At 48.9% G+C, this 134,877-nt stretch overlaps 14 protein-coding genes across 29 annotated transcripts in view; 7 read left to right on the top strand and 7 right to left on the bottom strand.

The window, feature by feature from the left end:
- Positions 1-8,095, bottom strand: part of prdm10 (PR domain containing 10) — a 9,676-nt gene extending 1,581 nt beyond the window's left edge. For 2 of the 6 annotated variants that reach the window (XM_084674206.1, XM_084674212.1), the window contains exons 1-21: positions 7,896-8,014; positions 6,613-6,751; positions 6,272-6,433; positions 6,020-6,079; positions 5,818-5,922; positions 5,505-5,694; positions 5,012-5,253; positions 4,698-4,898; positions 4,487-4,559; positions 4,134-4,372; positions 3,637-3,906; positions 2,940-3,284; positions 2,671-2,826; positions 2,331-2,510; positions 1,989-2,099; positions 1,662-1,862; positions 1,405-1,548; positions 1,076-1,246; positions 623-757; positions 275-446; positions 1-89 (exon numbers count right to left, since the gene is read on the bottom strand). The exon at positions 1-89 ends at the window's left edge or, in 1 of these variants, runs on beyond it. In XM_084674206.1, coding sequence (XP_084530332.1) covers positions 1-89; positions 275-446; positions 623-757; positions 1,076-1,246; positions 1,405-1,548; positions 1,662-1,862; positions 1,989-2,099; positions 2,331-2,510; positions 2,671-2,826; positions 2,940-3,284; positions 3,637-3,906; positions 4,134-4,372; positions 4,487-4,559; positions 4,698-4,898; positions 5,012-5,253; positions 5,505-5,694; positions 5,818-5,922; positions 6,020-6,079; positions 6,272-6,433; positions 6,613-6,684 — 3,318 coding nt within the window. In that variant the 5' untranslated portion in view covers positions 6,685-6,751; positions 7,896-8,014. Of the gene's footprint in view, positions 90-274; positions 447-622; positions 758-1,075; positions 1,247-1,404; positions 1,549-1,661; positions 1,863-1,988; positions 2,100-2,330; positions 2,511-2,670; positions 2,827-2,939; positions 3,285-3,636; positions 3,907-4,133; positions 4,373-4,486; positions 4,560-4,697; positions 4,899-5,011; positions 5,254-5,504; positions 5,695-5,817; positions 5,923-6,019; positions 6,080-6,271; positions 6,434-6,612; positions 6,752-6,923; positions 6,947-7,025 lie in introns of those variants that run through there. The other 4 variants (XM_084674209.1, XM_084674211.1, XM_084674207.1 and 1 more) reach the window with 4 other exon arrangements.
- A 1,832-nt stretch (positions 8,096-9,927) lies between these two features.
- Positions 9,928-47,933, top strand: aplp2 (amyloid beta (A4) precursor-like protein 2). Of its 6 annotated transcripts, none has more exons than XM_084673864.1 (18): positions 9,929-10,196; positions 25,199-25,372; positions 26,059-26,188; positions 31,927-32,039; positions 32,982-33,196; positions 33,451-33,647; positions 34,180-34,347; positions 35,469-35,602; positions 36,316-36,390; positions 36,943-37,092; positions 37,606-37,734; positions 39,819-39,918; positions 40,785-40,958; positions 41,690-41,713; positions 43,617-43,699; positions 44,857-44,934; positions 45,663-45,818; positions 46,127-47,933. In XM_084673864.1, the coding sequence occupies exons 1-18, from the start codon at positions 10,125-10,127 to the stop codon at positions 46,226-46,228; spliced, it is 2,274 nt and encodes a 757-aa protein (XP_084529990.1). In that variant the 5' UTR covers positions 9,929-10,124; the 3' UTR covers positions 46,229-47,933. The 6 variants fall into 6 exon arrangements, with proteins under 6 accessions (XP_084529992.1, XP_084529990.1, XP_084529989.1 ...); XM_084673863.1 differs by having other exon boundaries at positions 36,934-37,092; XM_084673866.1 differs by lacking the exon at positions 44,857-44,934 and having other exon boundaries at positions 9,928-10,196; positions 36,934-37,092.
- Positions 47,934-48,694: 761 nt separating this feature from the next.
- On the top strand, positions 48,695-58,400 carry st14a (ST14 transmembrane serine protease matriptase a). Its single transcript, XM_084675030.1, has 20 exons — positions 48,695-48,746; positions 48,923-49,088; positions 51,034-51,193; positions 51,343-51,473; positions 52,038-52,108; positions 52,417-52,583; positions 52,728-52,763; positions 52,868-53,117; positions 53,442-53,584; positions 53,707-53,810; positions 53,929-54,038; positions 54,178-54,311; positions 54,433-54,537; positions 54,642-54,746; positions 55,048-55,164; positions 55,274-55,396; positions 55,511-55,694; positions 55,813-56,084; positions 56,496-56,632; positions 57,382-58,400. The coding sequence occupies exons 2-20, from the start codon at positions 49,050-49,052 to the stop codon at positions 57,538-57,540; spliced, it is 2,547 nt and encodes an 848-aa protein (XP_084531156.1). The 5' UTR covers positions 48,695-48,746; positions 48,923-49,049; the 3' UTR covers positions 57,541-58,400.
- A 2,831-nt stretch (positions 58,401-61,231) lies between these two features.
- On the top strand, positions 61,232-68,027 carry dhx34 (DEAH (Asp-Glu-Ala-His) box polypeptide 34). The gene is made up of 16 exons (XM_084675135.1): positions 61,232-62,164; positions 62,349-62,660; positions 63,134-63,388; positions 63,815-63,917; positions 64,223-64,440; positions 64,605-64,779; positions 64,867-65,060; positions 65,173-65,274; positions 65,381-65,641; positions 65,830-66,003; positions 66,111-66,216; positions 66,340-66,446; positions 66,548-66,814; positions 66,912-67,097; positions 67,223-67,364; positions 67,689-68,027. The coding sequence occupies exons 1-16, from the start codon at positions 61,457-61,459 to the stop codon at positions 67,829-67,831; spliced, it is 3,453 nt and encodes a 1,150-aa protein (XP_084531261.1). The 5' UTR covers positions 61,232-61,456; the 3' UTR covers positions 67,832-68,027.
- A 2,452-nt stretch (positions 68,028-70,479) lies between these two features.
- Positions 70,480-74,904, bottom strand: spred3 (sprouty related EVH1 domain containing 3). Its single transcript, XM_084674618.1, has 6 exons — positions 74,894-74,904; positions 73,003-73,168; positions 72,311-72,479; positions 72,113-72,174; positions 71,804-71,968; positions 70,480-71,499 (listed from the first exon to the last, which is right to left on the bottom strand). The coding sequence occupies exons 1-6, from the start codon at positions 74,902-74,904 to the stop codon at positions 70,480-70,482; spliced, it is 1,593 nt and encodes a 530-aa protein (XP_084530744.1).
- Positions 74,905-76,034: 1,130 nt separating this feature from the next.
- Positions 76,035-79,182, top strand: LOC146257757 (uncharacterized). The gene is made up of 4 exons (XM_084674875.1): positions 76,035-76,218; positions 76,394-77,146; positions 77,320-78,789; positions 78,983-79,182. Exons 2-4 carry the CDS (start codon positions 76,419-76,421, stop codon positions 79,092-79,094), a joined length of 2,310 nt encoding a protein of 769 aa, XP_084531001.1. The 5' UTR covers positions 76,035-76,218; positions 76,394-76,418; the 3' UTR covers positions 79,095-79,182.
- A 30-nt stretch (positions 79,183-79,212) lies between these two features.
- Positions 79,213-82,068, bottom strand: psmd8 (proteasome 26S subunit, non-ATPase 8). The gene is made up of 7 exons (XM_084674876.1): positions 81,911-82,068; positions 81,398-81,470; positions 81,038-81,140; positions 80,753-80,918; positions 80,556-80,656; positions 80,302-80,413; positions 79,213-80,170 (listed from the first exon to the last, which is right to left on the bottom strand). The coding sequence occupies exons 1-7, from the start codon at positions 82,019-82,021 to the stop codon at positions 80,033-80,035; spliced, it is 804 nt and encodes a 267-aa protein (XP_084531002.1). The 5' UTR covers positions 82,022-82,068; the 3' UTR covers positions 79,213-80,032.
- Positions 82,069-83,969: 1,901 nt separating this feature from the next.
- ehd2b (EH-domain containing 2b) lies at positions 83,970-91,263 on the bottom strand. Of its 2 annotated transcripts, none has more exons than XM_084675085.1 (7): positions 90,891-91,263; positions 89,017-89,495; positions 88,672-88,848; positions 87,314-87,429; positions 86,044-86,456; positions 85,547-85,711; positions 83,970-85,398 (listed from the first exon to the last, which is right to left on the bottom strand). In XM_084675085.1, exons 2-7 carry the CDS (start codon positions 89,235-89,237, stop codon positions 84,850-84,852), a joined length of 1,641 nt encoding a protein of 546 aa, XP_084531211.1. In that variant the 5' UTR covers positions 89,238-89,495; positions 90,891-91,263; the 3' UTR covers positions 83,970-84,849. The 2 variants fall into 2 exon arrangements, with proteins under 2 accessions (XP_084531211.1, XP_084531212.1); XM_084675086.1 differs by having other exon boundaries at positions 87,332-87,429.
- Positions 91,264-92,681: 1,418 nt separating this feature from the next.
- Positions 92,682-106,282, bottom strand: bicra (BRD4 interacting chromatin remodeling complex associated protein). 3 transcript variants are annotated; one of them, XM_084675082.1, is made up of 14 exons: positions 105,648-106,282; positions 103,785-103,830; positions 103,650-103,695; positions 103,028-103,093; positions 100,704-102,770; positions 100,355-100,540; positions 97,311-97,931; positions 97,016-97,178; positions 96,777-96,871; positions 96,221-96,270; positions 95,869-96,017; positions 95,646-95,740; positions 95,454-95,559; positions 92,682-95,004 (listed from the first exon to the last, which is right to left on the bottom strand). In XM_084675082.1, exons 1-14 carry the CDS (start codon positions 105,742-105,744, stop codon positions 93,248-93,250), a joined length of 5,544 nt encoding a protein of 1,847 aa, XP_084531208.1. In that variant the 5' UTR covers positions 105,745-106,282; the 3' UTR covers positions 92,682-93,247. The 3 variants fall into 3 exon arrangements, with proteins under 3 accessions (XP_084531208.1, XP_084531210.1, XP_084531209.1); XM_084675084.1 differs by lacking the exon at positions 100,355-100,540; XM_084675083.1 differs by lacking the exon at positions 103,028-103,093.
- Positions 106,276-111,165, top strand: napab (N-ethylmaleimide-sensitive factor attachment protein, alpha b). 3 transcript variants are annotated; one of them, XM_084675087.1, is made up of 11 exons: positions 106,276-106,494; positions 107,467-107,546; positions 108,324-108,440; positions 108,629-108,675; positions 108,812-108,889; positions 109,178-109,233; positions 109,326-109,410; positions 109,614-109,718; positions 109,804-109,872; positions 110,038-110,088; positions 110,191-111,165. In XM_084675087.1, exons 1-11 carry the CDS (start codon positions 106,397-106,399, stop codon positions 110,290-110,292), a joined length of 888 nt encoding a protein of 295 aa, XP_084531213.1. In that variant the 5' UTR covers positions 106,276-106,396; the 3' UTR covers positions 110,293-111,165. The 3 variants fall into 3 exon arrangements, with proteins under 3 accessions (XP_084531213.1, XP_084531216.1, XP_084531215.1); XM_084675090.1 differs by lacking the exon at positions 106,276-106,494 and adding an exon at positions 106,911-106,929; XM_084675089.1 differs by lacking the exon at positions 106,276-106,494 and adding an exon at positions 106,991-107,331.
- A 2,892-nt stretch (positions 111,166-114,057) lies between these two features.
- On the top strand, positions 114,058-116,821 carry b3gnt2l (UDP-GlcNAc:betaGal beta-1,3-N-acetylglucosaminyltransferase 2, like). Its single transcript, XM_084674194.1, has one exon. The coding sequence runs from the start codon at positions 114,760-114,762 to the stop codon at positions 116,059-116,061; it is 1,302 nt and encodes a 433-aa protein (XP_084530320.1). The 5' UTR covers positions 114,058-114,759; the 3' UTR covers positions 116,062-116,821.
- A 307-nt stretch (positions 116,822-117,128) lies between these two features.
- On the bottom strand, positions 117,129-122,405 carry bckdha (branched chain keto acid dehydrogenase E1 subunit alpha). Its single transcript, XM_084674193.1, has 8 exons — positions 122,272-122,405; positions 120,017-120,193; positions 119,708-119,794; positions 119,513-119,621; positions 118,909-119,070; positions 118,470-118,676; positions 118,220-118,361; positions 117,129-117,852 (listed from the first exon to the last, which is right to left on the bottom strand). Exons 1-8 carry the CDS (start codon positions 122,383-122,385, stop codon positions 117,510-117,512), a joined length of 1,341 nt encoding a protein of 446 aa, XP_084530319.1. The 5' UTR covers positions 122,386-122,405; the 3' UTR covers positions 117,129-117,509.
- Positions 122,406-122,689: 284 nt separating this feature from the next.
- exosc5 (exosome component 5) lies at positions 122,690-125,461 on the top strand. The gene is made up of 6 exons (XM_084674195.1): positions 122,690-122,808; positions 123,002-123,115; positions 123,324-123,445; positions 123,656-123,796; positions 123,960-124,049; positions 125,148-125,461. Exons 1-6 carry the CDS (start codon positions 122,712-122,714, stop codon positions 125,241-125,243), a joined length of 660 nt encoding a protein of 219 aa, XP_084530321.1. The 5' UTR covers positions 122,690-122,711; the 3' UTR covers positions 125,244-125,461.
- A 2,028-nt stretch (positions 125,462-127,489) lies between these two features.
- On the bottom strand, positions 127,490-131,408 carry tmem91 (transmembrane protein 91). The gene is made up of 3 exons (XM_084674196.1): positions 130,761-131,408; positions 128,550-128,696; positions 127,490-127,645 (listed from the first exon to the last, which is right to left on the bottom strand). Exons 1-3 carry the CDS (start codon positions 131,163-131,165, stop codon positions 127,490-127,492), a joined length of 708 nt encoding a protein of 235 aa, XP_084530322.1. The 5' UTR covers positions 131,166-131,408.
- Between the last annotated feature and the right edge of the window lie 3,469 nt (positions 131,409-134,877).

Here is a 134,877-nt window from a genome sequence, read left to right as displayed (position 1 = left end):
CTGGCCGCTGTTGACTCCGGTGACCGGGGTGCTGGCCTCAGCAATCACATACTGGGTGTGAGGGAGAGCCATCATCTGGATCTCAGAGGCTGGGGAGAGGAGGAGGACGACGACAAGAGGTCAACACGAGGCCATCTTAACAGAGTAAGCGGTCTGTATGAGAGCCCGCGTGAGGCCATGCTTTCTGCTGGTCGGGTTTTGTTTATCTGTCATGTAGGAGTGGGAGTTACTTTAGGGTGGTATTGGTATGGACGGGGGAGGGGGAGAAACTCACGGTAGCCTCGATAGTTCCAGTTCCCAGGGATGTACGTGTGCTGTACCGCCCCCTGCTGGGTGGAGGGGGTCTGGAGGGTGTGGCTCTGGGCCAGGGTCACCGGGGTCAGCTGGGCGGGGCTCAGCTCCTGAGACGCCTGCTGGGAGGCGGGGCTTAGGGGCTGACCGGTTACCTAGCGGGGCGGGGGATCGACGGGTTAGCGTGGGTGTCTCTTCTGCTCCCTGCTGTTCCTGACATGAACCAACTACCTGAGGTTAAATGCTGTTCTGATTCACAGAGAGAGAGAGAGAGAGAGAGAGAGAGAGAGAGAGAGAGAGAGAGAGAGAGAGAGAGAGAGAGACGCTGTACCTGGGTGGCTCCTTGACCCGTCCCTGAGGGCTCAGCCACCTGGATGTGCTGCACCTGGATGGAGTGCTGGCTGTAGCCGTGAGGGTCGTGCAGCTGACTCACATCCACCGTGGAGTGCTGGGAGTGAGGAGAAGCCTGCGACACATGAGACAGGGCGTCAGTGCAGCTCTATCAGGGGTGCAGACCGAGAGAGAGACAGAGAGAGAGACAGAGAGAGAGACAGAGAGAGAAAGAGAGAGAGAAAGAGACTAAGGGAGTGAGAGATGGACACTGGGAGAGAGAGAGATAGAGACTGTGGGAGAGAGATAGAGAGAGAGACTAAGGGAGAGAGAGAGAGAGAGAGCGAGCAAGAGAGAGAGAGCGAGCAAGAGAGAGAGAGAGAAAGAGAGAGAGAGGGGCCGGGTTGGAGCGAAGAGGAGGTCAACATGACGCAGCAGCAGCTCTGGGTCTTACCGGCGCCACCTGGACCACCTGGAGCTGGATGTGCTGGGGCTGGGCCAGGCCCCCTCCGGCCTGGGACACGGGGATGTACTGGATCCTCTGGTAGTCTCCCTGGGCCGTGCGGTAGTCTGTGGTGAGCGTCTGGGACAGCTCCGTCATGGCCTGGGTCAGCAGGTCTGTCGTCTGGGTCAGGGACACACACACACAGACCACTTCACTATCCCGTCATTTACTGTGCAGCCAGAAGCTTAGCATTGCCGCGTCGTAATAAACACATCAGGTTATCGATCGTGTTTTGGGAATTATTTGTGATCGATCTTGGTCTGGGGGCCCCCTCTCACCACCACGGCCTCTGCGGAGCTCCCGTCGGCGCTGATGACGGCCGGCGTGCTGCTGATGACGGCGGCGGTGAGGGGAGCCTGCATGGCGCTGGCCAGCTGGGTGTACTCTGGGTGCTTCTTCCGAATGTGCTGGACCATCTTCGTCTGTCCCCCAAAAGAAAACACACACAAGGTAAACAAAACATCAGATCCAAATCTCTCCCGCCTCCACCCGCCGTCGACCAATGAGGTGTCCTCTAGGCTGGTGGGCGGCCCACCTTGCTGCTGTACTGCTTGGCGCAGTGCGGGCAGCAGACGGGCGCCGTGGCGATGGTGCCCGTCAGCTGGGTGTGCGTGCTCAGCATGGGGTCGGGCTCCCCGGGGCCGGCTGGGCGGAGCTTGCGGATGCTGGGCGGAAGCTCCGCCCCCGGGTGGTTCTTCAGGATGTGGGCCTTCCTCTTACTGGCGCTCTTGTACACCTGGAGGTACACGACCAACAACAGGAGACGGCTGTCTATTAAAATGTTGAAAAAGGTCAGTTTGTGATTGACTGGGCTCCCGTGTGTTAAACGGCCTGTAGAGGGGGCGGTGTGGGGGATGCAGACCTTGTCGCAGTACTGGCAGAAGTAGTCTCTGTTGGGCTTGATGATGGGCAGGGTGAGCTCTGGAACGTCATCGATACGCATCTCCGGGTGACGCTTGGAAAGATGGTTTACCTGCGCACAGGGGTCAATGGTTGAGAGTGTACTCTTTGTTTCTATGTGTGTGTGTATGTGTGTCTTTCAGTGTTCCTGTCTGCATGTGTGTGTGTGTGTATGTGTGTCTTTCAGTGTGTGTGTGTGTGTGTCTTTCAGTGTGTGTGTCTGTATGTGTGTGTGTGTCTTTCAGTGTGTGTGTCTGTATGTGTGTGTGTGTGTGTGTTACCAGGTTGATGGAAGAGGACTCACCAGCATCCCCCTGCGTCTGAACCCCATCATGCAGACTCGGCACTTGAACATGAAGCTCTCGAAATCGGTGGTGGGCACCTTCAGCTTGAGAGCCTTGGAGCGGTGGACCCGGTCCGCCTTCTTGGCCTCCCGCTCGGGGTTGTGCATGCGCTGCATGTGCTCCCGGAGTTTGTCCTTCCTCTGAGGGGGACCGCCGGAGGGGAAGACATGTCAAAAACACAACACGGACGGAGACACACCTCTGAAGCCTGAACTTCTCTAAACAGAACAATCCAGCCGTGCGTTTTTTTGGGGGGTTGTTTGACGCCGTTCTCTCCGCTGCCTCGGTTGCCCCCCTCACCTTGAACTGCTTCCCACAGGTGGAGCACAGGAAGTCTTTGCGGTCTGAGTGCCGCAGCATGTGCAGGCGCAGCTTGTCCGGTCTGCAGAAGGCCTTGTCGCACTCCGGACACTGGAAGATCTTCTCCGAGTGGAAACAGCGAACGTGCTTCTTTACCTGGGAGAGACCCGCGGGCCCGTTCGGTCAGTCGCACAGCGTCAACCAGACAACCAGTTCAAACCCCTCCATCACACACACACACCCACACCCAGGGCCTCCCCCTCCCTCACCTGGATGAAGTCGGTGAAGCTCTTCCGGCAGGAGGGGCAGGAGAAGCAGCCGTTGACGGCGTGGACGCCCACGTGGTCCTTGAGCAGGTCCAGCCGGTCGAAGGTGTCGGTGCAGAAGAGGCAGGAGAAGGTGCGGTGCTCCGAGTGCAGCAGCAGGTGCTCCTCGAAGGCGGCGTCGCTGGCGAAGCTCTTGCTGCACACGTGGCAGGTGAAGGCGTAGGCGTCGCGGGCGTGGACGCGCAGGTGCTGCTCCAGCTTGTCCTTGTCACGGAAGGCCTTGCCGCAGTGGGTGCACTTGAAGGGCCGGAAGGACTTCCTGATGAAGAGGTGCTGGAGCGCGGCATTCTGGGATTGGGGGGGGGGGGGGGCACATTTAGAACCAAGGGACAACCGGCTACAACCGACGCAAACACAGGCGGGGTCCCGTCGAGACAGGAAGGGGCTACCGAAGATGCAATGGAGGATGGGGGGGGGGGGGGGGTAGACAATCCCCCGGATGTCACGGCAACATTTACACCATGAGAATGACACCTTGGTTATGGTTTGACGCCCCGCCATCCTCCCCGGCCCCTACCTGGGCATCCATCTTTAAGGGAAGCACGTATTGAGAGAGAGAGATAACATGCTGGTGAAACAAGACTCTAAGGCCTGCTTAGACACACAGCATCCAGAACTCGGGAGAAGGTGAAAGCCTCACCCGGATCCTCTTGGCGCGGCGCATGTCCTGGGCCGTGAGGTGGGGGTCCGCTTGGGCGCTGGAAGAGGGGTCCTCCTTCACGGGAACCAGGAGGTGTGTGGTGGAGGGAGGCGGGTCTGCGTCCGGGACCGCTTCCCCCGCGGGGGGGTCCAGCTGGGCCTCAGCCTCAGACCCTGCCTCCTCGGCCTCCAGCTCCACCACCTTCAGCCCATTCTGGGCCCCGTCTCTCCTCTGCTCCGACGGCAGCTTCACAGCCAGACCCAGCATCTCCTACAGCCAGGGACAAATCCATTACAATCAAATGACAATTAGCCATGTGGTCAGAGACGGCTACTAACACAGACTGATGAGACTCTAAGTAGACAGCAACCAGACCTAGACTGATGAGACTAAGTAGACAGCAACCAGACCCAGACTGATGAGACTCTAAGCAGACAGCAACCAGACCCAGACTGACGACACTCTAAGCAGACAGCAGCCAGACAGTCTCTCCATACCGCCGTCTTATCCACACTAGTGTCAACAGGAGGTTCCAGGCGTATGAATTTGGGCGGCCGTCCTGGTCTCCTTCCTGTGCCGAACCTCTTCCTGCCTCTGCCTCGGCCACGCCCCCGCGGTTTGCTGACGTAGTCCAGCTTGTCGTCGTGCATGTTGAGGTGCTGCTGCAGCTGCTCCGAGCTCACGAAGCGCCGGTTGCACTCGTAACACGGCCAGTTCTTCTCCTGCTCCCGTAACACTGGCGGAGGTCAGAGCAGAGCGAGGTCAACACCAAAACAGGACTGTCCTCTGTCCTGTGAACCTGAACGTGGCTGAGCAAGGTGTGGTGTGGAGCAGCAGAGGACACACACACCTTTCCGCTCCTCCTCCGTGACGTCGTGGACCTTCTGGTTGACAAACTCTGCGTAGGATGCAGCATACCACACCTGTGGAAGCACACAGGACTCACACTATCACGTCAGGTGACGTATCGTCGTTTGTAAACTATATCTACTATACTACAGCTAACATGTTACGTCACATCTCAGTTTGGACTGTGTTTTTATGGGAAACTGTGGCCCTACCTTGAGTTCCTGTTTGGGCTGGATGTTTTTGATGGTGGTGTAGAAGATCTCAGAGCCGTACTGGTAGGCTACAAGGTTCTGTTCCAGGTGGTTCTCAGCAGGCCTCACAAACATCAGCCAGTTACAGCTGTCCTCGTCCGACAGGTCCACCCACATGTCCTCCGGCTTCTGCCCGTCTTTCTCCAGGTCCAGCATGCACAACTGAAAACCAACGAAGAAGAAATCAGACTTGAGAAAAACACGAAACAGGTAGGCCCGCCTCGACTTGAGCGAGTCTGTTTTTTTTTCTTCCCCAAACCACAAAGGCGACTTGCTTTGAGCTGTATGTAGTGGTCCTGTAGTTCGTTCTGTGGCACCAGGGGTCCCTCCACCGGGCCGAACTGGGTGCGCTTGGGGATGCGCCTCTTGGAGAAGACCCCGCCCAGGAAGCGATCGATGTAGAGGACCAGGGGGAGGCTGGCGCGCGCCTTGGACACCACGGGCCGGTTGGGGATGGGGTGGAGGGGGCCGTGCTTCTGACACACAGAGGGGTTGGTGTTGTTACACTCTTCACACCCTGAGTGTCGCGGGAGAGACGGAGAGACGGAGGGGGGGGGGGGGGGGGGGGGGGAGGAAACATCGGGAGAGCCGTCGTTAGAGGAGAGAGCAGCAGAAAGATGGCGAGGGGTTGGGGGTTGGTAACAGACTGATTCTTTTGGGGGCTAATAGGCAGAGAGGACAAAGTCAGGTGCTGTTCTCACTCGCTATGCGGTCCAAAAAAAATCAATCAAGAATAGGATCGTTCCGGATGTTGAACGAGTCACTCACAGAGGTTGTGAGGGGTGAAGGCCTGGGGCTGACGAGGCTCCCAGTCGTCCATGTCAGAGTCATCTTCATCGTCGTCGTCCTCGTCGTCCTCTTCGGAATCCTCCGTGGAGTCTGTGGCCCCCGGAGGGCTGGACGGGTGCTCTTCGATGTCGGCCATGTTGGGGAGGGAGTTTGACACCGACAGCTGCCCCTGCCAAGACAGGAAATGCCGTCAACATCCTGCCAGGGGGCAGAGGTCCTGGTGCTGGACCCTAGAACGTGAGGATATGCTGGAGTCTGTCTGCCTCAGCCTGCTGCCAGTGGGGCTCCTGACCTGAGGAACGGGCTCCAGCAGGGCCTGTGGAGCTTCGGCTACGTTGCTGAGGACATGCAGGTTGGCAGCATTCATGTTCTGTCCGCTGGGCAGCAAAACAGTCACCTACAGCAATGGGACAACATGGAGAATTGATATAACCTTGCTCAGGTTGCTGATTTTGGGACTCTAGTAAATGTTTTTAAGGAGTAAAATCACTTGCCTGTTGTGTGGTGCCGTCCTGCTGTATGTAGGCCACTTGTGATTGGTCTGCAAACACTGTCTGAGAGCAGGAAGTACACAAACAGAATCAGAGCAACAATAGATAGCAAGTGTCCGATGTTAAACTGAAGAAATGCTCTGAATAAGACCGTCTGCTAAATGACTAAATGTAAGAAACAGTTCAATAAAAAAAAAAAGAAGAGAAGTCTTCCATTCCGTGCTGCCTGGTCCTGCTGAGCTCCTTGTTGCTCACCTGTGAGCCATCTGCAGGATGGATGTAGACCAGCGTGTGTTCAGCAGACTCCACTGACGTGTAGGAGTTCCCATCAGCCGTGTAAACTACCTGCTGCTGCCCTCGATCCTGCTGGTCCTCACTGTACACTATCTGGGCCACAGTGCCACCCTCAAAATGCACCTGCAACCAACACATTGCTCTGCTGAAAACCGTCCACTTAGCACACATAACTACATGAAACAGGCATGTACTGATTAGACTCACAGACTCGGTTTATGGTACTATGAACGCCAGGTTGTCGTTCATAGCATTTAGCTATCACGATCAGACAACCTGACGTGGTATTAATGGAAACCAACCTGAGTTGTGTTGTCCGATTCATTGTTGGATGCCTGACTCCACACAGGGGACGATTCTTCCTTGGTCTCCATGGCAGCACGTCGTCAGGGCCGTTCATGAGCTCTCGTCACCTCCTGTCACCTTGTTGTCACACAACTCCTGGGTGACCAAGAGATTGGTTGCCACAGAGATAATAAAAACAGTGCAAATTACATTCATGCTGGAGAATTACGAATCTACTATGGTTACAATCATGGAAGTAGCTAGTGGCTATGTTACAGGGGTTAACATCTAATAATATTGACGTCTTGCTTCATCAGTGAGCACTTACTAGGTTGCTTTATCTAAGAAGATGTATGTCCTTTCAATTCAATATTTGCTCGCCAATAATAATAGCTTTATCTTATTCATGATACACAACAAAGTTAATTACCCTTGACCAGCAAGGTGTGCAACCTATTGGATGGTAAAAGAAAGGAGTTGAAGCGTTAGTACTGGCAAGACTAACATGAGTTGCTACTCTATGGTAGCTAGCTATTTCGTAGCACAATTGGGCGACATATCGATATACTACATTTGCCATTCACGGTGTGTATTAATGAACGACATTGAAATCTGAATCGACTGAATCAGGTTGGGCAATCTAGCTAGCTTTCTTGCAGCCCATTCAAGTCAAAATAACCCCGCATGGGGCTTATTGGGAAGAACGGTCACATTTGTCACAATGGGGGTATGAGAAAAACGCGGCCGAAATGTTCCGATGAGCGCCCGAGAAAATGGTGTCAAAAATGCAACACCGTGCGTCGACAAGAAGCAAAAATACACATTTTTTAAATTTTTAATGGTTACCATACATGTCGTTCACGACATCATTAGTACATGTATTTCCCCCCTATTTTGACCCCTCAAGTTGTCAGTCCCAACCGGACCATACCACAAAAACCAGCGCTGCAGAAACCCGGGCATTTATTGCACCGCAAGACCCGCATTATGAAATTTAACAATAATGTAGGGCCGACCTTGAACAAATGCATTACAAGCCAGACAGACCGCGTGAATATGGTTGAACAATTTCCATAGAGTAGTCTTTTAATTCACAAGAGCCCAAATATTTCAAATAGACCCACCCGTCCCCCAATCTAGTTGAGCCCAGCCTTCAGTCTACTGTAGAACAAGGAAGGAGAGGCTCCATTTTGGGTGGGACTAAACAACAACAACCACATTCGAAGAGACCATAAGAAAGCGGCATATTACAACTGATAGAAATGTGATATACAGCTGCGATTTTCGAATTGACACTTACACAGAGGTATTCTGGAATTGTTTCTTTGAGTCCCATGTACCAATCATTCCGAGTTTAGATCAATTTAATGACAACGTCCAAGTTTGTTCTTACCTCAGAATGGTAGCTGCAGAGAAGGCTGCATTGCATATATTACCATATTCTTCTTAGCAACTCGCGAAGGGCTATTGCGATTGGTTGAATTTTATTTAGTGACAAAATAGAAATACAATGTGTCATGTCAGTAAATCTTTTACAAGCATTAGCGGGGTGGCCACACACTCTATAAATTCACAACTGTGCTATAATTGTGAATAAAAAAAATTCTGTTCCCAGTCATAAATATTTTCACTGTCCCCGTTTTGCAGGGACGTCCACTGATTTATTTTCTTTACTGTTCCGACCAATGAGAAATAAATAGCGGATCCAAGCCATCCAATCATCTGGCTTCTTGTTGTAAAACCGAATCAATCTTTTTAAAATAAAATTGGATTGAAAAGGTACTGTGGAGTTGACTTTAAACGTTATATTTACCCAGTTGGTATTCTGTATGCAAAACATTATGCAGGACCCTGTTGGCTAATAAATTACCTTGTTTTCTATGACATCAATTACATATATGAAATCAGATTGACTATGAAATATAGCAAAATGAATAGGACACATAGTCACTGATAAGGTTAAAAATCAAAATTGTTGTTGAAATAATAATTGTTTCTTTCAATCTCTAGAAATTTCACCCCATGCTTCCAAAAAACACCTCCCACAAATTGGATTGGCTTGATGAGCACTTCTTACATCCCACTATGGGGTTGAGATCTGATGCCTGTGCTGGCCACTATTAGACTCAGTTTACCAGTTGACTGCTTCATCCTTAAAGAGTTATTGCATAGTTTGGAGCTGTGCTTTGAGTCATTATCCGGTTGTAGAGAACATTTGCTCCAATCAAGCTCCGTTCACAGGGCTTGGTGTTGCAAAATGGAGTTAAATGCTTCCCTTCTTCAAGATGCCTTTACCTTGTCCAGGAATCCCATTTTACCAGCACCCTCAGACCATCACATGGCCTTAACCAGGCTGAACAAGGGGCGTCAAGCACTCCTCCAGCATCTGTTTATTTGGTAGACAAATATTCTTCTTTGTGATCCGAGCACTTCAAAGTTTGATTTGTCTGTCCATGACACTTTTTTTTTTAATCCAACATTCCTCCGTCCTGTGTCTGTGTTCTTTTCCCCATCTAATATATATATATTTTTTGTTTTTGTTTTATATTTAGTTCTAGATAGGTATTTTTCTTTCGTTGAAACTCTGCCCATGGCCAGCATCACCGGGGTTCCCTCTTCACTGTTGATGCTGTTTTGTTTTTCTATTATTTAATGACTTTACCAGACACGTGAGGGGTCAGTTTCTCAAACTTGACACTCAAGGTGTTTGTCGTCTTGAGTAGATGTGCCCCAGGGCCTTCAACTCCACTTTCCATTCTCGTTAGAACCCGTTTTGGACTGTTCCATGGAGGGAGTAGGACACAGTGACAATTTCTTGCATGGAATATATTTATTTTTTCAGAACAATAAATCTGGCCATTTTGAGCCTGTTCTTAAATCCACAATGGCTGATGCTTCATATACTCACCTTGTCTAAAGTAGGACCGTTTTATTGCTTCTTTAATCAGAACAATCAGATATTTGTATTATCTTCAGTTGATTAGGCTACAGTAACCTAAACTAAATGTGTAATTCTGTATGGTGTAATTGCCTAACCGAATTCACAAGAGCCAACAGACAACCAACCAAATACAATTAGTTGAATTGTGTTATTGTTGAATCTTATTAAACTGTTAAAACTGTTTTTGAAGTCCACTGTTGAAAGGTTCCTTATTGAAAATATATTATGTGTACTGCAGACAACAGAAGATATCACCACATTTACCAGGTTGACTCATATCCGGTGGGACTGAAAACCAGCCGCCTGGGGGCGCAACACGCCCCGTGTTCGGAGTTGTTGAAACTCTGTTGCCGAAGCGCGCGGCGTTCCACAGTTCACATTTGCTACACAACACGCACTCCCTGTTAGCCCACACCAGTGACACATTCACTGTCGATCTCGGGAAAAGCAAAGAGGCTCTGGACTAGCTCCGCGTAACCGAAGAGATTATTGAATTGTATTTTAGCTGTATTTGTTCTTTCTTTCTGGAGTTCAGCTTTCCTACATCCAGGATACATTTAGCCCTAGTATCAGTGGAGATCGTGGAAGATGGGTCCAGTACCTGCGATATCTGTCCTTATTTTGGGCATCGTAGTTCCAGCTTTGGCCGGCTACATTGAGGTAGGTTATGTCCAGAACTATCTATAGCCTAGATTTAGACTATTTCGAAGCAAGTATTTTGTAAACTTAAGAAAAAATCTGAGCGGGTAAGTACATTGTTTACCGGAGATCCTTGAAATAAATCTGGAACGTCCCCTAGGCTATAACCTATTTGCAGATTACGTGGATATAGTTAGGCTAAAGGAACTTAAAAAAATTGTTTAACTCCATATATTGATTTCCATAGTACAATAACCAAACCTAATGGGAGCTGTGGTGTTTTGAATTCCTGTATCACAGTCTTGGAGGGCTTTTTGACTTTTGATCTATGCACTTGATATGCCCAATATTTACGCTTCATCTACAAATGTTAGTCGTCTAGCTAACAGCAAACAGTCTGATTTATTATTGCCTGTAGTTTAGATTGACCTGCGTCGCAATTGTTTTTCGTGTGTTAATGCGAGCGGAATGTGTGGGCCGGAAGGCTATAACGTTGCAGGGATTTGAGCTGGAGTTGCTGCAGAGATCAAATGAAAGGCAGCTAGCCCTTTGCAGGCCTTGGGGACACAGGGTGGGACTCCGTGTAGCCTATCACAAATCTCTTTCTTCCAGTGTCTTGATATATCGTCTCAAACCCACCAGCCAGCATGTTTTATAACAAGAGCAATAAAGCATGGACGAGACAGAGGCCCCACCAGATTAGACTGTTTTTTCATTTCAGCAGACCGGACTCTAAATGTCTGGTGTGCCCGAATTTACGAAGTTTAATCGCGAACACGGATATCTTATGTTACAGCTTTAATTGTGTAGTTGAAGCAGTCAAAAAAATACTCCTAGTTACACCTATTACGCCTAGATATTCTGTCATATTCAGAATGCCATATAAGTATGCATCAATTTGACACGAAGAGACCAAACATAACAAAAAAACAGAGGGTTGAATCCTGAAACACTGCACTGGGTGTCTTGTCTTGGGAGCATTCCAGATAACCCTCAGGGCCTTGGCACATATACCTGCTGTCCCAAATCATCTTCTCACAACATGGCTGTTTGGCTTTTGGCCCATACTTCTACAACAGATGTGCCTGTGCGACATTATGCCTCTATTGTCAATAGTGACAAGAGACAACTTCCTCCCTCATGGATTAACCCTCTGACCAACAACCATCCCTGAGCAGACTGATTTTGTTGTACTGCAGACTGTTGGGGCATTCAACACAACGCAGCTGCACACCAACATGCCCCCTAAAGGCAAGAGTGTACAAAGTGGTTGTCTGGGAGAAGGTTGTCCTTTTCATCTCCAATCCTACAGCTTCTCGCAGTTTCAGAGAAAGCATTGTGTGTGGGGAGAATGCTGGTGTTTGTTGTCCCAGAAAAAAAAATCTATATTGCAGCAATCTTTTAAATAGGTCTATCCCTCTATGAATGATTGCATTTTCAATGAGCCATTTACTGAACAGAAAAGGCAGTCAATATTCTTTGAATCCTTTTCGTTATTTCCTTGCCTTCGGATGATCACCAATGAAGATTAACGAGGCGTTCACTTTGAAATACCTGGTCAGTCTTGAACATCATACTGAGAGGTTTGCTGACGTTCTCTGCAGCGTGGTCTCTGATGGGTGTACTTCCGCCTGATGCTGGCTGGCTGGCTGGTGCAGGGCGGGCGGCTGACTGCTGGGTGTTGTTGTGTTGGACGTGCTGGTGGAGAGTGTGAGGGACTAGTGAGCTGTGATGACAGATGCAGAGGCAGGTCATGTGGGTATTGCCTCACTGTCATGCTGACTGCACACGCTTCCACAGACCTTGAGCTGAATTTGTGAGTAGGCAGCGAGTGCTCCTCAGAGAGGCTCTGCTCGGTGTTCCCCCCCCCCCCCCTCCACAACCAGCTGATCAAGCCGCCGCTGCATGCGCCCTGCGGGTCCCCCGGGTCCTCCGGGTCTGTTGCTTCTCTGATGTTTTGAGAATGTGCCGTCGTTTTTTTTCTCCTCTCGACGTCTTCGCGCCTTTTTTTGGGGTGCAGCACCTCCCGTATGATTGGGATCTGTGTTTCAGTTGACTTCAAAATAATCACAAAAAGCTTCATTTGGTTCAAAAGAAAATCTGAAAACGTGATAAACACAGAAGTTTTATTGTTCTTCAGCTCCCCGACATCCTGTAAGGAACAAGCACACAGGTGCTGCTGAGCAGACCATGTGCTGTGTAGACAAAAGGAACAAACAACTGTATCATTGGTGGTCAGCCATCTTAGAAATATATTAGTACATCGCCGTGTGGAACGAGCCGCAGGTTTCCATCATGCAGACGTCTCGTGGGAGCCAAGGTTCGTTTTGGTGTTTTTTAAGTTTGTTAACAAGTGAACCAGAAGGGCCACGCTCTCTCACACAGGTCCTTTTGATCTAAGAAAAACAATTCAACTCTTCTCACTAGAGTTTCCCTAGTAGTGTGATTTGAGCATTGCCCAAGGCGTAAATCAGAAAAAGTCGACTGTTTTGAGACAAACCCATTAAAAAGCCTTATGATCGTTAGTGGCTAATTATAATGTCTTCCTTGCCCCTCTACCGCTCGTCTGAAACGGCCGTTATGTTTCCGACGCCTGTTTAGCGCCGCGGCGGCATTACTGCGGGACGTGGAGAGCGAGCTGGCGGCTCGGTCATGCGAGCAGGCTGAGATCCAGCACGCTCACAGGCAGCAGCATCCTGGCCCTCTGGCCCTCTGATCGGCTCCAGAGAGGCATGGCTGAGTCACACTTCAGGAGACGCGTGTATACACGCACGCACACACACACACACGTTATAGGCAACCACAGGGAGACATGGGTGTCCTAGGGCCTGGAGAAGAGGATGGACAGGAATCGATGTCTCCTTGCTGTGTGTGTGTGTGTGTGTGTGTGTGTGTACCTTCTCCACAGAGACTTGAATGGTGAGCTGTTGGCCTCCGCATGTCTCACTAGAATAGTGCCCCTCCTGAAGCAGGAGGAAGGCAGAGCCGTGCTGGATGACAGACGAGGGGCCGACTGTGCCATCCACCATTTTTCCCTGACAAAGATGGCCGCCCTGCAGTCTTCCAGACAAATGGGGACGACGACGTGCATTTTGTGTCTCCGTCACTGCTGTTCCTCGTCTGTTCAAACAGTGGGTGGGCACAGCAATCCATTTAACTTCAACCTGGGAGGCTGTGTGTGGGTGTGTGTGTGTGTGTGTGTGTGTGCGTGCGCTCTCCTGCCGTTGTGGCTCTAACTGCCACTTCAGGCCAGGGCATGTGGCCAATCACACCCCTCCACTTCTCTCCTTCTTTGTCTCCATCCCTCTATTCCGTAGCCAGCAACCCTCTGTGTGTAGTCCGTTGTGTCTGCCTGGTGAGAGACTGTTTGTGGCCGCCCTTGCCATGTCTCCCCCCTGCCAGCTCCCAGTCAGATAAGCAGTGCCTCGTTGGAGCGGGGTGTTGTCGCCTCACGGCTCCTGGATGCCGAGCATATGAAAGGGATATTTTCGTGCTGTCCTTGGGACTGCCCCCCCCTCCCAGCACCATTCTCAATGTCGTCCTCCTGCTGTGCAGTCCTCACTGCCAGTCCCTCTGATAAGGACACAGCAGTCACTACTGCCTGGTCCCTCCGATCAGGACACAGCAGTCACTACCCCCTGGTCCCTCTGATCAGGACACAGCAGTCACTACCCCCTGGTCCCTCTGATCAGGACACAGCAGTCACTACCCCCTGGTCCCTCTGATCAGGACACAGCAGCCACTACCCCCTGGTCCCTCCGATCAGGACACAGCAGTCACTACTGCCTGGTCCCTCCGATCAGGACACAGGAGCCACTACCCCCTGGTCCCTCCGATCAGGACACAGCAGTCACTACTGCCTGGTCCCTCCGATCAGGACACAGGAGCCACTACCCCCTGGTCCCTCTGATCAGGACACAGCAGTCACTACCCCCTGGTCCCTCTGATAAGGACACAGCAGCCACTACCCCCTGGTCTCTCCGATCAGGACACAGCAGTCACTACTGCCTGGTCCCTCTGATCAGGACACAGCAGCCACTACCCCCTGGTCTCTCCGATCAGGACACAGCAGTCACTACCGCCTGGTCCCTCCGATCAGGACACAGCAGTCACTACCCCCTGGTCCCTCTGATAAGGACACAGCAGTCACTACCCCCTGGTCCCTCTGATCAGGACACAGCAGTCACTACCCCCTGGTCCCTCTGATCAGGACACAGCAGTCACTACCGCCTGGTCCCTCCGATCAGGAGGACACAGCAGTCACTACCGCCTGGTCCCTCCGATCAGGAGGACACAGCAGTCACTACCGCCTGGTCCCTCCGATCAGGAGGACACAGCAGTCACTACCCCCTGGTCCCTCTGATCAGGACACAGCAGTCACTACCGCCTGGTCCCTCCGATCAGGAGGACACAGCAGTCACTACCGCCTGGTCCCTCCGATCAGGAGGACACAGCAGTCACTACCGCCTGGTCCCTCGCTCTAACTCGGGGAGCCTCGCAGTAAAATGCACCTTTTATTGGATTGAAGAGCCGCAGTTAAATGGACGTGAATGCGATTCATTTGATTACGTTTGTTCTCGGAGCATGACTTTTGCGTGGGTTGTGAGTCGGCATTCTTGCCCTTGTGAGGTCTGTTGGCTGTGTGCTTTACATCAGTAAACGCTGTCAGACTTGACTGGAGGACTGTCGGTTGTTAGTGTGTTGCCTTTCTCAATCTTGTACCATTTCTGGTGGGACACAACATCACACACGTTTCAGGTGAATGGTCTCGATAGTGAATGTTCTGAGTAGAATTTTGGTAAGATAGTTTAGAGCTTACTATGAATAATAAAATATCCCAGTCCTTTATCCACAATGTTATCAGAATTTTAGGGGAAAAACTTATGTTCTGTCCCTTTTCCTCCAGAATCCATAAAATGTCCAATCTCCCTCCATTAATCTCGCTTGCTTCTTCTGCTCTCCTCCTCTGCCCCCCTCCCTCCCCTCCTCCATCCTCAACCTTTTCTTCCTCTTGTGCTCTGTCTCTCTTCTGCTTGCTCAACAATTATTTGCTCGAGTTGCTCATTAAGAGGAGTCTAGCAGCAGGCGCAGGTGCTGACGAGACGTCTATCACAGGGCTGCTAGCTTGGCCAGGATGTCATCATGTGCTGATTTCTTTATTGATGCCCCAGTCCCGCAGAACCCTCCCCCTCACTCCCCAACCCTTATCAACACCAACAGGATTCACAGCCCCAGCCTCCCAGCCTCCCAGCCTCCCAGCCTCCCAGCCTCCCAGCCTCCCATCCTCCCAGCCTCCCAGCCTCCCATCCTCCCAGCCTCCCAGCCTCCCAGCCTCCCATCCTCCCATCCTCCCAGCCTCCCATCCTCCCATCCTCCCAGCCTCCCATCCTCCCATCCTCCCAGCCTCCCAGTCTCCCAGCCTCCCAGCCTCCCAGGCCTGAGTCCTTGTGAGGAGAGATGGCATGGATCAGCATGCTGATGAGCACAGACAGGAGAGTGTGCAGGAGGGATGCAGGAGGGTGTGCAGGAGGGATGCAGGAGGGATGCAGGAGGGATGCAGGAGGGTGTGCAGGAGGGATGCAGGAGGGTGTGCAGGAGGGTGTGCAGGAGGGTGTGCAGGAGGGTGTGCAGGAGGGTGTGCAGGAGGGATGCAGGAGGGTGTGCAGGAGGGATGCAGGCCTGGATGAAAGGATGCTGTTCTAGGGTTTTGGAGGCGACAGACAGAGAGGGAGAGACGGGTAAAGGGAGTGTGCACAGGTCCCTTCTCACAGATCCATCTCCTCAGTGCAGACATGAGGCTGCCATGCTCCAGGGCGGCTTGGGGAGGCACAGTCCTGGGTCTCATCCTCCCCTTGTAAACTGCTGAGAGGGCATCGCAGTGTTCAGTCAACGGCCACAGAATGCTGCGCTCCGGAAAACACAAGCCCACCGCTCCAAACAGGCCGAGCCTTCCCTGACGTTCTGCCAAGCTTTAAATCTCACCCCACCCCCCCCACCCCCCTCAGCCTGCCTCTGACTACCCCCCCCCCCAAGCCTGCCGCCGGTGCCCCGGCTCCACCACGTCACCTGAGCAGCCTCACACTGCGTCTCCGTCAGAAGCTCTTGACCACCTCAAATCGTCAAAAATCGTTTCTCTCTCTCTCTGTCCTTCTCTTCTCTCCCTCTTTCCTTCTCTTCTCCCTCTTTCCTTCTCTTCTCTCTCTCTCTCTCTCTCTCTCTCTCTCTCTCTCTCTCTCTCTCCCCCTCCCTCTCTCTCTCTCTCTCTCCCCCTCCCTCTCCCCCTCTCCCTCTCCCTCTTTCTCTCCCTCTCTCACTCAGGCACACAGCATCTGACACTCTGAGCCAGCACAGCTTGATGTCCTGCACAGGGAGCCGTTTCATAAATGGACAGCCAATGGCCAATTTAATCATGCTAATGTGTATGTTCCAGCCGGCGACTTATCGGCTATTTGATCTCCATGTCGGCCCGTCATGCAGAGAGATGCTGCGTCTCACACTGCAGAGAGGAGAGGGAACCTTAGCCGGGGGCGGGGAGAGGGAAGCCAGAAGATTAGCCTGTAGAGGGGAGGTCCTGTCTCCCTGGAAGAAGCTGTGAAGGGTGTTACTGTGAACCACATCAAATAGACCCTTAGGGGACAGGTAGGGGGGGGTGAGGGTGAGAGAAGGGCCCCTTACTAGGCCAGAGTCTTGGTGTGAGGACTTCATCTCAGGGTGGAAGGGGTGTTGCATTTCGGAACTGTTGTCTTGACTCTGTGGTTCCGTGGTTGGTTGCCGTGGTTGTTGCCATGGCTATTTCAGTCCTAAACATCTGGCGTGGTGATGTCAGGAATGCAATCCGCTCATGGCCACGTGGGCCGTAAGCCTGGATCGAGAGAGCTCAGGGGGGGAATGCTCGGAGGGAGGGAGGGAGGGAGGGGCAGGGAGGGAGTGGGGGAGGGAGGGAGGGAGGGAGTGGGGGAGGGGCAGGGAGGGAGTGGGGGAGGGAGGGGGGAGGGGGGGAGGGAGGGAGGGAGTGGGGGGGGGGGGAGAGAGGGGGGAGGGGGGAGGGAGGGAGATTTCAGTGCTTGGGAGGAATACAGGTGGTCATTTAAAGCACAGACCAGAATAGAGCTCTCTTCCTCCTGTCACTCAACTCTCTGATTGACACCACGATGGGCGTAAGATTCTTAATTTATTTGCAGACGTAAGACGTCAAAGAATGGAGTTGAATCGTGAGCATGAGCAATCAAGCCATTATCTGACAAGGTGTTTATCACCCTCAGTACGTCATATGACACAACAGGGCACCTGTGTATCTTAGCAACTGATCAACACACTGGGTGTAATTATGGTCTGTTTACTGACAGACCACTGCCCTTGCCCCTCTGTGGACATGGTTCAGCCCCGCTTGGCACTGGAGTCCGCGCTCTATGCTAGAAGCCACAGCGCGCATACACTGACATTTGGTATTCGATCTCTCTTATTGATTACAAACTGAAAACTGGGAAATCTATTAAAATGTGAAATGAATTAAATTAATACGATATCTTTTTTTTTTTATCAGAGTGAATTATATTTAAACACTTATCTAATGAAGCGCTTTATTGGGACTGCATTTATGTGGCATTAAACTATTTTTAGTGCCACATGCTATTTTTTATCACACTTTGAAATGATGTTGCGATACCCTGTAGGTGTTTAAGCTGTGGAGGACGACAGAGGCCTGCATAGTCAGCTGATAGATTGTTCCAGCAGTAGGTGAATGATGAAACAGAACGGAAGAGATATTTTGCCTAACAGGCATCTTCCACCCCTCCGAGGTATATTTATCCATCCCTCATTTCCGAAAAATCTTTCTGCCTACCTTTCTCTCTCTTCCCTCTCTACTTTGCTCTTGACAGTGATTGCACTAACAAGGCCGCTCCAGTCTGGGCCTTCTCCTGTCGGATGCCTTATAAAGGCCTCCGTATCCCCTCTGCAAATAGTAAAGTGGAAGATGAATCAAAGTGAATTTGCCCCCCCCTCAATCTCTCTCCCCTCCCTTCCTCCATCCTCCTCGCTCGCTCCCTCACTCCCATCCTCACTCCCTCACGTATTTTTTTCCTCCTTCCATCCTTGCGTTCCACTCTGCCCCGCTCCCCCGCCCCCACCCCCCCACCCAAGGCACACTGCTACATATGAAGCTCATCTGCAGAGAGGGGCAGGGGACACCAAGTCCTATTATGATGTCTGGGAAAGGACCCCCGCGGGGGGCGTTTGATGGGGTTTGGGAGAGGGGGGTGGAGCGGGGGGTGGAGCGGGGGGTGGAGCGAGGGGTGGAGCGAGGGGTGGAGCGACGGGTGGAGTGAGGGGTGGAGCGAGGGGTGCCAGGGATGCTGGGTAGTAATCTGTGGAGAGGCAGCATCAGTGGAGGGGCTGCCTCAGTGTCTGCTGCGTCTCAAATCTGTGTCAGGAAGAGCCGATGGGGGAACGCTTCCCCGGCCCCCCTCCTGCACCGCTCTGTCCTGCTCTCCTCGCTTCACTTCATCAGTCTCTCTCTCTCTCTCTCTCTCTCTCTCTCTCTCTCTCTCTCTCTCTCTCTCTCTCTCTCTCTCTCTCTCTCTCTCTCTCTGAAGAAGAAACAAAAGAGAAAGGAACGAAAAAAGACGCGCACACACACACATAAACACACAGCGCATCCATGCTGGAGCCGACCAACAGACAGACTGGAGCAGGCAGACAGGCAGACGTTGGAACAGACAGGCAGGCTGTAACCGACAGACTGTGCAGGACAATGGAGGCTGCGGCATGCCTCTGTCTATGAGCAGACAGGGTTTGAACCACACAGATAGGTAGACAGACAGACAGGCAGAGGAGACGACAGTATATAGACGTCAATGTCACGGGGGGGGGGGGGGGGCTTAAGTCTGACAGTACTGCTGCTGTCAGACTGCGAACGACCACAGTGGAAAGAACGTGTAACCTCTGCATACTGATGTCACATGTTGGTAGGACAGAGCGTGCCCAGGAACGCCCTCTGCCACGGCGTGCTGGGTTTACTATGTCCTCTGCCCCAGGGCCCCCCGCTCACTCAGAGGACAGGAACCCTGTCACACCTGCTGTCTGTCCAGAAGACAGTGTCACAACGTCACTCGGGCTAATGAAGTGTTTTATTCCGAGTTTTCCTGGTTTGTGTCAGGGCTGGTGTGTCTCTGTGCGTGTGTGTGTGCGTGCGTGCGGGTCACATTGTGTTGGTGCCTAAGGGACTAAGGGGAGCTGAATACAGCTGTAGGGCTGTGGGAGCACAGCTGTTGTGAGTGTTGTCCTCTGGGCCAAGTAGACGTACAGTACATCCCTCCATACGGATGTCTCCCTCTCTCTCCCCTTCTCTCTCTGTCTCTTTCCCTCCCTCTCTCTCTATCTCCGTATCTCTCTCCCTCTCTCTCTCATGCTCTCTTCTTGATCTGCTCTACTCCACTTTAGCTCTACTCTACCTCTCCTTTCTTCTCCTCCTCCTCCCCCACCACAGCCTCTCCAGTGTCTTATCCTCGCCATCTTTTCTCTCTCCTATTCCTCTTCGTCTCACCCCCCTTTTCTCCTCCTTTGCACTTAAGCTCTCCTGCTTTTCCTCAATCCCATCTCTCTCTCTCTCTCGGTCTCTCTCTCTCTCTCTCTCTCTCTCTCTCTCTCTCTCTCTCTCTCTCTCTCTCTCTCTCTCTCTCTCTCTGTCTCTCTCTCTCGGTCTCTCTCTCTCTCTCGGTCTCTCTCTCGGTCTCTCTCTCTCGGTCTCTCTCTCTCGGTCTCTCTCTCTCGGTCTCTCTCTCTCGGTCTCTCTCTCGGTCTCTCTCTCTCGGTCTCTCTCTCTCTCAGAACCTCTGTGCTCTGACTGTTATTCTCTGAATAGCTGAGATGCTTTTGTAGAAGGTTTCCATAGTGACGGGGCATTTGAACAAGTCGTCACTCACTTCTGCACAATCCGACCTGGAAAGAGGAAATGTTGTCGCTCCCTTACACACGCACAGGTTCTGCCATTCTATATCATGCCATTAGTGTGAAGTGGAAGTGTGTGTGTAGACAAGATTCTGAATACATGAATCTTCACCTATAAATGCTGTCTTTGAAGGATAGGTTGTGGTCCAGGAGTTGGTGTGTGTGTGTGACTGGTGTTTTTCCTGTCCTCTGTGAGGGGCAGGCAGGCAGGCAGGCAGGGGCGGGCCTGCCTGCCTAGGACTGATCTGAGGTTAATGACTCGGTAGAGGTGACCGGCGAACACACACGCACACACCCTGTTCAGCTGTTCGCTGATTCCCTGTGCTCGCACGCAACACACTGTAAGTTTGTGGTGAGTTCTTCTGTGAATCAGTGATGATATTCCAAGGAGGGATCCGCACCTTTTTTAACTGTTTCGAAATGTCTCGGACTCTCCCAAATGCGACGTTGCCATGGGTTTCATGTGGTGACTCATGTGGCCGTTTGGAAACTGGCTCGATCCAGCCAGGGGATCTTCCTCTCCCGTAAACGTTCACCACACAAAGGCTCTTTTCAGACGGAGCAGGCTCATTTGCATCGCTGAGAGGAGTTGCCCTTTGCTTTGGAAGGACCAAGTACACCATCCCTTTGTCTCGTTTTATGAGTCTGTTTTCACTTTGTCACCTTTTGGAGGAGACTGTGTGGGGGGGGCGGGGGTGGTGGCGAGGTGGGAGGTGCTATTTATCTCTGTGTCGTCCCCCCCCCCCCCCCCCATATCCTTTATGGTGGGTTGGTTACAGGATACACTTCCTGTTGAAATCACACATTCATGACACATTAACAGTCCCACTCAACAGGTGGTGTGTGTGTGTGTGTGTTCCTTCCTACCACTAGGCTTTCTCGCTGAGGCATATCTTGTTTAAGCATTAAGTCACCAGAGGGGGAGATTATGGGGCTTAACAAGGCCAGGCATTCCTTCAGAGGGTCACATGGACTCTAAGCATTCTGGGAACCCATGAGTTGAGGCCGGTGCCCCACAGTAGAAAGGTTTTAAGGGGGAGGGGGGAGTAGGGTTTCAGCAGTACAACAGCACAGTCAGTCTGTCTCCATAAGAGGTTAACCACTAGTCTGTAGATTGATCATTAATAGCTGACTGGCAAGTGTTAATATTTGAAAGCTGGTGTCATAGTAGATTATCACAACAGAGTGGATTATCACAACAGAGAGGAAACAGTCACTGTTGTGATTGGCCCGAGCTAGCTGTCTGTTTTGTGGGCTCAGTTTCTTTTGTCGTTAAACTACCTTCCTTGTGCTGCTTCAGATAATTGAACACACGCAGTATGTTTTCGGTGCGTGTGTGTCGAACACCTCAGCCCTGGTTTACCTTTGGCTTCCCCCCGTCTGTGTGTGTCCTGGGTGCACACACACACACACACACACACACACACACACACACACACACAGGGATTAGCTGCTTTGGACCCTATCCAGGCAGCATGAGGAGGGGCATGTAATGAGTGGTCCATTCTGGGGAATGCCACACCTGAAGTATGCTATGGAGGCAACAAGATATACGGTACAACAGGCCGCATACAACGTTATGTGTCTCTATTGAAATTCGGAATTGGAAGCCAGACCAAAAAGTGTTTTGAATGTTTGAACGCTGGAGAATAGAGAGTGTGTGACTGAGTGAGAATTGGATAGTCCATGTGGTCTTGCGTGAGAACATCTTGGGTGGTGTTTTAACAGTGTTGTGTTTGAGAGAGGGAGGAGCGCTATTAAACTTTGTTTGTGTGCGAGAGGCAGACAAGGAGCCAACGAGTCTCTGTGACTGTGTGTGTGTGTGACTGTGTGTGTGTGTGACTGTGTGTGTGACTGTGTGTGTGTGAATACTTGGTCGCCCCGTTTAACAGATGTGACATGGTGTGGTGTGAAAGGGGCCCGCCAGCTCCTCCAGTAAAAACAGAAAATGGGCCGAAGCTGGTTTCAAGCCCCACGTCTTGTTTTGAAGCAGATGCTGCAGAGAGCTGTTGTTTTGACTTAAGTCATGCTGCTTCATGTCTCGGTCTCCATCAGATCGGACGTCTTTTATTTTGGAATATGTCCAAACCCCCTCACACAAACCAATCGGTTCAATCTCTCCTAGGACTTTTTCCCCTCTGCAACTTTTTGGCCAAGTAGGCTAACTTTATTTCTGAACACATCCTGATCTTGACTTGCGTTCATTACTCATGGATGACATTTCGGCGGCGACACCCTCTGGTATCAGGGCGCTGGTCTGGACGTGTAGTTCAACACTCGCACATTACATTAGATGACATGTCAGACTGACTCATGGATGGGAGGTTTATGGCCAATCATCGAGGCATGTCACATCGATGGTACGATGCTACACTCCCTAAGTGTGTGTGTGTGAGGCTGAAAGGTCAGGGGCATTGTGTGTCCGTCCAGGCAGATTTCCACAGAGCCTCTTTGTCTGCTGGCTGGCTGGTCCAGGGGCCAGTCCCCTCCATAGCTGGGGCATCTTGCTGACGAGGGGACTGGCTGGGTGGGGGCCCACTTGAAGTTCATCAGTTCTATTCTGGCTTCATGTGGGTGTGTGTGCTGCCTGAGTGCTGCTCCTACTGCCCCCTGTAGGCCAGTGTGGGAACACACCTGGCAACCAGCATGTGATGGACCAGAGTTTAACAGTGCTGTTAGCCGCCCAGATTCCGTCTCACGGGTTTACTCACCCGGCTGCTCGTGATGAATACGACTAAGCCCTTTCCTGGGGCCTCGCCGGGCTACTGGCCTGTGGTGTGGGGGATCTCCTGGGCTTTGCCAGGCTATTGGTGTGGGGGATCTCCTGGGCCTGGCCAGGCTATTGGTGTGGGGGATCTCCTGGGCCTGGCCAGGCTACTGGCCTGTGGTGTGGGGGATCTCCTGGGCCTCGCCAGGCTATTGGTGTGGGGGATCTCCTGGGCTGAGTCCCAGGGTTGGCCTGAAGCACCAGCCGGTGGTAGTTGTCAGGGTGGAGGGGTATGGGATAGACAATGTTGTTGTGGCGGTAGCGGGGACGGTGAGCGCGTGGCAGGAAATGAGGTTCTTCGTTCTCGTCGTGATTTTGGGGGTTCGCTTTTATACGGCCACACAGGGTCTGGTCGCAGTTAGCTTGATGTTGTTGTTGTATTTCTCTTTTCTCTCTGTCTCTCTCCCTTCCTCTCTCTCTCTCTCTCTCTGTCTCTCTGTCTCTCTCACTCCCTCCCTCCCTCCCCTCTGGGCTGACCTCACTAAGGAATGAGAGGGAGGAGAACAAACGGATACACAGGCTGGTGGCTGAACATACAAACAGCGATTCAGGGACAAAGAGAGGGAGGGAGGGAGGGAGAGTTCCAGATCATTCAGCCAAGGCTGTTCCGCCATGTGTTTGTATGAGGCAAAAGAGACAGCCCAGTCCTCTGGGTGTGCTTTGTATTCCCTCTCTGCTCTGCTCTGCTCTTATGATCAGCCTAGCAGACTGCAGTGACCAGGTTACACACACACACACACACAGTCAAACCGATTCCTCAGTCCGTCTATACCCCCCATCTCTCAGCCTAGAAGAGTGGTCATCTAATTTGTCTTGCAGTGCTACTCAGCTGTACCCCACCACCACCACCCCTCCTAGGACCCACTCTGTTTACTCAGCCTGAGAACACAGTACTGCCCCGGGCTCAGACATTGTACTTCCTGTCTGTCTGTGTGGAGCCTGTGTGTGTAGCTAGTTAGCAGTGAGCTAACCATCTATGCTGATGCTGAATGGAGTTCCCCGTGGCTTGACAACCACAGTGACAAGTGTTCCTGTCATGTGACCAGAGACCTGCTGACAGAGCATTTCTCCAGATGATCTGTACTTAATGACCCCAGGAGAACAACCCATGTTACCGCGTATCTTAGACGGTGGTCTTCCACAGTGTGGGTCCAGTGTAGCCTGGCACAGTGTCTGGTATCTGAACTGGGCCTGGAGGTCACTGCTTCCTGCGTGTGGAAAGAGGAACTGCGGAAAAAAACATGTAAATGATAATAGTCATATCAGGACAGGAAGGATGTGTGTGTGTGTGTGGGGGGGGGGGGCTGGTTCCCTTGCCCTCTTCCTTTGGAACCCATGGGCTGATGTAATTGCGGGGGGGGCAGGGGGTGGGCAAAGGTGAGGGTTGAGTTGTTTTGCAGTGTACAATAACACAGAGATGGGGAGATCATACTGGCAGGCAAATCTCAAACAAAACATTGTCTCAACGTGGAGGATGGTTGGCCATGTGTGTAGCTAGGTCAGATAGCCGGCTCTGCTTGATAACAGCTGCCCAGTGGACCAGTAATGACCAGAGGGGCGAAGTCTCTTGTACGCCCACACTCTCTCCATCTCAACATTTTGACTTACTGGGCAGAAAGAGAGCGAGCACAGAGGCAAAACCAGACACACAAATCGAAGCAAATTTCTCACCTCACCTCCTTCACGCATTTCTGAGCGTCGGAGAGAAGTTATATTTAATTGGTTTCTGTCTGGGTCCTTCGTGCTTTTTCAGGCTAGTTTTCAGTATCATTAGTTGCCAGGTGTTGACAGGTACTTTTCTAGTTCTTCCATCTTTTTCTTTGAACAGTTCTCCAAGAGTAACCCCAGACATGAGGTGGACTCTGTGTGGTCAATTTTTTTTTTTTTTCTTTTTTTTTCTTGCCAGTCTTTGGCTTTCATAATAACAGACTTTCTGAGACAAGTGAGAGAGCTGGCAGACTCTGGTCTGACAGGCCCCCAGAGCACTGCAGTCACAGGTTTTACAGCTCTGTGATGAGTAGGTGCACTAACCCCCATCTCTCCCTCTCTCCCGCCCTCCCTCTCTCCCTCCCTCTCTCTCTCCCTCTCTCTCTCTCTCTCTCTCTCTCTCTCTCTCTCTTTCTCCCTCTCTCCCGCCCTCCCTCTCTCCCGCCCTCCCTCTCTCCCGCCCTCCCTCTCTCCCTCCCTCTCTCTCTCCCTCCCTCCCTCTCTCCCTCTCTCTCTCTCTCTCCCTCCCTCTCCCTCTCTCCCTCTCCCTCTCTCCATCTCCTCTTCCCCCCTCCCTCTCCCTCCCTCCTTCCTCCCCCAGGCTCTGGCAGCCAACGCAGGCACGGGGTTCGCCGTGGCGGAGCCGCAAGTCGCCATGTTCTGCGGGAAACTCAACATGCACGTGAACATCCAGACGGGCCGCTGGGAGCCCGACCCCTCCGGCAGCAGGAGCTGCGTGGAGACCAAGGAGGGCGTGATGCAGTACTGTCAGGAGGTGAGGCCCAGGGCAGCTCTGCCTCCGGCCTGCAGGGGGCGCTGCAGGGGGCGCCGCTGCACTGCAGGCTGGGGCTAACGAGCCCACGTCACAGTGCGATGGCATCCGTATTCCAGCTGGCTGACCTTGTGACTCGTTTGCAGAGGGTGCCAGGGAGTTAAGCGCTGATTAGAGAAGAGCCCCCCTGCCCCCCGCCCCCCCCGCCATGCATACAGACCCCATCATCTCGCTTCCCTCCTCTGCACTTTGTATCTGCAAACGTTGACACGCTGCAAATATTGCCGCCATCAATCACCAGGGGCTTATCTTGCAGTTTCAGATAAAGCACGGATTTCCTGTGCTCTGCCTTCCTCCAGCTCCTGGATGACATCTTATTGATGACTTTTTGATGGCATTTGAGGGGGGTGCAGATTGGGTGCTATTTCACGGTGGAGCAGATGGGTACAGGAGACCAGGAGCATGTAGAAGCACAAGCTGACTGAGCTCCACTTATCACTGCGTCTTATTCCCTCTCACATTCTCCCTTCCTTCCCATCTCTCTCTCTCTCTCTCTCTCTCTCTCTCTCTCTCTCTCTCTCTCTCTCTCTCTCTCTGTGTCTCTGTCTCTCTCTGTCTCTCTCGCTCTCTCTCTCTCTCTCTCTCTCTCTCTCTCTCTCTCTCTCTCTCTCTGTCCTTCCTCCTCACAGATGTACCCTGAACTACAGATCACAAACGTGCTGGAGGCCAACCAGCCAATCAGGATCGAGAACTGGTGCAAGAAGGAGAAGAAGCAGTGCAAAGGCCACGCCCACCTGGTGGTGCCTTACAAGTGCTTAGGTAAGCTCCTCCTCCCCTCCGCTCTGCCAGGCTTCGCCTCTGCCCCTCTGACTCGCTCTTCCGAGAGGTAGAAAGATTCTTAGGAAGGGCCTCAATGACACTACGTCTCTGGTGCAGCCATTGTCCCCGCATGTAATGAGATGTGGTCCCTGAGAGGGGTCCCTGAGAGGGGGTCCCTGAGAGGGGGTCCCTGAGAGGGGGTCCCTGAGAGGGGGTCCCTGAGAGGGGGTCCCTGAGAGGGGGTCCCTGAGATGGGGTCCCTGAGAGGGGTCCCTGACAGGGGGTCCCTGCCTGGAGATGGAGGGAGCGGTGGCCCAGCTCAGCCACGGATGCAGGTAACCAGGAGAAATATTGGCTTTGGATTTAATTGACTAATCCTGGCCTTGAGCTGCAGATTTATCAGATCCAAACTGGATGATGGTTATCATCCCTCACGACGGAGTGGGGAGGGGGGGGGGCATTGAGGAGGGGTGCGGAGGGATTTGGCGTTATTGCGGTGGGCCTTGTTGAGCAATAAAGCACTATCTTATTTTGGCCTCTTCAGACAGTGGGCATGAAGTGAGGCAGACACACAGGGGTGGTTGGTGGCAGGTCTGCGAGGAAGGAGCCCCGCCTGCTGCATTACTCCCCTCGCCTCCACTCGGCCGGCCTGTCATACACACTCCTCGCTCCACCAGCTTCCACCGTAATCAGCCACGACAACACAGCCATGCCGGGCTTTATTAAATGTCAAAGAGGCCTGGCTTTCTTTCCTGGCCAAGACCAAGGGCCTCTCTCTCTCTCTCCCTCTGCCTTAGCTCTCTCCCTCTGCCTTAGCTCTCTCCCTCTGCCTTAGCTATCTCTCTCTCTCTACCCTAGCTCTCTCTCTCTCCTCTCTCTCTCTCTCTCTCTCTCTCTCTCTCTCTCTCTCTCTCTCTCTCTCTCTCTCTCTCTCTCTCTCTCTCTCTCTCTCTCTCTCTCTCTCTCTCTCTCTCTCTCTCTCTCTCTGCACTAGCTCTCTCTCTCTCTGCACTAGCTCTCTCTCTCTCTGCCCTTTCACTCACCATCCTCTACTACTACTCCTCTCGTCTAGGAGATGGAGGTAGACAGATAAGAAACAGATATAGTACACGTCTTGTCCTTGTAGATTTTTTCTCTCTCCGTAGAACTCTCTCTCTCTTTCTTCCTTCCACTCACTCTTTCTGTAGTCCTCCCTACTTCTGCCCTCCTTATCTCGCCATGTCCTTGTGTTGATGGAGCTGTGTCGCTTTGCGGGATGAAAAAGGCCATTAGCCCCAGCGGTGGACTGTGAAATGGGCTCGCGTTGGTTTTGGGGGGGGGGGGGGGGGCGGTGGCGGCTACCTGGGTGCAGGCGATCCGCTGACAGTGCTTGTACGCTGGTCAAAGTAGAAAGCTGAGACCACTGTGCATCCAAGATGGCAGACTAGTCTCTCTCCTCCGTCTTCTGAGACTCCCTCCTCACCACCTCCATTTTGTTCTCCATTCATCCTTCCTCTTGGGCTAGGACCGGCCTCCATCAATAACCAGGACCCCTTCGTTATGATTCAGCAACAGTGCTTCTTCTCTCTTAATTAAAAAAACCCACTACCTTCCTGGGCACAATTTTTATTTATTTTTATTTTTTTTCTGCCTGTTCCTGCACATTTGTGTGACCCATGGTAGAGGGTCTACCATGGTTGTGGACTGGCATCCTATCATCAGCTGAGTTGACTCTTCTTTGGGGCGCCCAGCTGTCGTCATGGTCTACTAACAAGACGAGGACATGACGGCACAAAGCTTTGTATGCAGAGAGGGAGCGCTGGGTGACATTTGTTTATTTAGCGCAAACCCTTCATAACAAAGTTTGGTTTGAGTTGTTGAAGGTAGACAGAAGAGGTGGGAGGAGCAGGGAGGAGGAGGCGGGAGCATGGAGGAGGAGCAGGGAGGAGGAGGAGGAGGAGGAGGAGGGAGCATGGAGGAGGGAGCATGGAGGAGGAGGAGGAGGGAGGAGGAGGAGGAGGAGGGAGCATGGAGGAGGAGCAGGGAGGAGGAGGAGGGAGCAGGGGAAGAGGGAGAAGGAGGGAGCAGGAGGAGGAGGACGAGGGAGGAGCAGGGAGGAGGGAGAAGCAGGGAGGAGGAGGAGGAGGAGCAGGGAGGAGGATCAGGGAGGAGGAGCAGGGAGGAGGAGGAGGAGGAGCAGGGAGGAGGAGGGAGCAGGGAGGAGGAGGGAGCAGGGAAGAGGGAGAAGGAGGGAGCAGGAGGAGGAGGACGAGGGAGGAGCAGGGAGGAGGAGGCAGGAGCCGGGAGGAGGAGCAGGGAGAAGGAGAGTAGCAGGTAACCGGAGCCAAGCCGAGGCTGTTGTGTAAGGGGACCTGTGAGAGGGTTGGGAGGACTGTGATCATATGCTGCGTGCCGCACAGCCCACGTTTGTCATCGTACGCTCGCGGCCCATAATTCAACAGCTCTCGTTCGCAGCAAGCGTCGTCGAAGGGGGCGGGGGGGGGGGTAGGGGGTGAATTATTCATCAGACATTAGCATTCTGAGATGAGCTGGAGATTGTGAGGACTCAGCAGGCGTGTACAGTAATTACAGTAGGATAAGGTGAGACAACCTGACAAATGGACGTGTAATAGACAGGAGGAGGGAGGGGGGAGGCTAGGTAGAAGCAGCTGGACCTGAAGAACTGTGGAATCTGCACACACACACACACACACACACAGAGAGAGAGAAATAAAAAGTGAGAGAGAGAGAGAGAGAGAGATCATGTGCTGTGACTGGGGCTGTGTGAGAGAGAGAGAGAGAGAGAGAGGCCAGAGTTTTGCTGCTCTCTCGACCCGTGTTAGCGCCCTGGTCCTCAGTCACAATCCCCCTGTGTCAGACTGCAACAATGGCTCACATGAATGTGGCTTTTGTTCCCCGACTCTGTAATCCCAGTTGAATAATGTCTTTGTCTGACGGGCCGGGATAATTTTCCAGCGTTTCTTTTAATGATGTCTTAAATCAAGTAGGTAGTAGAGTGGTGCATGTTCGAGGTCGAGAGTGTGTGTGTGTGTGTGTGTGTGTCACACGTTTGTATAAATTGAAAAGGATAAGACTAAGTACAAAGACATGTCAACTGTGCTAAATCGGCGTTGCGTTTCTAAGGGTTTGGCGATTTTACAGTATGTTTTGCATTTAAAAACAAATCCCACTTAGCTCTGAGAGCTGGTCACGTAACAGCCTGTGTTTCCAGTAATCTTCCTCCCACCAGCGGGCCTGACAGGGAAGAGAGTGCCCCTCTCAGGCTTGGTCCTAAGGTGTGGGGAGGTGGGTGAGGGGAGGTGGGGAGGGGAGGTGGGTGAGTGGAGGTGGGTGTGGGGAGGGGGGAGGGGGGAGGGGAGGTGGGTGAGGGGAGGTGGGTGAGGGGAGGTGGGTGAGGGGAGGTGGGTGAAGGCGTGTGGGTGAGGGGAGGTTGGTGAGGGGAGGTTGGTGAGGGGAGGTTGGTGAGGGGAGGTGGGTGAGGGCGTGTGGGTGTGGGGAGGTGGGTGAGGGGAGGTGGGTGAGGGGAGGTGGGTGAGGGCGTGTGGGGAGGTGGGTGAGGGGGTGTGGGGAGGTGGGTGAGGGGGTGTGGGGAGGTGGGTGAGGGTGAGAGGGTGTTGGGAGGTGTGAGGGGTGTTGGGGGGTGAGGGGGTGTGGGGAGGTGGGTGAGGGGGTGTGGGGAGGTGGGTGAGGGTGAGAGGGTGTTGGGAGGTTTGAGGGGTGTTGGGGGGTGAGGGGGTGTGGGGAGGTGGTTGAGGGGGTGTGGGGAGGTGGGTGGGTGGGGGTGCGGGTGGGGGTGTTGGAGCAGGTTGGTCCTCTGGTCACCTTGAGGGTGGGGGTGTGGTGAAGGGTGTGGAGGTGATGGGGACGGACCATCACAAAGGGAGATGAGAACATATTCAAATACAGTACAGACACACACACACACACAGAAACACACACACACAGATGCACACGCACACACATACTGCAGTGCCTAAGAGGAGGAGCAGCTCCTCTCTCTCTCCACCATCCATCACCCACTGCAGTAGGACTGCGCAGGCCGTGTGCTCCTTCCCAGCAGCCAGGGCTGCGCTCGCGTGTGAGTGTGTGTAGTGGGGGAGCATAGTTTTTGTTTGAGTGTGTGCGCAAGTGTGTGCGCACACGGTGGGTACATGTTTGTGTGTGTGCAATTGAGAGAGACGCAGGGAGCGAGAGAGGAAGTCCGTGGATAACCTGAGCTGTGGTTCAGAGACTGTAGAGGAGGTCTGTTCTGGTCAGAGGCGCTCGACCCAGTGCGCTCTGCCTCAGAGAAGGATGGGGAGGGGGGTGGAAGGGGGAGACGGAGGAGGAGGAGGAGGAGGAGGAGGAGGTGTGGAATGGGTGGGGGGGGAGGTCTTGGCAGCACCCCATGGCCCTGCACCTACTGGGTGGAGATGAGAAGCAGCTGGACCTTTCTGCTATTTTCTGCTACCTTCTCTGCCTACCCTCTCATTTTCCAAAACACTGCCTTCAAACCCCTGCCTTCGCTCCTGTTCCTCCTGCTTCCCCCTGGCTGCTGCAGGCTGCCCCCCCCCCACTGTGTTGGCTCCATGGCTGACCTGTGTGAAGTGATCCTTAGCAGCCCCAGGTCTGGGTTCTGGTGAACCGCTAAATGACTCGTTAGGACGCCTCCCGGTCTTGGGTGAAGTTCCGAACCTCCATTGTGTTCTTCCCATCCTCTCCGGAGCGTTCAGAGTAGTCGTTATCCACCCCCTCCGCTCCTTTTCCCTTCCTTGCCCTTCCGTCGCTCCATCTTCAGTCTGGCTGTGATGAGTGTTTGTTTCTGTCTGAATTCTCCGTCGGCTGTGACGGCTCCATGCCACGTCTTTCATGTCCTTGTCCTCCATGTTCCACGTCAGGCCGTCACGCTGGCCCCGAAGCCTTTTGGGAGGGTCTCGCGTCTTGATTTTTACAGCTTTGTCTTTCATTTTCTATTCCGCTTCCAACGACCTCATGTCATGAATAAAACATGTGGGAAGTGAGTCATGTGAAGCCAGTGGTGAAACCTCAGAGGAGGGACCCTCGTCTGTCGAAGTGGCGTCGCGGCGGGAAACGGTTTCTGTCAGGTGCCGCCATTTTGTCGAGGCGACTCCGGTGGAGTCTCCAGGTGCGGGTCCAGATGTTCCAGTGTCACATGGCCGTACTGTCATCTCCACGCAAGGAAACTCAAAGGACCGAGGCCGGGGGGACCATGAATAATTCAAACAGTGCCCCGTTTCACTTGTCTCCTCTCTTAGTCCTTTTTTTAGCCTCTGTGAACACAATAGCTTCCAAACCCGGTGTGGGGCAGCGGAGATGCTTGTGGCCCGGTCAGCCCAAATAGTGTCCTTGATAGTGTCCTACCTGACGTCACAATGCCGTTCCGAAGCAAGGACGCGTCCGTCACTATGCCGACCTTAAATTCCTGAGATATCTACGCGTGCTAGCAGGAAACTGTCATGGTTGCTATACTGGTTACTAGGTAGGAAGTTTTGTATTTAGGCTTATTTAAACCCGTTTATTTTACTCTACTATTTAAAGTTTTCACTCGTTCGATAGCTGGTGCTAGCTAGCTTGTTGTTTTCGTCAAAAACATTACTTATTTAGCATCGATTTTAACAGAGCGGGAAGGCAACACGTATAGTATTCTACCTTCGCGCGTTGCTGTCTCGGGAATGTCGAACGGAGAGGCTCGTGGCCCGCTCTGACGGGCCTCCTGGCTGTGTGACTTGTCGTTGCAGTGGGGGAGTTCGTGAGTGATGTTCTCCTGGTGCCCGAGAAGTGCAAGTTCTTCCACAAGGAGCGCATGGACATGTGCGTCAGCCACCAGCAGTGGCACGGCGTCGCCAAGGAGGTAAGTTCTGGGGAGGAAGAGGGGGAAGGGAGGTGGAGAGGGGTGGGAGGTGGAGGGAGGAGGTTGGAGCACCGTGAAGCTATGTTTCACTGTAACACTATCTCAGAGATAGCAAGCTAATGGATGAGATTCAGACAAGGGCACAGTTGTCCTTCTGTCGGAGGGATTTTTTGTTGTTGTTGAACTTTCCATGTGAAATCAGAGGATCAGCATTTTCGATTTTCCCTATCCTCGCGCTCTCTTTTGCTTTTATTTCTAGTTCCTCTCTCTCTTTCTGTTTTAGTCTCTCATTTACTTTCTCTCTCTCTCTCCTTTGGTTTCATTCTTAGTTCCTCACTCACTTCCTCTTTCTCTGTTTATCTCTCTCTCTCTCTGTTTCTCTCTGTTTCTCTCTCTCTCTCTCTCTCTCTCTCTCTCTCTCTCTCCCCTTACCTGTCTGTGAGAGTCTCAGGGGCCTCCTGATCCCAGGCTCATTCTGAGTCCCTCACATTTCAGCAGCTAATCAGATTAGTGTTGTGGCTGCTAGACAGCTAATCCCCCCTCCTCCCCCCTCCTGGCTGGCTGCACCTTCCACCCCAGATCCGTGATAGGCCCCCAGATCCCTCATGGGCCCCCCAGGGGCCCCCAGGGGCCCCAGCCTAGGAAGATGGCAACATCAGGCCTGGCACTCTGCTCCTCCAATGTATATTCTTCATAACACATTATATCTCCCTCAGTCTATGTGTTATATCCAGGTCTAGCTCCTGTGACAGCTGGTGACAGTAAAACTTAACAATAGCTGTTATTGTAGCCAAGCTTTGTAAACTCTAATGAGCGCTCCTCCTGGAAGCCGGGCCTGATTTTGATCAGGGCAGAGAGGACTGTGAACCTTCTCTTCGCTCAGTTCCGCTCCATGGAATCGTTAATATCCCTCATCTCCTCCCCTGTCCTTGTCCCTCGCAGGCCTGTGCCAAGGGCTCCATGGTCCTGCACAGCTACGGCATGCTGCTTCCCTGTGGCATCGACAAGTTCCACGGCACCGAGTACGTGTGCTGCCCCTCGTCTCGCGCCGGGGAGCCCGCCGCCCCCGCCCTGACCTCCCAGGAGGCGGAGGACGAAGAGGAGGACCAGGAGATTGAAGAGACGGATCTGGATGAAGACGAGCCCGTGGAGGAGAGGTGGGTGTGTGTGTGGGTGTGTGAGGCGTCTCCCGAGCGACTGGTCTCAGACGCTCGTACGGGGACGCGCATCACTGGCCATCTGGATAAACGAAAGTGTCATGACATTGACCTATGACAGCTGCGTTGTCTAATCTGATAAATCATTCCCCTCGCGCTCGCCCTCCACTCAATCTCCTCTGCCTCGCCCCCTCGCTCCCTCTATATCTGCCTCCCTTCCTCCCTCTCCCTCCGTCTCTTTGTGCCTCCGTCAGCGTGGCACCCGTGGACGAGCAGCTCTCCCAGAGAGAGGAGCCGGAGGAGGACGAGGAGGACGAAGACGAGGAGGACGAGGAGGACGAGGATGAGTACCACTACGTGTACGAGGACGAGGAGGCAGACCGGGAGGAGGACGCCAAGGAGCGCCTCCCCGAGAGCCAGGACGAGGACAAGACCCTGGAGGAGGTGAAAGGTGTGTGCGCGCGCGCTCTCATCCTCCACCTTCGCTCTTACGTCCTCTCTCTCCCCCTTCTCTCCAGGCACCTCACCTCTCAAGTACAAATGCAATCAACCCCTTTCTCGCACCACAGACAATTACCTCCGATTCTCTCCCATCAGCCAGACTGTAATTAGATAAGTGTGTGCGTCCGTGAAGAGCTTCTCCTTCGGTGCACCGAAACTATCGTGCTGTGCTGCAGCACTCTGCAGGAATCGAGGCCCATTACTTTCAGCATTTGCTTCCATTTCTGGCATTGAAGGTTTCATGTTGGCATCATCCTACCCCAAGTCTATCAACATTATCAACACTGCCAATGTTTTATATACTTGTATTCACAGGCTAATTCATTCATGCTTTGATTGCAGCTATTTCTAGTGGTCGAACACTGCAGAGGTGTTTGGTGGCAGACGTTGGTTGGGAGGTTTGACTGTGAATGAATGAAGGAGGGTTATTGTGGAGGTGTGGCCCCTCGTGGGCGGATGCTCTAACGGCTGTCCCCTGGCAGCGGTGTGTGCGCTGGAGGCAGAGACGGGCCCCTGCCGGGCCTCCATGTTCCGCTGGCACTTCGACTTGAGCCAGAAGAAGTGCGTTCGTTTCGTGTACGGGGGCTGCGCCGGCAACCGCAACAATTTCGACTCCGAGGAGTACTGCATGGCCGTGTGCAAGCGCCTGAGTAAGTCTCACGCGACGGAGGCCGGCTGGACGACTCCTCCCTCCCTCCCTCCTTCTCTCTCTCTGTTTCTGCTTCAGACACACTAGCCGTAGAGACTTGCTGCTAACAGGACCACCGAGACCAACACGCTTCATCTAACGACACCTCTTTCTCACATGTAAACGCTAACCAAACTAACGTGGCTACCTTCGCCACAACGGCCCCGTATAGCCCTCTAAAACATGTCCTACTGACCGGTCTCCTCATCTACCCCACTGCGCACTGTCCACAGCAGCACGCAGACCAACTCGACAACACTGAGTGCTCTGGACGCCTGTCTTCCTGTCCTCCCGCTCGCCCCGTGTTCAGACCTTCCCTCCCTGTTCCTCCCGTCTGTCTGTCAGCGATCTGTCCTCCTGCTCTCCGCCTTAGCCCCGCCTCTCTGCTCTCTCCGCCTTAGCCCCGCCTCTCTCTGCTCTAGACAAGCGCCAGAGAAAACGGAACACCGCGGAAGAAGCCTCATCCATCATTTATAGCGGTAGCGGTTAGGACATTTTGTCCGCGTTTGAAACCTACGGCTGAGTCGCTTCTTCGAGGTAGGGAAGCGGGGCGACGGGACGCGGCCTCGGCGTATTGTTGATACGATTCAGCCGTTAGGGCTCTCGCTGCTTCTGATACTGACGCTTTTGTCAAGCCCAGACTTGGAGTGGAACTTCTCTTTTGTAACGAGGCCGCCAGCAGAGACGCCCAAAGATATATTAAGATCGAAGTTAAGAGATGTCCTGAGGTCTCAGACAGAAATATCTCTCTTGCCGTTATAAGACCCGGCCTGTCAGAAGACCCCGAATGGCAGCACGAGAGAAATCTAAAAGGAAAGACTGTCAGTTTCTCTCAGAGTTCCAGAGGGTCGAGGGTTTCTGGGACGAGATGCTTTGCGTGTGGGGAATCTTCCTGTCTAACCTCAGTGTGGGTTTCACTTTGTGTTCAGCTGTCTCTGCCAAGTCCACCTGTCTTGTCTGTACGTCTGCTTGTGTCTGCACATCTGTGGTGGGCTCTGTTTGGTCTCTGGTCAGTCGGTCTGTCTGCTTGCCTGTCTGGGCAGCTGCCTCTCTCCCACTGAAGCCCCTCCTGTCTGTCCTCAGCGGTGCCCCCCACACCTCAGCCCACCGACGACGTGGACGTGTACTTCGAGACCCCCGCTGACGACAGGGAGCACAGCCGCTTCCAGAAGGCCAAGGAGCAGCTGGAGATCAGGCACCGCAACCACATGGAGAGAGTGAGGAGATATAGTACTGTTCTACACACCTGTACTACACACCTACACTAACCTCTAGGGGTGGGAATCTTTGGTACCTCACGAATCGAATCGATTAAAAATCCTATTTTTTTTGCGATTTTTTTTTTTAATAAAAGGAAAAAATATTTTTTATAAGAAAAGTAAAATCGATAAAAAAATATATATATATATATATAATCGCGCAGAGGCCACCCTTACTAGTGTCTGCTAGCCTCCAATACACTCCTACACTAGACTAAACTCCACTCTTACACTAGCCTAAACTCCACTCCTACACTACACATTCTTCTCTAGTCTACACTGTGGCTGGTTCACACTGTACTCACCCTGGGTACACACCCTGGATAGCTAGCCTATCTATCAACACCAGACCCAAAGTACAATAAACTTATCTCTTTCTCTCTGTATTTTGTATTCTTTCTCCTTCTCCCCCTCCCCCTTCCCTCCCCCTCCCTCCCTCTCCCCCTCCCTCCCTCTCCCTCCCTCCCCCTCTCCCTCCCCCTCCCTCCCTCCCTCCCTCCCTCTCCCTCTCCCTCCCTCCCTCCCCCTCTCCCTCCCTCCCTCCCTCCCTCCCCCTTCCCCCTCCCCCTCCCTCCCTCTCCCTCCCTCCCCCTCTCCCTCCCTCCCCCTCCCCCTCTCCCTCCCTCCCCCTCTCCCTCCCCCTCTCCCTCCCTCCCTCTCCCTCCCTCCAGGTGAGGAAGGAGTGGGAGGATGCCGAGCGTCAGGGTAAGAACCTGCCCAAGGCTGAGAGGCAGACTCTGATCCAGGTAAGACACTGATCCCCCCCCATCGGTCCCTTTGTTTGGGTGCGAGCAGAGATATGGCAGCTTACAAGACCTGGAGCTCTAACCACGTAGCCCATTAAAACAACTAACTAACCCTAACCCTAACAGCAGCCTGCCTGGCCTGGCTGTCGCTGGAAGGGTACATTCAGTCTGTTTCTGAATCAGGAAGCTTTTAAATGAGTCTTTTGGTCCCCTGGTGAGCCGAGGGAGAAGCTAAATGAGACCGAGAGACTGTGTGTGTGTGTGTGTGTGTGTGTGTGTGTGTGTGTGTGTGTGTGTGTGTGTGTGTGTGTGTGTGTGTGTGTGTGTGTGTGTGTGTGTGTGTGTGTGTGTGTGTGTGTGTGTGTGTGTGTGTGTGTGTGTGTGTGTGTGTGTGTGTGTGTGTGTGTGTGTGTGTGTGTGTGTGTGTGCGTTTACAATAGGCAGTTTCTTCTGTGTGTGTGTGAGATGGTAGTCGTGGTTTTATCAGGTTGTTGTGCGTGTTGAAGCAGGCGGTCCTCTCAGTGTGTTGCTGTGTGTGTGCAGCGCTTTCAGACCATAGTGGAGTCTCTGGAGGAGGAGGCAGCCAGTCAGAAGCAGCAGCTGGTGGAGACCCACCTGGCCCGCGTGGAGGCCATGCTCAATGACCGCCGCCGCCTCACCCTGGAGAACTACCTGGCCGCCCTGCAGGCCGACCCTCCCAGGGTAGGAAGCCCCCCCCCACACACCGGGGCCTCGCTGTTATTGGAGGGATCTCTCTGTTTACTTCCTGTATCCATGTTTCCATTTCTTTACTTCTTTGTCTATCTTCTGTTTCTCTTTCATTTCTTCTCTGTCTCTTTCTCTCTCTATCTGTCTCCCTGTCTCTGTCTTTCTGTCTCACACACACACACACACACACACAAACTCTGTCAATAGTGAAAGGATGGCTTACTGTTCTTCCTAATCTGACATCCCATCACAGCGGCCTTCTTAAGTCGACTACCAATGCCCCATCAGAGGAATGGATTACTCCAGCCTAAAACGATACACACACACATCCAAATCCTCAACCTGCACAAAGTCAATCACATTTGAACCATCGTCCATAATCCCCAATTCATGTTTTATTTCTCTAATCTAATATCAGTTAGATCCTCTTGCCAGCACATGGCCTGCCAGTGGGATACTGCCCCGGGGTGCTGGCCTGTCTAACCTCCCCCCCTCTCTCTCTCCCAGCCCCACCGCATCCTGCAGGCCCTCAGGAGATACGTCCGCGCAGAGAACAAGGATCGTCAACACACCATCCGCCACTACCAGCACGTCCTCGCTGTAGACCCTGAGAAGGCTGCCCAGATGAAGTCTCAGGTACCTGTGGTCTGGTCTGGTGTGGTTGTCCAGAAGTTGCTCAGAGACACATTTTGAAGACCAAATTGCTCTTTCCTCTGCCAGGGAGCTCCTGTGTAGCTGTTGAGCTTTGCAGCAGTGAATGTGTTCTCTATAGCCTGGCCTGACAGGAGGGAAGATTGTAATTCACTAAAGCTCCAGATGGAGATTAGCATTGCACGGGTCTTGTATAATGCCGGGCCGAAATCCGCTTCCATGGATTGAACTGGATGGTCTTTTGTCAGGCATGCCAGGCTCTGTGACAAACCTTTCAAGTGTGTTATATACCGTTCGTATCATAGACGCTATCAGCCATTAGCTATGAAAGCAGTGACCTTGGGCTGGGAGAGAGAGAGCGAGAGAGGGAGAGTGCGAGACTGGGGAGAGCAGCAGGGAGACAGAGACTCTGGGGAGAGCAGCAGGGAGACAGAGACTCTGGGGAGAGCAGCAGGGAGACTGAGAGAGACAGAGACAGACAGAGAGAGACTCTGGGGAGAGCAGCAGGGAGACAGAGACTCTGGGGAGAGCAGCAGGGAGACTGAGAGAGACAGAGACAGACAGACAGAGACTCTGGGGAGAGCAGCAGGGAGACAGACAGAGACTCTGGGGAGAGCAGCAGGGAGACAGACAGAGACTCTGGGGAGAGCAGCAGGGAGACAGAGAGAGACTCTGGGGAGAGCAGCAGGGAGACAGACAGAGACTCTGGGGAGAGCAGCAGGGAGACAGACAGAGACTCTGGGGAGAGCAGCAGGGAGACAGACAGAGACTCTGGGGAGAGCAGCAGGGAGACAGACAGAGACTCTGGGGAGAGCAGCAGGGAGACAGACAGAGACTCTGGGGAGAGCAGCAGGGAGACAGACAGAGACTCTGGGGAGAGCAGCAGGGAGACAGACAGAGACTCTGGGGAGAGCAGCAGGGAGACAGACAGAGACTCTGGGGAGAGCAGCAGGGAGACAGACAGAGACTCTGGGGAGAGCAGCAGGGAGACAGACAGAGACTCTGGGGAGAGCAGCAGGGAGACAGACAGAGACTCTGGGGAGAGCAGCAGGGACACAGACAGAGAGACAGAGACAGACAGAGAGAGACTCTGGGGAGAGCAGCAGGGAGACTGAAGGTGGTCGTGGGAAGCTGAACACGGTGGCTGGGCTTATTTCAGCTGCTTATTTTCAGCTGCTCAGTTCCTGTTTATATTTTGATGTTGGCTGAGGTCTGTCTCAACTCCTATCAGTGGCCTTGGCGTTGCGCTCGGCAACAAAGCAGACTCAACATTTCCATTGCTTTGGTCTGCTTCCCGGCCGATGGAACACGTGACTCCCAGAGTACAGTATGTGGTGAGATCGCCCATTGTGTCAGGCAATCTGCCGTTCCTGTGCTTTTTATATAACAGTCTGATTGGAGTGTCAGGGGATAAACGTCGCTCTGTTTCACCTAAGCTCCTGAAGCCGCTGGTCTAGCTCAGGTAGGGGAAACCGCTGAAGCTAAATCTCTCCGCTAACACTGGAACATGTCAATTTGTTCTGAAGTTGTTTGTCAAACATCAACAGTGGGTGCAGTGGGGGAACGGCGGTTATTCCCATCCTCCCTTACTAAGGCACATTACTGCCACCTGTTGCCGGTTCTGGGGTACCACATTCGCTCCAAGGACAAAGACGGCGGTGTGGTTCCTCCTGCCGTCGCCATTGAACACAGTTTATGCTGTGCCACCTGTGATTTCAACACTCGTTCACATGACTTTACATAACATGTTTCTGTTTTTGTTATTCGGATTTGCGCCACCTCTTACCTTCAAGTCCGCTATTCTCTCTGGGCCCTGATGCTGTGATGCTGTGATGCTGTGATGCTGTGATGCTGTGATGCTGTGATGCTGTGATGATGTGATGCTGTGATGCTGTGATGCTGTGATGCTGTGATGCTGTGATGCTGTGATGCTGTGATGATGTGATGATGTGATGCTGTGATGCTGTGATGCTGTGATGATGTGATGCTGTGATGATGTGATGCTGTGATGCTGTGATGCTGTGATGATGTGATGCTGACCCTGTACCTTTGTGTTCCCTCCCTGCCAGGTGATGACCCACCTGCGTGTGATCGAGGAGCGCATGAACCAGAGCCTGTCCCTCCTCTACAAGGTGCCCCACGTGGGCGAGGAGATCCAGGATGAGATCGGTGAGTGACGCCGCCGCTCCCTCGGCCTCAGCCTCTGCCTCAGCCTCAGCCTCTGCCGCTCCCTCTGCCTCAGCACCGAGGAAGGGGGAAGGAGGCGAGAGCCCTCGGTGGAAGACACTGAACTTGTATCAGCTATAACGTTCTCTTCCTACTCGATACAAAGGATCGACTCGTGCAAGTTGACGGGAAGTTATTATGCCGTACGGTTTAAAACTTTTTTCAAAGGCCAATGTTGACATAATTCTCCGAAATATAGAGAGCCTACTCCCTCTGCTTGTACTGTAAACCAATTATCAGAGAGTAAAATGTCTTTGTCTGGTGGAGAGGTGGAGGAGAGAGGGGCTAATGGAGCTTGTCTGTGAATCCCTCAGCTGGAGAAGCTACCAGCACAATTACATTTAGAAACTCTGCACTGCAGCATTTGGACGACTTTAGTCTGAGCGAGCAGGAGCTGCAGACAGACGGGTCTGGCTGTGAGGTGTCTCTGGCGTGTGTGTGTGTGTGTGTGTGCGTGCGTGTTCTTAGACGCCGTTCATAAAAGGAGTCATAACACGGTGTGCAGCACAGATTAAAGAGGAGCTCATGACAGAACTGGGTCAACTCTCTCTCTGCATCCAGCAGGCAGACCTGCAGATCTATGGGGGGAATGGCACTCTGTTACATGCACACATACACACACACACACACTCCATTAGAGTTTAAAGAAGTGGATTTTTTTCTACGGTATTAGGATGATTGCTGTGGGGAGTGGGAGGCGAGGGGGTTGTAATTGGATTGAAGCTCATCCTGTTCATTACTGTCTTGTTCCTGGTTGAAAGCTGTCGGAGTGTCTGCTCACCTGTTCCCCCCCCCCCCCCCCTCTGCAGACGAGCTCCTCCAGGAGCAGAAGGCTGACATGGACCAGTTCCTGTCCTCCATCTCCGAGTCCCAGCCGGACGTCACCGTGTCGTCCGAGGAGAGCATGGAGCTGCCGGCCTCCGAGGGCAAGCCGTACAGGCCCTTCCAGGTCACCTCCCTGGGGTCCCACTCTGACCCAGAGGGTGAGAAGCCCCACCCCTTACACACACACACACACACACACATCCTCACCACATACGATGGCCCACGTTACACAGTCACCCTGTTACACCCGCCCACTATTAGCACTCTGCCTTCAAAGAAACACAAGAGCCACTCGTAAGGAGTGTTGTCACGGAGCGACACCGATTGAACTGCTGGTGTTGTGTATATCTGAGGGACAGGAGATGGCTCCTGGACGTAGTGACCGTGGCTGGGCCAGCAAGTGTGTCTGGGAGATGTTCTTATCTGAGCCAGAGAGTGCTCAGAGCGGCCCAGCCTTCAACACGACGCCATTGAAGTTTGAATCAACTCCCAACGCCCCCGGCTCCGTCGCAGAGCTCGAGCCAAAGCGCTTTGAAAATGTTTTTCCCAGCGACACATTGCTTCTCTCCCCATGTCACGTTTGTTTCCGGACAAAAGATCTGATTCTTTCTTTTGAAAGAATCTGGTGAGGTGGGGGGAACGCACCAATTGGAAGGTTGAAAGAAAATTCGTTTTTTACAGAATTACCATGCCAGCACCTAGCAGGAATTGGCCAGTTTTGAAACTGCTTTTCTCTTGATTTGGGTTATCTCTCATCCCGGAAGCTTTCCCTGCAGGAGTTCGCTCTCGATCGTTTAACACAGCTTGATGAATCCAGCCTTTTCTCTGCTCACCTAGGTTTTCTCTTTTTTTCTCCTTTTTTCCCTTTTCCGTTTTTTCTTTCTATCAGACTCCCCACGTGCCTTCAAGAAAGGTTGGTGTCTACTCCCTCTTTTTTTCCTCTCTTCCCCCTGTTCCTCATCTCCCATCTGGCATCCCCTACATCTGTTGTTCTCTCCATCCTTCCTTTGTTGAAATCTGTAATCGTCTATCTTTCCCTGGCTATGTTTTTTTCCAATGCACTCACGGCCATGTTATCGTCCTGTTCACTCTTCCAGTCCTCTGTGTGGTGTCCCCACCTGGGCCTCCTGATCAGACAGGCTCTATGTTCAGCCCTGCAGTATCGCTACCTGGTTCTTAGGAACTGGAGCCAGACTTGTCAGAACAACCCAGACACAAGGTCACAGCAGCCCCTCTCTCAGGCCAGAGAGACCCCACCTCCCCCCCACCTCCCCCCCACCCCCTTTTCCCCGTTACCACATCCTCTCAACATTTGTTAAAGTGCTCCCCTTAATTAGCCCATCTCCTCCCCCCGCCCCTCTCCTCCCCCGCCCCTCTCCTCCCCCGCCCCTCTCCTCCCCCGCCCCTCTCCTCCCCCCGCCCCTCTCCTCCCCCCGCCCCTCTCCTCCCCCCGCCCCTCTCCTCCTCCCCCCGCCCCTCTCCTCCCCCGCCCCGCCCCTCTCCTCCCCCCCCCCCTCTCCTCCGCCGCCCCTCTCCTCCCCCGCCCCTCTCCTCCCCTGCCCCTCCCCTGCCCATCCCTGCTTGGAGATCTGTGATTTACTATCCCTGTCTGGGACACAGTGTTTCCAATGACCCACAGCCAAGCTTCAATCGGCCCAATTTGTTCTCTGGGAAACTGAGTGGAAAACTCCCCCCGGTCAGATCAGGGTTTCATTCACCTCGGGGGGGTTTCAACCGCCGAGCTTACAAGCCCTGCCCCACCTTGATTCTCTTGTCCTCGTATTATATTATATGACACATTCTACGACTCCATATCAACGTTATATGATAGCAGGTGCTTTTTCCTTCTGCGAGCCTCTCTCTCCTGGTCTTAGTAAGCCCCTGTGACTGTGCTCTGTAGATGTGTGTGTAACTTTTGTCTGTTCGTCCTCCGGTGTATTGTGCTAGCCCAGACTGTGGTGTTACATTGTCCTGCGATAGCGGAGGGATTACTGTCAGGGGCTGACGGTGACGGCCAGTGCTGTAGCCAGCCGGAGAACGCGGGGCGCGCGCCAGCACTGCCGCCCGCAGTAAACATGCGTCATTGTTCTCTCGCTAAATCCGACAGTTCTTGGTTATTGTGCTAATCCTGCTGTAATGGTGTCTGCAGCAGCAGCAGGAGTTAGAGAGTCCTGGCCAGACAGATCTCCTCAGCATGTCACTTAGACCAGGAGCTCACTACAGCTGCTCTCTCTTCTCACCTGATTTATTCATGGGATATTTGACACGGATATTAATAGATACTTTGCCTTTCAAAAGTAAAATCTAATAGAAAGCTACGAGTTTCATAGCAGTAACATTTGACTCCTTGGCTCCTTGTCATGAACACAGTGTGTTCGAATGTTGGCTTTTACGGACGATCGTCCCTTCCTTGTTTGGAGGACTGAGCAGACGCCGACATGCTAACACGCTAACACAGCCCATGGCGATGGTGCTCTCGATCTGCCCGTGTGTCTATGGACGCGCCACAGTTCACCGAGGTGACCTCCACACACTGACTGAAGGCAGCCATTGTAGGGGATGTGCTGTCATCATGTGCATGTGACTGGAGGGCACCACGTGCACGGCACTGTCTGGTCAGTGAGGCTATTGTAGCGGTCACTACTCCGCCAGGCCACACGCTGCGTTAGCTGAGGAACGGCACTAGGAAGACGGGAGAAGGAGGGAGAGAGGGCTGCAATTGTAGAGGCGCTCCACCATTCCTCCTCCTCTCCGCCCTGGTGCTCCATGCGTGGGCCCCTCTCTCGTTTCTGACCGCCCTCCCCTGATCTCTGCAGGCTCCGGGATGTCCGGCCTGGACGGTCTGATCGGCGCTGAGGAGAGGATCATCAACAGCAAGGGGAAGATCAGCGACAAAGTGGTAAGAGGATCACAGACTCCGTCTCAGCGTCGCTTGGTGTAGAAGGAGACGCCAGGGATCGCGCCCGGTTTCCTTGCTGTTCAGCTTCGGTATCATGCTGGCGCAGCTACTTAAGGGACCAGTCTTGTTAGGTTCAGATTGTTTGATTCTAGACTCCAGGCTCAGGGAGGTAAATAAATCTTGTTAGGATTGAGAAACCCTTTTATCAGCTTTTACATAACCCACAATTTTTTTATTTTTTTTTGGTGAGAGACTTTTTTCACAGCTTTTTAAAAAAACTTGAGTAACTATGATGCCATAGCTGTAACTATGACGCCATAGCTGTAACTATGGCGTCATAGTTACTGTCTCCCGTCTAAAAGGCCATCACAACCCTTCTTCACCAAAAAGCATCACTGCCAATGGATTACCCAGCATTCATTGCATGCATCTTCATTTGCCAGCAGCACCAGTTCTCTTATATGTTCAATGTGTTTTGATGGTGGACTGTGTGTAGTATGTCTTGCATGATCCCAAACCAAGCTTACAACTGTGCTTGTATGTTGCTGTGGTGGTTTGTAAACGGTTTTGTGTGCATGCCAGTATTTTGTACACGTATTGAAGAACTTTTTCAAAAGTCTGAAGAATCAGCGTTTAAAGTGTAGCATAGCATATTTTATTGATATTATTTGGCCAGAATATACTCACGACACAGGCAAATGTGATGCTAGATGCCTGTGGTGGAAATCATTGAAAATGATCAAATCCTGTTTCCTTTTTTTTCTTATTTTCTTCTTTTTTTTACTGCTAGAAAACAACTCTGATGATTCAGGTGCTGTTACACTGCTGATTTTGTTTCCACGCCAACACACCCACCGTTAATTATTCAAGCTGCACTTTCATAAACCTAGGGTTGAGCTCAGTGGTCTCAGTTTCAAAATCGCCGGATGTTTTTTGCTCGATTATCATCTTTAGTCCTAACAGATATTTTTTTGTTGATGCTTGATTAAAAACAATACCCTCCCTCTCCCTTTTTATAATGCAGAAACAAAATTGTATTAGATGGCAGTCACTGATCTGTTTAAATACACAGAATAATTTACACCGAATTGCACACACACACGCGCACCGTAAAGTGAGTGTAAGTATAACCTGGGCTCCCCTGTCTGTGTCGACAGGTGATTGATGAGTCTCTGGATGTTAAAGAAGTGATTTACAGTGCAGAGAGAGTCAGCGTAATGCATGCTGATGATCTGGTGAGTACAGCGCCCTCCTCTGGGCTCTCTGGAGAACTGCAGAGGAAACCTGGCCTGGACTCACACACTATGTACCAGACAGCTCCCTCGTACTGTGACCCTCCATTCAGTTTTCCTGTTCTGTGCATGTTAAGCATGACTGTATGTGACTGTACCAGAATGTACACGCGGTGTGCAGCACCTCAGGTGAATGTGAATCCACACAAACCGTCGGGTTTACGCTGCATTTGTGTGTGACATGAGCCGAAGACTGCTCTCTGGCTGTCGGCATACATGCACTTTCATTTCGCATCCCATCCGACACGGTAAAACTCCATCACCCTGTAGGGGATTGACGCGGAAGATACGCCATCGAGACCATGTTTACTGGCCACTCGCGATTGTGCACCCAGGGACGCTGTTTACCGCCTCTGCTGTAGAGTGTCGCTGATCCTCTGTGGGTCGCCCCCCTCACCTCTCTCACTGTTCTCCAGAACTTCCCGTATCGTTCTTCGACCTGTTTTGATCAGCTCTCATGTCTAATGGGATGCCTTCTAATATTGTTGTGGATGTGTTGCGTCAAGATGCCCCTTATGTAATGCATTGAAAGATGATTTAGTCCAGTGCGGTGCATCGTACAACAACAGCAGCATATTATGTGTGTCTGTAATCATCTCAATTTCCCCCTCCCCCATCTATCTCTCTCCCTCTTCCTGTCTCTCTCCACACACACAAACTCTCCCCTCTAGGAATCCTATCGTCCTCTTGAGGAGGACTTCAGCTTCGGGAGCAGTGCCCTGATTGGCTTGTTGGTGATCGCGGTGGCCATAGCAACGGTGATAGTGATCAGCCTGGTGCTGCTGAGGAAGAGGCAGTATGGCACCATCAGTCATGGCATTGTGGAGGTAAGCAGACGCACACACACCTCGGGGGGGGGGGGGGGGGTTCTCCCTTAACAACAACCTGGAGATGTCTCTGAAGAGAAGCTCTTCTGTGTGTTCGAACGATGATGGTCTCGCAGCCTGTGTGATGTTGGCACACGGTTCACATTTCTTCCAATTGTAGATTCTATTTCTACAGATCTACCATTAGCTAAAATCTGATGTGTGGTTGGTCATCTGCTTTTAACAATCTTGGAATAACTGGAAGTAGAGTTTGGTCTAGCTGACCCATATCCCTGTCTTGTGTCCAACCCACCGTTCCTCTGGGATAGGTTGACCCCATGCTGACCCCAGAGGAACGCCACCTCAGCAAGATGCAGAACCATGGCTATGAAAACCCCACCTACAAATACCTGGAGCAGATGCAGATCTAGTGTGGGAAGAAGGGGGGCGATGTGGAGGCAATGAGAAGAAGGCAATAGAGGGGGAACATACTACTGACCAATAACAAAGATGCTCTCGTCAAAATCATTTGCATACGAATGCCCTATACTGGTTTGTTCAAACAATTCTTAAATAATGCTACTACTTCTACTACTGCTACAATTGTATTATAGAGCTCCTTTTTGATCTTTTGTTTCTTTTAAGAGGTGATGTATCTACATTTTACATTCTGGAAAAAGTGATTCAGTAAATGACTCTGTAATTATGCATACCATTATCCTTGATCAAGATGTAAAACATTTTTTTATGTTCTTTTTTCTTTTTTTTTCTCAAAAGTGCGAATCAAATCAAGCTAACGGTTGAAATTAAATGTTTTTGTGGCCATCAGCAAATAATTTACACAAAGACACTACTGGTTTCTTCCTCATTGTACAAGTGTCCAATTTCTGATGGTCTCATAGATGTTTTACCTGATTTCTTTTCAATAGATTGCTTGTATAATGATGGTTCTTTGTACCAATTAAAATGTATGGTGAAACGAAAATGAGAAAAAAATGAAACTAAATCATAAAATAAATTTTCTTTCCGTCCTTTGTTATGACAACAAAGTATACATAAACAGTTTAAATATATATATAAATATATATAAAAAGTAGATGTTTTATTCCACCTTTTCTCCAGGGAAGAGTTTATGACTGATGCATGGGTTGGTGACAGAGTTGTGTTGCTGACCCCCAGCTAGTCAGAGTATGCACAGGCCCCCAGCTCTCTAAACCTGCTCTCAACCCTGATCCAGCTTAAGAAGTGGGAAAAACCCTTAATCTCCCCTAAACACACACACACACACACATATCCATCACTTAAGTAACAGTGTGACAACATCATTTTGATCCCGAACGATCCCCATGATTGATGTGTGATCATCGTTGAATGTATTGTGGAAGATTCTGGATGTTTTGCCTCTGAGTAAGTCCCTCGAGGGTCTGATCCTGTATTGGCAGAGTGAGCCAGCGAGTGAAGACGCCACATGAAGTATTTTGCACAAACAATTTGACTGTGTCGTGATTCCAAACATACAATCGATCAATGGAAACTAATTTGGGAAGTATTGGGTTTTTGATGAACAGCTGTTTGCTTTGCTGGTCTTAAAGCACAGAGCAGTTTTAATAATATTTGGTAGACAAAAGCCATTATAAAATATGTAATTGGAGCTGGAGGGCTGTGCAGACTGGCTGACAGACAGGGCTTAGAGAACTGGTTTCTGATAAAAGCAAAGTGTGTATTTGTACCGGTAGAGAACTGCACAAACAAGTAAATTGAATCCTAGAATCATTAGGTTTTTTTCTCTTAGTATTGTCTTTGTATGCCTGTATAGTTGATGTTGCAATCATGGCTTTCTGGAGGATTACCTGTGGTGTGCATTGTTCTTATATGAAATGATATGATATATATTTTTAAGTTTGTTTTCTTGTTTTCTAATTTTCTCTTCCTGTGACAGTATCTCTGTATGTGACTGTCTCACTATGCACCCAAATGGCTTCAATCTTGTACTTGCCTGCTTGATTGTGGGGTAGGGAAGGGAGACTAATATATGCGTATTAGTGATACAATTTGATTGACATCAATGGAAACAGATTTATGGTTACAGGGGGAACACATCAATAAACTCACTACTTCCATATTGGTAGGCCCCTACCTCTTGTCTTTTTTTGTGTATGATATAATTGTATCGGCTGTTTGGTTCTTTTGATATGAAACTTAAATCATTTCGTAAATCTTTGTAGTTTTACTTTTATATAAAATTAGCCTGCGTGACATGACGCAAGTCATGATGTATGAAACGCTTATGATTTAGTTTCACAATTTCTGACAGCGGGGTTTTTTCAGCAACAGAAACCGTTGACTCATACAAGAGTGACATTTTTAAAACATCCTCGTGGATGACTCATCTTCAGATCGCTCACCTCGATACTTCGATCCAATTGTTCAAAGTAGTTTTCTCAAATTATTTAGGCCTAATTTTATGTTCTTGTAAAAAAAAAATAAGTTGGTTGAATATAAGAGGCTATTGGCTAAAGTGAGCATAAAAGTTTTGAACTCGATTTTGAAATTAGTTGAAATCGGAATTTGTCTACCGAAAAAAAAACAGGCTACACCTGTACAGTTAAATGTGTTTGGGGCCATCAACAAATAGCTTACACAAAGATTACTGGTTTCTTCCTCATTGTACAAGTGTCCAATTTCTGATGGTCTCATGTTTTACCTGATTTCTTTTCAAAAGATTGCTTGTATAATGATGGTTCTTTGTACCAATTAAACTATTCTACTATTGACTAAAGTGAGCATAAACGTTTTGGTTTAATTCGATTTTGAAATTAGTTGAAATGGGAATTTGTCTACGGTAAACACCCCATACACCTGTACAGGAAGTCACAGGTAGAGGAAAGTATCGCTCAGACACGCCCGCCACAACCTGAATCTCAACGGAAAAGTTTTTGTAGACGACAGGTAGGCTAGACCACAAATCGTGGGTGAATTACAACTATACAGACATAGACTACACTTGAAGTTTATATTTAATTGCATTGGGAGCATTAAATTGGCTTCATCAAACCTTATTTCAAGTGTTTTGAATTGGTCCCGGTTTGTGGCGTTGTGGTTCACCTACACTCGTCAACAAACAGGATCGCCTGGAAGACGAAAGGCCTGTGCGTTCACTGTATTTGGAAATTTGCGAGGTTGTTGCAACAAAAATCAGACCTTCCCAGCAAGATCAATAGAACTGGTGTCAACAGTTTGCCTCTCAAAACCATGGACCACATGGACAGAGGAATGCGTTACACGCCAAAGGTACGATACATTGAGTGTATTCAGTAAAGATGTTCTCTCTCCCTCTCGCAGTTTGCATATTTGAATCAGGAAGTTAAGGCGTTTAAGACTTGCACGGTCAACATAACATTTGTCTTAGGCCTAAATGTTGAGACTGGTACAGTGTCTCAAAATGGGATTTTAGACATCGACAACCAAGAATATTACTGTTAACTAATTGTAACACAATAGATTCAACCAAGACGGCACATGCAGGAGGAAGCCAAGCTTTACAAAAGTCAAACTATACGGCTGTCAATACAAAGCTACACTAAACATTCCATTCCAGTAGTAATGCCAATGCAGGTTTCTTTGAATCATATGGTCATGATTTCATATGATTGTCACTCATTTTGGCTGTGGTTGTAGCTGACAATTACTACCCTGCAATGAAACTGACAGGAATTTTTTGGGGGGTTAAAATAATGTCGTACTTAAAAGCTCCACTACTCCTGTCATGTCCATAAGAGATTGTATATTGTTTGTGCTGCTGGATTAACACATTAGAAGTAAAAAAAAAAAAAAAAAAAGAGGAGTTTTGAATGGTGTGTTGAGGGAACCACAACACAGATGCATAGATTCCACCCCCCTGTTCTGACATGTTGAGTTGAACATCTCCACTTAGGAAGGATCTGTAAAAATCCATGTTATCTCCCCCCACACACACAACATCCCCCCACACTCAACAATGATGGAAACAATGCCTGGCAAATACCTTATCTGATGACACATCCTGGTTAGCCCAGTTTCACCTTGAAATAACTGTCTTCTGAATGTGAATTTGCTTTATTTGCCATGTAAGTGCACACAAACAATGAATTCACTGTGGCAGGAAGGTGCCTACAATAAATATATAAGAATCTAAAATATGAAAAAGTATGACGTTCAGTTGTCTCTGGAATTGGAGTCTGTGAGAATAACCTAACTGTTTCTCTGTTGTACAAGAGACCCATCAGCATGCTTCCCATAGACTTGTATGTCAATATAGAAGTAACTTGTATCTCAGTCTTTGATAAGTTGGTGCAATACCTCTGGGTCTAAAGTTTTTATTGACACTACTTGTCTTGAGCTTTGTGGATGGTTATCTGTCCCAAAACAGCCTGAATTATCAGAGGTATTGACCATGTGAGTCATGCCACCTGTTCACGGTATCCATGGCGAGAGATCTACCTTAAATAAATCTGAAATTTCCTTTTTTATATGCATGGTGCTTAAATGTATTTTAATGATTAAACTACGGACCTACTACAAATATCAGTTATGTGGGCACTGATGGTTTTTCTGTTGTGTTAGATGAATGTAGGCTAATGTAATGTCACACTTCTCTGATGACTCTTCAGCACAATGGCTGCTTCTCAGCAGGTTGGACCAGATTAGAAATGCTGAAACTCAGACTCCACCCTTCCCCACGCTTCACTTTCCCAGAATTCCGGAAGCCGTACTCAGAAGGTGTTTTTACCTGCGTGTGAAGCTCCCGTTTCATCCAAACAAATCTGTTTATGGCTCTTGGTCATGCTAGTTTTTAGTTTGTTTTCTCATGTACAGCATTCATTTTGGTCAGGACAGCTCATAGCATGTTTTGTTTTCATAAAACTCCTTCATGTAGCTTCAACCCCCGTCAACACAAACCTGTCGACTGTGAGTGTACCAGTAAATATAGACACACATTCCTAGAATGCTCGTGCATATACATGCTCTGAACTAGACCCAACTGTCTTTATACCTGTTTTTCTGAAGTCCTTTAGTTGCAAGGAAGTAATCCATTCTTTCTATTCACTTACAGAATACTGACAACGTAATTGACTTTTGTCATTGTAAAACCCTTCTCAGTGGAGCAGGAGCAGCCTATTGTTTAATGGTGTCCGCTATAAAACTGCTCTTTTACGAGGGGTTGTGGTAACTGCGATCTTCCCCATCCCTCTTCCAGGATAAGGATTGGGAAAACTCTGTCCAGTTCCTGCCGGCGTCAGACTCAAAGAAGCTAGAGAAGAAGAAGGGTCCAGGGAAGGTGGGGGCCGTGATCGGGGTGGTGATCCTACTCGCTGTTATTGCCCTCATGACCGGTCTACTGGTCTGGCATTTCCACTGTGAGTGATCCCAGCCTCAACCCACATCTACTGTGCAAACTACAAACTACACCCAGCACACAAAACGAGACACGTCTTTCCAGTTCTCTGGTTCACGAAAAATGATTCAAGTGTGTGTGTGTGTGTGTGTGGCGTCTTTCTCCGTCTAGTCCGTAAGGATGTGAGGATCAAGAAGATGTACAGTGGCTCCATGAGGATCACTAACCAGGTGTTTATCGACGCCTACGAGAACTCCAACAGCAGCGAGTTCAAAGCCCTGGCCAAACAGGTCACCACACAGGTGAGGCAGCTCCCTGGCACCCCGAGATGCAAAGCGAGCAAAGGTCAAAGTTCATGAGCATTGAGAAGGGGAAAAGGAAACGGAAATACTGCTTGTTGCATTTGAATGTTGGATTACGACATATTGAATTATCTGTGTGAAAGCAAGGGATATGGTCACAGGCTTGGGGGGGGTTGACCCTACAAGGACAGTTGGCCGTTTGAGAGGGTCATCTCTCGGGGTTTTATGACCTTTTGACTTGGAGAGAGACTCGTGAAGGTGTTTAGATGATGATAAGGTAAGTGTAAAGTGTAAGTGATTGATAATTCTTGAGACCGGATGTTTAACAAATTCCAGGGTACTCCTTTAAATAAAGATCGGTTGGATTTCAGAACTTGGCCAGATGATTTTGTGTTGTTGTCTGATTTTTGTGTGTTGAAAATGTTGGTATAATGGTTGTGCTGTTTTAGAAATGCAAGTTTGAAATACATTTAATTCAGTTAAACGATTGATTCTCTGAATAACTTCCACCACAGCATCAAGAAAATAGATTCAGAAATCATTTCTGCATTTTCCGTCTTTCAGCTTAAAGCCATCTATTCCAGGACTCCACAACTGGCAAAGAATTACGTCGGTTCTACCATCCAAGCCTTCAGGTAGGACTGTTTCTGAGAGCAGAGTGTGTGTCCAAGCTTCATGGTTGATGTGGGGTCAAATGGCTGAGCGGTTAGGGAATCAGGCTATTAATCAGAAGGTTGCCGGTTCAATTTCCGGCCGTGCCAAATGATGTTGTGTCATTGTTGTGTCAATGATGTTGTGTCACCCTACTTGCCTCAGGGGAATGTCCCTGTACTTACTGTGTCGCTCTGGATATGACTAACTGTACATGTGTTTCCAGTGTGGAGAACGGTCCTATCAAACTGTATCCATGTGTAGTGATCAAACCTGTCTCTCCTGTTCCCAGTGAAGGCAGCGTCATAGCCTACTACCTGTCTGAGTTCAGAGTGTCAGCTAGCCAGGAGGTGGCTGTGGATAACACCATGGCCTCGCTGGACAAGATCGTGGACAAGGTGCGCTCTTTCGGATCCAAGCCTGGCAGTGATCTGGTGTTCGATGATGTCGTGTCTTCAGGTAGAGTCAGAATCCTTTAGCATGGCTTGCTAGTGGCCCACTCAGACAAAGGTCAATTTCACTTTTTTCTGCTTGACCTCATATTTTTGTGTTTATAATATCATGCAGGGTCACGATGTGATATGTTTTTGTTTCGTTTCACAGCACTAGACACGCGAATGTTCGCAAAATCATTCAGCAGTAAGTTCTCTTACATTTTACATTCATGAATCAGAAATCGCACTGCAGATAGACTTGTGATTTCACCCAAGGCAACACGTGAAGGAATCTTCCTGTTCTCTCAGGTTATTACAGATTCGAAGAGCACACCAAAGCCAATCAGATTGGGAAGATCGACTCCCCCGGCTTCCCCAACGCCCCGTATCCCCCTAACACCTTCATCCAGTGGCAGCTGAGGGCAGACCCCGGCCACGTCATCAAGCTGGACTTTGACGCCTTCAACCTGGAGGAGGGGGAGGCCGACAACACGTGCAAAAATGACTTTGTCAAAGTCTACGACTCCCTGGTGGCCATCGAAAGCAGGGTCATGGAAGAGTGAGTCTGGCCTGCGCGCTGTCTGGGGAAGAGATACCCACACCTGTCGATGAATAACTCCCCGCATTCCTCTCACTTCAGCACTCAGTCTGTGGTTTCTTGTATGTATCATGAGGGTGTCAAACCCATATCCTGAAGATGACTAAATCAATTGGAATCAAAGGATCTGGGTTGGATGTGGATTGGCGTTGTGTGCAAGGTCACCTGCTGGTCAAATTAGTAATGCATCAGCTATTGTTCCTTCTAAAAATCCTGGTCGGCCTGAGAATGCAGTCATGGGTGATTTGTATCTTCTAACACATCTTATCCACACTTTGTTGGCAGGATTTGTGGGTACTATTCCCCCAGCGACCCCTTGACCTTCCTCTCCTCTCGCAATGTGATGTTGGTGACTCTGCTGACTAATGACAAGAAGAACTACCCAGGTCTGAGGGCTCATGTCTCCCAGGTTGTTCGTGGCAGCAAAGGTAAGGCTCCACAAACTTCACCTCACAATCTACAGTGTAAACTGACCAGATGGGATGGATTGTCCTCAATTTGCTTGATGTTCTCCCATTTGAACGCATTTGTTGTATTTTTTTTCTGTCAGAACTAGTATGTGGCGGCCAGCTGAGTGGAGAGAAAGGAACATTCACTACTCCAAACTATCCCAACTACTACCCACCCAACACCTACTGTGAATGGACTATCCAGGTAGTGTACAATAGGGCAAGACCATGATTACGGCGAATGCTTCCTTTCATATAAGACCTACTGGTCTTTCGTGTGGTTGGGCGATTCAGCAATTATTTACAGTCTGTACTTTGCTCAGGTCCCTGCTGGTAAAATGGTGAAGGTGCGCTTCATTAAGTTCCTCCTGTCTGAGCCCGGGCAGAATGAGAAAGACTGTAGGAAGGACTACGTGGAGATCAACAATCAACGGTGAACACCCCGATGATGTTAGAGTTTGGAGGTCGAAACCAGAGTTTCCAGCCACTATGTATAGCTGCAATGAGCGTATAGCCACTTGGATATTAGGCTTATACGTGTGTGTGTGTGTGTGTGTACACACATTCATTAGGATGTGTGGTGAGAAGTCGACCGTGCAGGTGGTCACAAGTGACACCAACTCGATGAAGGTGCTGTTCTTCTCCGACGCCTCCTACGTCGACCGCGGCTTCAGCGCCGAGTACGAAGCCTTCGTGTCCACAGACCGTGAGTCCCAGAAGAATACCAAAAAAAACTCATGACGTGACTGTTTTTCCCTGACTGTTCTGCCTGCCTGTTGAGCACCGTGTCTCACCTCCCAGACCGGGTCTCTCCATCTCCTCCACAGCCTGCCCCAAGGCGTTCCAGTGCAGAAACAAACGTTGCATCAGCGAGGATCTCAAATGCGACGGCTGGAACGACTGCGGAGACCTGAGCGACGAGATGGATTGCCGTGAGTGGATCCCACTTTATGCACGTTGAGTTACCGCCTGTGGCTTCATAAGTCTGTTGCCTGTGAGGACTCCACCTCAAGCTCACGAGCTGGCGTCTGTGCAGGGTGCAAGGAGAATCAGATCCAGTGCAAAAACGGCCTCTGCAAACCCAAGTTCTGGATGTGCGACGGAGTCGACGACTGCGGCGACAACACGGACGAATCGAACTGTAAGGGAGTCACCTTTTGTAAGGGAGTCAGGTGGCCGAGAGGTTAGGGAATCGGGCTAGTAATCAGAAGGTTGTCAGATCGATTCCCCACCGTGCCAAATAACGTTGTGTCCTTGGGCAAGGCACTTCACCCTACTTGCCTCGGGGGAATGTCCCTGTACTTACTGTAACTCGCTCTGGATAAGAGCGTCTGCTAAAATGACTATATGTAAATGTAAGACGAGCACTAATAGGAGTACTTTAAGGAATGAAACGCATCTCTTGCCTTCTTCTCATGGTGTCTCTCTGTCTTCCCCCTCAGGTGGGTGTAAGTCTGGGGAGATCACCTGTCAGAACGAAAAGTGTGTGTCGGAGAAGAGGCGCTGCGACGGCAAAGACGACTGCGGAGACGGCACGGACGAGCTGGACTGCGGCAGAAGTGAGGACCGCCGCGGTCGCCATGCCAGAGCGTCAGCTCCAATGCGATTGGTCACTCTCCACGGGCGCAAGGTCTTTAACTTAAGTTTTTCTTCTCCTCTTTCGCACAGAAAACGACGTGAGGTGTACCGACGTCACCTACAAGTGTAAAAACAACATGTGCGTCAGCAAGCTGAACCCGGAGTGCGACGACGTCATAGACTGTGACGATGGATCAGACGAGGCCTTCTGTGGTAGGACACCACCTGTTCTCGTATCATAACTCGCACGTCAACAACAAGACTGTGATGTGCGTGTACTGTGCTGGCTCTAGAACGATCTGTGACGCTGATTGTCTTGTCGGGCAGATTGTGGGAAGAGCTTGTTCAAGACATCCCGCATTGTCGGCGGGCAGAATGCGGAGGAGGGGGAGTTTCCCTGGCAGGTCAGCCTCCACATCAAGAACATGGGTCACGTGTGTGGGGCATCTATCATCAGCAACAGCTGGCTGGTCACCGCTGCGCACTGCGTGCAGGACGACGCCAAGAACAAGTAGCTGCAAACTCCACTTCACTCGCCATGCTCAGCCTTCACCCACATCCTGACGTTGGATGTTTTGCACGTCAACCTGAGAATGAATGTCTCCGTCTCCCTCTCTGTCTCCTTCCAGATTCTCCCGGCCGGGAGTGTGGGAGGCCTATCTGGGCCTTCACATCCAGAAACAGTTTGGGAACAAGGTAGAAAAGAGGAACCTGAAACAGATTATCCCCCACCCCTACTACAACGCCTACACGTTTGACAACGACATTGCCCTGATGGAGCTGGACAGTCCTGTGTCCTACAGCGACTACATCAGGCCCATCTGCCTGCCGGCCCCACAGCATTTCTTCGCCGCCGGCAACTCTGTGTGGATCACTGGCTGGGGCGCCACGCGCGAGGGCGGTGAGTCCCACTGCACAACACAGGACTGTTTAGCCTGGCTTCCAGCCCAACTTAGCACCGCCCACAAAAAATTGTATTCGGGAAGTTGGGTCTGGAGGGGCTCGTATTGGGGACAAACTATATAAAACCGGGAGCTGGGTGGACCAATGAAATTGCCAGGGCGGGCTTTATACGATGATGGACAGATGATCAACAGTAACGTAATCAATAAAGTTATCAGACTCATATTCTGACTAGAATTATGAGTATGACAACGTCAGGCTAAGGACTGTTGGTACTGTAGACCATGTCAACTCTCCTTGGTGAATGAAGATGCCCGCCATATGTGTTTGTATGTTATATATATATATATATATATTTAGCAGGGCTGAATGTTAAGTCATTTCGGCGGATCTGTGTTGTTCGTTCCAGGAAGCGGTGCCACCGTGCTCCAGAAGGCGAAGGTGCGCATCATCAACAGCACTGTGTGTAACGCCCTGATGAGTGGGCAAATCACCTCCCGGATGATGTGCGCTGGCAAGCTGGATGGCGGCGTCGACGCGTGTCAGGTACATCACCGGGCCTCCACACCCTACAGTCCACTGTCACATCCTGCACACCCTACAGTCCACTGTCACATCCTGCACACCCTACAGTCCACTGTCACATCCTGCACACCCTACAGTCCACTGTCACATCCTGCACACCCTACAGTCCACTGTCACATCCTGCACACCCTACAGTCCACTGTCACATCCTGCACACCCTACAGTCCACTGTCACATCCTGCACACCCTACAGTCCACTGTCACATCCTGCACACCCTACAGTCCACTGTCACATCCTGCACACCCTACAGTCCACTGTCACATCCTCCACACCCTACAGTCCACTGTCACATCCTGCACACCCTACAGTCCACTGTCACATCCTGCACACCCTACAGTCCACTGTCACATCCTGCACACCCTACAGTCCACTGTCACATCCTGCACACCCTACAGTCCACTGTCACATCCTGCACACCCTACAGTCCACTGTCACATCCTGCACACCCTACAGTCCACTGTCACATCCTGCACACCACCTGACAGGAATGTCCTCTCCTCTTCTTGTTCTGGGGGGTCAGATGGCTGAGCGGTTAGGGAATCGGGCTATTAATCAGAAGGTTATTGGTTTAATTCCCAGCCGTGCCAAATGACGTTGTGTCCTTGAGCAAGGCACTTCACCCTACTTGCCTCAGGGGAGAATGTCCCTGTACTTGCTGTAAGTCGCTCTGGATAAGAGCGTCTGCTAAATGACTACATGTTGTTCTCAGGGAGATTCCGGTGGCCCTCTCTCCAGCCCTGATGGTAGCCACATGTTCCTGGCTGGAGTGGTTAGCTGGGGGGATGGCTGTGCCCGCAAGGACAAGCCTGGCATCTACTCAACGGTCACCAAGTTCCGCGGCTGGATCCAGGATAAGACCGGCGTGTGAAGAAGAGAGGAACGTGACCTTTGATCACAGTACTGTACAGATCTTTCTTTCAAGAGCCATCTGAACTTTAATTGATGAACAGTTCTAACTTAACGAGTCAAGATTTAAATTCTCACACACATGCATATCTGCGCTGGATAGTGGACTTTCCTCAGAAAAGCACAACTTTTAAGAAGTGTTTGTCAAATGTGTCTTTGTAAGGGGGTGGGTGGGGTTGTGGTTTGGTGTTTTTAAAATGTAAATATTTTTTTTACAATTTATTTTAGAGAAATTGTTACATGAGAACGCAGGGGGATGAAAGTCTAAGCTTTCCCATTCGTTTTACCAGTGAAGTCTACCATTTTGAAATTGTGGCCTCAATGTGAAATCAGATTCCCTTTTTAAACTTGTTGTTCTTCCTCCCTGACTTGGGATTTTTCTAAAGGACAGCAAAAAGATTGAGCTCATACTCTTTACTGCCTCCTATGGTTTGGTATTTAAGTCACAAATAACTTAATGTTTAAATGTTGGTCATGAAATTCCAAAGCACTGTTCAAAATGCTGGACTTGGAAATGTACTTTTAAGATCGGTTGATTCCCTATGGATCTATGTATTTGTATTTTTCAAGCCAGAAACAACAACAACAACAAATGAAATCAGAGACCAGAAACAATTAAATTAGAAATCAGATTTGTCATTGTGAGTCTAACAGAATTTTGTATTTTAGGTATACACAATTTTACATATACATTTGTATGATATTTTAATGTTTGCAAACCTTTCTGCACTAAGATCATACAGTTGGGAGATTGTATAATAGTGTAATGACATCCTTGTAATTATGTATTTAAGATTTCTTGAAATAAAATATCACCAACTATTTGTCTTGGATTCTCTTTTAGCATCTGCACAGATGTATAAAACAAACTTGCCTACTATATTTCTACATTTAAATAACATATTGTCTTTGTGTTTATTATGCATGTACCATATATTCAATTTAAATTGAGCTAATCTATTCACAAAATTACATTTGTCACAATGTCAACTTTGTCTTTCAAACCGTATTTGAATAATAACTGCCTCCAGGCACCGCCCCCACTTCTGCTTATCTGGAATGTTGGGGAGGATGTAGGACTGCAGCAGGGTTGTGGATGAACATGATGGTGTATGTTGTGCTGGGCAGAGCAGGGAGAGTTACAGGACAGCCTACAGCAGGCAGGAGCCAGGTCTGGGGTCAGGGTCAGGCCCGGGGCCAGGTCTGGGGCCAGTGGCTGCTGGTTCTCTACCTCCTGTCTGGTTCTGCTACGGGTGTCTCCACACCCTGCTCTGACTTCCTCTCCACCGTCCGCTCCTCTCCAGACCTGAGGCTGCTGAGGTTCTCAGCGGGGCGGAGCTCCTGTGGATCTCCATACGAGGTCCCAGCAGACCTGCCGAGCCTGCCCTGGCATCCAGACAGCCCCACGGTGGTCGTGGTGCCTGGCAGGAGGCCTCCGGGGGTACAGCCCAGCTGGGTGAGGACCATGGCAGGGGAGCTGCTGGCGACAGGGCTGAGGAACGTGCTGGCTGCCGACTGGCTGGCTGCTCCGGAACAGGAGATAACAGAGGGTGCCCGTCAGGTCGGGGAGAGACTGGCACAGGTCATCCGGGCGTTGCTGGTAGGTTGCTGTTCCACTGCCGCTTTGAGCCTGCTCTCTCGGTGCTTAGAGATATTGTCGGTGAAATATATGAGATTTGTTTGTCTTAGGATCAGGGGTCTTCTCCTGGGAGGTTTCACTTGATTGGCTTTGGTGTTGGAGCCCATGTGGCTGGTGTGGCTGGGAAATGTCTTCACGGAGCCATAGGAAGAATCACTGGTACTGAAACTCAAACTCTTTGGTTACGCCTGATTACGACAGCCTCCATCCAATGCCACGTAACGTTTCTCTTTCGACTTCACAGGTCTGGATCCTTTTTCGCCAGTGTTTTCCGAGGCAAACATAAGTTTATCTCTGAGTTACACGGATGCGCAATATGTGGATGTGATTCACACCAACTTCAATCGTAAGACTAATTTCTAAAGAAACCATTGTACTTTCCTTGTAATCCTTGGGAGTCAGGTGGCTGAGCGGTGAGGGAATCGGGCTAGTGATCTGAAGGTCGCAAGTTCGATTCCCGGCCACACCAAATGACGTTGTGTCCTTGGGCAAGGCACTTCACCCTACTTGCCTCGGTGGGGAATGTCCCTGTACTTACTGTAAGTCGCTCTGGATAAGAGCGTCTGCTAAATGTAAATCCTAGCTACCCACTTGTGAGCTAATTAACTTTTGTCCTCCCAGCTAACGAGCCTGTGGCCCCCCTAGGGGGTTCCAGACCAGTGGGCCATGTAGATTTCTACATCAGTCGAGGACATCAGCTTCCTGGATGCCCTCCAGGTCTACTGAAAAGTGAGCATTTGAGGTTAGAAATAACCTGATATCACAATGGTGTGTTTGTTCAGGAACTGGAGAGGTGCTCTCGTATTGTCTGCAGGGGAGGAATACCTGCTTTGCAGCCATCAGTGGGCCTACAAGATCTTCACCAGCTCCATTCAAGCTTCCTGCCCTTTCACGGCGATACCCTGCCGTGGAGTTGAAGACTTCTACAATGCTGCCTGTACTGACTGCCACCTCCCTGACCTGGCTGTATGCCCACAGCTGGGTCGGTGACACGCTGTCATCTCATTTACATGCTTGAGTACGCTGCATTTGACGAGTACACAGGGATGAATACAACTTTCTAATCATTTTGCTTTCCTCAAAGGATACGACATCAGCTGGTTGCCCATCGAGCGTCCAATCCCGATCCGACCCTTGACTGCTTTCCTGAGCATCACAGCTAAGGCACCATTCTGTGGTTAGGAGGACTTATCTAGAAGAAGCAGTTGAATTCTGTCACATCATAATGAAGATTAATCCTGAAATAATAATGTCTGTCTCCTGCAGTTAGTCCATTTCTGTTAGAGCTTCATATAGGAGGAAACAACTCATTGACGGCACAGTTATACATTCAGTTAAAAGGTGACAAGACCCAAACAACTAGCATGCTGGTGTCTGGGTGAGGTTCAGTCTTCACTTCTTGATTTGACTTTTTCATATTAACTTGCATTAACCCATTTTGTTTGTGCCTAGTTCCGGGGTTCTGGACTTTTACCCACAACAGGTGTACCAGTTCATGGTTTCAGTGGAGCATGCAGACAAGTTTAAAACAATGTCTCTGAAGTTCTTTTCTCAACGTCTTGTCTACTTCCAATGGAGGAAAAAGGACATTTTCATTGGTCAACTGTTGCTCATTCAACTTCCTAGATTCAAGGGGTAAATAATGTTCATGTTCAGTCATTGCTTATTTTTTTTACTGAATCTTTTGAATAACAGCCCACACGTTTGTTCTTCGTAAATAATATTTTACTGCATAATTTTCCAAACAGGAGTATTTACAGGGCTGAGAACATTTTGGCAGTTGAAAACCAGAGCGTTGACATTCATCTAAAATTGTGAACTGTAAAGGACAAATTATTATAGCAGATGAGGATCAAGATACGTCTTTAAAGTTTGTAAGAGAGTTTATAGATAATTTATGAAAACACTTGTGGTATGTGAGCTCATTCGTCGTTTTTATTAATTAAAAGCTTTCACTTAACGGACCAAAATATATCAAGTTCTGATTTTTTACGGACCAAATTTGTGATGGACCGGAAATTGTGCTTCCGTATTTTCGTTCCGCCAACCCATTATGGCAAATGGTGAATACATTCGTTTTCAAATTAGAACGGGTAAAAGCGACTAAAAAGTCTAGCGATTAGTTTGTGAATACTGATTACTTTTAACCCGTACAAACTACAGTTTAGAGTGTTGATATGTATGTAAATATAAACATTTATCAAGCACAGTGAGTGTACAGCTTGCTAGGAGAATAGAAATGGATTCAGACAAGAGGAGGGAAAACCGGAGCTGGGACTGGGATAGCCCACACTGCCGTGCCCAGCTAGATGAAATCTTCTTTCGTCAACATGACTACATTAGGTCAGGCAGTCCTGAACACAAGGAATTCTGGGCCTTTTTTGAACGTTTCCAGAGGTTCAAGGCAAAGAAGGACATGTCAGGGGTCGGGGGCAGCAGGAAAGTAGACATGGAGGAGGGGAAAGAGAAAAGAAAGTCTGGCAGCGGAAGTGTAGATCTGGGTCTTCCTAAAGAGTATGACGCCCGCTATCGGATCAATGTGTCGGTATGCACGAAGGATGTAGAGGAACGGCTTGGCCGGTCGGACCACAGACACAGACAGAGTTCGTCAGGCCCGGGGACTCAGGAGATAGCTGACTGTCGTCTGGCCCTCCTGCACTTCTTGGACTTCAATCAGAAGCAGAGCTTTGCTAAACTAGCCAAACTACGCAAGGATCAGAAAAACCTCCCCATTTACCAGTACAAGGATAAGATCGTGGACCTGGTTCGCACCAACTCGGTGGTGGTGGTGGCGGGCGACACAGGCTGCGGAAAGTCCACTCAGGTGCCTCAGTACCTTCTGTCCTCTGGCTTCACTCATATAGCATGCACGCAGCCCAGGCGCATCGCCTGCATATCCCTCGCCAAGAGGGTCAGCTTTGAGAGTCTCAACCAGTATGGCTCCAAGGTAAGCATCTTTGTTTAAAGATACTCACATCTTGCCGGTAGTGTTAGCAATTTGCCACGTTTTAGACCGAGTGCTTATCTTTAGTGCTGAACTACCTTTTACTCAAGGCTAATGTATCTGCGACAGCACACAGGAATATATTCAGGGACCCAACCCTTTTTGACCGCCACAATCTGATTTCTAGGTGGGGTACCAGATCCGATTTGAGACCACCCGCACGGCGGCCACCAAGCTGCTGTTCCTGACGGAGGGGCTTCTGCTCCGGCAGATCCAGCAGGACGGAGCTCTGGCTCAGTACCAGGTTCTGATCGTAGACGAGGTCCACGAGAGGCACCTCCACTGCGACTTCCTCCTGGGGGTCCTGCGCACGCTGCTGGGCACCCGCCCTGACCTCCGCCTGGTCCTCATGTCTGCCACCATCAACATCAAACTGTTCTCCGACTACTTCAACCACGCCCCCGTGTTGCAGGTCCCCGGCAGGCTCTTCCCCATACAGGTGAGGACAGAACCTTCTTCTATTTATGGGGTCAGGTGGCTGAGCGGTTAGGGAATTGGGCCAGTAATCTGAAGGTTGTTGGTTCGATTCCTGGCCGTGCCAAATGACGTTGTGTCCTTGGGTAAGGCACTTCACCCTACTTGCATCGGGGAAATGTCCCTGTACTTACTGCAAGTTGCTTTGGATAAGCGCGTCTGCTAAATGACTAAATGTAAATCTACAGTGTAAACTGACTAGATGTGATGGATTGTCCTCAATTTGCTTGATATTCTCCCATTTGAACACATTTGTTGTATTTTTTCATTTTTCATTGTCATTTAGTTTCTGCTAAATGACTAAATGTAAATGTAGATGGCTTCTCTTTCATAAAGCTTTAGGCTGTGTTATCTACCTAAAGCAGGATGAGGAGAGAACAGGAGAGAGTAAACATCTCCCTGGTCTCCTCACCACCATCCCCCCCCCCCCCCGCTCAGGTGATCTACCAGCCCATCCCCCCAGAAGAGCAGGCATCCCGTTTGGAGAAGCTGGACCCGCGGCCGTACCTGCGCGTGCTGCAGGGCATCGACCAGCGCTACCCCCCCGAGGAGCGCGGCGACCTGCTGATCTTCCTCAGCGGCGTGGCGGAGATCGCCACCATCCAGGAGGCCTGCCAGGTGTACGGCACGCACACGGGCCGCTGGATAGTCCTGCCCCTGCACAGCACCCTCTCCCTGGCCCAGCAGGACAAGGTAAGGTAGCTCCGTGCCACCACAGATGAACACGGATTGCAACAAACCCTCGCGGCATGGTGTGATCCCACCTCCTCTAGTTAGTTCTTACTTCTGTTGTAGTCTCTTTTAACTGCTTCGATTTTTTTGGAAGGAATCAAGGCCGTATTCATAGTGTGTCCCCCACAATCACATATTCAGACTCATGTCAAAATGTCCCCCCCAATATATTTATATAAAATATAAATGTGCTACGCTATGACAGGCAACTGTGCACGCTGTCCAAAATGATCATAAAACAATTTATTCGTCCCCCCCCCCAATGTTGACTCCTTGGCTACGACCTTGGTAGGAATGCTCTCAGTTTAAATGAGACGAGTTCCATGAAGCACCGACAGCACTAGGATCATGGATGCTTTCAGACTGACACGTCTGCCTGTCCTGCAGGTGTTCGACATCGCTCCACCTGGGGTGAGGAAGTGCATCATCTCCACTAACATCGCCGAGACCTCCGTCACCATCGATGGAGTTCGCTTTGTCGTAGATTCAGGTCAGTCGCCTGGTGCCAGTCAAGTCAGGGTTTCCCGCAGAAAATGTGTTAGTCAAGGTGGTAAGGTGAGGTTTGCTGATGGAGCGGTGGAGGGGGGGGGGGGGGCATGGCGAGAGTGGTTGTGGTAAAAGAGGATAATCAAGGAACATCCAAAAATGGAAGTGTTAAAGATCTCAACCAAAGTCGACCCAGAGGCTGACTGGAGAGGCTGCTGTGCTCTGACACTGCACCACGTCAGGACAGCTTTACGTGTTCCCTCGGGGGGAGGTGGAAGGCCGTACTCATGGTGTTGTGCGCTCCTCCAGGGAAGGTGAAGGAGATGAGTTTCGACCCCAAGGCCAAGATGCAGCGTCTCCAGGAGTTCTGGATCAGCCGGGCCAGTTCTGAGCAGAGGAAGGGCCGGGCCGGGAGGACCGGGCCGGGCGTGTGCTATCGCCTCTATGCCGAGTCCGACTACGACGCCTTCGCCCCTTACCCGATCCCCGAGATCCACCGTGTGGCTCTGGACTCTCTCGTCCTCCAGGTATTGGAAGATGGGCAGTGCGGTTTCCATCGCACAGGCTGTTGGGACTGAATATAGTGATATATATAGTATTTTTTAGTTTTTTTTGTCTCTCCAACTTATTTGAATGTGAATGTACTCAAACAACAAGGAGAGGAAGGACAATGTCATCTCTGTCTTTGCAGATGAAGAGTATGAGCCTGGGTGACCCGCTGTCGTTCGTTTTCATCGACCCTCCTCCCGTGTCCAGCATCCAGACTGCGGTGACCTATCTGAGGCAGCAGGGGGCGCTGGACTCCCACGGGGACCTCACTAACATCGGCAGCCTGCTAGCGCAGCTGCCTGTGGATGTGGTCATAGGTAAGGTCCCTACAGCATGGACTCTGGCCCCTGGGCGGCTCCTCCTGACCCTTGACCCTTGACCTGTGCGTGGCATCTGCTTCCCAGGGAAGATGCTGGTGCTGGGCTCTGTGTTTAACCTGGTGGAGCCTGTGTTGACGGTGGCAGCGGCTCTCAGTGTCCAGTCGCCTTTCCTGCGCAGCGCCCAGCACAACCCTGACTGCGCTACGGCCCGCACGCCCCTGCTCAGCAACCAGGGAGACCCCTTCACTCTGCTCAACACCTTCAATGCCTGGGTGCAGGTCGGTGGAGGGGGGAGGCCTTCTAACATGGCCGTTCGCCTTGGGGATGATGAAATGAAACGCCCGAGCGTGCAGCTGATCGGGGTCTCTTGTTTGTCCGTTACTTGTTCAGGTGAAAGGGGAGAGGGGCGATGCTTCCAGGAAATGGTGCAGGAGGAGGGGCCTGGAGCAGCAGAGGTTGTACGAGATGGTCAACCTACGCCGGCAATTTAAGGTAAAAATAACTTTATTTTATTATGTTTTTAAACACTCAAACAACCGGCATGTTTTCTAGATGTGTTGCACAGAACCTTATCTGGCAGCATCTGCTCTGGTGACAGGAGCTTCTGAAGAGTCACGGCCTGCTGGACGGGGAGCGCGGGGCGCCCTCCGGTGGGGACCGGGGGCAGCGCAGGGAGCGGCTGACGGAGAGGAGGAAGCTGCATCAGATGAAGAGGGAGCACGACCTGCAGGAGGGCGGCAAGCGGAAGGTCCTGAGGCTGGAGGAGGGGCAGGAGGGGGACTCCTCCGGGTCAGACGCGGAGGACACGGGCAGAGACAAGAAAGACAAGGACAAGTCCGGGCAGAACATAGACATACAGGTTAGTCCTCCCAGAGAGGAAAACACTGTCCGACAGTGTCCAGGCATGGCAACACGCACACAACCTTCACTTGTAGCTGACGTGTGTCATGGCAGATGTGTTCAGCCAATCGGGGTTGACATTTTGGGACTGGCAAAGCGGGAATCCGTTCTTCATGGTGTGGTCCCGCGCGGGGGTGGTGCTTACAGGAAGTGAAGTTCAAGTTGCGCCACAACGTGTCGGAGCTCAAGGAGGCGACCGGCGCCAGTCAGGACCTGTCGTCACGCCAACAGGCCCTGCTCAAGCTGCTGCTGTGCCGAGGCCTCTACCCGCAGCTGGCGCTGCCCGACGAGCACAACGCCACGCGCAAGGACTCGGAGCAGGTCGGACGTCCTAGCTTGACCCCCTCCCTGTGTTTCCATGTCAGTGTATCGGGGGGTGTGGCTCTCTGTGTGTGTGTGAATGCTCACGCGTGCGGCCCACGCTCTAGGTGTTCCACACGAGGAACAAGCCGGGCGTGGTCATCCACCCCACCAGCGTGTTCGCCAGCGACCCCGAGGTGCTGCACGTCCCTGAGCAGGAGTCCAGAGAGATGGGTAAACCTCCCTCCTCTTCCCCCTCGCTCTATTAAGATCAGTCTAGTAGGGTGGCTACTTACGGTGTAATCCTCTTGTTCTGACTCTCTCTCCCTGTGTGTGTGGGTGTCTCTCGTCCTGCAGGGCCGGATCAGATTGAGAGCAGCAGGCACCAGCTCCTGGCGTTTGTGACTCTGCTGGAGACCAACAGACCTTACGTGTCCAACTGTGTGCGCGTTCCGGCCCTGCAGGTCAGTCCCGGGGGTCCCCATCCCCAGTCCCCTCACCACAGGACGGCCGCAGCAGTGTTGTCTGACCAATCAGCGGTGCCGTGTTGACCCCTCCCCCCCAGGCCCTTCTCCTGGTGGCTAACTCTGTGGACAGCAACGCCAACTGCACTCGCCTGGTGGTGGACGGCTGGCTGGAGCTGTGTCTGAAGGAGGGCGAGGGCGCCCTCAAGGTCCTGGCCACCGCCCTCACGCTCCGGGCAGACTGGGAGCGCCTCCTGCAGGCCCAGCTGAGGCAGGGAGAGGCCGGGGGGCTGGCCGGGCCGGGGGTGTCCCGCAGGGACCTGGAGAAGCTGAGCGAGAGCCTCGTCCGCTTCCTGCTCTACACCGAGGTAACCGCGGCAACCGCTACGTCCCCCTCGCGGGGTTGTCTGTGTGTGTGTGTGGTCACAATCAGATGTTTGGTGACGATCTTCTCTTCCTCCCAAGGTGAGTTACAGCCTGAGGAGGCTCACCGCCCTCCAGACCACCACCCTGTACATCGGGCCCCAGGCCCCGTCCGGGCTGGGGGAAACGCAGGCTCCAAACCCCCTGTTCCCTGGAGTGGAAGCCAAGCCTGACCCCATTAAAGGAGGCCTGCGGGTAGCCAGCTACTTCACCTACAACTGTCTGAGCGTGAGTTTCTCCTCCAGCCGAAACACTGTTTGGCTTTGTGTAATGGTGTTTCTTTTCCGGGCGAGTGGATGTAACAGGGGGGAATGTTGCCTACAGGACCTGAGCTTTCTGTGTTGTGTTTCTAGGACTCTAAGGACCTGTACAGCGAGTGCCTGCGAACGTTCTGGACCTGCCCCAACTGTGACCTCTACATGCCCCTCACGCCCCTGGAGCGCATGCACCACGAGGCCTCCTGCAGGCCTCCTGGGGAACAGCAGCAAGGACAGGGTAGGACAGGCTCCGCCTCTCGTTTTCCTTTTATATTACAGCCAACAAATCGAATTTTTTCTCCTCTGGTGAGTTTTTATGGGAGTTTTTCCTTCCACAGTCTTCGACGAGGGCTTAGTTTGTTTGAGGGGCAGTTCTATGGGCGTGTGTGAAGCCCTTTGTGACATTGCTTGTAAAAAGGGCAATACAAATAAATGTTGATTTGATCTACTTATTACCCTCGACTCACCCAGCTTCCAGTTGATATGTCTATTTGACTGTATAGATTGGACAGGTTAAGAGGTGTGACTAAATGAGTAAACGTGGGGGGGGTTTGTTTTGCAGAAGAGGAGACTGTGAAGCCGAGTTCATCCTGCGCGCCCAGCCTGACCAGGCTGTACCACTGTGACGTGTGTAATGAAGATCTGAACCTCACCTCCACTGAAATCCTCAAGCACAAGCGCCAGCACATGCACTCTGGCAGGTGACAGACAGCGCCGCCTGGTGGACGGCTGTGGAAGCGGCCGTGTAGCCTGTTGGGTTGGAGAGAAGCTTCCATGGAATGACAAATGATTCATTCAACAGTTGTAAATGAATTGTGGAATGTTTGTTTTACAGGTTATGTGTGTTGATTGATTGAGCGGTTAAGTGTTTTTGAAAACAATTAAAAAGGTATTTCCATGACGGAATGAATGACTTGCACACATTATAGAGAGAGCAAACTTTTCATTAAAATATAGAGTGAGGGTTTAATAATGATACAAACCCACAATATGTAACACCTCAAAGCAGCACATTGGCACAAAGTCAGAAATAAGACAGCACGGAAGATAAAAACCTGTCTCCAAAAATAAATAAAGAATCATAATAAATATCTCAATAAATAAATAAACTGGGAGTATTTCATTAATTACTTTGAAACTAATAAATACGTACATTTTAAAATATGCACATTGGCAGAAATCAATGATCCAAAAAGTAAATAGTACTTAATACAGAGTTACTTAGAAATCATAAGTTATTGATTAATTAAATCAAAAGGCACATTTATTAAGATGTAAGAATGGGGCCTTCAATAGTGATCTCATGTAACTCGACCTAATTACTGTGTCTCAATCAGAAGTAGTGCTGTGTGTGTGTGTGACTGGATGACGCGCTCTGCATCTTCTGCAGCAAAAACCCAAAGTTGTGTGTGTGTGTGTGTGTGTGTATACAGATCTCTGTACATTGTAGGGTGTGAGTGAAGATAGGAAATGACAGTTGCGTGACTGACTGTGGAGTTCTACTCTCCAGTAAGCGCAGCCAAAGCAGAGTGTAGTGGAGCCCAAGAACGCTGTCCGCCATTACGCTTTCCCAGACCGGGATCTCTTCTGTGTGACACTCGACTAAAAAAATATCAATACAATGTTGGTTCTTTCCCTACCAAGTCATCTGGGACCATTTCGAAAGTCATACATCACTAGATTTGTCCCAGTGTCACATGGATTGATGCCCCCTGACTCTAGGAATCAATGTTCCCCCCTCATATGAGAGGATTTCATGTTAGGATAAAGGAGCCCTCTCTAATTCTCCATCACCTCCTTAAAGACCAAGGAAGAGACAGTGGGACAGATCTGGCGGGAGTTAAAATAGCAGCTTCTTTGAGACTTTGTATTTAAAGCGACATTCAAACAGACACATTTGCCAAGGTGTCTGCACGGAGAACGACACCCTTTTTTTTTTCAACAACCGTGTTTATCTCGCTCACTATCACAGGGTCAACAGCATGTGTGCGGTTTCAAAACCACACCTGAGGTTTCAGGCTACCCTCAGGCATTCACAAGCGACATTACAGAATACAGAAGCCTTTCAGCTCAACGTGTCAGACACAGAAGCAATCTAGCGTGTTCATCTCAACTGATTCGAGGTTACCAGGCAGTCTTTTCTCAGTTAATTAATCGATACAAAAATAATCTCTCAATACATTGTTCAGTCATTGCACTATATTTTTGGTGGTATCTCCTCACATTGAAGGCCTGGGTAGGACTTCAGATTGGCCCTCACAGGGTTTTGTGATTTTAGTCTTCATCTCTAGTTTTTTTGGGGGTGCGATGGGGCTGCTGTGTACTTTAGGCAGGATCGACTGGATGGCATCAAGACTTCACACTGACCGGACTGAGATGGTGCAGCGCATGAAGAGAACCCTGTTTTTATTTTTAACAGAGGATTGTTTTAAACCACAAAATGAAGATGTCATCGTTAAACAAATACCCTCATAACAGTGCCATGTCCCTGTACTACAGTCCTCCACAACACAGTCAGACGTTATACATTGGAGACCTTCTGTACCCCTTCTAGAAGCAAGATTCTCTTTCCAAACTGCTTTCCCAAAACGTAACACGAACGGTCCAATACTGTAGCCACCGATCTCAAGTTTTCTTTCTGGTGATCTGTGGGACTTGAGGAACAACTGAGGTAAATTAGAGGTAAAGAGTGACAGGTGTGTTTATCTGACTGATAAACTGGTTGTTATAAAATAAATCAAGCCCCCCTATCCCATATTTTGTGTGTGTGTGTGTGTGTGAGGGGGGGGGGGGCACCATTGGGGATTCTGTCAATGTGTCAAAGAGTTATAAAATATACCAATCAAAATGATAACAATCATATATATAAACATATTTTGCTTTCTGTGTGTTTTTGTCCCTAAAATAAACAAACTGACGTTTGAAACAGTGTACACATCATTACTTCCTCTGTCCCCCTCCTCCTTCTACAGTAGAGTCTACGACCCCTGACCCTTGACCTCTGACCCCCGACCAGCTCAGTAAATCCCCCAGGATGAAGGCCCCAGGCGAACCCAACAGAGCCCCCAGGGAGCAGTCAGGAAGGCCCCAGGTGTAAAAGAGAAAGCACAACGCAGTGGAAGGCCGTGTGGCCGTGGAGGGCTATGTAAGAGATCAAGGTCTGCTGACAGCACTGCCTCGCCCACTGTGCTCATCCCCTTTTTCTTTTAGTCCTTCTCTTTTTCTCACCCCTACAGACCGCCCACCCCCACCCCGCCCCGCCTCCTTCAGGCCCCCTGGCCCCCATGCCTGGCCTCACCGCACAGCCTCCTTCCGGCCCCCTGGCCCCCACGCCCAGCCCCCACGCCCCGGCCTCACCGCACAGCCTTGTGCTTTCCCCCGCAGCATCCGCACCTCTCCCCGCAGCGCAGGCAGGCGCGCAGAGGCAGGTAGCAGCACATGCAGGGCACGAAGAGGGACAGGACCAGGAGGGCCAGCCAGCGGGCGCAGCAGAGAGGGTGAGGGTGGCCCCCCATGGAGTCCTCGCAGGAGCACGGCTCCCAGAACTCGCCCTCGGAGTCCGACATGCAGTGGTAGAGCAGGCTCTCCGCGCACCACACGCAGGTCCACTGGCGGAGGCAGTGCAGGGCGGGGTCGGGGGCGTCCCGGCAGCGTCCCCGCCCGTTGTCCGAGGCGCTGAAGACGGAGCGGCAGTAGACGCAGCGGGACGAGCACGAGGAGCCCTGAGGACACGGACTGTCGTCGTCAGGGGAGACGGCCACGGCCCCCGGGTCGCTTCCGGCGGCGGCGGCGGCGGCCCCTCCCCCTCGCTTACGAGTCCGTGATCGGGGCGTGGCCAGCGAGGTGTGGATGCAGCAGGGAGAGGGCGAGCCCTTGCCTGTCTCCTGGGGCGAGCCAGCACCTGAGGACACAGCTGACACGGCGTTGGGCATGGACATGCAGGTGGGCGAGGGCGAGGACAAGTGCTGGGAGCCTTTGCTATCCAGGCTGACTGTGACCTCACATCCTGCGGTCCCTGCCCCGGCCAGCTCCTTGTCGAAACGCACGACGCACAGCTCCGACTTGTCCTGGAGGCTGCCTCCGCCCGCCACCACCACGCCCCCTGTCAGCCCCCCCACCATGGTCCTTGTCGCTCCAGCCCGCCGGTAGTCCTCATAGCCCCGGGAGCCCCACAGGTCCTTGCAGGGGTCCAGGCTGCGCAGGTCACCCTCCTCCAGCAGGGAGATGGTAGGGGAGAGGGGCGACAGGGGGGAGGAGGAGGCTGGGGGGCCCACTGGCGGGGTGGGGGGCGCCGGAGGAGGGGGTGGGGGCGCCGGGGGGTTCAACACAGCCGGGACTTGGGAGAGCTGGTGCTGTGCAGGTCTGGCATGGATCTGTGTGAAGGAGCGAGATGAGGAGAAGGATGGCAGACGAACATAGCAACATCATGACTAGAGCACAGCCAGTCGAACACAAAGCTCAACGCTCAGGATAAGACCAGAGCCAGATGTTCATTTCAAAATCAGTTCGATTACTACAAGAAATACTGAGAAACAGACTTTCCTACTATCGCCTCCGTGCATTCCATTATATTACAGGGGTTTCTCTTTTGAAATACGGACACCCATCTCACTTCCGGAGACATTCCATTCCTGTGAAGTGAGCAGGTAGCGTGGAGGCCTGGTGAGGTGGGCCTACCTGGGCAGGGGTCTGGGTGGGGACGGTGGGACCAGCTCCGAAGCTAAACTCCTCTGTAGCGGGTCGCACGAAGCAGGTGGAGGAGGACTCGCTGGTCACTATGGTGATGGGTTTTGGAAGCATCTCCTTCCTGCTGTTTGACGACGACTCACTTCCTGTATGAGACTGACACAGACTACAAGTCATCACACATGCAGAAGGGACCGACCACAGCTGTGGCCTCTAGCCAACAGGACAGACCGTCGAAAAAGCTGCCGTCCTCCCTTGTTGCGTTTGCAACGTGACGAACGAAAGGATGAAGACACTCACTGCTTGACCATCATCCTCTGTGTCGCCCTCTTCTGGAGTGGAGGATGAGGGCGAGTCAGAGCCTGGGGCACATGGAAACAGAGAGCGGGGTTGAAGTCAAGCCAACGCGCTGAAAAAGATACTTCACGTCCTTCCCAGAGGCGACAATTAAAATAACAAAGACCCTCAGACGACGATGTTTGTCTGGCCAGGCCCTACCTCTGTCCAGCTTGTCTATGACGCTCTGAAGGCCACGCTCAAAGGAGATGGCGTCAGCAGGGCTCTGGAACGTCAGGCCAAACTTGCGCTCCTCCACGCGCCAGTGGTGGAAGATGGGGTTGACTTTGTTGTACACCAGCCCCCTCTGCACCGCACACTCCAGCACGGGCTAGACACACAGGGAGGAGGGGTCACCGCACTAACCACGCCAGGTCACGCCTCCTGACCAAAGCCTCGGGTGACAGTAATGTTAGTCAGGTGACAGTAATGTTAGTCAGGTGACAGTAATGTTAGTCAGGTGACACAGTCATGTCCATCAGGTGACAGTAATGTTAGTCAGGTGACACAGTCAGGTCAGTCAGGTGACAGTAATGTTAGTCAGGTGACACAGTCAGGTCAGTCAGGTGACAGTAATGTTAGTCAGGTGACAGTAATGTTAGTCAGGTGACACAGTCATGTCCATCAGGTGACAGTAATGTTAGTCAGGTGACACAGTCAGGTCAGTCAGGTGACAGTAATGTTAGTCAGGTGACACAGTCAGGTCAGTCAGGTGACAGTAATGTTAGTCAGGTGACAGTAATGTTAGTCAGGTGACACAGTCATGTCCATCAGGTGACAGTAATGTTAGTCAGGTGACACAGTCAGCTCAGTCAGGTGACAGTAGGACACCAGAGACACACACACACACTCACTGCTCGATCGCGCAGCCGTTCTCCGCGTATGATGTACTCTCTCCGCCCCCTGCCTTCGTGACTCCGCCCCTTACATATGACCACGTGACTGAGGCCGCCACCTCCTAGGGGCACCCACCCGCCACTGGAGTCATCACGTGTCATCACCACTGCACGAACACGCACACTGTCAGGGAAACAGGCCCGTGCTGATTAGACAACACAAGCATGAACATCCATACACATCACACTTTCATGTGCAGCGGAATACGCCTGCACACAGGCACACTCACATACAGTGTACATAGACGCTGACACACATTCACACAAATATACATTTCATAATACTGATTAAGTATTCATTTTTATGACAGAGCGTTTAAGCAGAATAGAGATCTTCGCTCAAGCATTGTAAATGCATTAACATATGCTCATCGAATGGGATAACTCAATTAGGATTGCAATACAAGTGTCATCTAACTGATGTAAAATTATATTAAACTAATATTTCTCAGTTTCTCAATAAGGCTTAATGGTCATTACGGTACTCCATTTCTCAGCTCCAATTCTCTCTCTCAAATGTAACACTGCCACTGATAAGAAACAGGCTAAGCATCTTTAATCAACAGTCACGTGAGCAAGGTAAATCCATTTTTTCTTGAGATGTGGTGATTTTAAAAAGAACACAACGTCTGGGGCGACTTCACCACAGTGCCAATAAGCCAAACGCAGAATCTGTGGAATGTCTGCAATCTCATCTGCTTTGCGAACCACTGTCTAAAAGAAATCTCATCAGAATGAAAGAGATATTGTGCAAATAGAAGGATAGAACGCTTGTAGTGAGGAGAGAATGACGGAATGGGAGGAGGGAGAAAGAATGACTGCTTCCCTGATAGATGTATCAATGAACGCGCCCATTCGCCATCCGAGGGCCGGCATTCTAGCAAAAAGCCCTCCTTTGCCAGATACAGAATGGGTTCAGAAAATTCCAATAGCACAGTTTGACTGTTAAGACACGTGCACAATAGCGGCATTTTCGGACAGATTTCCATCATTGTTGAAAATTATTGTAAGACATTGCGTTCTCCTTTCGCCTACCGCCCCATCGGCGCACTAATCTACACACTAATCAACACAACCTGATAGTCGATATTTTATGAATGAGATACAATAAAAATGTGTTATTTGAACAAACGGCCGCTGCAGTGTTTTTCAGGAAAGAAAACGGCAATCATATGTAAAATGGAAAGATGAGTGGGTGCGAAGGCAGAAAGAGGAAGCGAGAGATGGGGGAGGGGGCGATGAGGAAGGGAAGGAGAGGAGGGGTTGAGGAAGAGGGAGAGAGAAAAATCACATTTCATTCATAAAGTTTGGCTTTAAAAATCATAATGAAACCCGAGACACGTTGATAAAAATCACATATCCCTCCCTTGCTTTCTCGTAGCCTATGTCTGTGAATGACGCTATGTTATCCAAAACTCGCCATATTTAGTAAATTTCCTCAATACATTTTACACATTGACTGATTTATTTAATGGTTAAGAGAACTCCACATCACTTCATGACTATTTTCTGACATCTCGCGCTACGAATGATAATCTTTCATTGTTCAATAAGCGTTTTGCCTCTGATTGTATCCAGTCATTTTCATCCACCGTCTGTTTTTGTCCCAATGTAGGCGACTGCTATATACATATTTAACACATATTTGCGTAGTTATATCAGGAATGGGGTGTATACTGTTGATTCAAGACTACGTAATGGTGTTTATTCCCAAGTATTACTTGTAAGTGTAGCTTAACCATCCTGGGGTTGCCTTTTGGTGTAACATTGATGATTCGAACGGTTCATTTGTTAGCCAAGCTAATATTATTTAATAAAGAATTTTACAAATAGAAATGCAAGGACTTACTCGCCCTCCATAGCTCGGTGATGCCCGCCGCTTCGAGCTTGCTGCCCCCGGTCTCCTGTCTTTTTTATCCCCCCCCCCTCTCGGAACACACGCGCGCACTCACACCCTCACTCTTTCACTCTCTCTTTCACACTCTATCATACTCGCTGGTCTCATTTTCGTATCTTTTCTCTCTCCACCTTTATGTCGTTTCTGTGTATCAGGATAGGCTTGAGGTTGCAGCAGCCATTTTCCGCTGGCAGCAGCGGCAGCATCCTCCCTCCCTCTCCCTCCCTCACCCTTTCTCCAAATCACTCCCTCCCTATTCCCTTCTCACTCTACCTGCCGCGTGCCATTCCGTCTACCGTTATAACAACCAGTACATCCTCACTAATCATAGGAAGCCGTACTTATCTGTGGTTGTCTATGGGATTTGAAAGCACAAAGACCATCTATTAAGCGGTCGCTTGTTAACCTGGAGGTAAGCCTGTTGACATGACCGTATATTTACATATATTGCAAAGTCGTGCCCACAGAGCTCCTCCGCAGACTTGGGATTACCGTGTGGAAGTGTGACTATATTGATCTGCACATGGCGGGGGATAGCCCTAACCCCTATTTACTGCTAAGCACTCGTGTGTCTGACACACATCTGACACTGATTTATCAATCACCAATATCTTTATAATTTACCTGGGAAGTAAGTTCATAGTAGATAGTAAGAAGTGTACTGAAGCCTAAAGGGCAATTCAAAAGTTCCAGCACCATGGAGAACTCTCAAATATTGCGACTTGAAGAAAAGGGAAAACAAAAAGTGACTTTCTCATGAGACGAACTCATTTTCCCTATTAGGCTAATACATGTGTTGTTGCATATTTAAAATAAAACAAGGGTCGTGCACTTATATCATGGAGGCTAGGTCTCGGTCAAAGACTAAGGGGCCGAGGCGAGACGCACATTTCAGGACCATGGAGAGCGACATTGATGGCAGACAAAAACTCAATTCTGAGTAGACTGATGAGCATTTAACGAAGAGCCTAAAAAAAACTTGGGCTGGGTGTTGACAAATCTTTCCATTTCTTGTAGCTACCTTAAAAGTCAAAAACACTGACCTTTCCTTCTCCGTATACTCCGGCGCGAGCTCAAAAAGAATGTCCAGGGAGAAAAAAAGTAATTTCTTTCGAATTCCAACAGTCAACAGTTACCAGCCAGTTTAGATTTACCTGCTAATCTTCGTGTCACTTCATTTCACGTTTGCAGCTCGCATAAATACAGCACATGTTTGCCGGTTAATCTAATGCCGAAACTGAAGGAACCGCTATGACAAATCTGAGGTTTATTGCGAGGTAATTCAGGATGAGCAAATTTACTGTAGTCCAGCTAGCTACAGTTAGCTACTACTACCAGTATATGTTTGAATTTAGAATAGCTACTGTAGGCTCCTGTACTTACTGTACAGTGCTGTAACTCTGTAAATGTAAGAAATGTATGAAAGACATGTACTATATATTATATTCTCAGGAAACTCGAGTGAAAGAGAAAGAGGATGGGCAACAGTCACTCTGAGCAAGAACAGCCCAAAGATTCATCATTGGGGGAGGATATTGAGAGAGAAAAAACAATCGAGCCAGTGGTACTGGAAAAGACTGATGAGCCTACAAAGTCCATCTCCAAAACCAGAGATGCTCCTCCCTGCTCAGATCAGTTTGGTCAGTTATCTATTATGGGGCAAGGTCCTTTTGGCCCACAGGCCTCAGTTCCATTTACTGAAGACCTTCCTAGGACCCCATCACCGGTGCCTACATTTTCATCTGTTCCTGCCTCTCTTAAAAAGCAACATGGAGATCCCAGGGTCATTGACATTGCCCCTGACCTGACTAAAGGCCCTGTTCAACCCTTGGCCCCAGAACACAAGAATCCAACATCTTCCAAGTCACAGAAACAGACTCCTGCAGCCTTGACCCCTGCTCCCGCTCCTCCTCCACCATGTCAACACGAGGACATGTCCCAGAAGGCTCCTACCAAGCCTCAGGTGGTAGAGCAGAAGGCGGCCGTAATAAACCCCACCATGACCTCCACTGCTCCAGCTGAGACACAAGGGCCTACCAAAGAACAGAGCACTGCCAAGGCCCCTCCAGAGACAGCTCCTGCCCCTAGTGGTGAAAGTGAGAAGAACACTGCAGGATCCCCCGTATCAGACAAATCTCTCTCTTTCAACATGCCACCCAACTTTCCTCTCACCAAGAAGACCTTAGAGAAGCTGATAGACAACAGGTTAGATCTTTGTCTGTTTTTTGACATGATGGATGTGAGATAAGTGCATACGACATGCATATACAAATTGTTAGCAAGGCACAGGGACATGTTGTGTGTTCACATTTTGAGGTGATGAGAGGCCCGATATCTAACTTGCATTTACAGGTGATTTGGTATTCCTCCCTCAACAGGTTTGAGTACATCATGAAACAAGAGAGTATCCCCCCGCCTCCTACACCACACAGACAAGCCGTGGTGAGGAGGGCCCTTAACGGAGAGCCCTACAGTGAAGCAGTCAAAGGCCCGGTGACTAAGGTCAACGCTGCTCGCAGAGAGGCCAAGGCCCAGAAGAAAGCTCGAGTCTCCAAATCATCAAACAGGCAAGCTCTAGATCCTCCACGAAATGACTCGAGCTTTGCTCCGCCAAGCCAGCCATCGAGCAACACCTCAGAAATCCCAACACCCAATGCACCGACAGTCGCCCATGAGCCTTTTAAACTGTCAGTTCATGCAGAACCTTTTAAATCCATGGTTTACCCTATGTCTAATTACCCCACCGCTATACCAGTGCCAAGCACACCACCAGTTGCCCAGGTGCAAAGCACAGCTACCCTGGTCGACACCATACTGGCTGCAGACTCAGGGTGCCGCAAACATACCACAATCCCAGTACCTATCAAAACACCCTCCTCGATTCAGGTTCCAAAAGAGAAAAAAGAACTGGGAAACCAAGCTCAAGTGAACTCTCAGGTGAAAGCAGCTGATTCACAGGGGACAAGAATCGCCCCAAACAGCACCGTTAAACCAGCTAGCAGCAGTGTGCCCCACTGCTCTCCCAAGTCAGAGCAAGGACGCGCCTTCGCAGTCAAAACACGGCTCCAGCTGAGGTCAAAGGCTCAACCGATAGATAGTAATCAGGGCCCTCCTGAAAACACTGAAGCGCTTTGTGGCCTCACCAAACCAGTCAAGCCTCCCTCAGGGAAGAAGAGTTCCCAGCAGGGTAGCAGCACTCTTATAAAGGAGAAGAAGAGTGATCCTGACCCACTCAAAACCACTAAGGCCAAATACCAAGCAGAGTCCGAGATATTGATGGAAAGATTCAGGAAGTACTCTACTGAAAAATCGACAAAAGACAGTACTCAGGTCACTGTAACCACCCACTCTGAATATCATTTTTACTGTGGTGATGAAATACCCGATATGAAATGTCCCTGTACTCCCTTCACTATGCCAAAGATGGGTGACACATCCATGTGCTTTGACGCCTTCATGGAGTTTTGCGAAGACAATCCAAAAACGACCCCTACGGCTGCTGAAACACAAACCAACCAATCAGCAACATCAGATGTCAGTCCTCCCACAGCCCCAGAGACAGCTCAGGGTGCTACCACAGTCCCTTCTCAAACCCAGAGAAGAGAACAGCCGCCGTACAAAGCAGCCCGTCAAGACGAATCAAACAAGGCCACGCAGGAGGACGAGGAGAAGCGAGCGAGACCGCACGTCAAGGACAACAGAAGGGAGGAGAAAGCGGATGAGGCATCTCCTGAGCGGCCGTCCCGTCCAGAAGGCCTCTGGCACCCCTTCACTGTGGACCAGTCCTGCTCCCGCACGGCACACTGCCAGCACAACAATACAGCGCTGCCACGCAACGTCACTAAGTGGTGAGTCACACATCACACTTCCAATGGTTTACTGCCAAGCTGCAAAACTACACATGACAATATCCAAAGTAAAAAAATAAAAAAAAGAGTGGTGGTGAAATCAGTCAGTGGACGATAGGCTGTACAGAACGTGATAGATCCTATTCCTGTTTTGTTCCCACACCCTCCTCATTCATTCATTGATTTTCCTCAGGTTGAATGTAAGCCGGAACTACCTGTGTGAACCTCGCTGGGTCACCACGGCAACACTAGCAGCTTCCTTAGCTCTGAAGGAGAGAGTCGGGGGAGGAGACTGTGTCCTGTAAGAAGAGCCCTGATAATACTCAAGTCATTCACAAAAAAAAGTAATACTGCAAGCAAATAAAGAATGAAATAAAGAGTTATGGAGTCGAACATTGCAAGAAACCAAACAGGCAGACTTGATCAGGAAAAAAAGGTTTATTTTTTTGGAGCCATTCTTATCAAGAGAAAAACATTTGTATTTTCCAGATCAATCTGATTACAAAGCATCTCGTGGGGACAGGTAGATACTATTAAAAAAAAACACCCACAAACTTTAACAGCAATTCTCTTTGTCAGTTGCTAGGATACAAGGCAAGGACGTTGAAATTGAGTTCTGTGAGCACTGCTGAGGAAAAACCATTAACTTTGTATACACAATGAGGTGCTTAAACTTAGTACAACTGATTACTGAATACCAAAATACTTGGTTTAATTCAGTAATTCCCCATTATTATCTGTGACACTGAAAGGCAAAAGTTATTATAGTCACTAAACTGGAGAAGAATATTATATTTGTAATTAGACTAAGATTGGACTGTTTATAACAGTAATAACTCAACTTGACCAAATTGAATACTTTTCTGCCATCAAAATAGTCCAATGTCAAACATCTGCCACCTCAACACTTAAGTTTGAATGTACACTCTTCAACTCTTTCCAGATGTGGACCTGTTAGAAATCACTGAACAGACTGGCCCCTTGAATGATGCCACAGTTTTATTGGTTCAGTAAATCCCTTTTAAGTATAAGCCCACAAGCCAGACTGGGTGATTGATTTAGTGAAACTGATCAATAAACCAGTCTTGACTGTTGTTTACATACAGTACCAGTCAGAAGTTTGGACAGATTTTCCCATAAATGTGTCCAAACTTTTGACTGGTACTGTATATCATACAAGGAAATTGCTATGTAACTGGTGTGTGTGTGTGTGTGTGTGGTGTTGTGGGATTGTCAAGTTGAACTACACAATCATTTCCAGCTGTCGTGCGTATTCGATGACCTGCTGTGCCAGCTCTGTGGATGGGATGGTGACCTCTTCTGTCCGCTGCTGCTGAGTGCTGAAGGAGTAATACCCATCTGAGCTCTGAGTCCAACCCCTCTGCAAAGCAAACACACATGAGATCAGATTTCAATGATGAAATACTATTCAACGCCACAACTTTGAAAACCTGACAAGTAGATAGAAGGATGAACATATTGTGAACAGTTGAATCTAGAACAGGAACCAACCTTTTTGGCGTACTCTGTCATCTTCTTTGGCGAGGAGAAGAAAAGTACCCGGGTCGCTTCATTGAACTGGATCTGCTCATATGCCTTCTCTATGCATCCGGCAATCTCATCACTGACATGAGACAGACACAAACAGGTTAGCCGCATATCCTTCGTCTTGAACTAGGCTATAGCTATGCCATTTTGAATTGGTAAATTAATCGTTGAGAATCTTAAATTTACAACTAAACATATGAAACTTCCCACCCCCTCACCGAATAGTGTCGAGCAGAATATCAATAAAGAAAGTGTAGCTCTCAGCAGGGATGTTTCCCTTTGCAAGAAACACCTTGTTGTAGCTTCCCTCCATCAGGTACTGAAAAGAAAGAACATAAAAGATGAATTCCAATTGAATAACAATCAAAACTGAAAATGTTTTTTATCCGGCATCTAGAATCGTGTGGGGGTGCACCTGCTCAAGAGAAACTGGGTGCCTGATATAAACGTTAGTCTGGATGTCTCGTGCGCTCAGTCTCTCAAGCTCGGTGTGGAACTCTGACACCCGGTTCTGCGACAGCAGGAAGAGAAGGTTCAGGCCCAGCAGTTGGTGCATGTAGGCCGACTCCGGCAACTCATCTCTACACAACAGTGGAGAAAAACAATGTGGGTATTTGAAATCCGACACCGGGACCACAGATCACACGTTGGATAAAGTTGAGTGATCAAATCACACCCTGGTATGAATGAGCTGTATTACTTGTAATCAAAGTAGTAGCACTTCAGCTGAGCCATGTATCTCTCAAAGGAAGGGATGTCTTTCTTAAGAATACTCCACAGGGCACCAATCTCCAGAACATCACCTGCAAATAAATATCAAACTATGAGTTGTGGTTGCTTCGGGCTGATGCCCAGCTAGCCAAAGCATCAGTCCTCCTTAAAGCAAGTGACTAATTTATTTATAACTAGTTGAACGATCAAACTGAGTCAAATATCAGACTATTGATAGTTACAGTTGGTTACTAGAATGGACAAACTATTTTTAGTTTGGTTGGTCAATTTTTAACAGAGGCAAAAATATTAGCCTTGGAAATAACATTGTTATCCGTTTGAAACTCACGAGCTAGAATAAGCTGCTGTTTAGTGAGCTTGGTCCCGGTTGTAGGCAAGAAGTTAAGTTCCAATAATGAGATCTGCAAAAACAAAAGTATTAGGGGAGGTATTGACAGAAAAACATATATAGAAACAGCTAGCTAGCTAGCCGGCTACACACTGTTTAGTTCCAACGAGGGATCTGTCTATTGACTGTAAAGTACAGTTCCGTGAAGGACCATCATAGAGAGGACTCAAGCGGTGACTTTGTTTTAATCCAAACAATATTGCTGTTCCCAATGTATGCAGGTTTAGGTGAAATGGATAGACATGCAATGAGATTAAACATTACGTACATTTTGTAAACACAAACGTTCTATGACTACAGATTGTTCCCTTGCCATTTCAGGGAATAGTCTGAGCCTAATGTGTAGCTATGCTAGCTAATGCTACGGTAGCTAGCTAGAGCAGTCTTCAGCTAATAAAATCACAGATATGACAGCAAAATTATTATTTGAGGCATATAAAACACAAGCTTTACCTTGAGTTTACTCAAAATGTCTCCACATTTGTTCAGATTAGGATTTTTCTTGTTCCATTCCGTTTTCAGTGTTTCATACAGACCCGCGGTCTCTTTCAACATAGACGCCATGGTGATTCTGCAAAATGTACGACACCGGCCGTATAGAATACGGCTTGTGATTGTCGTAAACCCCAGCTTCAACCAACTACTGTTGCTAAGGTAACATCTGCTTCTTCTTTGTAAAAATGTCCAGTCACAATGTTGAATAAATGTATTTGCTGCCACCTAGAGCTCAGAGCTACGGCTCTGCTACAGATGAATACCACCCGCCAAAAAGTGTGTACACAAATCTATCCGCCAGAGAGCGCCCATTCGACGTAAAATATTGAATGTAATTTCAGACCTCTTCCTCACATGCTGGGTGAGGAATTCCCCGAGTAAACACCCTGTGACGTATGAGGGGTCCCCGTTTAGTGGGATCTCGCAGGGGGGTTCCATCCGTGGGATAGTCCTGCCTGTGTTATATCTTTTTGACGGATGTGTGAGTGTATGTGGTGAGCCTGGTACGGTATTTTGGCTACTACGAGACATACTATTTTCCAAATTGCAGAAAACAAGTCAGTTAATTATTTGGAAGTAAATTTATGTTGTTTATAGTTTTGTATTATAATCTTGCGTGTTTTACTTGCGCATGTCATTGTCAACATTCCTCTGGGAATAAAGACATTTGATCTACATTGTTAAGTTGGGAAGGCATTTTGTTTTGTGTGGTTGAGAAATGCTCATGGGGAAATAGTTACCATGGTTATCTATGGGAAGACTTCAGCTGTACTGGCAGTCCTTGGCAAGTAGCAGTCTGGTAAGCTTTAGACGCTTGCAAACTTTTCACATTCAGTAAATGCCATTAAGTAGACGTGTTATTTCTCCATCTCTACCTCCCTATCGCTCTAATCATCTTTTTTCTCTCTCTATCTCTCACCCTCTCTCCCTCCCTCTCTCTCTCTCTCTCTCTCCCTCTCCCTCTCCCTCTCCCTCTCCCTCTCTCTCTCTCTCTCTCTCTCTCTCTCTCTTTCACACACACAGGCACTCACACACACCAAACAGAGGGAGGGGTTTACTCATGTTCCTAAGGAAAACTCCAAATAGGGGGATGTTGTTAATGTCTGTCATAAAGGTACAGTGTCTAAATCCTGTGCCCGAGGAAACTTAGCGGACCAGAGAAAAGGAGATATTAATAACTATGGCCAACCCACCGCATTCTTCACATGTGAGTCACACAGTAAAGCAGAGAGCGGGGAGGAATGGGGCGGATTGCCTCTGTTTCTCATTTGTGTTTCTTTCCATGGAGGAGTGGAAGAGGGAGGCAGGCAGGGAAACCTCCCCTCCCTGCACAACCTTGAAAGACTCTAACACATACGCACATGCTCTCTGACCAGGTGCACTTAGACCAGTGAGTGTACATTGACTGTAAACAAAAACTAAGACCTAATGACATGGAGTACTGGTTGGTGAGCATGATGTGTGTTTGACCAAGTTGGCCCCAAGAGATTAGGTAAAAAATGTTTGTCAGTTTGGTTTGTCTGAGAGAATGAGAGAGAGAGAGAGAGAGAGAGAGAGAGAGAGAGAGAGAGAGAGAAGGGGGGAGAACAGAAAGAGTGACACAGTGGAAGAGTGCTTATGTGTGTGTGTGTGTGTGTGTGTGTGTGTAGAGAGAGAGATAGAGAGAGAGAGAGAGAGAGAGAGAGAGAGAGAGAGAGAGAGAGAGAGAGAGAGAGAGAGAGAGAGAGACCACTGGAAAATGGTGGTATGGAGATTTGGCAGGGCAGACTGTGACTCACTGTTCATCCAGCTTGTCTCTAGGAGACCGTGCTGTGCTTGCTTAAGAAAGAAACAGTCTGTGTGAATGCAGCGAACCTTTAATGGAAACATAATTTGGTTTTAAATACTCTATGCAGCTATGTGGCTTATGCATATGACCAATAACTAAATATTGACTTCATAAAAAGTGAGTGCTGAAATTCATCCACCTTCAATTAAATGAAAGAAAGCTTGAAGGAATTACTTGAAGATGAGAAAACACAGTTGTAGAAGTTTATTTGGTATTTGGTTATTGATAATTGACATAAGAGCTGGTTGGTGAAGCTGTGTACAGTAGTTGGTGAGATATTAATATATCTTTCATACTTTTAATCTTCTCAAAGCATGTGACATAAATTTATAAAAACAAAAACTGCTTTTGTGCATACAAAAAGAGCAATAATTACAAAATCCCAAATAACTGAAAAAAGTGAGTCACAAAAATACATACTATGCTGCTTGTGGAGAAGGAAAATGGTGTGTCAAGGGAATAAGGCAAGACACACTTTTGAAGTGCATTCAGGTTATAGCTTCAACCAACATCTGTCAGTCTGTCAGAGTTATAAACATCTCAAAATTGAAAGAGCAAGCATATAACAAAATCAGAAAAATCTATATTTCTTTCTTTCTTCCTTTTTTTCTTTCTTTCTTGCGTTTCTCAATACAATCTAAACTAAGTAAGCTATGATACATGTGAACACATGGAAATGACCAGTACATCAAATGACTGAAAAACGGAATTTAGGCTATTAATCTACAAACAAAATGTAATCTTGTATTGCGACTGTTGTAGCAATAAAACTGTAAACATTGCAGGAATGTTGATTGTAAAACTAATGGACCATCTTATTACTAAACCTTTTCTAATGAACCCTATCAGCTGACAAAAAGTTTGCTACAAAAATAAAATGGATGACTGCTAAGAAAGGTTTTGCAAACCCATCTTGAAAAAAGAATATGAAGACTATCCTGGACAAAGGAACATGGAGCATGGAAAGCCAAGGTATCTAGAAAGGAAAACAGGAGTCCCTAGTGGGAGTTTGGCAGCCATTTGAGGGGTATTCTTTGCAGGCCCCTAGTAGCAGTGTTAAACAGTAAGTCTACGCATCAGAGCCTTTCTGCCTGCGTTTGGAGGGTGGGATGAGTCGGTTAGGCAGCTCAGGGGGAAGACCATGGCCCTCCAGCTTGACCTCGATCAGGTGGCTGGCCAGGGCGAACTCCTCATCATCCAGCATGCCGTCGCGGTCCACGTCCGACAGCTTCCAGATGCGTCCCAGCACCGAGTTGGGCAGCCTGGTGCTCACCATCCAGTCCTTGGCCTTGGTGCCACTCAGCTTCCCCTCGTTGGGCGCCAAGTTGTAGAAGATCTCGTCGTACTTGGGCTTGTCTTTTGTCACCACCCAGTCCTCCTCCTCCTCGCCGCCCTGCCCGTTCTCCTCGGCGAAGGGGTCGCCCTCCATGAAGGGCCCGGCTCGGGTCCCCATGAAGGCCCCTCCCTGCACCCCCAGCTGCTCTCCAGCATCCAGCTCCTCCTGGCGCAGGAGGGGCATCAGCTTGGAGATGTCGGTGGACAAAAGCTCGTCCAGGGCCGCCATCAGGCTGGGCTTGAGAGTCTTGAACTTGGTGAAGTCGTGGACCAGCAGTTGCTCCTGAGGTTGGGAAAGTAATGCATCGTCAGAAACAAGGGGCGTCGTTCGGCCGCCTGACCACATTACCTTCCCCGAAAGGACTGTGGCTGGATGAACACCTTCAGAGCCAATGCATTGACAGACTGTGTATCTACGTCGCTATACTGACCTGCATCTTGGCACAGTCTGGGAAGTCTCCAGGGGAGATGTGATGCTGCAGCTGGATCTTGGAGAAGATGACGGGCAGCTGGTAGATCAGGTTCTTCTTCTTGTTGTCCTTCCTGAAGACTGAGGGCATCTCCTGCTTCAGATGGCTGATGATGTGGGCGTGGACCTGGGAACAGAGGAAGGAACGTCAGCAACAAGGACAGGGAGTCAGGTGGCTGAGCGGTTAGGGAATTGGGCTAGTAATTTGAAGGTTGCCAGTTCCATTCCCGGCCGTACCAAATGACGTGTCCTTGGGCAAGGCACTTCACCCTACTTGCCTCGGGGGGAATGTCCCTGTACTTACTGTAAGTCACTCTGGATAAGAGCGTCTGTTAAATGACTAAATGTAAACAACACTCTGTCCTCTAGTCTAGATATATTCTAGATATTATTGTAGGAGGCAGGAAAGGATGGAGAGAGAGAGAGAAAAGAAAAAGAAAGGTCTCCGCGTCTACCCACCCTGACCAGCCGTGCCCTCTTCACCAGGTCGTTGAGCTTGCGTAGCGCTGCATTACGGGGAAGGTTCTGGATATCTGTAAACAGGTCCTCCTCCTCCAGCTCGAACAGCTTGCGATTGTCTGGGACCAAGAGCGGCTCTGACCAGAAGGACCCGATGTAGACTCGAAGGACCTCCGGGGTACCAAACACCTTTCCCAGGGACCACATGAGGGCTCCGTACACACGCATTAGCTGCTGGGTATCCACCATGTCTGCCTTGTTCAGCACCACGCGCAGCTTGTCCTCGTTGCCCCTCAGTGCCCCTATGGCCTCGGAGAACTCGTCTGAGATCTCGAGCTTGTGGGCGTCGAACAGCAGGATGATGCGGTCCACGCGCTCAGCAAACCAGCGCAACACGGCCGGAAAATCATAGCCTGTGGGAAAGGTTGAGGGTAAAAGTGTCAAGTTGGACAGTTTGAATCTGACATGTCTCTCTGTCTCTCTCTGACTCTCTCTGTCTCTCTCTGTCTCTCTTTCTCTCTCTCTCTCTCTCTCTCTCTCTCTCTCTCTCTCTCTCTCTCTCTCTCTCTCTCTCTCTCTCTAACACACACACAAACATTCACAGACTAACACACACACCTGGACAAAGTCCCTTCGCACCTCTCGTCTTTCCCTTGTTCTTTTAATCTCTCTCTCCATCTGTCTGTTGTGCGTCCATCTCTCTACACAGTCCTGCCCCCCCGCTCTGCCTCGGGGATCATTCCCTCATGTATACACAGTAAACGGGAACAAACTAAACCTTCAGGAGAAAACTCAAAAACGGAGGGGCTAAAATCAAAGAACACAATAGACTGGGAATATGCTCAAAAGGGGTTTTCTCCATCACTTTTCCTATGTTATAATATCTGCTCTTGTTAGTTTTGCATGCACTGTGATGTATGTGATACTGTCTAGATAGAAGGTGGATGAACGGAGGAGTGGATGATAAGAGAATGGCAGATACTTCATGCTGATCCTGATCAGTGTGCTTTTCCACATGTGTTGAAGGAATTTGTGGATAGCTTTTGGCTGCGCTCTCCCTCTGCTTAATTACAACCATTGCTCCTCTCCTTACCCCAGAGAGTCGCATGCCTCTCCCTAACCCTTCTGCCGAGTCACACACTGGGACAGGTTGACGCAGCGTGGTGGTCACATGGGTTAGCCAGGTGAGGGGGGGAAGGTGACCGAGGTTGTGAGCGGAGGTTCAGAGATGCGGCCCCCCCACGCCAATGCCCCCCCCCCCCTCCCTCACCTTTTCCCTGGCTCTCACCTCGGCTCACTCTCTGCTTGGCCCCCGACAGGATGCCAGGAGTGTCGATGATGCTGATGCTTTCCAGGACCTGATTGGGCATCTGGGCGCACTGGAACCTGCGACACGGACACGTGACGAGTGAGGAAAGCATTACAGGCTCATCGCGCGTCGCTGACGTAGGTCGGACACACGGGCCGAGGGGCTCTGAGGTCAAACAAACATTCTGAAGAAACGGTCCCACTGACATGAATGGAAAGAATGCGAATCATGTTCAACATGGCTGTTGCTTATCATGGCACTGAGCGTGATCTAAGGAGCAGACTGAGAGCCTGCCTCACCCCTCCCTGTCGGCCTATTGTGTGGAACCAGGCCTCTCAATGTTGTGGGTTTCCTGAAGGAAAATGGCCACCAGTGCCAGAATCAAACAATACACCCTGCTAATGATGTCGGACTTGGAACAACACCACCACTTCCTGCCGCAGAAGCGTTTAACGAGGCCACTGTTCCCCAAGACAGGAAGTCAAAGGGGAAAAGAGAGACGCAAACACGACCCACAAACACACTGAGCGTGGGTGGGGAGGGACTCCCCTGGAACACTGATGTCAGAGTTAGAGCGTTACAGACAGCGGCCGTGTCGAGGGGAACTTATGGAGTGTTCCTGTCACCGCCGAGGCTCACCAGCCCAGATGACTCCGCCCTGCCAATGGCAACTCCTTAGTAATTAATATGAGCAGAGTGTGATAGGTAAACAGCGCTTCTACGAACCAGTCGCCAGAGTTTATATCAACGGAACAGTACGTAGGGAAGGCATCCCAGACAGTCAACACAGCCGAGGAGTGTCTCTGACACTCTCCGTCTCTGACACATTTTCCGCGTCTCTGACACTTTCTCTCTGTCAGTGTGTGTCTGATCTCATCTGTTAGTCTCTGCCGGGCAGAGGAGCCCTCTGACCTGGACTGAGATGGCACACATTGCAGCACCCCTCTGAGTAAATCAGCTTTCATCGCCCTGTCTTGTGATATCGCTCTCTTTCACTATTTTTCCACAAATAAGGCAAGTCCCTCCCCGCTCTGAAATTTGGCATGAAGACTCGAAATTCCACAGAGCAAAAAACTGACGCACTTTTTCTGTTATCTCTCCCCCTCCCTGTGGCTCTCGAGAGAAGTGTGTGTGTGGGTGTGTGGCATGTGTATGTGTGTGTAGGGGGAGGTGGGCGTGGAGTGGGTGATGTGGGGTGATGTAGGGTGAGGGGTCGAATTGCTCTGCTCCCTCATCATCTCAATGCTTTCATCTATATCTTGCATGTTCTCCTGGTAGGATCAGCCCATTAACACTGGCCCATTCAATCCTATTCTCACCTATTGAGGAAGGTGTTTCCGAAGGGGTTGAGTTTGCGGAAGGGCTTCATGGGATCCACAATCAGAGCATTGCCTGGGATGACCCCCTCCACCTCTCCGTGCATGACCGCGGTGAAGCAGTCGGTGGTGGGCTCAGGCCCCACCCTGCTACCTGGGACATCCTGCTCCAGCAGGTATCTGACACACACATACACACATACACACACACACACACACACACACACACACAGCACTTCAGCTCTGGAGCATGACACAGCCAGGAACATACTAAACTAAACTTCAATTGCTAAATCTGATCATATTTCAGAGTGGAAGTAAAGCCTCCTCTTCCTACGTGTTACTCACTTGATAAAGGTGGTCTTCCCTGTCGAGTACTGACCCACCACCAGCACCATGGGCTTGTTGTCAAAGTCTGCGTCCTCCAGGCTGAGGGAGTGGAAGTCATTGAAGCCGTAGTACTCCTCCAGGGGAAGCAGTTTCTTCCGGTACAGAGACTTGAGCCCCTCGGTCACAGTGCGGATCACCTCAGGAGTCTTCTTCACATTCTTCCTCCCCCACCGTGACATGTTGATGGACAAGAGGAATGGGAAGGGAGCTAGACGGTATCTTAAATGATGTGTTTGTGTCTTGTGCCCCCTCTGTGTGTAAGGCTAGGGTTTCCTTCAGATGAAACCTTGGAATGGCTTTAGGGGTTTCCTGTATTTATGTGAACTTTGCTCATTTATCCTCTGCTTCCAAAAGGGACAATGGGCCTAGTGTCTGTCTGTGAAGGGACGTTTTTTCTTGACCTTCTGTCGAAAGTCACTCTGCTGGCTTCTTGGATTCTAAGAAAGAAAAAACAAAACCAACCATCAAAGTTTAGAGTGTCTGTATAGGGACAGCAGACTAAACAACCAAGTTCAGAGGCCTGTTTAGCGAGGAGGCCTGCAGTTACTTTTCCTACGAACGTGGAATCTGGAGAGACTTTTAGCCCACTGAGAAAATACAGTGCATTGTCAGTGCTTGCCTGGAAAAGTTGGCTGTTCGTCTGTGGAAAACACCCCCCTCATCCCAGCATACAGGCACAGCTCATTTCCTTACATTGAAATGAGTAAGATGTTCCCCCCCAGTTTTCCAGGGGCTGTTTGCAGCGGAATGTCAACTGAGTGACTGATCATCCTTCATTCAGTCAGTGAAAAGCTGCCGAGAAGCTTTGCGGTAGATACGCAGCACCACACAGGCAGATAGTCGAACAAGCACAGACACATTCTGTCTCTTTCATCCAAGGACTGTTAATCACCCCTGTCTACGCCCATTAGATCAGGTATCAATAGTACAGTAATGTCACAGTGTGTGATGTGGAGAACCATCTGGATAAAAGATTGCGGCTCTTTTCCTTTTTTTAAATAAAAAACAAAGGGGAAAGAGGGGAAAGGGAAAGATAAGGATCAGCTACACCTCAGCAGGCGTGAAATCATCTGTGTCGAGACACTCACTATCGCAAAGCTCATTTAAACTGAAGAACACACTCTGCCCGGCAAGAGAGCCTGGAGATGTCACAAGATAAATGAGCCAAGAGGGGTTTGTCAGAATGGCAAAGGCCGGAGATGGATAAAAAGGGGGTTTGGCTTGGCATAGCGTTTGTGCAACATGAGGCATAAGACAGTTCTCTACTGGGGAGAATGACTCCTGGCGCAGCATTGGGATCTGATTCAACAGGGCTCCTATGAGTGAAGCTCATGGCTTGTGCCAGGCTTGGAGTTTAACTCCCAAAGTTGAAAGATGATGGAAAATGCCTTGTGGGTTTTGCACACCACAATTGCAACAGTCCTGCCGAGCTGGATCGAGTTATCGTTCTAGAACATTCAAAACAGAATAGGTGAATACGTGTCAAAGCGTTTTTGATCAACACATTTTTTTTTGCTCAGGGTTAACATGCACATAAATTATCCAACTTGTTTATAGAATGAACGGAAGGGCATAGCAGTGGAAAAAGTGACATGGGAGAGCTCTTGCTAGGTCTTACATCCAAAACTTCCTGCTTTACTGATGAAACACAATCAAGACTTCCTTTTTTCCATTATCACAATTTCCATGTGACCCTTCAATATCAGATAAGATATAAAGATAAAAATCTGTATTTTCACATTAAAGACAACAGAATTACACTTCAAGAACACCTCTAAAATATATGTATATATATATATATAGATAAAAAGATAAACGAAATAAGTTTGTACCTGGTTATAGTTTCCACGCACTTCAATCTCTCCCCTGCCTTCTGGAGTCTGGAAAAAGCGTTTGAACTCGAGAACGAGAGCTGACGGAACCTCCTGGATGGGCTGCTGCTACACGTACAGCTTCACTTTAGTCAACAAATATGAGCCCTCAGCAGAGTGTCAAAACACGAGATCACTGCAGGACAGTTCTCCTCCAGGGTTTTTAATACGTTTCAGCTGAGCTCCGGGTCTGCCTACGGTCCTTGATCTGCTAGCAGGGAGAATACAGGGACACACTGAAGCACAACTGTTCTCCTCCTCCTCTCTCTCCTTAATGCACCTCCTCTTCCAGGGATGCCTTGCAAGTGCGCAGGGGAAAACCTTAACCCTCGCTGTGTAGGGGACGGGATGAGGGCTTGCATTCATAGAGGAGGGTGTGTACACACTGGGGGGGGGGGGGGGGGGGCTGAATAAATGATTTGGGTGGAGTCAGTTCCTTCAAGCTAGGTGGCATAACTCCACACAGACATCCCCCTACTCTTCTGCCTGCATTCCCCGTTTGACGATATGCTACGGTTGTTAGGACGATATGCTACGGTTGTTAGGCACTACGGTTGTTAGGCACTACGGTTGTTAGGCACTACGGTTGTTAGGCACTACGGTTGTTAGGCACAATGTTGTGCTGGATCCCAGTTTTACTTTCATCATTCTTCTTAGACCACATGACTCATGAAACAACACTGCATTTAGAGAATCGCTCGCTTTCCCCCCCCTCATCACTCTGAACCCTCTCGCTCCTCCCAAATCCTCTGAACTCTGGAGCTCAACAGTGCCACACATTTCCACCTCCACACGCCACCTGGTGGCCATCAGACACATTACAGTGTCCTTGAACCCACTGGAATGAGCTCATGGTTAAACATCTGTTGGTTTGTATCTTTCACTGTGCAGTTATGTTACCCGTAAGCAAACACGAGGGAGTTGATAAAACATACATGTGATGAATGTTTCATAAAAGAAGCAAGGTTTAATTTACAGTTTTACTAAATGTACATTTCTTTTGAAAAAGTGTCATTATACACAATAAATACAATACAAAATTAATCTGTAATACTATACTTCGAATTTTCTTACGGCCTTTTATCTCTTCCTTATTTTTTTTTACATTATTCTTGTTCTTTTTTCAATGTCATTGCTCTCGCTGTATTTGAATTGTCCACCAGGCGACAGAAGGGGAAGGGGCTGGAGGATTGACAGTGTGACAGGGAGAAATTAGGCAAAGACTGATAAAGGAAAAAGATCAACAATTAAAGACTGGCCTGGCATCAGTTGACAGATATGCATAATGTCCCAAACCTGGCAAAGTCAGCAACAAAGGTGTCAAAAAAAAAACAAACAAAAAAAAAAACATGTGCCTGGAAAATCAATGACGTTCAAACCAAACAAAAAGAGTTTTAGCATGTCAATTTCATCAATACATGTTCATTTTACACCTTGTTACAGTAATACAATTCCCAAGAGCAGCCACAAAGTAAACCACTTCACTATAAATCCAGCCGGCTCTGGACGGTACATGTAATCAGTTATATGCAACATGTATATGAAATGAAAAATGGGAACTGCCTGGTGGGAGATTTACAGACTTAACCAGAGTATGTTTCCAATGTTACGCTACAGGGAAAGAGAATGAAGACATGATAAATGGGATCTCTAAACCAGGTCAACTTCTCTTCCTCATTCTCTTTCTCCCTCCCTCTCTCTCCCCCCTCTCTGTCCCTCCCTCTCTCTCACCCTCCCTCCCTTTCTCCCCCTTCTCTCTCCCTCCCTCTCTCTCCCTCTCCTCCTGATCAAGGTAACCCAGAGGGCAGCTGGAACCTGTGAGCGATGCTGCGTGTTCTCAGCTCCTCTGTGGGCAGCTGAAGAACAAGAGACCGTGGAGGGTCGGGTGGACCGGCGCCAGAAACACATGACAGATGTCACATGACAGAGGAATGTAGATGAATGCAGGGAGAGAAAACAAAGAGCGAGAAACGAGTGGCTCTTGACAGTAATAACTTCCGACCAATTCATCTTGTTTCCTGACCGTAGAAGAGAAGAGCTCACAGTTGCAGCTTCAACATTCTGACTTACCACACAGACGATGCAGAACAGTTGCCTCGCCCCCCATCCCCACCCCACTCCCCCCAGCCCCAGCCCCAGCGAGAGTACTGAGTCAAGTAGTAAACGACAAAGAAATCTTTTTGGACAATTCAAATGGACAAACTAGGCCGACACAGCTCAGCAGAGCACAGTGATTCTGTTCAGAATGTCCCATCTGTGTGTCTGTGTGTCTGTGTGTGTGTGTGTGTGTGTCTGTCTGCCCTCAGGCTGAGGGGCTGTTATCTGCTGTGAGTCTGGGGCACCAGGCTGCCGTTGTGACCGCGACCGGTGGCCAGGGAGGCGGACGACGACGAGGAGGACGAGGGGGGGACTGAGGGTCTGTGGGACGAGGGCCCGGAGGCGCCTGGCCGCTGGTGGTGGTGGTGGGGCCGGGAGCTGCCCCCTTTACTGCCCTGACGGGCGGACGGCCCCTGCTGCAGGTTGAGGATGCTGTCGATGGCACTCTGCAGGTGGTCGGTCAGAGACTCGTCGGGCGGGCTGCCGCTGGAGAAGCTGGCGTTGTCCACGTCCATGTCGGGGGAATCGGACTTGCAGCGTTTGGCAGGAAGCGAAGAGTCCCTGGTGAAGGAGGACTCTGCCGGGGAGGGCGGCCCGGGGGCGTGCTGGTCCATCCGAAACGGCCCACCTTCCCTCTGTCTGTTTTTACTGCTGACCCTCTTGTACTTCCCCGCATCAGCACCGGGGTCCGCGTGCTTCGCCTCCCTCTCCTCCTCCTCCTCCTCCCTGTCGGAGCGCCGCTGAGGCTGCTGGGGGGCTTTGACGCCGCGGGCGGAGACGTGGCCCAGAGCGTCTACCGAGTTCCCCAGCCTCCCCCCCTCGAGGCCTGGCTCGGCGTGCGGGTGAGAGGCCTCTCTGGCCCCGCCTCTGTTCTCCAGCTTCACGCTGGCGATCACAGTCCTGTCCCAGGCCGAGGGGGAGGATGGCGTCTGGGTTTTGGGGGGAGAGGAGACAGGCCTGGGGTAGGGCAGGCTGTCACCCCCTCCCCCCGGTACGCCCGGACGGACGCGGGGGCTGATGTTCTCCCGGTAGGTCTTCCGCAGAGGCAGGCGACACGTGGTCTGGGGCGGGGTCGCCGTGGAGGCGGGGTTGCGTTTGACTCCGCTGACGTCGTGGTGCTCTAGAGTCCCGTTCATCTGAGCCATGGAGGGGGTGGAGGAGGACGTGGAGGAAGACCAGGGGTGGGAGGAGGAGGAGGAGGGGGGGCGGGCAGCACTCGGGGGAGCCTCGCCTCGCTGGGGAAGGTTGGATTGTGTGGTTTCTACAGAGGTCGTTGACGAGGAAGCAGCACTACAGGTTGGGGGAGGAGTCCTGATCACAGTAGTGATTGAGGGGGCTGCAGGGCTGGCCTTGGCTAGGGGCTGAGGTTGAGGCTGGGGCTGAGGCTGGGGCTGGGAATGGGGGTTGTGTTGGGGCTGAGTGTGGACCGGGTCCAAGGCGGTGTTGTGGACCACCTTGCTAAAGCCCGCCTCCTGTTTGATCTTCAGCTTCAAGCCGATTCGCCGGCGGGCCTCGTAGGTCTTGATGGGCGGTTTGCTAGTTCGCTGAGGGAGAGCGTCGTCGTCGTCGGCCAATCGAGAGGAGGAGTAGGACGACGAGGGAGGCGGGGCGCGGCTGAAGGATGAGCTCTGCCTGGCAGCCTCAGACGCCGGGGGTTTGACCCCTGGAGCAGGGGCCGGGGAGCAGCTACTGGACCAGGACACTGAGGCCCCCCCGCCAGCCTGCTTTATCACCAGCTTGGTAGAGGGGAAGTGGGATGGGGGCGGGGCAGGGGCGGGGGCTGGGGTCGTGCTGGGGGCAGGGGCGGGGGCAGGGGCGGGGACCGGGGGAGCAGGTGTTGGGGTAGATCCCGTGGGCACAGGAGGTGGCTCTGTTGCAGTAAATCTAGCCCTCCCAGAGCTGAGGCCAACAGGCAGGGGGGGCTGGGAGGACACGGCAGACGCACTCTCCAACATGCGCGAGTTGGCAACATACTCCTCTGGAGAGAGAGAGAGACGGAGAGAGAGGTACAGAGAGAGAGACAGAGAGAGAGGTACAGAGAGAGAGAGAGAGAGAGAGGTACAGAGAGAGAGAGGTACAGAGAAAGAGACAGAGAGAGACACAGACAGAGAGAGACGTACAGAGAGAGACAAAGAGAGACAGAGAGAGACACAGACAGAGAGACAGACAGAGAGAGACAGAGAGAGACAAAGAGAGACAGAGAGAGAGACACAGAGAGAGAGACAGAGACAGACAGAGAGAGACAGAGAGAAACATCATCATGAGGGGAGGGGTAGAACATTTGACTGCAGATCATTGCAGGTTCAAATCCCCCCCGTATATATTTCGCTTTGGATAAAAGCTTGCCAAGTTTGCTAAACGAAGGCGCCATATTCCAGGATGGAGAGTTTGTGAGTGTGTGCTTTCCCAGGGTGTAGGTGGAGGTACCTGGTCTGTCCTTGGCCAGAATCCGGTCCTGACCCAGGGCGATCTTCTCCTCCTGGATGAACATCCGGTCGATCATCACCATCTCTGCCGAGGGACCCAGCCTCTGCTGGTGTTCCAACAACAAGCAGGGGTTAAATACGCGTCACGGCCAGGTGGAACCAAGGCCGTGGAACTCGCAACTTGTAAACTTACTTTGGATTCCTCAAAGAGCAGGTGACGGTACTTGTCGATCATCGCCTGCGTTCGCTTCAGGAGTTGACTGGAGACGCTCTCAAACTCATCGTCCACTGGGGAGGAAGAGAGGGGAGGATGTGGTCAGACTTGGGTGTGTGTGTGTGTGTGTGTGGGGGGGGGGGGGGTGGGGGCAGTAGAGGCAGAGGGGGGCTGGGGAAGCAGGGGGGGGCTTGGGGGGTACCTCTGCGGTAGTCGTGGGGGGAGGACGCGGTGCCCTGGTAGAGGTGATAAGGCAGCAGTCTGTGCAGAGTGTCCTCAAAGGAGTGGAACGGAGCACTTTGGTCTGGATACAGAACGGACCCCTGCTGCTTCCTAAGCTGCTCCAGCATCCTGCACACACACGCACGCACACACACACGAGACAACCTTTTAAAACATGTCGATCGAACGGGGATTTACATCTCATTTGCGTTTGTCATTTTAGTCACGTCATACGAGAAACACAAACTATCACTAGGTCTGATAACCAAGGCCTTGCTCCAAAACGCAGGTCTAGAAGCTAACACACTAAACCCAGCTGAACCCAAACACACCTGGCTTCCTTGCTGGGCTCCATGCAGAAAGGCATCTTCAAAGTTGTCGTCTGTGACGAGAGGGAGAAAAAAGACAACATCAAGACCAGACTAAAGATCTCATCCACCGTGCCTGACCCCTGACCCCAGGCCTGCTCTGCACCCAGGCGTCCTGACTGTGACCTCACCTGGCTCTGGATGGGACCAGGGGCCAGTGGACGGAGCCGTCCCCAACACCTGAATCTGCATCTCAGCTTTCCCCAGACACACCCCTCCCACTGAGCTGACCCCTCCCACTGAGCTGACCCCTCCCACTGAGCTGACCCCTCCCACTGAGCTGACCCCTCCCACTGAGCAGACCCCTCCCACTGAGCTGACCCCTCCCACTGAGCAGACCCCTCCCACTGAGCTGACCCCTCCCACTGAGCAGACCCCTCCCACTGAGATGACCCCTCCCACTGAGCTGATCACGCCCACATTTGCCTGCACCAGGGCAGGATGGGGAATGGGGGGGGTCAGAGCTGTCATACTCTCTACATTCGATCCCACCGGGGGCTGCAGTGGTCGTGGTTCTCACCTGTACAGATTGTGTAAGGCTGGCTGGAGTAACCACCTGGTTAACCGTCCCACAGGGTCCTTGGGATCCTGAGAATACCTGCAGATCATTGGATGCTGAGGAGAGAAGTTGAAAACAGACGTTGAAGAGAGATTCTTTCAAAAAGAGAGTTAACAGGCAACCAAGAGCTGGTTACACTGACAAAAAAATTCTGAAGTACTCAATGTTTCAATTCAATGTTAAGAATGGTCATGTCTGACCTGTGATAGGGGTCTTGACGAGCACTGATGTCTGTTGCAAGAGTGGGGGGAGCTGGAGAGGTGTGCCTGCGCTGGCTGCTGATGTCACACCTGGAGCGACAGGCACATCCTGCTGGGAGCCAAACGGAAGCTGCTTGGCCTGCAGGAGAATGTTCTGCTGGACCTGGGAGGAAGGAGGAGGAGGAGGGTTCACAAACGCCCCCAGGCAGCCTCGCTCGGGGCGGTAAAGGACACCGAACTGGACACCCTTTCGCCAAGCGTGTGAGGGTGCTGTCTGAGGGGGGGCCGTTTTTACCTGGTGCAGCTTATCCAGCAGCTGCTTCTGCTGAGGCGTGGGCAGGGTGATGGTGGACAGCGTCTGGAGCTGAGCCGCTACCAGCTGCAAGTGGTGTTGCTGCTCGGCGTTCAGCCCCTGAAGAGGCACCTGGGCCTTCACCACCGTGCCGAGGGGAGGCGCCGTAAACTGGAACTGGGCCGGAGGAGCCTGGGGGGGTTTGGGGGAGCAGGAGGCGGGAGGCATGTCAGGCTGGAAGGGAGCGGGCTGCGAGGGCGGTCGAGCCTGGGGCTGCAGCTGGAGCTGGACCTGGATGTGAGCCGGCGGGGGGTGCTGTTGCTGGGGCTGAGGGGCCGGCTGGGGGGACCCGGGGAGCTGGTTGTGGACGATGAAGAGAGGGGGGAGGGAGGAGGGTGTGCAGGAGCGAGATGGAGTCTGGGCCTGGGGCTGAGACGGGGGGCGGGACTGCTGTTGCTGCTGGTGGTGGTGGTGCGGGGACTGGATGTGCTGACCCAGGGTGAGCGGGGAGTGGGAAGGCTGGGGGCTGTCTGCCAAGGGAGGGGGTGCTGTGTGCGTGGCAAGGGGCTGAGAGGGGGACATGCTCTGGATCCGCAGAGGCTGTGGGTGACCAGTGGGAGGAACCTGAAGACGTGGGATCCAAACAAACAAGGAGACCATCAGAGATATAGCAAGGCCTCCAATCCAGAAACACAAAAGTCAAACTAAATATTTGATCTGACACGTATTTACAGCAGAATAACAGGAGGCAAGAGGACTTCAAGCACAAAACCACACACACACATCTGCAAGCAGAAAGAGATTCAGTGACAAACAGTACTACATATAACACTAAAGCTGGCAAAATTGCCTGTGAATAGTGTAGCAAATCAGATTGAGGTCATCACAACCTTGAATTGCAAGTCATTTGAGATAAGGATAACAGCATAAAAACATCATTATAACTGTATTTGGATAATAATACAGTTGCTCCTGTGATTAGCGAAAGGAAAACAGAGGGAACCAGCAAGGGGCGGAGGTCAGCAGGTCTGGGATGTAGCTTGTGTGATGATTGAAGGGTTTAGGGGAGCAGGTCATAGCTAGTCGTTAGGGGGGGGGGAGGAGTGGGGGGGGGGTGAAAGCTTTGGATTGAGTTCAAAACAAGAGATCTAGGCTACTGTGCTAGAGGTAGGGTGTACCAGCTGGGGGTAGGGTGTACCAGCTGGGGGTAGGGTATAGTATACCAGGTGGGGGTAGGGTGTACCAGCTGGGGGTAGGGTAGAGTATACCAGGTGGGGGTAGGGTGTACCAGCTGGGGGTAGGGTAGAGAATACCAGCTGGGGTAGGGTAGAGAATACCAGCTGGGGGTAGGGTAGAGAATACCAGCTGGGGGTAGGGTAGAGTATACCAGGTGGGGGTAGGGTGTACCAGCTGGGGGTAGGGTAGAGAATACCAGCTGGGGTAGGGTAGAGAATACCAGCTGGGGGTAGGGTAGGTATACCAGCTGGGGGTAGGGTAGGTATACCAGCTGGGGGTAGGGTAGAGAATACCAGCTGGGGTAGGGTAGGTATACCAGCTGGGGGTAGGGTAGAGAATACCAGCTGGGGGTAGGGTAGAGAATACCAGCTGGGGGTAGGGTAGAGAATACCAGCTGGGGGTAGGGTAGGTATACCAGCTGGGGGTAGGGTAGAGAATACCAGCTGGGGTAGGGTAGAGAATACCAGCTGGGGGTAGGGTAGGTATACCAGCTGGGGGTAGGGTAGGTATACCAGCTGGGGGTAGGGTAGAGAATACCAGCTGGGGTAGGGTAGGTATACCAGCTGGGGGTAGGGTAGAGAATACCAGCTGGGGGTAGGGTAGAGAATACCAGCTGGGGGTAGGGTAGAGAATACCAGCTGGGGGTAGGGTAGGTATACCAGCTGGGGGTAGGGTAGAGAATACCAGCTGGGGGTAGGGTAGAGTATACCAGCTGGGGGTAGGGTAGAGTATACCAGCTGGGGGAAGGGTAGAGTATACCAGCTGGGGGAAGGGTAGGGTAGAGTATACCATCCTGGGTGTGCACAAGATGAAGGAGGGTCAGTGAGTTGACCAGATGTGCTCATGCAAAGAAAGATGTCAGAGAGACAGTGACAGGTAGAGTATTTAGGAGGATTATTCTAAAAGGCACAAGCATGAGTCACACCAACATGCTCACAGCCATAGATACCCACTCACTACATTTAGAGTCTGTTTAGCATCATGCACGTCAAAACAGTGAAACAGTGAGTAGGATCAAGCCAACGTGCAGAGACACACAGAGGCAAACAGCCAGACACGTTAATAATACCACAGTTGTACGTATGGACAAAGGACATGGCAATGGAAATGAGGCAGGATTTGGACACCATGCACCACCATCGTCAGTGTGGCAGAAAGAAGGAGAAGGATGAGAAGGAGGATGAGGAGAAGGGGGAGGAGAAGGAGGAGGAAGATGAGGAGAAGGAGGAGGAAGACGAGAAGGAGGAGGAAGACGAGAAGGAGGAAGATGAGGAGAAGGAAGATGAGGAGAAAGGGGAGGAGAAGGAAGATGAGAAGGAGGAGGAAGATGAGGAAAAGGAAGATGGAGAAGGGGGAGGAAGATGAGGAGAAGGGGGAGGAAGATGAGGAAAAGGAAGATGGAGAAGGGGGAGGAAGATGAGGAAAAGGGGGAGAAGGAGGAAAATGAGGAGGAAGATGAGGAGAAGGAGGAGGAAAATGAGGAGGAAGATGAGGAGAAGGAAGATGAGAAGGAAGATGAGGAGAAAGGGGAGGAGAAGGAAGATGAGAAGGAGGAGGAAGATGAGGAAAAGGAAGATGAGGAGAAGGGGGAGGAAGATGAGGAGAAGGGGGAGGAAGATGAGGAAAAGGGGGAGGAAGATGAGGAAAAGGGGGAGGACGATGAGGAGAAGGTAAGCAGACCAAGTAGTGGTGACTTTGGGAGAGAGAAGGCTCCAGGGACAGACAGCACCCTAACGCAGCGGCAACGACAGCGGCAGCAACAGGTGGGCGGGGCTTAGCATAAGGGGAAGGGGGGGGGGGCGCGTTTCTACCTGCTTTACCACTGTTGCCATGTGGGTGGGGCCAGGGGAGGGGCAGAGGCTGTGGCCCACCTGAGCCTCAGATACTAGGCCGTCATGGCCTGAGGGGGCCAGATCAGTGGTGCTGCTGCTGACGATAACAGACGCTGGTATGCCCACAGAGGGGGCGGAGTCATTCTCTGTTTGCTGGCGCTGGTCCTGACATGAGCAGAATTACCAACGCGGGGTGGGGGGGGGGGGTAAAATAGTAAACCAGAGAGGTCAGACCGGGACATCACTCCGTGCAAGTTATCGTTCTCTTTTTTTATTTGCCAACTGTTTCGCAGACAGTGTAAACAAGCAGCTGACGGAGCACACTGACCTGTTGCAGGAACATTTGCAGCGACTCTTGGCTCAGGATCATGCTTGAGCCCTGGGGGGTGAACAGCACCCTGCCTGGGCTGTGCTGGGCCTGGCCCAGCCCCATGGTGCTCACAGAGGACGTGGTGGACACGGACAAGGACGGAGAGGACGAGGGGACCGACACGGCCACAGACGAGGGAGCAGTCTGCATGGTGAGGATGGACGACTGCGTGTTGTGCTGGCCGGGGTGAGCAGCCTGCTCCGTGGTGCTCCCCAGCACGGTGACGCTCTCCCCGGGCTGGCCCTGGGCCACGACGGCCGCGCCGCCGCTGCTGCTGGGGACTCCCCCCGCCTGGGGCTGCAGGGCGGGCTGCAGGCTGACGGCCGGGCTCAGGCCCTCCACCTGGCTCAGCATGGCCAGGGAGTTCTGGATGGGCATGCCCTGGATAACAGTCTGGGCATGGCCCGTGACGGGGTGGGTCTGGGTCTGAGTTTGGGCTATCGTGACAGGCATCTGGAAGAGAGTGGGGTGACCCATCTGGCCGGGCTGCAGCTGGATGTGTCCAGAGAGGATGTGGGCGGCGCCAGGGTGCCCCTGCGAGGCTAATACCTGGCTCAGGTTGATGTTCTGGTTGGCAGCAAGGATCTGGTTGGCGATGAGCTGCCCTCCGGGGCCCTGGCTGGTGATGATGTGGCCACCATGGTGCTGGGTCAAAATCTGGCCCCCTGCCTGCAACTGAGGCAGCAGGAACTGATGGTTCTGACCCTGCAGAACCGTCTGGGAGGGAATAACGATGCTACCCGATTGATTCAACAAGTGCACACTGAGAGGCTTGCCTGACGTATGGGCTCCTTGCTGCTTGAACAGGGTCTGTTGGAACTGGGGGCCCTGAGACGCAGCCTGTGTGCTCAGGACAACATTAGAGCCTGGCTTGCCTGTCAGAAAGGCTACATTCTGAGCAGCGGAAACTGGGACTTGCTGGACCCCTAGAGCCTTGTTGGCTTCGTTTTGCAGGGGATGGGGCACTGGCTGCTGCTGCTGCTTGAAGATTTTGGGTTGGATGGCTCCCCCTTGGGGGGGTTTGGGTTGGATGGGGGTTGGAGTGCGTTGGATGATCTGCATGATTTGGCCTTGCGCTTGTGCCTGGGGTCCGAGCCCCGCGCTTAGAGGGGTATTGCCAAAGCCCACGAGGCCAGCAGGAGTCGTCATAGTGCTGCTGCTGCTGCTGCTGCTGGTGCTGCTGCTGACGCAGACAGCAGGTCCGTTTAAAGCAGGAGATCCCAGAGTGGCTTTGCCCCCTTGAATCAAAAGTCCCCCTCCGGAGCTCAGGACGGATCCTCCAAGCCCCGCCTGCGTCCCTGCGCCGGAAGCCTCGGGCCCCGGCTGGTGCAGCTGGTAGCCACCCATGGCTTTGGCCAGGATAGGCTGCCCAGACTGGTTTATAGTCATAACAGTGGGCTGACCCACTACTTGTATCTGTCCGATGCCCAAATGTCCAGACTGACTCCCATTAGGAAGAGCTTGGAGACTTGAAATCGGTTGAAGAGTTACATTTCCAAGGCCTACTTGCTGCATGAAGGGCTGAACACTTATAGCCTTGTTCATGACCTGGGACTGGAGCTGTAGGCCCTGATGAGCCAGAACTGATCCCAGCATGTCAGCCGCAGCATTGGGAGGTGTGGCAGTGGTACTAGGGCCTGGCCCCGGGAAGATCGTTGTTGCTCCCCCGACACCCACTCCTATTCCTACACCGACTGCAGTGCCCCCAGCCCCAGACAGGCTGGCGTCCGGTAGAGTCTGGACCACCTGTGCCAGGCCCGGTATGCCAAAGGATCCCAGGTCCAGCTCGGCCTCGGCCTCCTGCAGGCTCTGCTCTGTGATATTGGCCTCCGCCAGGCTCTGCTGCAGGATGTCACACGGCTCGTGATTGGTCCCGATGCCGTTGCTCCCGCCTTCCCCGCCACCCGGAGAGCCGCCCAGGATGTCATCGTCCTCCAGGAAGTCCAGGTCCACGCTGACTCTGGGCAGGCCTGGCGGCTCGCTGACGGACAGCTGGACGGCCGGCTGGATCTCGGGAACATGGTCCTAGGGGACAAGAGAGTCAAATTGAAGCCCGCTGACGGTGAGTAGTGAAGATGGCGTGTGGGATGAAGAGGAATGGAGCTGCTGGAGACAGAAAGATGTTGACAAAGCAGGCCCCTTGACCTTCCCGGGGTCACACCGGGGTCAACTGGAGTTTGAAGACGGTGGATGTATGTTATTGGGTGGGCAGGCGGGGGGTGGGAGGGGGAGACGCATGCTACACATATGGAGGAGACAGAAGGATGGGGGATGTTACTCACCCCAGCAGTGGAGAAGAACGAGCTTGAGGGGTCACTTGAGCCATCCAAAAGGTCATCAGTGTCCAGCTACAGACAGACACAGCCAGGGTAGGACAGACAGACACAGCCAGGATAGGACAGACAGGACACCACAGACAGCCGGGCAGGAGGGGAAACGCCACAAGGACAAGACAGAGGGGAATGCAGACAGGCCATCAAACAGAGAACAGCAGAAAGGACAGCGCAGACCCAACGATCAACCAAAGATCCAAGACAAAGACACCCAAGTGAAAGTCAAAAGTATAAAAAGGAGCAGAAGACAAAAGGATAGTCCGAAAACAAATATTGCAAGCATTAGATTAGTTTCTGTCCTTTTGTGTATTAATACAAGGGGGAAACGGGGGGATGAATAGAGTGCAATCAAACAGCACAGACACCCATAAGCAGAGGATTGAGAGAAGAAAACATGTATCCTGGGAGGGGAGGGGGGGGGTAAAGGGATGTGCTATGTGGCCTGTGTGCGCCGTGTTGTCACTCAGACAGATATTAAAAATATCCATCCTACCGTTTACCCGGTTTGGCGGGTACAGTTCCAGCCCCGCATAAATCAAAAGCATTTGAAGACCTAGCAGAGGATACTCACATGCGTCTCTGATCCATGAAGAAAGTCGTTGAGTGCTTGAGGGTCACTGTGGGAGAGGGACATCAGTAAGGATTGGTCCAACGTTGTATCACACATGAACACAACCAATGCATGTCTGGTGGGACACAAACTTACCAAATTACATCTAGCAGGCACCTGCCGTCTTCATCATCCATGTCAACTGTAAAACATGACAGACGAAAAGACAGTGTTTATAATAGCACAAATAAGATGGACTTAGCAGGGCTAAACCTCGTTCACACCCACAAAGTCAGGTATGTTGTTACAAACTTGACCTCAGCCAAGACTGAGGCAGAAGTGAGAGAGGAGAGACATTATTCTTTCCAGGTTTAGCCTAAATCCCTTAATGTGTCTGACTTAAAGCATGACAGACAGGAAATAAATTTACCTCAACACTAATACTAAAGTAACAAATGTAAGTATATTGCTCACATTCTGCAACAGATTGATGGGATGTTGGAAGTGCATTGCTTAAAGGTGAAATGAGTTCCATCATAAGTGATGAGTATAAGTTAACAGTCCTGAGAACTCAATGGGATATTTTCTGTCAAGGTTTAGTCTAAATTCCTTAATCTAGATTTTTGAGTAGATACTTTTGAAGTAATGTCTTTCAGAGGTTTGCTATCCAACAAAATAAGAGAAACAGAAACCGTTTCCAACAGTCTACCAAAAGCCATTTCTGACGAATACCCATGTTTCACCGAATTCTCCTCATTTCCAACTCTACAATAAAATAGTTCAGCAGTCAAAAAAACAGAGTAAAACGGCTCGTTATCAAGCAAAATCATCACGAAAATAAAACAACAGTTTGGAAAAAGATAAGTGAATTAAGAACATAGTACAGTCAGCATCCAATCAACAGCAAACTGAATCTGAACCCTAAGTGATCAGCTGGCTAAATATAGTATGAAATAGTACACATTACGCTGTATATTGGTGGTGTGTACTCAGACAATAAAGAGCTGCTGCAATCCCGCATTTTTAAACACTACATTATGAATACCCAATCATTACATATACCTATGGCAATACAATTTTGATTAATCAAGAGTGTAACACAACAGAACGTGAAAACGCGGGGTTTTGACCCATGGACTATTTTTGTTGTCTGTGTGACTAGCTAGCTTTATTACCAGCCCATACCAACCAACCAAAACAAGATGCGTAGCAAACCTCTTTTAAGAATAAAGTGGGCTTAAAACATGAGCACTCGGCGCTCCGACACCTCATCCGATTGTATCCCAAATTGCCGCTCTTACGAAGGCAACGTTCGTAGCCATTACATTGCAATGAAGAAGTGCTGCGCAGGATATGAATGGAGGGATACTGCGAAGCGACTAGAGCTAACCAGCTAGCATTGCATAGAGCTTATAATATATCAAGATCATAGCCATACTCCACGCCAGCTAATGTTTTGCAGTTTACCGCTTCACTCTAAAATTGTGTGTATTCATCTCACAATTCGATATCCGCTAATCATCCTTGTTTTTGGAGCGGTTCGATATAACCAGCTTGATAGTCTTCAATTACGTTAGCTAACGGTAGCTAACTAGCAAGCTAGCTTTGGTTAGCTAAGGAGTCTTGCTTACGGACTATCAACATTTTGTGTTGATTCAGACGCAGCCAATACATCTGACATTCAACACATATCATGACCCGATAGGGTTTATCAAAACATTTGCATTGCACGCTTGCATTTAAGCAGAATTTACAACGGGCAGCAATATGCTTGCTTTAAATGCAATTGCGTAGCTATCTTTGCAAGCAAAATATGAGTTAATGTTGGAATACTCTTGGATCAGGGGGGTATGCTTGGGAATTCGTTGGAAAATGAGTATGTTTTCCTGAGCGTGCAGGACTACAGCATTTGACCCTGGAAGATGCAAGGTTTGGCATCTGCCTGCAGTATGCAAATGTTACAGCTTTATTATAGTTATTCTGATTAATAGAGAAATTGCTACATTGTAGCAAACTCACCCGAGACGATTGAGGTGCAGGCAGCGCGGGGTCTCCAGGACAGCCTCGCACGGGCTTCCATACAGGACCCAACTACAGGCAGGAAACTGAGGACCATTGCATTTGCCTGACCAAAAATATTGACAGAGTGTTTCCATATCTCGTTGCAATAAGTCTAAGAAGACTCTTTCGTCGGTTATACTGTGTTTGGCCTGATGACTAGGATTATCCATTATCGATGTACTTTCCCTAACTACATTTGTTTCGACTTTCAAAGTGGCTCAGTCAATTCAACTCACATCCTTCCGCAGATTAATTATATTCACAAAGTTACTGCAATGAATTTAGCTTTGGATTCAATTGGTTTATTTCAAGTTTGGAAAGAGTCGACTTCCAACTTATAAATACTGATTTGGACCAATATTGATCAACCACTTAACTTACTATACATCAACTTAATTTCAACATATACCATTCTCATGCTTTTTACTGACATCTACCGGTGATCGAAAACTTAAAAATATAAGGAATATAAATATTCTGAAATATCCGATACTAATATCCACGATAGAGCCATCTGATCCACGCTTTACAAATGTATCACTAAAACAACAGGCAGTAGGTCCGTCAAATTCGTCATATCCCACCCCACGTGACATAGGTGATGCCAACAGTACAGTGAGTGCATCAGTTGATACTTTTTTGGGGGAGATTCCCAGATACCCGCTTGTTATCACTGTAAAATCATCTTTGAAATACAGTATACCACAATGGATAACTCTGGAAAAGAAAAAGAAGCATTGGTTCTAATGGCTGAAGCTGAAAAGAAAGTTAAATCTTCCCAGTCGTTTTTTGGGGGGCTTTTTGGGTAAGCGTTCCATTTCTTGCTAGCTAACTAGCTTTCTTTAGACAGTAGGCTAATCAACGTTATCGAACTTGCTGTCGCCAGCTAAGGAAGGTGGAGAGCTACTTAACTTATAGACTATACAATTACAGAGGAACTAATTGACATGAATGTGTTATTACATCAGTGTTAAAAATATGTAGGGTTTAGCAAATTGTTGGATTTGTGCAACTGCTACCCTCGTTAGCATGATAGTCATTAGGTTTGAGTGTTTTCGTATAGGGTTCCAGGGCCGCCCGGTGTCGTGATGAGGTAATGCGTTGTTGACAAAGACTCATATGCCATCAAAGTTTCAGGTTCCGATGACCTGGGTGTTGACTAGCCATTGCCCTTTTAATACACAAAACGAGGTGTCGTATTAGCTAGCTTCACACACTTGTTAGCTTTAAGTATTGGCTAGTAAGTAGAATTAGCATACTTGTGTTTTGTCCTGCAGTTTTTGTACACTACTGTAACAACTAGCCAGCCTGTTAAGATGATTTCTCGAAAGGTGTCTTTTGTTTGTTTTTCCTCGATACTTAACTTACAGTTTAAGTTGCTTACTTACTTTCAGGCTAAACCTGTTATACGGATCCTAAGTCGAGTCTACAGTAGGCTAGCTACAGTAGTTGTGTCAAAACACGATTTCGAAATCTTTCACCATCTTATTTATGCCGTAGTTTTGATGACCCAGCAGTCGGGTAGCTAAAAAAAAGCTCAAGTGTAAATCACTGTCTTAGTGAATAAAATATCTGTCAGTATAACAAAACTGAAATAGAAAAAAGTAAACTATACATCTTGAAGACAACGCACTAACTCGCAGTAATGATCTTATTTTTGTTCACAAAATTATTTTTTGTTATTTTAGGAATAATTTTGCAACCATTTTTAGTGCACGAGTGTACTACGTTGAGTAGACCAAGGTCTATTTGATTTCTCCTGTTATTGTTATTTTAGAGGCTCCTCGAAAATGGAGGAGGCGTGTGACCTATATGCAAGGGCCGCAAATATGTTCAAGATGGCCAAGAATTGGTGTGGTAAGAAATTATGTAGCCAAATGTTTGATAAAGTTTCTTGCATTTTACATGCTGTATTTACATGTATTCACTTAGAAGTAGGGGTGTAACAATATATCGTGGAACGATATATCGCAATACAAAATGTTTACAATATGTATCGTAGTGTAATGGCAATATTTTTACAATATGACGTCCGTTTGATCCCTCCGTGACCTACTCTGCACCTGCGTCATGCGTGTATTCACAGAAATTGCTTGAACTGGGTTAACTAAATTGTATGTACAACAAAGAAAATTATTGAAAATGTTTTGGAAATAAATCTGTTAATTGAATTTCTAAGAGTGGGAGGAAAAATCGATTCACATTTGAATTGTGATTCAGTCTTCTAGCGATTCACATCAATTCACAAATGTAAAAAAATAAAAATAAATTTATGTTATTATTTAGTTATTTATTTTATTAAAACATTTCTTTTGATTAGAAATCGCAAAAAAAAGTGAATACATTTTTAATGATCCCAAGAATCGTATCGTGAGGTACCAAAAGATTCCCACCCCAACGAATTTCAGTTTAATTGAAAGTTTTGTTCAAAATATCGTGACACGTATTGTATTGGACACCGAGTATTGTGATGCGTATCGAATCGTGAGCTGATTGTATCGTTACACCCCTACTTAGAAGCCACTTTTATCCCAAGTAGTGTACGGAGGGGGGGGGGGGGACGGGGACAGAACAACTCACATTTGTTATTATCAAAATGTTTTTTTCTTTTTTGGTTGGAAATGTGTGTTTCAGCTGCAGGAAATGCATTTTCTCAGGCTGCCCTCCTTCATCTGCAAATGCAAAGCAAACATGATGCAGCTAGTAACTTCATTGATGCTGGGAATTCTTTCAAAAAGGCAGATCCACAAGGTATTACTCTTGCTCACAAAGTTATATCACTTTTAGTTGTCCAAGCAAAACCAGTACATCCTTTTAGTCCATGCCAATTTATTTTGGGAGTTTACTATTTCTTATATGGTGAATCACACCATACCTGTAATTCTATTACTTTTTCCCTAACTGACTTCTTTTCTATAACTTTTCTCTCTCTCTCGTAGAGGCCATAAACTGTCTAAACCGGGCTATTGAGATATACACAGACATGGTGAGATTCTCCACATTTGAGTAAACACTATTGCACTTGTGTAATGCACAGTGGTTTGGGTTACTTTAAATCACATTAATGTTGTTCTTACAATGCACGTTCTGTCAATTTTGAGTTTCTCTCCTTATATTTTTAGGGAAGGTTCACAATTGCTGCAAAACATCACATCACCATCGCCGAAGTTTATGAGACTGAACTGGTGGACATTGACAAGGTCAGAGAAAAATGTAGCTGATGCCTTTTTTTCCCACATATTATTAAGATATATCTCAGTCACATGCATCATAATCACCCTCTCTTCATGTCTATAGTAAGTTGCTGACTCCAAATCTGATTTAACCCCACATATGTCTGTCAGACTGAGTGGTTGATATGTTCCCTGCTAACCAAATCTCTCTCTCTCTCTCTCTCTCCCTCTCTCTCTCTCTCCCTCTCTCTCCCTCTATCTATCTATCTATCTCTCTCTCTTTCTCTTTCTTTCTGTATGTCTCTCTCTTGGCAGGCCATTGCTCACTATGAACAGGCAGCAGACTATTACAAAGGAGAGGAATCCATTAGGTAGGCATAAGACATATAGAGACACATTAGTCTTTGACTGTCTGTTGTGAATGAGTGTACTAAAGTATGTGTCTTTTTACCTGGCCTGTCAGCTCAGCTAACAAGTGCCTTCTCAAAGTGGCAACCTATGCAGCTCAGCTGGAGCAGTACCCGAAAGCTATCGAGATCTATGAGCAGGTGAACACTCATATTCATTCATGTGGCAATAGATATTTGGATAATTCATTAATAAACCAAGATATCAAGATAGAGGACGTTATTGTTTGTGTGATTCAGTTTTATAACAAACAAGTAGATGTAACCTTCAATGCAAGGGAGTGATGTGTCATACAAGGTAGTGCTGCAGACATGTTTTTATGTGAAATGTTTTTTTTTTGTAGATTGGAACCTATGCAATGGACAGCACCCTTCTGAAGTACAGTGCAAAGGATTACTTCTTCAAGGCAGCGCTCTGTCACTTCTGTGTGGATATGCTGAATGCCAAAGTAAGTCCTTCCCACTATGACTTCCGTCTGAATCCGAACGGCCAATTGAGGGTTTCTGCTGAAACGTCTTTACTTTTCCTCCTAGCTTGCTTTGCAAAAGTATGAAGAAATGTTTCCCGCCTTTTCCGATTCTCGAGAATACAAACTGCTAAAGGTTAGTGTCTGTGTTAACATCTGTCGTTGAATGAGGTGCTTGGTTTTTATTATAGAGTATATTAAAATATGTTGTATACCACTGTATATGTAACAAAAATAAGTTGTGTATATATATTACAAAATATTTATGGATGTACAACTTTTTCGTCTTTTCTCGTACCAGAAACTTTTAGATGCGTATGAGGAACAGAACGTGGAAGCGTATACTGATTCAGTAAGGGAAACTTGCCTCTACAGTATGCAATACAATAGCTTTCAAAAAGAAAAAGTGAAATCAGATATTTTAGTAATATTTTCCTTTCTGCCTATGACACAGGTAAAGGAATATGACACTATTTCACGGTTGGACCAGTGGCTCACTACTATGCTTCTCCGTATCAAGAAAACCATACAGGACGACGAGAGCGACCTTCGTTAATGTCTCACAAAAGTCTGTTTTTTCTGCTCCTGCCTCCCTACTTTATTGTGCCTTTTCAACAGAGAGCATTTTTGCCTCTGATATATCCTCATATTCTTCATCAACTACAGCTCTGGAAAAAATTAAGAGTCCGCTGCACTTTTTTTCTTTCTTAAAAAATTAATAAATAAAATAAGTTCAGAAGGACAATTTTGAGTGAGGAACAGAAGGGTACAATTTGCAGTGCCCTCTTAAAGTTTACCATTCTGTTTTTAAAAGGAAAGACCAAGGTGTGGCAGTCTCTTAATTACAAGAAATGTATGTGTTGATTACACAATATTGTGCCTCCAACCAAAAAGTGTTTCATCACACAGCTACTCTGTTTGGCCCAGCAACTACCATTAGCAATATGTGTGGTCATTTCCTGTTGATGAACACCCTCCTTGGGTGTATTTGTAGATATAAATATGACAACAGTGAACTCAGCCAATAATGGAGTGCCTTGGACTACCCCCTTCAGAAGAGTAACACCTGTCATGAGTGTCTTATGTGTTTCTACAGGAAGTACTACAGGAAGTACCTTTGTACTCGACCGTTAGGAATGATGGACTGCTAGGCCTAGTTTTGATGATTTGAAAATGCTTATTTTCCTGCGTGAGATAGTTGCAATCTTTTATAGTTAAATAAGTAAACACGTGTACAGCTGTTATCATTCCTGTTTTATCAGATCACTGTGTTGTATCAGCGGGGTGAAAGAAACTATGTATTAATATCATACAAACTGGGCGTTAAGATTTTATTTGATATTCACAAAGCGGCCTTGGAAAAGCAAATCTCTTATTATTGTTATGATGTTGATTATGTGTGTGATCATATTAAATGTGTTTAACGTTTCAGGCTATTCTTCCTAATGCTGACATGATTGCATCCTATGTTAACAAACAGGGTTTTTAGAACAAATGAATATTGCCGCATTTCTTTATTCAATTGCTATTTGAAGTGCTATTTTTAAATGATACTTTTTCTCTCTGATAACTGAATCTTATATAAACTTCATTGACTAAAGATACCAGGCAATATGTTAAAAAACGTCTGATTTATTTTGAGCTGTTGGTGTAAAGATGGACAACCAATTTCCGTCACTACAGTGATCTATACCCTCCAATCCCTTACTATTAGGCCAATCACGAAAGGGTTTGAAACTAGTCAAATTGCGAATCCGAATTTGAAGATTTCATTAAACGCCTTCTTATTTATTATGTTTTTGACCACTTTGAGTTTGACATTCAAATATGTATCAGGTATCCTATAATTTTGGGATTCAATCATATCCCAAGTACGACCCTGTAGAGTAGACAAAGGAAGACCAGTCAATGACCGTAGAATACTCATTGGCGATGAACCCTACAGATGAGAAGGCCTCTCTAGGATGAATACGTATTTTGCCAAATACACGCAGTAGTAGACTAAACCAACAGCAACAATCACTGTAATCAAATTCCGTCTCTCAATTGGTCGCATGCTCAAATAGCCTACGCTTCGACACAATATGCAGTCAGTGCATAGCCTGACGTTGTCTTACTCATAATTCTAGTCAGAATATGAGTCTGAGAACTCTCCGTTGGGCTTTGACTACGGGGAGTGTTTCAAACGAGGCTAGAAAACAAATGCCTCTTCGCTCAATTGGATAGACCTACAACCAATCAGAGCAACGTAATATGTTGTTTGTTCAAAACGAATTCAACTTAAGCGCTCTTTTGTGACGTGGGTGATTAAGTTACTGTTGATCATCTGTCCATCATTGTATAAAGCCCGCCCTGGCAATTTCATTGGTACGCCCAGATTCTGGTTTTCTGTAGTTGTTCCCCAATACAAGACCCTCCAGACCCAACTTCCCGACCACATTTTTTTGTGGGCGGGGAGAAGTTGGGCTGGCAGCCAGGCTAGTCAGTGCATGGAGTGCTGGTCGAGCAGTGTTGCACATAAATCATCCTGAAAATACTTGGTCAACAAACCTGACATAAAGGCAGATTATAGGCTACAATTGTTTTGAATATTTTTATACCAAACAAATGTAGAAGTGTGGGTCATTTACAGATTTTATAGGGTATTTCACTCTCCGAATAGGGTATGTAATACTGGTTGGGCTGAAAATGGCCCGGATGCTGTTCTATGCGCCTTAATGCACCCTGAAATAGCAAATTTTGGGGCGTGACAAAGGTACAGACAAGAGCCAAAAAATTTGGAGCCACAACAACGGAGCTGTTCGGGGCCTAGTGCTAGATGGTATCTATATGCCGCTGGCGCCCTCTGCTGACTGTTATGTGTAAGTGATTCAAACGAGTACGATAATAAAGTGTTCACACGTGAGCGTGCAGGCTTATGCATGCAGCATGAGTAGATCACTTTTAGCTGACCAATTTAAACAGGATAGCCTAGGGGTATTTTACACAAACATCTTACATTAGGATGGATCATAGGCGATTGCGTCAAAAAGTAGCTTTACGTGTTTAAAACGCGATTGATTAGTTTATTAATTGACTTGGCTGCACCTTGCCGTGGCCCCACCTGTGATCTGTGTGGGCATGTTCATTGAGCCACTCCTCCAAACAGATTTGTACCCCATGTTATAGTGACTCGTCTTTTTAAACTTCCTGTGGGTAGACTTGGCAATGCGCTTGTCGCTTTATTTGGAATGTAATTTTATAAAATGTTTGCTGGGTGAGGATTGTCTATAGCCTACATCAACGCAGAAAAATTCGGCAAGTATGCTATGCTATTGGCTGTTCATTTGGTTGCGTAATTAAATGTCGGCTAATCTTACAGTTGGATTGGAGTGAAAGCACCAAACAATTATTAATGCGTATTGGGATACGTTTACTGCGTCTCGACTGTGATTTAGTTCATAAATGTAGGCCTACACATTCGAGATGTTTGTCGAGAAGAACTTAAGCTAATCTTTTATATAGCCTAATTCACATTTTTATTATTAGGACTACAAGCTACAGCTTTTGTATAGACTACAGTAGTCTACACTGTAACTTTCAACTTAAAAGAACAATACTACATTCATAAAGTCCGAGTTTAAATGTATTTGTTGGTCGATCAAGGTGAAGTTTTAATAACTATCACTTTAGGGGATTATTATTATTATTATTATTATATTTTTCATTCATTTTCTTTTTTTTTTTGGGGGGGGGGGCATATTTTAAGATTGTGGCGCAAATTGTAGCTGTGTTTCTCACCACCTTCGAATAATATTAAATGATCATGGAAATCAACAAAAACACAGCGACTTAAACGCACAGGCAGTTCACAAAAAGCTATTCTAGGTAAATGTAACCATGGGTATACATTTACGCATATATTTGTGGTTATATTATAAATTAATCGGTAGTCTACACATAATATAAAACGCGTAATTAAAGGAATTCAGTATAGTTTTAGTTGTAATAAATTGTTAACATTTTAAATTCGAAGCATTGCACGTGTGTGCTTCTTTTTCCCAAGTAGGCTTCGTTGACAGTGACCTCTTGGGAATGCTAATTTAGGCTACTGTGTGGTTAATTAATCTCAGAGGACAACGAATAGATCCTTATAAGAGAAACGCAATGCTGTTCACCACCCTTGGAAACTCATAACTAAGCTACATATATTGGTAGTCACGCTTGTTGACATTGTTTAAAATAATGTGGGAAATTGTATATCGAATACATCTCTTAGGTGTAGCTTACACGTAGGACAGACATCTACCCCTACGCGTGTTAAAGCGCGTCTAATAGGCAAACGAGATTGGGATAGTCTTGCCTAAACTCCCAGAGATTCAATTGGGCCGTTGCCGTGTTTACTTCATCAAAGCAATTAATTTCTTGTTAGCTATAATATTACAATAGTCGTTTTTCTGTTTGTTATTGAAATACATGACAACATTTTCAGTTTATCCGAAACGCATAAGCCCAGGCTATATCAAAATGGCCTAGATGGCATTGTAGCAACTCATGGCCTTCTTGATATGATGACAATCATGTGGTGGATTGAGGAAATACAAAATCAGGAAGCTGTGCAATGTTTCTGTAGCTTGATGTATTCTTTTGCAGACCTATATCCAAAGCCACGAACAAGGTTTGGACCTGCAACTTCTTGATCTGCAGTCAATGCCTAAACCACTAAACGAAACCCCCACTCTCTTGCTTCATGAGTCAACGACTTTTAGATGAGGAAAAAATCTTTGTGTAATGCGGGCTGCAGTTCAAATGAGTTTAAGACATTTTATATGGATATCTCATAGTCATGCTATCACCCATCTTCAACAAATTACTTTTTGTGAGATCACAGGGAAATGCTCTTTCTCTCTTATAGGCACTTCAGAAAAAAGGACCACAGGAAGTGGTGTACATTTCCCCGAAGGGTATCCAGAAGCAGTTGTATTTGTACTTTTCTGATGAGCAGTTTTATCTGCTGATCTACACCTAGTTCCTCTTTTCAAGAATGAGGCCTAGGATGAAACGCCATGGTGCCGTTGTAGCTATGGTGGTCCTCATCAGCTTTGTCTACTACTTCTCATACCACTATCCTGAGGTGACTCTGGACCACATGCCTATAAAAGAGGCCTCTGTCATTCCCACCACAGAGGAGAATGACATTGCCACACCCATGCACCAGTTGGAAAGGGACACCCAAAAAACGGTCTTTGTTTCAACAACTTCTGTCCCCGATGTAGTGCCTCTGTTGGTCTCAGACAGCTTCAGGAAGGCAGTTGTTCAGAACACGGCCTTCTGGAACCGTAAATTGATGTCCTTCATAAAGCAGCTCGACAAGGGGGATTTCTCACCAGAGAAACCCAAACTCAGTTGGTCGAATTGTATAGAAACAAATGAAGAACTGCTGAAAACAAACATGCACGACTTTGGCACTTATCCAAATCTGCACAAAGACTTCTTGTACGGCATGGACTGCCGAGTTCCAGACATGATGATCAATCAGCCAGACAAGTGCAGTGGCGGTAAGGAGAAAGTGGACGACCTCCTCATACTTTTCGCCATCAAATCCGCACCACAGAACTTTGAGCAAAGACAGGTGGTGAGGCAGACGTGGGGGCAGGAGGGCAGGTATGAAGGTGGGGTGAGGCTTCGCACCGTGTTCATCCTGGGCTCCTCTGCCCGGGACGATCCTGACATCGGGCAGCTGATATCGTTTGAGGCGAATCACTTCCGAGATTTGCTCCAATGGGATTTTCACGAGTCCTTTTTCAATTTGACCCTCAAAGAGCATGTGTTTTACAGGTGGGCCATGGAACACTGTCTGGGAGTTTCCTTTGTTTTTCAAGGGGATGATGACGTGTTTGTCAATAGACAAGCTGTTTTTCGCTACTTGAAGTCTTTGTCGCCTGAACAGACCTCCAAGCTCTACGTTGGGCAGATTATTAACTCAGCCACTCCCTTACGCGATCCTCAAAGCAAGTACTACATACCTTTGTCTTTTTTCGATGGACCCTACCCTCCCTACGCCGGAGGTGGAGGGTTTCTCTTCTCAGGAAGCCTGATCCAGCCCCTTTACAGCATCTCGCAGCTGATCCCTCTGTTCCCTATCGATGATGTCTACACCGGCATGTGTTTCCAGGCCATTGGGATCACGCCAACGGAGCACGAAGGCTTCAAGACTTTTGACATTCAGGAGCACAATAGGGATAATCTGTGTATCCACAAGAACCTGCTTCTGGTACACAAGCGTTCTCCACAGCAGATGATGAAGCTGTGGAGGGGCGTAAACAGCCCTCTGCTAACATGCTGAAGTAACCCGGGGATACAGACCTCATTTTTGTATGAACCAATTAGGAATCAATATATATGTAGTTTAATAAAAAATACTATTTTTTTCCCCGTTAACCATGGACAGTGATTAACATTGGGTTACTCTGCTGGGCTATGACGTTTTGGAAAAATGTTTCCTCAGCTATTTTCTTGGGGCTTATATATACTGCTTTGACATCTAGTGAATCCAGGGAATATGAAATGTGAAGTGACAGGATTTTGAAACAAAAGGAATCTACTGCTTTGACATCTAGTGAATCCAGGGAATATGAAATGTGAAGTGACAGGATTTTGAAACAAAAGGGATGTACTTTTTTGAATAAAATGCATTGAATAACAAATATTTGCTTTTAACCAATGTTTCACCAGTAACAAAATCCTGTATTGTGGCAGGGGCAAATACACATGAATGAATAGCATGTAATAACCATTAACTTTGTGGGCTTAGCTACAGTACAATGTTTGTCAAACTTTGGTTTTTGTTTAATTAAGCCATAAAAAAAAAAAAAATATGTACAGTATGGTCTGTCAATATTTAGAGTGTAGTTTATTGTAGGACACCCAGCTGTAGAAAAGGGGATGAGTATAGCTCAGTGGTTAGAGTCAAGGCCAAATCCCCCCGTTACTTTTGATTGTCTAAATGACCAATATAGTTCAGATTGATACAAGAAGTATAGATTTTTTTTCTTCCACATTTGGAAAACATGTCTTGAAAGTAAAACTTCAGTTTCTTTTTGTCATGGAATGGTATTTTATTCATGTTTTCAGATGAGCTCAATCTAAAAGCTATCACAAAACAAACATGCTTAACTTGACAGGTTTTGTACTGGTGTGCAATTGCCTCATGTTGTTCAAAGAGTTGACTGAGAAATGGCACACAAAGTTACATTGCTGTGCATATATCAAACCATAGAATGAGAAAAGACTATCATACAGAAACTCTTGTAACACCTCAAACAAATGGCAAATACCACAATCACTGAGTAGACCATTTTGTAACAGGAAGTCTGGCATTAAGAAGGGTTGTCAAGAATTGGTGAGCCACAGTCTACTTCATGACCATTTAATGTCATAACAAATGCTTTTGTTTTACATTTGAAAAGTCAATTTGTTACATCATGTATGAACCTCTACCTAAATTACCAGAACACCTTTCTAATTCCCTGCTTTGCATTAGGCTCAGCTGTAGTCAGAAAGGTCATTGATTCGACAAACTTGAAACATTTTAGAAACCACTGGCAGATTCTCTAAGGCACAAAAGCCAGAGGCCTTTAATGGAGTACGTAAAAACAATAATTCAGTTCACTCCCACATTTTTGCTGAGTACAGAGCATGGAAAATTCAAACTATGATGTTTTGCATACACTAAAATACCAACAACCCCTCGCTCCCATATCTGGTCTGTACAGCTGGCCCATCTGAGGGTTATTACTTTTCAAACACGTCGAGGGGATAATGCTCCTTGTATTGGTGCACATGCCTCCACATGGCCTCCTTCTGCTTGTTCAGGATGGGGGTCATCTCCTCATACACGTCTGAGAAAAGCAGGTCGGGGTTAGGTTTCAGCCTCTTCTCCGCCTTCTCAAAGGCCTCCATCACCATCTTGCGGGACTGCTTCCTCCAGCTCCGCTCGTCCTCCTCGCTCCACCAGCTGTGGGCGTTCATGTAGTGTCTCAGGCGGGAGATGGGATGGTCCTGCTTGTCCCAGTAATTCACCTCATCCACAGAGCGGTAGGCGGAGCTGTCGTCACTGGTGCTGTGGTGACCAATTCTGGGAAAAAGAAATGGGAACTACAGAGTTAGTAAGAATACCGGTTAAACTTGGTGTTGGGTAATGGAGTGCTTTAGATTAAGGGTGGAAGAAAAAATGAATTTACATTTGCATCGCGATTCAGTCTTCTAGTGATTCACAAATGTTTTATTTTAAATTTTTTATGGGTTAGGGTCATCAAACTTTGATTAAAAATTGCAACAACAAAAAATCGTGAATCGATTTTAAATCGATTCATGACCCCAAGAAGTGATTCAAATCAAATCGTGAGGTACCAAAAGATTCCCACCCCTACTTCAGATGATTAAGTTAGGTTCTACTGTAAACACAACTGTAATCCACGGTTAATAGACACGTGACAACTCACCTGTAGGTCATGGCCTCAATGAGGAACGGCTGGTTCTCTGCCACAGCTCTGCGACGGGCTTCTTTTGTTGCATTGTACACGGCAAAGACATCATTGCCATCTACACGGATGGACATCATGCCATATCCTGGGCCACGAGCAGCTGAAGGAGGAGAAAGACGAGTGATATTTTTTTTTCTCTCAAACTTTTATTCCCACACAGCCAATACAAACCCAGCCCACATTTTGGAAAAACTGTGAAGTTCCTCACCTATCCCGTCCCCTCTGTACTGCTCATTGGTGGGGGTAGAGATGGCATATCCATTGTTGCGACAGAAGAATATGAGAGGGCATTCCAGAGTGGCAGAGAAGTTGAAGCCGGCATGGGCGTCTCCTTCGCTAGCGGCTCCTTCTCCAAAGTAGCAGATGACCGCGCGGTTTGAGTTCTCCCTCTTTGCTGCATACGCAGCCCCAGCAGCTAAACGACAGAAGACGGGTCGACACACAAGGGGTTAGCAGCTAGGCTTTCCATGGCTGGAAGGTGGCAATGAATTCTGGACCTGAGCTAAGAGTTTAAGAGAATTATGTTCTGTGTACTTATATGTTATGCCAGATGCTTGCGTTGTCTTGTCTTAAGAATTTCAGTGCCCAGTCTGACCTTGTGTTGTTCTGTGTACCTGACAAATAAAAGACTTGAACTTGAGTTTCACCTTGAGGAATCTGCGTGGCCAGAGGAGAAGAGATGGTGACGAAGTTCAGGTCCTTGCTACCGTAGTGGACAGGCATCTGCCGGCCCTTGCCGAGGTCATCAGCGTTGGCATAGCACTGCGCCATGAACATGTCCAGTGGGAACCCACGGTACATAAGTACTCCTACGCACCAGCAAACAAAACAGTATTCACATGCTGATATATTGACTGGATTTAACTTAACTTGTAGTTTACCCAATTTTAGTTTCCACCTTTATACTATTTTCAGTATTGATCTAAATGATGTAGATATTAATTTTACTCAGGCTTCTTCATGCAATATTCCTCTAAATAAACATGTTGACATCTTATTTTACTATTACAGAGAAGCATTTTGAATTCCGACCAACATAACCAAATGTTTCAATACATTTAGTCTTTTAGCAGATGCTCTTATCCAGAGCGACTTTCAGTTAAGTACAGGGACATTCCTCACCGAGGCAAATAGGGTGAAGTGCCTTGCCCAAGGACACAACGTCATTTTGGCACGGCCAAACCAAACTGGCAACCTTCTGATTAATAGCCCGATTCCCTAACCGCTCAGCCACCTGACGCCTATACTCACCAGCTTCCCTGTACTGGCCAAAGACCAGGTCGTTCGGGTCCAGAGCAGCAGCACTGCCAATGTGGGTCCCCTCCTCTCCGTAGTTGGTCATGTAGAAGGAGATACGACCCTGAAATAATAACAATCTTAATAATCTCTCTAAAATAGCTTTTAGCACCTTTCAGTCATTCACAGATAAGGATCCTAGACACATACCTGCCTCTGAGATTCGTACATAATGCGGTCCATTGTGTTGAGCAGAGTCATTTTCTGATAAAAGTTCAAAACTGTTTCCTTGGAGAGCTGATGTGAGAAGGAGGAGGGGTATACAATCATTAAATGAATAATGAATTTTATTTTTTACTTATATGTATTATTCTGTAAACAGTTCCATGTGGAATTAGAAACAATGTGTTCAAAATAGGTACATTCTACACAAAATGAGTGAGTCACATTGTAAATATACAGCCTCCTGCAGTAGCCTGTCATGACACCAGTTGTCATTAGATAATCGGGTTTTCACACCTGTGGGTCTTCAGACGGATTTATGATCTGCCCAGCCCTGTCCATGACCCTGTAAATCGGGATGCCAGAGATAACATTGGGTTGGATAAACTCCAGGTGTTCGATAAAGTCTGCAGAAGCTCCTGGAAATTGTGGCTTCTCTGTGGTTGAGTCAAAAGGCTGTTGGTGTTGGACTTCCTGATGGATAAAAGCAAGTGTTCACATGATTTACTGGTATAGCTTCTTACTAACGACAAAGATTAACTTGATAAGGTTTCTCTACATGTTCTGTACTGTGTTCTCCAGTGTCAGGGCACGAGTTATTGGGCCCGCTATGCAATATTTTTGTCAAGTTGCGGTGAGAACCCAAACTGTACTGTACTGTAGCAAGTGGTACGTGCCAGTAGCTAGTGGTACATGCCAGTGCCTCTACTGCCACCTAGTGGTATGTGCCAGTGGAGCTAGTGGTACATAGCAGTAGCTAGTGGTACATACTCGACCGTAACCACATATCTTTAAAAATGTATTGATTTGTCATGGCTCTCCTCCGAGTTTTGAGGACTCTCTGACTGTGTGAGTTGGCTCGGCCCTCCCTCATGCAGGACTGACAGGAACAGAATGTGAGGAGGATGATCGTGTGCGCCTTTAAGCCTACAAGTATTTTTTTGTCGTTCTTTGAATTAGTCAATTATTTTAAATACAATTCAAATTCATTCTTTCATAATCATTTAGTTTTTATAGGCTGTATTAATCTATTAAAAATAGAGTCGGCTCTTCAGATATGCCCGACGTTCACCTTCAAGAGCCGGCTCTTAGAGCCGGATCGTTCGCGAACGACCCATAACTAAGTGGTACGTGACAGCGCCTCCACTGGTACATGACAGTTACTGTTCTGTTGATAGTGGTACGCAAGAGACACGCAAGTGTCTCGTGGCAGTTGCATTGGGTGTCTTGCAGCTTTTGTTTACTGTCATGTAACTGCCCCGCGGCCATTTTAGAATAGGAGAACAGGCTATAAACTTTTATTTAAAAAAAATAAGTTAAAGTGTTCATGCTAACAGACTCCAAAGCATACTTTTGATGTCTCACCATACAAAGTAGTAGACATTATATTGCATATAGTGTAATGGTGTGACTGTAATGTAAAGCAGACTTGTACACACGTAATGAATTAGGAACAAATTATTTTACTCAAAGTAGGCTAACTGAATTTAAGTGTGCACATGAGCCACCGTTGTAGACTCTCCAACATCTTAATGCACATCGTTGTGTTGTTATCAGCGCCTCCTTAAGGCGTATATCATTAATTGTAATAACTGAAGTCAATATAGGTAGCCTACATGTGTATTTCGATACTCTGAGTAAATAGTTATTAATAAAAGTTCATTATTTTCACATGAAGAACCATGTCAATAAATGACACCCTATGATTGCAAATGTACTTTCTGGGTATTATACATATTGGAAACTACAAACTCTCCTGGATACAAATCTGTTTAAATCACTCAGATCTTTATCACAAATTACATCATTTTAAAGTCGACCTATGTCAAAAAGGGATATGGGAGAAAATCCTTTTGTTCGTAATGACGTTGTGAAAGTAAATGTCAGTTAAGTATAGGCATTAATAACTTCCCAGCAAGTTATTTCTCTGATCAGTTGGGCTGCTGCAGCACTCAAAAGAGCAGGCAAACTAAGCATTTGGAGGCACTGGCATGTATCACTAGCTATTGGCACGTACCACTAGCTATTGTCACGTACCACTAGGTATTGTCACGTACCACTAGGTATTGTCACGTACCACTAGGTGCCAGTAGAGGCACTGGGATGTACCACTAGCTATTTCCCACGTACCACTCGCTCCACTGGCACGTACCACTCGCTCCACTGGCACCTACCACTAGCTACAGTACAGTACAGTTTCGGCTCTAACTTTGTCAGTAGTTCCCCTGGCTTTCCACACCCCTGCCACTGCCCAATCAGGACGCGAGAAATAACAGGCACGCAACCTGGCTAGCTAGCATGTTGTAGACATGCAAACGAACACAAATTTGTTTTAAACAAAACACACCGGTTGAAGGTTAATTACTAAAGGGGAATGCCAACACTGTACTCTGTGACAGTTTGTATTTCTTTAGCAAGCCGCTAGCTCATCTGACAGTTAACTTACTCCTCTGCACAACTTGTGAAACAACTCGAGATGAGAATGTCAAAATATTTGACTCATATAGCTACTCGACATTCTCTATTACAACAACTGCATTTTTCACACTTACATTGACTCTGAACGCTCTCTGCTGTAAAAGCCTTGATGTTTTCAATCCAGGTTTTGAGCGAATTGCACGAAAACAGACGCCATACATATTATTTATGCATCTTAAGGTCGCCATCTTCACTGTTGTGAGCTGGTGAAGCTAGGCTAGCAGTGCTAACTTGACGTGCACAAGCCAAGGCAAGGACAGTGAATCGAGTCGATCAAAATATCGGACCTACTCTCAGTATCATTTAAGTTCAAACTGTACCTTGATCAGGTGACAGCGAGAGAACCTACACCTTACGCCTTGCACAAAGCTAGATAATGTATTTTTTAAAGATCTGTAAGAAAAATACTGGAATCAAAATCTTCTGGAATTAGATGAAACGCGTCATGATTGCGCGCTCGGATCGTTGACAACAAAAAGTAGGTACGTCAAACGCATGCGACAAGCTTTGCACGATGGAGGTCTGTAACAATCCGTGTCTCATGCTTAGGGAATTTGGCTGCGAACAAAGTTTATTGTCGCGACCAGATGGCTCTTCCTCGTTTGTCCAAGGTATTTTTTTTAATCCAAACGACAAGTAACACAACTCTGAAAGGCTATTTAGCTACATAGTGAGACCATCAGCATCATGTTAACCGTGGCTGAGCGCACACACGTACTGCTGGGGGCAGGGGGGAGGGGCGGGCTGCCTGCTTGCTTGCTATTTAGGTATAATCGATCTGTATGTGTCCGTGTGTCTCCGAAGGGGATTCTAGTGTGTTGGCAGGGGTGTACGGACCCGCAGAGGTGAAAATCAGCAAGGAGATCTACGACAGAGCAACTTTGGAGGTAGTAATACGACCCAAAGTAGGACTACCAAGTGAGTACAGAGAAGTGATTGCTTTTAATAATCCATATTTAAAACCTGAGACTAAACCTAGCCCTTAATAAGCCCCTAACAGCAGTAATCCCATGCAAAAAATTGCCCCTTACCCTTTTTGTTATTTTACATTTTACCACAAGGTGGTAGTATAACTCTACGCTGTGTCTGATAATAATCTCTCTCACAATCTGTACACTTGTTTTAGGTGTAATGGAGCGAGCACGAGAGCAGTGTGTGCGAGAAACTTGTGAGGCATCTTTACTCTCGACTCTTCATCCTCGTTCCTCTCTCACACTCATCCTTCAAGTCGTTCACGATGATGGCTCGGTATCCTTCAGTCAAATGTCATTTGTGGTTGAACCAACGTAGTTGTATAGATCCCGACACTTAAGGATGGGTACAAGCGACTTTGCAATATCAACACGAGCACTTTGGAGAACTGTATGTTTTCTTAGGCCGCAACCACGCGGTCTCTTGTGTCCCGACTCCCAAGGCCTCTGGACCTGTTCTAGTTTCTCCTCCTTATCCAGCTCTCAGCTGTTGTCATGCTTCCTGAATGCTGCCTGCATGGCCCTGATGGATGCAGGACTGCCAATGAGCTGCCTGTTTTGTGGAGTGACGTGTGCTATCGACACAGAGGGTCAGATCATTACTGACCCCACATCAACTCAGGAGAAGGTAAGCATATAACTACAAAGAGACAATAAAAACGTTACTCAAAAATAAAAACGTTATTTAAAAAAAATAATGTTTAATTTTTCTCTGCACCCCCAGTTTGGAAAATCAGATAAGATGTTTTGAACATGCTGTTTTGATTGCAAATTCCCCCCCCCCCATCTAGGAAAGTCGAGCTCTGTTGACGTTTGCTATTGACAGCACAGAGCACAGAGTGATGATGTCATCAACCAAAGGATCTTTTTCAGTCCATGAGGTAAGAAATGTATTATTGACATGGCCATTAGTTACATTGTCTTACAACCTTTATAGGCCAACCATAGAAGTTCTGTGTTGCTCTTGACTCAGCTATCACAAATGACCTTAGTGTCATAGGAGTCAGATGGCTGAGTGGATAGGGAACCGGGCTAGTAATCTGAAGGTTGCTAGATTGATTCCCGGCTGAGCCAAATGACGTTGTGTCCTTGGGCAAGGCACTTCACCCTACTTGTCTCGGGGGGAATGTCCCTGTACTTACTGTAACTCGCTCTGGATAAGAGCGTCTGCTAAATGTCCCTGTACTTACTGTAAGTCGCTCTGGATAAGAGCGTCTGCTAAATGTCCCTGTACTTATTGTAAGTCGCTCTGGATAAGAGCGTCTGCTAAATGTCCCTGTACTCACTGTAAGTCGCTCTGGATAAGAGCGTCTGCTAAATGTCCCTGTACTTACTGTAAGTCGCTCTGGATAAGAGCGTCTGCTAAATGTCCCTGTACTTACTGTAAGTCGCTCTGGATAAGAGCGTCTGCTGAATGTCCCTGTACTCACTGTAAGTCGCTCTGGATAAGAGCGTCTGCTGAATGTCCCTGTACTTACTGTAAGTCGCTCTGGATAAGAGCGTCTGCTAAATGTCCCTGTACTCACTGTAAGTCGCTCTGGATAAGAGCGTCTGCTAAATGTCCCTGTACTCACTGTAAGTCGCTCTGGATAAGAGCGTCTGCTAAATGTCCCTGTACTTACTGTAAGTCGCTCTGGATAAGAGCGTCTGCTAAATGTCCCTGTACTTACTGTAAGTCGCTCTGGATAAGAGCGTCTGCTAAATGTCCCTGTACTTACTGTAAGTCGCTCTGGATAAGAGCGTCTGCTAAATGTCCCTGTACTCACTGTAAGTCGCTCTGGATAAGAGCGTCTGCTAAATGTCCCTGTACTCACTGTAAGTCGCTCTGGATAAGAGCGTCTGCTAAATGTCCCTGTACTCACTGTAAGTCGCTCTGGATAAGAGCGTCTGCTACATGTGTCTCATGACCAGTCAGTTTTTTTTTTGTGTGTGTGATGAGACACAATTAAATGGTCATGGACCTCTGTGTTTTTCCGCAGCTTCAGCAGTGCATAGCAGTCAGCAAGAAAGCGTCAGAGAAGATCTTCCACTTCTACAGAGAGTCTGTCAGGCAAAGATATTCCAAAACCATCTAACGGAGTTGCTGTTCCCATTTTTTTCTGTCATGTCAAACGAATATATCTTTAAATAAAATATTCAGTCCTTTTTTGATTCATCCGATTAAAATAGAACCACCCGTACCATCTGTTAATTAAGGACAACAAGGAAACGTTTCATCAAGTGCATTTATTGTATTAATGTAATTCTTGTTTTTGGTATATTTACAATAAATTACACATGGGTGTGAAAACAAGGAGTCAATGTACACCAGATCCCAAGGGATTCTCTTAGCTTTAGCAGAAAACAGTTATTTTTTCTATAGCATGGACATTTTATAATTGTTAACCAGTCTATACACGATTTCAAGTATACTAAAAAGAAACTGGCTAGGTGTTGACACAATTGCTTGGGATTGTCAGACCTAAGGCCTGTTCCATAATGCATGATTACCGAATACGCCAGGTTTCGAAAGTAACTGACACAAACTTGGTTTATCCGGTAAAACTCGCTTCATGGAACAGGCCCCTGTTCAAAGATGCTTTAGGCTGCATAGTGTAGTCACGTTGTAAAAGATGTAGTCTGTGTGATTTTGAAGTGCTTGAATCAAATCTTATTGGTTGATTTGTAGTCAACTCTGTCTTGATACAACACTGATGTTCTGAAACCCTAAAATATTTGCTTTGAATTTTATAACTGGTGTCTAACTGTAATTGCTATAAAACTATATATCTACTTAGAAAATGTCAGTACTTTTATTTTGACAGTCTCTGTGTTGTTTGCTGTTCATCAAACAGCACTCGCTTTATGGCACATTGGACACGTAATACTGAACTGAAAACCAGAGAAGGGTTTGTTGGTATCATTGGGGTTTATCCAAACCAAGGAAAGGAAATTAACACCTGGAAAAGACTAAACAGGGCTAAGTGCAAATTCACCCATGCTAATGTGCTGTGGCTGGAAGGAAAATAAACCAATACATGCTTTTCTTGGAGTGAGCGGGAGGACATTTCATTTCAGTGAGAACAAAAACAGGTCACCTTTTAGACACTGTTTTATTTAAAGTTTTTTTTAAAAGTTTTTTTTTTAACATAAAGGACAAGTAATGACATCCTCTGAGAATAGAGTATGGTGCTGTAGTGTTGGCATATGCATGAGTAAAAGGTTGTTTTTGAACAAATATCACTCCAGACTGGGGGGGGGGTACCAGATAACTATTATTGTCAGCCGTGCATCATGGATTGTGGTCCTCTTAAGTGGCTGTGTACTGGAAGGGGAAGGTCTATATTTGGGGTGCAGGAAATGGAATTCTGGCGGAGAATCTTCTCTTGATGGAGTGACTCATTCTAGGATCCCCAGAGTTCTGTCTGCTGTACTGCAACTTCAACCACCACTCAAGTCCCTTTCAGCCTTGTGCCGTTCTCAGACTTTTCCATCAGATGTCGTTTTCAGCTTGCTTCTTCCCATAGTCCTGTTACAGTTTTTACCAAGTCAATTCTTTTATGAGATTTTTTTTTTTTTTACCCCTCCAACAGTTTTTATTTGTATTTTCCTTCTCTTCTATTTGGCACATGATTCTGTTTATACTTTATTTAGAGACACTCAAGGGAGAAGTCAGAGGAGCTGGCTGATAGGTCAGGAGAAGTCAGAAGAGCTGGCTGATAGGTCAGGAGAAGTCAGAAGAGCTGGCTGATAGGTCAGGAGAAGTCAGAAGAGCTGGCTGATAGGTTGGTCTGCTGAAGCAATGCTTCTCTCTGGGTGTCCTTCTCTGGGTCCCAGACTGAAGTCTATTAGGATTGGCTCCTCCTGTGTCCTTGTCATGACCTTCACACACATCTACCGGAGTCCATCATTGTCACCCTCCATGACCGTTACACTCAGCCCTACCCAGGCAGATGGGAAATTCTGGTGGGCCAGACTGGTCTGTCTAAATAAACTGCAGAATTAGTCCTAGGTTGTCATGTTCCATGATGATATTTACATTGCCACACTTGCATCTTACCTACTGGTTTATATGCTGAGTTTCACAGAATTTGTGATGTTGACTAGTTTTTCTAACACAATCCAGTATCCACGTTTCAGGTCTTATTATCCGGGCTCTCCACGTCTGGGTAAGTTGTCCATACAGGATAAAGTGGTGAAGGGGGTGATTGTAGGATACCATGTACCCAGGAGAGTGGTGGCATGTGCACAAAATGGCTGGTGTATGTATGGAAATGTGTGTGGTGTTGTGCGTGTGTGTGTGTGTGGTCTGTTTGTGTCTGGGATTATAGATATCCTGGTTTTACGGTGGTTTTCCAGACAGGTAGGAGATGAGAGCAGCGATGGCACAGATGTACGTGATGATCCCGAAGACGATGGACAGGACGGAGAGCCACAGAGCCTGGCGAGAGGCAGCACTCGCCCCCTGGAAGTCCCCCTCGGCCGACGCCTTGTTAGTCTGAGGAAGGAACCACAGAGCAGATTGTTGGGTCAGACGAAAGTTGGAGGGGAAAAAAAATAAAAGAGCAGTGCAAATGTCCGTCCATCAGTCTTTGTCCTCCTCTCCCCTCAGTCTGTCTTTGTCCAATCACATCACTCCGTTCACACGCTTAACCTAAAAGGGGTTCCATCTCGGAGTCGCTCCTACTTCGTCTCCCTCATTTATCATTCTCTTCTCCTCCTTCCCTCCCTTTGTTCCCAGCCCGTTTTTCATGGTGACCCCTATTTTAGATAGCGCTCAACACTATTGGAAATCTATCATCCGGTCCTGCTTGTTATGACTCAAATTAAACCTTAATGAAGGTCATTGATCGGAGCACAAGGCCTTGGTCTCTGCCAGGTAACTTTGTTCTGAAATGCTAAAGAGAGCTGAGGCCCGGACCGATTCCCACGGTAGGAAGACACAAAGAAGTGGATAACAGATGAGCATGTCTGTTACTGCAGATTGATGGTGGGAATGTGTTTTTCTCGAGATTAACTGCTCTACATTTTTCTTCTTCCTTCATTTTTTGGGGTATAAATATGCATATTTGCTTTGTTGTACTTGTGGTGTGGTATGAATTATGGGTTGTGTAGAAAGAAGAATACCATGTTATTGGACAACTAACTATGTCATATCTTATTGATCAATACATTTTTTGGTCGATCCACAAATTAACATCTGCAGTTCCATTTTGCATAATTGTGCTATTGACTGTACAAATGTAAAAAAAAAAAAAAAAACAGTACAAATCTAAATGTATTCTTGTCTGGAGCAAAGCTAAAAGGGACTAGCCTGCAGTTTCCTGGGTCAACAGTAACCTGGCACTAGGGTGCGGTCAAGGTGAGGTCAACTGGTCTTAGGGTGTGGGGTGGTGTGTTACCTTCTGGGACAGGTAGAAAGCAGCGATGCCCAGGGGCCAGAAACAGCAGAGCATGGAGAAGAAGGCCAGGCCCAGGTAGTCCTGAGGGATCATCAGGGGGAAGTTGCTATCGCTGTCTGTGTCACTGAAGTCCTCGCTCGATGAGTCCTGGGGGGTCATAAATATGGTCACTCAACTCCTGGCCAATCCAGGACTGTTATGCTGCTTGGACTCAAATGTGTGTCATTGTCATCATTCTTACTGGTTGCCTTCATAAACAATGTCTGTTTTTGCTGTACTCGCAAACGCATCATTGTTCAATTTCACTTGATGTGTTTGTACTCAAAGGTCAGCATGCTTCAGTCTTGTTTAAATAGATAAACTGACATTTTGCTGAAAGACTAAATTATGTATTTTTGGTGAACAATGTTTACATGTCCTATAGAAGAAAAAGAATGCTTTGCTGGTGCTTGTAAGACAATGTGACTGAATGGGGTTATCATGAATGTGCACCCACCAGCTATGCTGCTTGCCTGAGGCTCTATGTGACTCAGTCGTTTACAAAAGACTACATATTCAATCTGGCTTCTTCTCTCTGACCCTGTCTGATTATTTTCCTTGTTTTACTTCCAGCGCAAAAAATAATCTGTTTTATTTTCAGCGGATGTGCTGTTTGAATAATTCATAGCATTTTGTTGATCGTCGTCCCCACCCCCACTCCCCCACTCCTCCCCGCCCTGGCTCAAGTACACACACACCAAAAAGGCTTTTCTTTGTCTGCTTCAAAGATATGACAAAAAGAAGGGCACAAGAGGGTAACTCCTCACCAGCTGTCACTTGTAATAATGTGAAGGACCAGTGTCCCAGTGTGCTCTGCTTGTGTTCCTGTGACGTCGTACCTGTTGTCTCTCTCAATCAGATCAAATGTTGTCAGACGTTTCCCAAAAAATCGATTTGTTTTGTTAAATGAAGGTTGCGAGGGGGGTTGTGGGGGGGGGGTATCCCAAGACAGCTCGCTGAGGATGGCGGGGTGGTGGTGGTGGTGGGGGGGGGGGTGCACCTGCAGCCAGAAACAGGCTCATGTCACGCACGCAGGACAGACCCCAGATTGTCCCTCCTGCTCTAACCCTGTCGATTGATCTCCTTCCGTTGTGTTCCCAGGGGAGCTTGTTGAGCAGGAAGCCTAATGGCCGTGCCTCCCTGCTGTACCTGGACTTCTGATGTGAAACTAAGGAGACGGAGAGCTTGTTTGTGTTCCTGCGCGGGGGGATCAGAGTCAGGCTGCATTCCCACAGGTCAGTGCCTCGGCCTCGGGCACCGTCTGAGGCACTGCCAGCGCCTCCAATGTGCTTGACAAGATTTTGTTTGAAGTGGTTTTGGATTTGACCTTTTTGGTGGAAAAACTCAGATGTCGTGTTAAATACACACTGACAGAAGCAGCTCGTTCCTTTAATGGATTGTGATGTGTGTGTCTGTGTGCCTGTGTGCGCGTGACAGGAAAAATATGCAGTTGGACCTTACATTTTTACCGTACACTGATGAGAGATGTACCTTGAAACAACTACTCGGCGAATAACAGCACAAGAGGATTCAGTCACACTAAATGAGTGATCCAAGTGACGTAGGGAAGAGCATCTAACCTTGAATCCATAGCTATTTCTCCATTTCACTCCGAGGGTCACTGATGTGTGAAATAGACCTGGGCCCGTCACAGTGGTGGTGTCATTACCAGTACACCAGCCAGCAGAGAGCCTGATGTCATTCCCCCTTTCCGACAGAGTGTTCTCCACTGTTGCTGACTGCAAACCTCTCTCGTACCTTTCACAAGTTCCACTCCAATTCCCCCCCCCCCCCCCCGCGATTCTAGACTCATCTTTATAAACTGGGTATCTTTGGATTGTTGACCGAGACCATGACGGCAGGAGAGACCATCCAGTTGGAGAGAGCAGCAGAGCCTGTGACCTGGCGGTGACTCACCCCGCCTTTTTTGTTGTTGCCCGCTCTGAGCATCAACAGCAGCAGCAGGAGGGGGGGGGGGGGATCTAGACAACAAAGGGAATTGACCCAGCTGTCCTGTTTTCCTGCTGGGTGTTCAGCCTTTGTTTACATGTTTACATGTTTACATGGGCAGTTTTTGGGAGGGAATTGCTCTGTACTGTTGTGCCTGTTGGACATTCGGAAGGGGAGTGTGTGTGTGTATGTGTGTGTGTGTTGGTACGTGGAGGTTCTTACCTCAAAGTCAGGCTGCAGGTCGTCCTCGTCCTCCAGGCTGTACGCCACGCTGTGGCTGTCCTGCTCCTCCCCCTGCAGCTTCCTCTCCAGGGAGGAGCCGGGATGGACGTCCACGAAGGTGGTCTCCAGGTACTCCTTCCTGTGCAGCGCCAGGGAGTCGGGGTGACCCCAGATGGGAGCCGGGGAGTACATGGACTCCAGCGTGCGGGGCAGCGAGCACGGGTCCAGTAACTGCTGCTGCTGCTGAGGGGGCCCGCTGCAGTAACTCCTCCAGGCCAGCGGGGGGAAGGCCTTGTCCTCCTCACACCTCACCAAGATGCCCTTGAACAGGGATCCAGGGGGTCCGCCAGTGTGCTTGGGGCTCTCACGCAGGAGAGGGTGCTCGAGCTCGTCTTGACTCTCCATCTCTCTCTGTGACCGGCGGCCGGACAGGACCCCGCCTCGTCCACAGTCAGCAATCCAGAAATCACTTCCCCTCGAGCCCTTTCCCAGAAGTGCGTTCTCCGGATTTAAGCGAAAGCGGCTGCTTTGCTGGCTTTAGTACAGTGATAATCCATCTTTAATCCAATTCTTTAATTTGACTCCTATTACAGGCCTTGTTCTCAGACCAGAGGACACATGCTGCAACCGTGGCATAATGAAAGTGACCAGCTCCGCCAGGCTTAGCCAGGTTTCCACTCTGCTCTGCTCTGCTGTGCTCTGCTCTGCTCTGTTGTGCTCTGCGTGTTATGCTGAGGTCGCGATGGGAGATTTAAGCTCTCGAAGCTCTCCTGCAGATTCTCCTTTCCTCACATGTCAGAAGCTATTTGTTCCAGGCCGTGATGGCTTCTGGCTGGGTCCTTGTCTCCCATTTCGTATGATTGAGTGTGTCTGTGTTCATGAATATGCTAATGTTCTTTCTCTCACATGGGTTCCAGATATGTCAATTCTGAAGATGGAGCGTCCTGATTAACATGGGACACAAGCTGTGGAAAATGATTTTAAGTTTGGGTTCCCGTCTATACCCTTTGCGGATCAAGTATGCATCATGACAGAGTATTATGGTGTCATGACCAATGGTCCGAACAATGTTTTCATTTCAAAGATAAAACTTCTTTGGATGGAACGATAAATAGCGACTCGGCAGTTCAGTAACCATTGTGGAGAGACATAATTGTGAAGCTTGCATTTTCATGCAGCTTGCTGTCAATTTGTCTCAGTGTTCTCATCAGCAGTCAGAAAACGCAGCACAACAAGGCCCTAAACAAACCGAAGAAAGAGGATTGAAGAAACTCAGTCAGATAAACGGAAAAAAATGTCGACTCTGTCAACTCACAACAGCCTTGAATGAGGAGTTTAAGCGTATATTTTTAGGCGATCTAAAACAGCAACAAGGCTCCTGGCATCCAACGAGGGAGCGCAGGGATGTAGCCTACAGGTCCATCTCCGCCGGTCTGTGAGCGTATCCGTTGTTCGCTCGTTGCTGAGGGAAGTGATAATAAAGAAATCGGTGTCCTCCACTATTGATTTATGTGTGCTCTGAGTTTGCTGCTCGCGACAGTAGCGCTCCTGAGGGACTATGTATTTTTAATGCGCCCCGTGTGCCATGAGAGGTTTTCATTCAGGACAGGCGTTAAGTTGGGCGGTGCAGTGTCCTATGGCCCGCCTCACTTTCCTCCACCGACCCGCTGAAGTGCTGCTGCCAAAAGAAAACAAGGTCACACACAACATCGAGTCTCCTCAGCGTCATCCTGCCTTAGTGACACGTCGCTTACACATACACATGCACACACACACAGACACACACAGACAGGAGACACACACACACTCACCTACGCATACTTAGAGGGTCATGCGCATGACAAGTGCTTTCATGAAAAGGGTACCTGTCCAAATACATCTAACCATGTCCACTCTGCCTCAGGGAAAACATTTTTCAAAACAAACCTTTTGTATATTTAGCTCTTGTCCAGCCTTCTGCCATTGTATGATTTCATTTGTTTTCTTGCCCCAGTTTTTCTCAGGCAAAAGCCTACGGTGAGGACGAGAGTTCGTCCTCAGACCAGGGGATCGGACCTGGCCTCAAGGCGTGCGATTTGCCTCCTGCACTCTTAGTCTGCTGCCGTGATTCAGGAAGAGGCCTGTGCATGATGCTGTCAGAGATCTGCTGAGTCACCATGAAGCCCCACAGGACACACCGCTGCTCTGCTGCTTACTTCAACATCGTCCTTAAACTGTCGTTTAGGTGTTAGTTACTCAATCTTCACTCATGGTCAACTCAAATGGAACTAAAATGTCATCAGTCTTAAAGTCTTGGATGTTGTTTTTTTTTTTTTTGTCTCTGACACTGATTTGCACTGAATTCCTTCACGACAACATGCTGCCATTTGTCCAGCTGTAGAGTCACGTGATGGTGTTGTTATATAAAGCAAATGTTAAGCTAATTCAGTTGGAAGTGAGGGCTCTCCCCAGGCAGTCTGTGTCATCTGCCAAACCTCAGCTTCTCGTGGTCTCACTTACATTACTCAGGGCTGCTTTGTTTTTTCAGTCAATACTTACACAACTCCACCTTTTTATCATGCTTCATAATCACTGTAATATTTTTAGAAGCTTCTGGATAGTTTCGCAAATGTTGACAGTTTAACTTTGAGTGACAGTTTATTCGGCTTCCTTGTCAGGAATCTATTCTTACTTTTTAGATATGGAGGATAAAGTGATTGTAGTGCAGAAATGTGCTGAGAGAATGTTCTAAAGAAAATCTGCAAGCCTTCAGGCAACAGCGGGGAACCAAAGAGAGATAGTCTGGATGTGACAGTTTAAGTCAGAATTACACGGCTGTCTTTGAATTATTAAGACACTGTATGCAACTGAGACAATCGCTGACTAATCCACGGTAAGTGACTCAGATGGTTTAATTGCAACAATAGAATTGATTAAAACAATGACTTGAAAGACCTAATCAATTGGAATTAATGCATTTTCTTTCACTCAAATCAAAATTTTAAAATGCTTTCCAATGCAGCAGTCTACCCAGCACTGAATGAGGAAAATGCTGCTGATGTTGACGAGGAAGCTGCTGTGTAGTTACATTAAAACAAGAACAAGAACACATGTATATTTAGTTCTCTGTATTGGCTAATCAGTAAGAATTCCTTGTGCTGCACACAAAGTGCCTCAATGCATTGAATCTAGTGTGTTGTCGTACCATGCTCCGATGCACAGCTCGGAGACGCTCTGAATAATTCCTGGCTGCGCGCTGGTAGTGTGCTGAAGGCTGCTGTCCTCTCTATTATTGCTTTGCTGTGCCCTCCTGTCCACCTCCCCCTTCCTCGCCCTTCATCTCATGCCTCCCTCCTCCTCCCTCCTCCTCCCTCCTCCCTTGTGGAAGGACAATCCTGCTAATACTGAAAAGGTCCAGTGATCATTCAAGAGCACACTCTCTGACTCCAGCGGCATCTCTGACTGTGAGTGGCTTCTTTGGTTCACACATACGCACCCATCCACACATCAAAGCACCCCATTTCACGCACACACACATTCACCCATCCCACGCACACACACACACACACACATTCTCCCATCCCACGCATACGTTCACACACATGCAAACAAGCAGGGGCAAACATTGCCACGTGTGCGCACACACACAAAGAAACACATGCACACGCATGTACACCTTTCCCCCCCTTCCTGCCCCCCCCCCCCCCAAAGATGGTTTTCAGGAGGGATGCACTCAGCTTTATTGCAGCCCCCTCCCCCCTGCCTTGCCACCATAAAAACACCTCGGTCAGCTGTATTATAAGCCGCCTCCCTCTCTGATTCTGCTACACACATAAAACATCCAGTCAGGTGCAGGGAAGACTGCAAGGACGGCGCTGCAAATCACCACAACGCTTTTACACAGCCTCCTCTCCCTCCCCGTCTCTCCCCGCTTCCCCCCTCCTTCTGTTTCACCCCTCTCTCTCTCTGTCTCTCTCTCTCTTTCTGTGTCTCTCTCTCTCTCTGTGTCTCTCTCTCTGTCTCTCTCTCTCTCTCTCTCTCTCTCTCTCTCTCTCTCTCTCTCTCTCTCTCTCTCTCTCTCTCTCTGTCTCTCTCTCTCTCTCTGTCTCTCTCTCTCCCTCTCTCTCTCTCTCTCTGT

The sequence above is a fragment of the Hypomesus nipponensis genome, chromosome 15, assembly GCF_054491055.1.
Source record: "Hypomesus nipponensis isolate SF chromosome 15, ASM5449105v1, whole genome shotgun sequence".
Taxonomy (NCBI): Eukaryota; Metazoa; Chordata; class Actinopteri; order Osmeriformes; family Osmeridae; genus Hypomesus; species Hypomesus nipponensis.
The sequence above is the reverse complement of the archived record's forward strand: the minus strand, read 5'-3'. Positions and strand labels throughout refer to the sequence as shown.

Excerpts from the sequence above, each read along its gene's own strand:
- psmd8 (XM_084674876.1), bottom strand. The coding sequence starts at position 82,021 with ATGGCGTCTATGTTGAAAGAGACCGCGGGTCTGTATGAAACACTGAAA. Across the intron at positions 80,919-81,037 it reads TGCTACTACTTTGATTACAA|AGATGAGTTGCCGGAGTCGG; the intron begins GTAATACAGCTC and ends ACTGTTGTGTAG. Across the intron at positions 80,414-80,555 it reads ATTCTGCTCGACACTATTCG|TGATGAGATTGCCGGATGCA; the intron begins GTGAGGGGGTGG and ends GTCTCATGTCAG.
- exosc5 (XM_084674195.1), top strand. The coding sequence starts at position 122,712 with ATGGAGGTCTGTAACAATCCGTGTCTCATGCTTAGGGAATTTGGCTGC. Across the intron at positions 123,116-123,323 it reads ACCCAAAGTAGGACTACCAA|GTGTAATGGAGCGAGCACGA; the intron begins GTGAGTACAGAG and ends CACTTGTTTTAG. Across the intron at positions 123,797-123,959 it reads CCACATCAACTCAGGAGAAG|GAAAGTCGAGCTCTGTTGAC; the intron begins GTAAGCATATAA and ends CCCCCCATCTAG.
- tmem91 (XM_084674196.1), bottom strand. The coding sequence starts at position 131,165 with ATGGAGAGTCAAGACGAGCTCGAGCACCCTCTCCTGCGTGAGAGCCCC. Across the intron at positions 128,697-130,760 it reads ACCTGCAGCCTGACTTTGAG|GACTCATCGAGCGAGGACTT; the intron begins GTAAGAACCTCC and ends ATGACCCCCCAG. Across the intron at positions 127,646-128,549 it reads CTTTCTACCTGTCCCAGAAG|ACTAACAAGGCGTCGGCCGA; the intron begins GTAACACACCAC and ends TTCCTTCCTCAG.
- ehd2b (XM_084675085.1), bottom strand. The coding sequence starts at position 89,237 with ATGTCACGGTGGGGGAGGAAGAATGTGAAGAAGACTCCTGAGGTGATC. Across the intron at positions 87,430-88,671 it reads GGAAACACCTTCCTCAATAG|GTTCCAGTGCGCCCAGATGC; the intron begins GTGAGAATAGGA and ends TCCGTGTCGCAG. Across the intron at positions 85,399-85,546 it reads CAGACTGTGCCAAGATGCAG|GAGCAACTGCTGGTCCACGA; the intron begins GTCAGTATAGCG and ends TCCCAACCTCAG.
- dhx34 (XM_084675135.1), top strand. The coding sequence starts at position 61,457 with ATGGATTCAGACAAGAGGAGGGAAAACCGGAGCTGGGACTGGGATAGC. Across the intron at positions 62,165-62,348 it reads TCAACCAGTATGGCTCCAAG|GTGGGGTACCAGATCCGATT; the intron begins GTAAGCATCTTT and ends TCTGATTTCTAG. Across the intron at positions 65,275-65,380 it reads ACCTACGCCGGCAATTTAAG|GAGCTTCTGAAGAGTCACGG; the intron begins GTAAAAATAACT and ends CTCTGGTGACAG.
- b3gnt2l (XM_084674194.1), top strand. The coding sequence starts at position 114,760 with ATGAGGCCTAGGATGAAACGCCATGGTGCCGTTGTAGCTATGGTGGTC.
- st14a (XM_084675030.1), top strand. The coding sequence starts at position 49,050 with ATGGACCACATGGACAGAGGAATGCGTTACACGCCAAAG. Across the intron at positions 51,474-52,037 it reads CCAAACAGGTCACCACACAG|CTTAAAGCCATCTATTCCAG; the intron begins GTGAGGCAGCTC and ends TCCGTCTTTCAG. Across the intron at positions 54,039-54,177 it reads GTGGAGATCAACAATCAACG|GATGTGTGGTGAGAAGTCGA; the intron begins GTGAACACCCCG and ends CACATTCATTAG.
- aplp2 (XM_084673863.1), top strand. The coding sequence starts at position 10,125 with ATGGGTCCAGTACCTGCGATATCTGTCCTTATTTTGGGCATCGTAGTT. Across the intron at positions 36,391-36,933 it reads AGAGGCAGACTCTGATCCAG|CGCTTTCAGACCATAGTGGA; the intron begins GTAAGACACTGA and ends GTGTGTGTGCAG. Across the intron at positions 44,935-45,662 it reads TAATGCATGCTGATGATCTG|GAATCCTATCGTCCTCTTGA; the intron begins GTGAGTACAGCG and ends TCTCCCCTCTAG.
- spred3 (XM_084674618.1), bottom strand. Across the intron at positions 72,480-73,002 it reads AACGGCTGCGCGATCGAGCA|CCCGTGCTGGAGTGTGCGGT; the intron begins GTGAGTGTGTGT and ends CTGTGTGTCTAG. Across the intron at positions 72,175-72,310 it reads CATAGACAAGCTGGACAGAG|GCTCTGACTCGCCCTCATCC; the intron begins GTAGGGCCTGGC and ends CATGTGCCCCAG.
- bicra (XM_084675082.1), bottom strand. The coding sequence starts at position 105,744 with ATGGTCCTCAGTTTCCTGCCTGTAGTTGGGTCCTGTATGGAAGCCCGT. Across the intron at positions 102,771-103,027 it reads CGTTCTTCTCCACTGCTGGG|GACCATGTTCCCGAGATCCA; the intron begins GTGAGTAACATC and ends CTTGTCCCCTAG. Across the intron at positions 96,018-96,220 it reads GAGCCCAGCAAGGAAGCCAG|GATGCTGGAGCAGCTTAGGA; the intron begins GTGTGTTTGGGT and ends GTGTGTGTGCAG.
- napab (XM_084675087.1), top strand. The coding sequence starts at position 106,397 with ATGGATAACTCTGGAAAAGAAAAAGAAGCATTGGTTCTAATGGCTGAA. Across the intron at positions 106,495-107,466 it reads TTTTTTGGGGGGCTTTTTGG|AGGCTCCTCGAAAATGGAGG; the intron begins GTAAGCGTTCCA and ends TTGTTATTTTAG. Across the intron at positions 108,890-109,177 it reads AACTGGTGGACATTGACAAG|GCCATTGCTCACTATGAACA; the intron begins GTCAGAGAAAAA and ends CTCTCTTGGCAG.
- LOC146257757 (XM_084674875.1), top strand. The coding sequence starts at position 76,419 with ATGGGCAACAGTCACTCTGAGCAAGAACAGCCCAAAGATTCATCATTG. Across the intron at positions 77,147-77,319 it reads GAGAAGCTGATAGACAACAG|GTTTGAGTACATCATGAAAC; the intron begins GTTAGATCTTTG and ends CTCCCTCAACAG. Across the intron at positions 78,790-78,982 it reads CCACGCAACGTCACTAAGTG|GTTGAATGTAAGCCGGAACT; the intron begins GTGAGTCACACA and ends GATTTTCCTCAG.
- bckdha (XM_084674193.1), bottom strand. The coding sequence starts at position 122,385 with ATGGCGACCTTAAGATGCATAAATAATATGTATGGCGTCTGTTTTCGT. Across the intron at positions 118,677-118,908 it reads GGCCACGCAGATTCCTCAAG|CTGCTGGGGCTGCGTATGCA; the intron begins GTGAAACTCAAG and ends TCTGTCGTTTAG. Across the intron at positions 117,853-118,219 it reads ATTGAGGCCATGACCTACAG|AATTGGTCACCACAGCACCA; the intron begins GTGAGTTGTCAC and ends TCTTTTTCCCAG.